This window comes from Aricia agestis, chromosome 5 (genome assembly GCF_905147365.1).
Source record: "Aricia agestis chromosome 5, ilAriAges1.1, whole genome shotgun sequence".
Taxonomy (NCBI): Eukaryota; Metazoa; Arthropoda; class Insecta; order Lepidoptera; family Lycaenidae; genus Aricia; species Aricia agestis.
The window spans coordinates 3,640,222-3,757,843 of record NC_056410.1 but is presented as its reverse complement, the minus strand read 5'-3'; the positions used below and the strand labels follow the sequence as shown (position 1 = coordinate 3,757,843).

The window sequence follows — 117,622 nt, the reverse complement described above, 5'->3', positions numbered from 1 at the left end:
TAATATAATATACTGTCGTATTAAAGGTTTATGGATAAATTCCAATGGCATGATCGTGGCATAGTATTATACCTTCATGATCGTGGCATATCACAATACACAAATGACAAAATATGTCAAACTTTTTTTTTGTTACAACAGCATATAAAAGTTCAACTTATTCAACTGAGCCATAAAGCAAAATAATATATAGAGTTCGACAAGGCTGTTTATGAAGGTGGCGAGAAAAGGAACTAACGCTTCTAGCATACAAAAACGTCATTTTTGACAGTTCTCCTTTACCAGCAGCGCACATTGACTGACATTGACACATTCAATTAAAGCCTTGTCGAATATATTAACTTTATAGCCGCAACATTTTTTAGGGTGGAAAATAACCTTACGCCAAAAGAAGAAGAAGAAGAAATAACATTTTTCAAAATTAACGATTTAAAAGTGGAAAAAAATTACGACCTTCACGACGCGACTATAATACATTATCAGCTTGCCGGTGAGCGTAAATTTCAAAATGGACGCGAGCCACATAAAGTTCCGGTGGGCCGCATACGCACAGAACACTAATACTCCTACCTACCGGAGCGCATGCGGCTCGCGGGTTGGGGATAGCTGCCTAATGGTGCATCCACACATGCCGCCGGGTTTCCCTTGTCACCGAAGCCGGCGGCATGTGTGGATACAGCATTAGCAGTGCGGTAGCCCAGTGCGGACACGTCCGATTTGCCCACCCACCCTCGAGTACAAAAAGCGCTATTCGCGGACGACACGGCCCTTTTCTTTGCTCATCGCCAAATAGCTTTCGCGTCCAAAAAACTCCAAGAAGCAGTTACCGAACTCGGTAAATGGTTCGCTAAATGGAGAATTGAACTAAACCCCGACAAAAGTCACGCTATATTATTTAACGGACTAAAACGTAAGAAAATGCAACCTATTAGTTGCACGGAAAATTAATTCCCGAAGTCACGGCTGTCAAATACTTAGGAGTAGTACTAAACAAGTCGATGTCATTCACGAACCATATATCGAATACCGTACGTAAAGCGAAATTCGTATTATACAAATTATATCCTTTACTCAACGCAAGTAGCAAAATGTCCTTAATGCCGGCTCTCGACATAGGCGAACGCGTTGGCCAACGCGTCTGCAGACGCGTTGGCCCAATGTGTAGAACGGGCGTTCGCGCGTTGGCCAACGTCTAAATACCTACGGCCAACGCGCGAACGCCCGTTCTACACATTGGGCCAACGCGTCTGCAGACGCGTTGGCCAACGCGTTCGCCTATGTCGAGAGCCGCCATAAGACATAAGCTCACCTTATACAAAACATGTATAAGAACGATACTCACTTATGCGTGCGTCTCTTTCGCACACATAAGTGACAATCAGATGAACCAATTGCAACGAGTACAAAACCGTTTTTTGCGCATGGCAACAGGTGCCCCCCGTTACATGCGAAACATCGACTTGCATAGAGACTGCCAGCTTATCACTATCAAAGCCTATATCAAAGAACTCTCAGAGAGATTCTTTGAGAAAGGCAAAGTACATCCCAATCCGCTCATTCGTAAGGCTGTGGACTACGAACATGACGCATCATTCCGATACCCCTTCAGACGGCCTAAGCATATCTTAGCCGACCCTGTAGACCCCATCACAGAATACGTAACGTACTGTGTACAGTTACGTAAACTCAAATCACACTCACCCGCGTGGTTAGTATTGCACCGGGGACGACGCCGGCGCCTTCCCCGAGGACTTAACACGACCCGAACGACAAACAGACAGACCGACCGAAATCCGGTGCCGAGCTCGATCCCGGGTTCGAGTTCGCATGCGGATAGCAACACACCTAAATCATGGCCGCGACCGCGACATTGTCGTAGAGAGCTCTACCAATTACTTTGACATTAGAACATACACGCGGACTCGGAAGGGGAGAGGGACGGCCCTCTTTTAAGCAATAACATTAATAACTTGAGCTCATCTACCGCGATAACTCGTACGCAGCTAGTTTGTGCTACCGCGCGCGAGCAGCCTCACTCGTCTGAGAGTGAGTAAGGGGTCGGACCCCTTAAGAGCAGGGGGGACCCGTGTCCCCACGTCAGATAAAAATAGCTTATTTTCGTAGCTCTCCCCAATATTGCCCGTCTAAAATGTCACACGTGTGACTTTAGGGGAGGGGGCCAGGCCTCCCTCATTGTTTATTTCCAAACCAACTAGCAACAGACTAGTTATAGCCACGATTAAACTACCATGGTCTTAACCAGACCAGTAGCTTAGACCCTTTCGAAAAAAAAAAAAAAAAAAAAAGGGCAGTGCGAGTTTGACTTTTCGCGGGCCAATGATAAAGTCCCTGCGGTCCGCAGGTTGAGTATAATTATTATTGTAGTGTGAACACAGCCTAAATATTTAAAATAAACTATGACGCCCGCAACTTTGTAACGCCGTAATTAGTTTATCGCGCGGGAATGATACATTTTTTCGGGATAATAACTTCGTTCAGCGGTTGAAGCGTGAAGAGGTAACCAGATATGTAATATATATATTTTAGGATTAATGAAAGAGTTAATATTTTTTTGATGTATATTAAAACTTATACACTTTCTTGTACAGGCGGTTCATAGCCCTCAGGACGTTCAGACTTGTCTCCGGCCTCACCGCGCTTGCCGCCGCCACCCTCGCCGTGCAACTCCATCAGTTTAGCAATCTCGAAACGCGGCCTCTTCAGCACCTTGACCTAAACACAATTCACAGATTACTTTCATGCGGTACAGACTTTGTTTACAAATTTCGACCTTATACAATTCTTCAGAAGTAAAATCAAAAGGGAACATGAAGTTTCATCATGTGATTGATCATTGCGAGCTAGGTGTGTCATCATTTGAAAGTATAGAATTTTTCTACATCTTAAAAGTTCAAGAAATTTTGATACAACTAATAACTACAACATACAACTAAGTTCTTAATGTGTTTTGAAAATTGATTTATTTATAAACATTATCTGCCATAGAACACCAAGATTAGATGAGCCATAGAATATAGTTGTACTGTAATTTTATTGCAATATAAAAGGGAAATTACCTTGCGGATGCAGACATCACGGAGTGGGTAGATGCTGTGGCAGACCTTCTCAATGTCCTTGGCGATGGAGTCAGGGATCAGTTTGTTCACAACCTCCCTCAGCTCTGAATTAGCTACGTCACGGGTGATAATTTCACACATCTTCTTTCTGATAGCACGGACCTGTAATAATAGTAAAATAATTTTATTTTATAAATTAGTTGCATCACTTTTATAATTACTGTTAGTGTGATGCACACCAGTAACAATAATAAATAAATAGCTTAAAAACTTGAGTTTTATGCCAGCTTCTTGAGTTTAATTATAATAATGATTCTCTATTCATCTTATTAAAAATAAGTATTGATTTTTAAAAATATAAATGTAGCAACGACATAATGGGCCTTTTACAACCATAGTAAAAAACACAAGTTTATGTGGAAGCATTGATATTTGCAGCTTGAAACGATATAAAGGTTATAGTTAGACCATTATATAGCTGGGCTGCAATATTTCAAAATATGCTCGTAATTACTATGACTAAAAAACTAATTTCTGGGCAACAAAGCTGTATAGTGAAACATCATCAACTTAAAATTTGTGACTCACTTAACCCTTCGATCGTGGAAAAACGAGACAATAGAATTTCTATTGTGTCTCGGTCACCGGTGACTGTATGGGGCTTGATGAATTAACTGGACATGATGAACTAATAGACAAGGACAGCATTAGGTTAACAGCATAATTAAGTAGCCTAAGTTATTAGTTATTGAAAGAACAACTTATATACCTGAGTGTGTTGAGCATAGCAGGTCTTGCGCTGGCTTAGTGTGTCTTTGTTGGTGAAGCCAATGCAGAACACACGGAGGAGGTAGCCGTCTGTGGTCTTTACGTCAATGTTGGCCTCCACAAGGGTTTGCCATTTCTTAACCATCCATCTGTAAAATGCCATTATATTGTTAGCACATAAAATTAAAGATATGCGGAAAACTATCATTTTATTATTTTTGGAGAAAAAATATTCTAAAGATTTTTTTTAAATTGTGTTATTTATTGTCAATTTTAGATGTAAAGAATTGTTGCAGTGACTGAAAATGCTCAAAAATTAAAAATCATTAAGAGCAACTATCAAGTGAAAGCTTATAATATTTGCAGTTTGTAACGATACAAAGGCCATTATTAAGCCTTTGAATAGCTGGACTGCATTTGTATAAATATAAAAAAAAAGACATCTAAATACAGGGGATAATTTATGTACAATTTATGCGATTCTTACTATAGAATGCAATGTATTATTTTGCAAAATCCCAAAACAGTGTAAATAATAATATAACAACAAGAAAACACTGATTTACCTGAGCTTGTCAGTGGTCAAGTCCATGCCATGGAAGTTGCAGAGAACATTGCGGCCCTGAACATCCTCAGCAATGAGACGGAATTTACGGAAAGACCTGAAATGAAAAGTTAATTAGAACCCATGTTTACTGTAGTCAATGTAATCATACAACAAAATAATATTACCACTTTGTTAATGACAAATTTAGAGGCATAGTGTAAAGCATGTTATTTAAGTGATAAGGTTAGAATCAAATCTAGTAATTTAGCAAGTTGGTTTTATAATACTTTTTGAATTGAACATACTTTCTAAAAGGATGCCTACTACAATTCCATTCAGAAACTAGTTCTGCAACAAGAACTATCCTGTAACATACAATGAAGAGCAAGTGTAGTATAAAATAATATTTACCTTTCTGCATCAGTGTCGGCTTGCAGATCAGCCAGGGACACTTCAAACACGCGTCCCTTCAGGCCCTCCGAAGCGATTTTGGTTCCCTAGAACAAACTACGACTTTTTAAACTACTTACACAAGCATAATTATTATATCTTTAATAATTTATTATTTTGTCAGCAGTAAATCAAAAGGGAACAATCTTTTTCATCAGATATGTGTCATTGCGAGCTAGGTAGATCATCATGGTAATGTTTTAGTTCATAGACAAGCATGGGATTCATATTTTGCACTGCACATGTAGTGATAACGACACGAATAACAAAATTCTCACGTGGCAAGGTACTAGCCTCCTCAACTCAAACATTGAACTACTTCCTCTAGATATATTATAGATTTTAGTAAAGTATCAATCATTATTAGAAACTAACCTGAGTACGGTTGACAAGGGTGGTGCCCACTTGCCTCTTAGTGAACATAGACGGGGCCTTAACATCGTACCAATCTTTGCGGGTGAAGGGATCAACACTGAAACAAAATGTTAGTTAAACATAACCTCCAACACACACATATTTACCTATTTCCTAGCGCATTTCTTTCTTCTGGGTATTAAATTTACAAAGTCACATAATTAATGACAAGCGTGTTGCATTAACAAATACACTGAGTAATTATAGTACACTTTATAATTAAGTTCGGTGTTCGGTGGATTGTCCTTTGACACGAGCCATGTAACTTTATCAAAAAATATTTCTGAAATCACTTGATAAGACAACTTTTCGGCAAATACAGTTTATAGATTAAAGCTCAAAGAATACACTAGAAAGCATATTTTTAACTTACATCTTCTTCTTAACACCCTTTTTGCCACCTTTGGACAGTCCCTTATTTTTACCGACCGCCATGATCAAACTCAAACTGAGAAAGAGTTGTTGTTTATGGTCTAAATTCTAATGTCTATGGACGGAGTTTGTCAGATGTCAACTGTTTTTTTTTTTATATTTTATTTTACGGGCCTGGATACTAGTCCTTTTAGCCCAATCGAAATTAAATACAAGTCACAAACTATACAGGGTTACAGGAAAAGTCGACGTAGATCCGTTAAGGGCGTGTAGTTTGCATCGTTTCTAACTGATTTGGCTATGAAACACCCCATCCTAAACCTAACCGTTTTCGAGATATGCGACTTTTATTTTTTTTTCACAAATTTGCCGAATTTTTTGATATCTGATTGTATAATATGAAAATTAGTAGTCAAAATCGCATTATTTTTTGCTTTTTACAACTAGGACAAGATGCCTTATGACTTCAATAACCAAAATTGTAAGTAAATTAACTTAACAGGTCGTACTAAGACATTGGAAGTTTAAAAAAATAATATTTATTTATTAAGTTTATTTTTCTTTTAAGGATATCCAAAAAAAATAGTATCGAAGATGTTCTGCAGATGTAATTTAAAATATCTACGTTTCATCAGCTAGCCAACAAGGTATCACAATCAAGGGTTTTGCCAAAAATCATAGAAAAAACACTTAGTTAAAAGCACCCAGGTAGCAATTCTCCATAGACTTAATATATACTTCTCGGTCCCTTGCCTATTGTCCGTTGAGTTGATTCGGGGCATGCAAGCGAGACAACTTACGATTTATGCAGGTATGAGTGAGAAAGATAATGTGCCGATGCCGAAGGAGATTGGGAATGTGAATACTACATGCCCTATTCACTATTGCTTGTGTTTGCCGTTTGGACTTTGGTTGTTAGTCTGCTTATGTGATTCGTCCATGGTAGATGCGTTATCGTTGTGCTTTCTGTTTTCTGTTCGACTTGGCTGTGTTTCCGGACTGTTTCTTCCGATTTGTGACTATATTGTGCTTGTTTACTGGACTCTGATTTTGCTTGTGATACGGAACTGTTAACGATGACGACCTACACGAACGAGGAATATGCAGATATGCTAGTTTGCTACGGATACTGCAATTGTGTGTCCGCGCAAGCTTGTAACGAGTACATGACACGCTATCCTGGCCGTCGAGTACCGGATGTGAGAGTTTTTGAAGGACTCTATCGAAGGATTCGAGAAACTGGCTCCGTATCGAGGCGCCGGACAGATTTAGGAAGGCCACGTGTTGTTGATGATGACGAAGAACAGGACAACGAAATTGTGCAAAGATTCCGATTGGATCCAACCACCTCAACAAATATTGTTACCGCTCAACTGGGAGTCTCGCAATGGAGAGTGTGGTATAACGTTCACACTGCGGGCTTATACCCATACCACTACACGCTTGTGCAGGACATTGAACAAGATGATCCCGGAAGACGAATGGGTTTCTGCCGGTTCATGTTGAATGCAAATGTAGAAGACCCGACTTTTTTTTTTAATCTTGTGTCAAAATTTGACAAAGACGGCATCACAAATTATCATAACGTCCATTATTGGGCCCCGAAAGAACAGGGAAATCCAAACAAGAAGAGGGTTAAGGGATCACAACGCCGATTCAGCTTGAACGTGTGGATGGGTATCATTTCCAATCATTTGATTGGCCCATATTTTTTCCCTGATAATTTAAATGGGGAATTTTATGAAAATTTCCTGAGAGGAGAGCTCAATGTTTTATTATATATAGATTTGCCACTCACTCTACGCCGAGACATGTGGTTCCAACATGATGGCTGCCCTGCGCATTACAGGAGAGGTGTCAGGGAATGGTTGGATATAAATTACCAGAACAAATGGATTGGGCGAGGTGGGCCTATACCCTGGCCACCGAGAAGTCCGGACCTAACCCCCATGGATTTTTATGTATGGGGGCACATGAAGAGTCTGGTGTACAGTGAGCCCAACCCGGTATCATCTGTACAAGAATTGAGAACCAGAATTATTATCGCGGCGAATCAAATAAGGGGTAAATTAACTACTGCTGTAGTGAAAAGTGGACTGAGAAAAAGACTGCGAAAATGTGTGCAAAACAGGGGTGGTCATGTTGAACATGAAATTTAAACATGTCTTAATAAGTAACAAATGTTATTGTGTATTTATTTATTGTTTTGTTTTGTTTTCTGGGGTCAAGGGGTAATTTAAACGTAATCAACTAATGTAATTTTTTACCTCCTTAGTTGCCGTTGAAGCTAAGTTGTTGCACCAATTTCAATAAAATCTTTGATTGTTATACCTTGTTGGATAGCTGATGAAACGTAGATATTTTTAAGTAGATCTGCAGAACATCTTCTATACTATTTTTTTTGGATATCCTTTAAAGAAAAATAAACTTAATAAATAAATATTATTTTTTTAAACTTTCAATATCTTAGTACGACATGTTAAGTTAATTTACTTATAATTTTGGTTATTGAAGTCATAAGGCATCTTGTCCTAGTTGTAAAAAGCAAAAATTAATGCGATTTTGACCCCTAATTTTCATATTATACAATCAGATATAAAAAAATTCGGCAAATTTGTGAAAAAAAATAAAAGTCGAATATCTCGAAAACGGTTAGGTTTAGGATGGGGTGTTTCATGGCCAAATCCATAGACTTAATGGCCAAATCAGTTAGAAACGATGCAAACTACACGCCCTTAACGGATCTACGTCGACTTTTCCTGTTACCCTGTATAGAAATTAGAATGCTAACGCAAATTATTAAAGTTTTTTCTCAATATTTAAAAAAAAAATGTAAAGCGGTCCATATAAAGTACTTTTCTGAAGTAATTCTTTCAAAGACAAGTTGTCTATGCTAAGATGGCTGTCACTGTCACTGTCATCTTTGTCCGTTATTTCACTGATTTCACTACACAACATTAGGCGTGCGATATTAAGCTTTCCACATCGAAGAACCAGATGATCAAGAGTCTCCTCTTCAACGATGTCAACTGTCAGTTGTCAATGTTGCCAGAAAAAAAAAATAGACATAAACGTTAAATTTTTTTTCGTTTCCGTTGTTAAGGTGAAGCTGCTGCTCTGCTGGCAGCTGGCTGCACTACAGAGCCTGTGCACTGCTGTTGCAGTGGAATGCCAAACCCTGAGTCCTAAAGTCCCAAGTTGGGACTTGAGGACTCAGGATTACCGATTGAGACTCCCAACTCCCGAATCTCCTCCCACCACGGCCCACCTTCTGATTTTCGATTACCGGCTGACCTACAGACCTAAACTTGGAAAGTTGGAACTGGAACTACTAAGCTCTTAGGTCTTAGGAAATGAGGCAGGCTGATTGCTGAGTGCTGCGAATTGCGATACAGTGTGTGGCTGATTTTATGCATTGATGGAGCTATTTAAGAGTAGAATAATTTTTTTATGCACCACTCAGTGAGTGGTGCATAAAGACATTATTCTGTTCTATATTATACGGTATGGTGAGTGGCACTCACCAGCTATTAGCCACCAATCACCATACCGTGTTACACTTACAAAATACAACTTACATAATATATGTATTGTCCAGGTTCCTGTGTCCAGGGACCGGAACAAATATATATAATATACTAGTAATCTGTGGACCGGAATACCGGTAAAAATATGGTAATCAATATTGAAGGTTTACCTCTATATTGACTGTCTCATGATATAGAAGTTGATTTAGAGATGATAATAAAAGCAGAGTAGACAGAATTATAGAGTATGCCGACTTAGAACTGGTGTTAATTTTTTTAAATTTGACGTATTATGACGAAAATCGTCGCTAGGGTTGTTAAATTGTCGGGCAAGGGCCCGAGCGTCACGAATTTCCCCATACAAAAGAGAAAAATATTTTTCGTCTTTCAGCGCTGCTACTTTCACAGTGAACTCTCTACAAGGAACACGTACACACCTTAAAGTATTATCACTTATTTTTGTTGCACACTGTATATTGTTACCTACGAATTTAAAACTATGACATATTCGCTGGACGTGTTCCTTTTTGGTCGTATTGTTGTTTGTGTTTTGGCACATGCGATCAAAATTGTCAGAATCCAATTTTGAAATCTTTATTTTAAATATTCAAAAATAAATTATATCAGCCAGCACGAGGCACATTCCGTTCATAATCCTAGTGAAACCTGACGAATTTGACAGATATTGAAACCTGTCCCTCTCTTTGCAGTCGAACTACTGGTAGTTATGTCTATTGTGATATTGTGATTTATTAACTAGCTGTTGCCGGCGATTTCATCCGCATTAACATAGTATAATAACAAAGATGAATAGTTTACCCCTTTTTGTGGTTCTTATACAAAGGGTAAAAAACCCTATTGCAATGACTTGTTTGTCTGTCTCCAGGATGTATCTCAAGAATTTCACTAGCTAAATAGTCGAAATTTAAAAAAAAATATATTTCTGTTGCTGCTATAACAACAAATACTAAAAACAAAATAGAGCAAATATTTATATCAATATCATACATTACATACTCATACAACAAACGCTACTTTAGCCTTTTTTGCTCGACATAAATATTGGCAACAGAGGCACTTGACAATATGACTACAAAATACTCAATTTAATTGTTCGTAATAATTTATTCGTTCCATTTGGTACTGATAAGTTCAAAATAATTAATTTGCATCCTCAATCATTCCTTATATTTTTATCCCCATGGGGGTTGAATTTATCAAAATCCTATTTAAGCCAACGTCTTCATCATAAAGGCTCAAATCTTTGATAATTTTAGTTCAATCAATCGAAAGTCTATGAAAATTTATAAAAACTTTTATCCCCTATTTCATTCCCTCAGGAGTAGAATTTATTAAAATTCTTAGTGGATGCCTACGTCATAGTCGCTTTATGCATACAAAGTCTCAGCCCGATCGGTTTAAAATTGACAAAGTTTCATGCAAAATTTCATCGCCTATTTTACCCCCTTAGGGGTGGATTTTTTTATCCTTTCTTAGGAGCTGCCTCCGTCATAGTAGCTTTATGCAAGAAAAGTCTCAAGCGGTTTAAAATTGACAAACGTGGCATACACCAAAATTTCAACCCCAATTTCTTCCCCTTGGGGGTAGAATTTCTAAAAGACGCTTAAGGCGAGGACAAACCCCATTTTGTTATTTATTGACTCCCGGTTTACTTATATGAATAATGAAAAAAATATTGAGATATAAAGCATAAAAAGGGTTTAAATCATGAATATTTTAATAAAACGAAAAATAAGTTTTTTTTTTAATACTTTTTTTTCGTTTTAAAAAGCTTAAGTATTTTTTTAATGAAAATTTTAAAAAATACTTTAGCTGTAATTAATTTATAAAGCATAAAAAGGGTTTAAATCATGAATATTTTAATAAAACGAAAAAAAAGTATTTTTTTAAAAATACTTTTTTTTTCGTTTTAAAAAGCTTAAGTATTTTTTAATGAAAATTTTAAAAAATACTTTAGCTGTAATTAATTTACAATAAATAGTTTCAAGCATAGACTTAATATATACTGTTGCGCGAGGCGCGACGTTGCCACCACAGAGGTCTGACAACGTCGCGTGTAGAGCAATGGTAACGTAAAGAAATCTATATATTAATACGTGAGCCAAAAACCTTATCCCTGTATCCCTTTTGACGAAAAATGGGGAAACGTAGGTTGAATGAAATTTTGCACAGTTATAGTTTATACGGTGAAGGAGTAAATCGAGCTAATATTATTTTGAAATTATGCTTTTATCATAGATTTTTTTAACTAATAAAACATTACACATTATACAACACACACACTAGGAAAATGACAGATTTTTGAGTGACAAGCATATAGCCGTGTTCGTTTCATTTTTTCGCAGTTTGGCAGCTGACTGTCAACTTCATAATTGAGTCTCATGTTCAATAAAATCCTAACAATTTCTGTCAGAACCATAGATAAAGTATTATAGTATAGATGTAGTCTTAGCCCGTTATCGCGTGGCCATTTTGTGCTTTTTTTCATACAAGTAGTGTGCGTTTATTTTCTTGAATATTTCTATTTGTCGATTATTTCGAAGCACATTATGATACAGGAAAGAAAGTCAATTAGTTCATGATACAGATTAATTATAGTTCAAGTGATGAGAATCCGTAAACACACGTAAAAAGCCATGCAATTTTTATAGCCAAATTATTAACTGATTTGACATTTTTAGCACTAATGCCTTATATTGCACGAATAAGGGATTAATAAACTTAAAAATTATCTTTTTAGTTTACAAAAATACCGATTGAAAAGCCCAAAAAACGTTGTTCAAAACTTACGTATTTAATGTTAAATCCACGTGTTTGAGGCATTCTTTGACCATTCTTATTGTTTATTATTTAGCGGAACCACAGAACTCAACAATGTTTAGCATTAAATGTTGTATAAAAACCTTTATTAACATTTTTATTACATGAAATATGCAGACGTCCTTTGTTATGTCCTACTAAGTAGGACATAACGGCCACCGATTTTGACTAATGTGTAGAGTTTTTGGATTCTTCTCGTGTAGCTGACACATTATAATATTATTACTCGGCTCTACATGAGATCTCACTACTTTTTGACACGGCAAACTATATTGTTATGTTCTCATCTTGGCAACATTTTTACATGAAAATGTTTTTGGTGGGATACTTTTTAACGATATCAAAAAAGTAGCGGTAATTTGTTAGTAACGATAACGGAACGAATGTAAAATTGGTAAATTTAACGTTAAATTTTTGATAACGTATTCTGTCCCTGCCTGTGTCCACCAAGTTGCTGGCAATTCCTTCGGCAATAAATAAAAGTGGATGAGGAGGAAGGTACTAAATTGACATTTCTAAATTTCAAAATTGCACGCCATAAAAAAAAAAAATCAAATTGACGTTTACTATTAATCATCTGTGGTTTACAATTTCAAGTTTGCGAACGAAATGACCTTTTTGAGTTTTTTAGTTCTAAATTAGCTTGCTACATTTAAAATTCATCTGTGTTATATATGTCGATTTGTTTGCGTAAAATTAGCTTATGTTTTCAGCGTTTATCATTAAAAGGATTCGTACTCACCAAGCCTGATTTGCATCAAAACAGGTATGATAAAATGTAGACACAATAGGAATACCCTAAATACCCTACACAAATATATACTAGTAATCTGTGCCCTACACATTACAAACATGTACATGCCCGGAGCCGGTTATAAATAAATAATTATTATTGTCGGTACTAATACGACAGTATATTATAAGTCTATGGTACTAATAATAATTGTCTTTATTAATATAATATCATTGTCTCTAGTCAACCGGCCAATCCAATTATTATTTTCAAAGGGTGGTAACTGGTAATGCACAAGTATGTTATAATTTATAATATTGCTAAATGACGCCCGCACCTCCGTTGCGCCAAAATACGTTTATCATACGAGAACCATACATTTTTCTGGGATGAAAAGTATCCTATGTCCTTTCCTATTTGTTATGGAGACTTTGAGTCCTAACAGTTCGGTCATGAAGAGCTAATAGACAGACAGACACTTTCAAATTTATATTATTAGTATGGATAAATCATATTATATATGTACAGCATATAATAATATGAGATAGGTAACTGCAGCTAATCACAAGATAATAATATTGTGTTAGTATTACTAAGAACTATAGGTGGTAAATGGTGGTAATCTTTTTTCTTTTTAGAAATTTAGCAGCTGCAGTAATGTCCAAGTCAGCTCTAGTTATTTTGGCTCAAGGAAGTGAGGAAATGGAGACAGTCATAACTGTAGACATGCTAAGAAGGGGAGGGGTGAGTGTGTTTAATTTTTGTGTAAAAAAAAAGTTGTGTGTTAAATAGGTCATTTACTAGTATGTACTTATATCCGTTGTAAAAAATATTTTTTTCTAATTGAATATTGTATATTTAAATGTTTTATCTCTTCCCAATACTAACTAAAATCACAAATTCTAGGTGACTGTTACTGTGGCGGGTTTAGATGGGAACGCACCAGTGTTATGCTCGAGACAGGTTACTCTGGTGCCTGATAAGTCGCTTACTGATGCATTAGCTGAAAAATCTCAATATGATGCGGTATGTCAATTATTTCTTTACCATGCTACCTCTATTCTCTATCATATTATTTCTCTCATTCTGTGTTATAATGAAAGCGAAGACAAAACATAAAAAAATTATAGTTAATAATCAATAATATGTTTACTACTATTGGTAAAATGACTGATGTCATAATATGCATTTAAATTAAAAACAAATACATTTGCTACCCTGAAGACATTCTATATAACTTATTTCTGTAGCTCAATAAATATTCTTTGGTCATACAATTATTATTACAAACATAATTTACAAATAGTGGCTATATTTTCCAGGTTATTTTACCTGGAGGGCTAGAAGGATCTGAGCGGTTTTGCAAATCAAGTGTAGTAGCAGCTGTTCTGAAAGACCATGAGAGTGGTGGGAAAATTGTTGCAGCTATTTGTGCAGGTTTGTTGTTTATTACTAAGTAGTATCAGTATGGTATGGTTTTTTTAATCTTTTTAATGACCTTAATTTTTTCTTACAGCCCCTACAGCTTTTGTAGCCCATGGTGTTGCCAAGGGCAAAAAAATTACTTCATATCCAACCACCAAAGACAAGATCTCTGCTGACTATCAATATGTGGAGGGTGAGAGGGTGGTTGTAGATGGCAATATTGTAACTAGCCGAGTGAGTTATTTCTATAATTAGTTTTTTAACCCCTGACCAAAAGAGGGGTATTATAAGTTTGACGTGTCTGTCTGTCTGTGGCATCATAGACATTGCATCCAAACGGGTGGACCGATTTTGATCTAGTTTTTTTTGTTTGAAAGCTGACATGATTGAGATTGTTCTTAGCTATAGTTCACCATCATCAGCCTGCTCATTGCTGAAATATCACGGTTTATCTGGTTTGTGATAGGCCGATTAGCAACTTGTAGTGGTTTGATGGGTTTTATATTTTGCATTCTAGTTCGTGACACTTATCAAATATATACAAGATGTTACTGTAAGGGCTCCATTCCACCGCGGCGCATGGAGAGGCTACGCACGTGTGTCACACGCAAAAAATACAAATGCTATCAAGCTGAAATTTTGGGAACACTTATTTTTTACCGTGATTTCTTTATTTTATTAACAAAATTTGCTAATCTTTGACCTTGTCATCATCCCTATTGTGGGATCCAACTTCACCAAATCATCTTCTACACCTTCAAAGGCCATATCCGAAAACAACTGTATATTACGATCATTTCGCTGACGATATAGTTCCCTTATCCACCAACGTCGCTTTCGTTTCTCACATTTTTTCCTTGTATTTTACATTGGTAGTTATAATATACAGATATTATAACTACCAATGCTGCAGCAACTTTACGTCTGTCACACATGGTGGTAAAAGAAATACTGAGGAAATTTCAGCTCAGGTTCGAGGCTTGCCCCTCAAAGGTATTTTCGTGAGCTCAAGTGGAGACGCATTAACTTTCCGCGTGTCGCGGCAGGCTCGGGGTGAGGCTGCTCAGCCCGAGGCTGCCTCTACCTCTAGTGGATACCCAGCTTTAGGAATTATTTAAAGTCAGTGAATATTATTTCATTACTTATTTTTGGCGGGGATTTTTTTTTTAATTTCTTCATTTAATTTTATGGTTTTTTATATTGAAAAAAGTACTGCAAATAAGTCTGCCACATACTTATTTCAAAAGATGTTACTTACCTCAACGATATCAAAATACTTAGATACGACGTATGCCGTCAAACTGTAGCAATGTTTTGCATGCAAAATGTGTATCGAGAAAATATTGTCGTCCTTTTTTGTGTTACAGTAATAGCATATATTACTTTCTCTTTCGCTCATTTTACGCTTTAATCGAATCGAGAAAATATTGTCGTCCTTTTTTGTCTTACAGTAATATCATAATACTACTTGCTCTTTCGCTCATTTTACGCTTCGCTTTGATTTTTCTCTTAAAATGGAAGACAATAATTTAAATATTAATAAAATCTTAGTAATAACGTGTGAAATATTACACCTTTGGCTTTATTTGTACTCCTCGTGTTACTGCACTGTCGGAAGGCACACGACGGCATTCTGGAGCGAAATGTAGCGAAAAATAACGCGGTAATCAATGAATTAAACACGTCCGGCTGTCACCGCGTCCTAAGGCACTCTGCTCTCAGATGAGTGAGCTCACTCATTTCGAGGGTGACACATTTTCGCGCTGACGGTTGTATGGAATGCCTTTTCTAACGTTCTAATTCTATGACTTACCTAATACTGTACACAGCAGTAACTTCATTTCATACTATGAAAAGAAATAATAATTATTGTATGACAATAAGTTAGGGGGGTATTACATTATCATTTATATTGGATCATTTCTATGATCATATAAAGGATCCAATATATATAATCATTTGATCATATCTGTATATTACATTATCATATTTCATTGATCCTATTTTACGTCATATGTGGTTTCAATAGCCAATGGAGAGCGCTCACGCTGACAGGTATTGACGTCAGGGTTACTAGATCTCGGAGAATTCGGTCTGTCAAAAGACATCGTCATTTTTAATATGGCTTGTTTTTTGTCATTTCAGCAAGATTATCCAAGTACGAGGGCTGCTATTTATGTATCCGGAATTAAAAAAAGAAACAAACATATATCATTTAATATGGTTTTATTGCTTTTCAAAATATTCGCCGCGATGATCGACACACTTTTGCATACGCTGGAACCAATTTTCATAGCACTTTTTCCATTCTGATTGAGGTATCTCCAAAACGTGCATTTTGAACGCATCAACAGCCTCTTCGCGGCTCGAAAAACGTTGACCACGTAATTTGTTCTTCGCGTATGGAAATAAAAAGAAATCGTTAGGTGCCAAATCAGGGCTGTACGGCGGATGACCAGTCAATTCGATCTTTTGACCCTCCAAAAACTGAGTTGTTTCATCTGAGGTGTGACAGCTAGCATTGTCGTGATGTAATATGATTCTGCGTTGTCGGTTGTCCTTTCTTATTTCTTCAAAGACTTCGGGTAAACAAATGGTCGTATACCATTCAGAATTAACATTAATTCCAAAAAAACAGGCGACCATTTGCTTCAAAGTACTTTTTGCACGAGTAACTTTTGTTGGTTTCGGCTCATCTTGGAACACCCACACCGTTGACTGTTGTTTAGTTTCGGGGTCATATGCATAGATCCAAGATTCATCACCTGTGTAGATATTATAAACGGCTTTTGACGTACCACGGTTGTATTTTTTTATCATTTTTTTGCACCAATCGACACGAGCCCGTTTTTATCGATTGTCAAGTTGTGCGGAATCCAACGCGAACATATTTTTTTTTACTGCCAAATGTTCGTGTAATATCTTATGTATGCTCGTCATACTTATGCCTAAGGACGCCTCTATCTCGCGATATGTAACATGACGATCACGCATTATTAGTTCCCGCACAGCATCTATATTTTGTGGGACAACAGCTGTTTTTGGGCGACCTTCTTTATTTTCATCCGTGAGCATAGACCGCCCACGATTAAACTCACTGTACCAGTGATAAACAGTGGTTTTTGATGGTGCTTCATCTCCAAAAGTTGCGGTGAGTTGAATAAAGCACTGTTGTTGATTTAGCCCACGCCGAAAATCGTAGTAAATCATTGCACGAAAATGTTCACGCGTTAAATCCATGGCAAATGAAGACACGCAATTTTCAAAATGACGCCACAATGGAAAAATAATTGACAGTCACATGAAACAAAATGTATTCTTCAACCAAAGAGTTCTATTTTCAAATGTTGTAATTACTTTTTAAATATTGTTCTTGTAAGTGGCCAGTTCCGGATACATAAATAGCAGCCCTCGTATATAATTAGATAAATAATTACATTACATTATTTGAAACATATTTACGAACAAGAAATTAAAAACTCTTTTTCATATTAAATAACTGGCAACACCTATTTCTATGACCGTATTGGATCCAATCTCTCAGCAAATGTCAGAAAATCTATGATCAAGGAAGAAATGAATCATATGTCTATATTACATTATCCAATATCATTGACTCAATGATCTCGGATCCAATATCTAATATCCCCCTTAGAAATAAGAAAAGGTTAAGACCGAAATACTGTTTTTACCTGACAGTTGTTTTTTTTTAATTTCAGGGTCCAGGTACAGCTTACTGGTTTGGACTGAAGTTGATTGAGATGTTGACTGGTAAGGATAAGGCTGATCAAGTTGAGAAGGGCATGCTCATTTCTGGTTACTAGTGTTTTATTACCTTGGGAAAAACAATGGTTGGATGTTATAAATACGAAAAAATATTTCAAACGATTTGGGCTCATAATATAAGTTTACTCACAACCAGTCTGTAGTTTGTAAAATAAAATATTGAAAAGTTTTGCTGAATAATTATTAAAAGTGAAATGTAATTTCACGATAAGCAGAAATAAAGATTTACTATTTATATTATATTTCTTTTATTATTACAACATAATTAAAGCACAAAATACAGTGTGTAAATAAATGCATGCATCAAAATATTCAACACAATAAATTATTATCTTAATTTTTATAGAAAAAAATATTATGATTCTAAAAAAGACTAAAGAGTAAAAAACTTAGAAAAACATAGGTATAGAAACTTCGAGCTGGTTTAGAGTGGCCCAAAGGCTATTGGTAGGTAAGGCTTATGTTAAAAGTATTGCTACTATAAATGTATTTGCTACTAGCTGTTGCCCGCGAATTCGTCCGCGTTAGCATAGTAGATCACATCCCAAGTATTATTTATTGTACAAAAATATTCAATGTACAGAATTGACTTTCCTACGATTTTATTATATTATATAGATATTCCGCGCGGCTTTGCTTGCGTTATTTAGGGATTTCACGCAACCGTAAATTTTTCCGCAAAAAATAGCCTTTGTCCCTTCACGTGGTCTATTCTTCATGTTTGTCAAATAACATAAAAATTGCTCCAGTAGTTCTTAAGATAATAAGCAATTTCAAATAATTTCCCTCTGTTTTTTCCACATTTTCCCCTATTTCTTTGCTCTTATTAGTCTGAGCGTGATAAAATATAGCCTATAGCCTTCCTCGATAAATATGCTATCTAACACTGAAATAATTTTTCAAATCGGACCAGTAGTTCCTAAGATTAGCGCGTTCAAACAAACAAACAAACAAACTCTGCAGAATTATAATATTAGTATAAATATAGTGTATAATATTTTGAGATCCAGAATTCTAAACTTTTATTAATACAGTCTACACCTACTTGAGTACAATATTTCGTGTATTTCCAGTACCGTACCAGTACTTAATTATTTTTATTTTCTGTGTTTTTATTGAAACTTAGAACATTTAATAGTAGATGAGTACTTAGTCATAAATATCTCTGCCTCAAAGGTAGGCACTAGGCGGTGATAATATCATTCATAGCAATAAGTTTTTTAATATCTGCGTGTACTCCTTTAAGTTTAAGGCTCCGTTCCACCGCGGCGCACGCTGTGCACGGCCACGCGTGGACGTGCACGGATTTATTTCGCCTATGTACACGCTTCCGTGTATATCGTGCATACAGGTCAGTTAACAAGAGCTGGCACGATCAACACAATTAAACATTGCGCTTGTGTAGTGTCTGTGAATAAGCGCGTGGCGTGACGTCGTACTGCATACGCATCATAAAAAGTCTGCCCGTCTCTCTCGCGCGCGGTCTATCTTATGAGCGTGAAGGGGACAGTTATTATTTATCTTATGCTACTGTTTATAAATAAGGCGTGATGTTACAAGTCGGTAACGTATGATCGGCGCACGGCCAGGGTTCGGAACCGTACGATAATTATCGTACACATACGATAATTTTTATCATGATGCAAACATATTATATTTTAAACATACTGTATAGTGAAATCGCGTAAGTGTGAGCGCTGTGAACGTGCCAGCTTTAGTTAACTGATCTATAGCATGCGTAGCGTGGCCAGCGTTGAGCTACGTGTGCACCATATTTGAGCAAGCTACGTGAGTCAATTCGTGCGTAGCGTGTCCGTGGGTTGCAGTGGACACTGTAACATATATTTTCTTACAAAGCGAAGCTTGACGCACGTGCGTAGCCTCTCCGTGAGCCGCGGTGGAATGGAGCCCTTATACAATAAGTAATAACGCACGCTGAACACTTACATAAAATGCCGTACACATAATACAAATACTTAATGGGCCTACAATATTTTAAATTTAATACTATAATATTATAGTCTGTAAGTATACACAATACTTGTGAAAATACTGAGATCTTACAGTATTATGAATAATGCATATTTACCCTATGAGATTCCTACCAGAGTATACTCATAAAAAATTATAAATATCTTCATCCCCTATGAACTTGTCATACTGTATACTACCAATACTTTATATTACCAATTATCTAGAAAATCGTATCCAGTCTTTGGCAAGGTTGATTCAGTCAATGTCTCAGTAGATTGGAAATCAGTTCCTGATGATGCTTGGCTTGATGAAAGGAGTCCTCTGTTCTCTTCGGAAAGGTCTGAAATGAAATAAAACTAATAAGTAATAATTTTTATAATAGGAATAATAATTTATAAAAGCATATTTTAGGCATTGCATGCAAACTTGAGACGCAAGAAGTTTGCACACAACATGTAGAAGCAAAGTCTAGTAGTAGTAGTACTATTATGATAGATATACTTTTATATCTAGCTCTTGCATGCATCTGAAGAGATAGGTCCAATCATGTGCATTGTGCACCATACAATTTTTATACACTTTTAAATTTTAAAGTGTATAGACTAGGCATAATAACTGTTTAAGCATGTTAATCTAAGTGCACACAACACAATATGTTAATAGGATGTGCGATTGCGTTATATTTGTTATTCCAATTACGCGCCATCCGATCGTTATTACATTGTTTCCTGTATTTGTAATACAATGTATTATGTATGACATCATGTGAATACTAATTTTTATAATTTCTAGTCAATGCTAGTTGTTAACATAATAATTGTGTAGGAAAAAGCAATTGGCATGAATGAACATTTAAATAAAGATTTTATTCTTTATTTAAATATTCATTCATGCCAATTATTAATAATTATTAATCTTAATATTTAAATGTATGGCTTACTTATTTCAATTATTTTTTTATTATAAAAATGACAAAATAATTGAGTAATTATTAATTTGCCATTAGCTTTAAAAAACCAAAAAAACATAAGTAGATCAATAATAAATTAAATGTAATGTGAACTTTAAGACTAAGGTGTATTATAATAAATTTAACTTTTACCATTACTCGACTTCACAATACTACTTCTGTAACTCTTTTCAAATTTACTGTCACTTGGTGGGCTCTTGAAATTAGTTTTAAAGAAATTTTCGGAAGACGCCACAATCTGTCCCTGTGGTAAGGTGGGCACCAGACACTCCTTTTCTTCATCCTTCTTTTGAAAGTTTCCAATGAATTTGCTCAGAAAACTGGTTGGAGATGTTACTTCTCTGTCATGAGATTCTTTACTCGTTGGTTTTAGGACATCATGAGATTTCAATGCATTTTTTAGTTCATTTACAACTTTGGAATGAGATAATGCGAGCTCAGTCATGATAGGAGGTGGGGAAGTACATTTGGTCTCTTTTGGTGCCCTATGCTCACTGAGGACACATAAATTTAGTTGACTTTTGGTTTGATACAAGAATGGTGCTGAGTATTCATCTCTATATGAAATATTTTCATCTTGGATCAATCTTATTCCGTGTTCTCTGCCAAAAAATGACATCAAATCATCCTTACGAACGGGAGGATCATTTAAATCAAAGTCCAAAGAATCCAAGAGAGCATACTTCAGTACTATATCTGGTTTAATTATTGACTCATCAATAATTTCAGCCTAAAACAATTTAGCAATAAGTGATTACTTAAATTACTAAAATGGTAAGTAACATGTTAAAATCAAAGAGAAAAGAAAGGCAAAAGAAAAAGATAACAAATATGAATCATAATAAGTACCATATAAGTACATACTATTACGGTAAGTCAAAACGCCTTCGTACCAAAATAGACATAACGACCAGTAGTTTGACTGCAAAGAGACGGACAGGTTTCAATATCTGTCAAATTCGTCGGGTTTCACTAGGATTATGAACGGAATGTGCCTCGCGCTGGCTGATATAATTTATTTTTAAATATTTAAAATAAAGATTTCAAAATTAGATTCTGTCAATTTTAATCGCATGTGCCAAAACATAAACAACAATACGACCAAAGAGGAACACGTCCAGCTAATATGTCATCGTTTTAAATTCGTAGGTGACAAGTTAACAACCCTAGCGACGATTTTCGTCATAATACGTCAAATTTAAAAATTTCAACTAAGTCGGCATACTCTATCATTCTGTCTACTCTGTTCGTACTATGATTCATTATGAACCAAAGTTCCATTACAGCTTATGCCAATGAAGAGGATAAAGGTACCTAAATGTTTACAAGACGATACATACCCTTTCTTTTTCTGTTAGTGTATCCCAAATATTTTCGTAAGAGGTCTTAGCATCAGTTATATCTTCATGAATTTTTGCGGCGATAGGGTTTAACGTACGAAAATACTCCTCAGCGGCGGCGCTCAACGCCATATCGAGCAACCTTTTTTCTGCTCGTGGAACTACTACTCGGTAAAATTACAATATCAATATTAAACAACAAATAACGACTACTGGACACTTAAAATACCATTATTTGCCATTCTCTGTATTTACATTTACATATTGCTTTGGTAAATACAGAATGCTGAGATTTTGGAGTTTCGATCAATTTATCAACTTGTGTTTTCAACTACATACAGTTTGATTGGCAGCTCGACCAAAGCAATTAGATGTCACGGTAGCTAATACAATTTCTTTAGATCACAGCGTTTGTAACTGCCCAGTGTTCAGGAACACGCCTGTACTAAAGAAACTGTCAACCGGCCATTGACATTCCTGACGTTTGATACAGTGTTGCCAGATGGTCTCGGCGCCGTACCCCTGAATTAATTTGATTTCCCCCTAGAAATCCCCTAGATTACTTTTTCTTTTAATATTCAATAAAAATATATTACTAAACTTTATTACAGCTCGACAAGGCTTTATATGAACGTGGCGAGAACAGGAACTAACGCTTCTATCATACAAAAACGTCATTTTTGACAGTTCTACTTTACCAGCAGCGCCCATTGACATAATTGACATATTCATTTAAAGCCCTATCGAACTGTATTCATCTTTTCAATATCTCGAATCTCGATCTCGATTAGTTGTTGTGGTGCTCAAGTAATTTAAAGATGGTTAAAAAGTATTAGGAACGTGATATTTGGCAAAAAAAACTGTATTTGATGTGTATTTTGAATTTCCCCTAAAAAATCCCCTAAATATTTTTTCTCTCTATTTTGCCCCTAACTTGGTCGAAAACCCCCTAAATCTAGGGGGGAATCCCCTGATCTGGCAACACTGGTTTGATAGACAGTTGAGCAATAAAAAGCCGTATACACACGATCGGTTCCAAGTTCCAACCACCAACAGACGTCACCTTGGTAGGGTTGGAACAAAAATCAACCGTGTATAGTCGGTCAAGAAAGTGAAGAAATTAAAAACTGTCAACATCGTAGTTTCATCCCTTTTTTCTGATTGATTTGAAAGGGATGACACTACGATGTTGCCACTTTTTAATTTCTTCACTTTCTGAACAAGAGGTCGGACTTAGAAGAAAAAAAATTAACATTTATTATTTTTTTAAATTGAAACTAAAGTTAAAATTTTTAAGTGCAAAACCTTCCACTCTAAACATGCCAAAAATTAAAAAAAAAAGAAATGAGCTCAAATAAATGTTTTATTTCAATAAAAATGATTGTACATAGCTAAATAAACACAAAACAATAAAACAGATTTAATCCACAAGGTTTAGGCAACAAATCCGTCCGCTGCTTACGCTCCGATTCCGATCCAGTGGACGCGCATCTTTATACATACACACATAAGTATTATTACTTTGTTTTGTTACATCCTGTACATACGACAGCTGAAATATATCGCGTGGGCTCAGGCCAGCTGTATACCACCTCACTTGATCAGAGGATTTTCCCTTAGTGGCCGCACCTCTCATAATCCCATACCTTCCTTCTCCTCCTTAAATCTTCTTAACAACCATTGCCTGCAGACTAAAATGTTGCAAACTAGTACAGGGACCTAAAAATCTGAAATTAATGAAAAGTTTTTCAATTACTACATTTCCATACATAAATTATTATAGTTCATAACCTTAACGTGCAATTAATTACTACAACAAATCAATAGACACATTTCAACATTTTCGAAATTAACTGCATACATACTGATACATTATAATATTTTCCATGAAATAATAATCTATCTTTTTCATATTATTATAGTTTATGTTGTAAATTATTATACAAATATGCAAATAATCACTATGACATACTTTGTATTAGAACACAGTATGACATAGTTATGTTTTGCTTCAATTTATCAATTTACGGTTATATTTACATTTTACAATGGCTTACCTTTTGTTTTTCAATAATTAATCCACTAATTTACAATTTTTGAAAGAGTTGCTACAAAATAATTTTCACTAACTGAAAATCGAACTTAGAGTTTTAAACTTCTTCTTCGTCTTTTTTATCAACCAATCACAGTCGATCTTGCTTAAAAATTGCACAGATTATCCAACTTAATTTAGTTGCTACGTTTAAATTTGGAACCCAATTTTTTTTTGTTCGAAAGTTAACCCACCTGCATAGCTAGCACAAGCACGTAGACAAACGAAAGAAACTAAATTTTGACAGTTTTACCGGAAAAACATTGGAGTAAAAGTTTCTTTCGTATCTCGATATCTTTCGCTTTTGAAAATCTATATGTCAAGCATGACGATCCGCTTTTGACATTTAGTTTCTTGATTCTGTTTTTATTTTTATTATGGCACTTGGCTATAAAACCATGGCCAGTGTCGAATAAATGGCGGCAAATTCAAAAAATCGATGTATAGCAACCCTGTCTATAGCCGGAATTATAGTTTTGATCTACAAACTACGAATAATAAAGTTCCTTAGTTTTAATTATTCGTATTTTGGTAGATCAAAACTATAATTCCGGCTATAGACAAGGTTGCTACACGTCGATTTTTTGAACTGGCCATGGTTTTATAGCCGAGGTGCCATAATTAAAAAAAAAGAACCAAGAAACTAAATGTCAAAAAATTAATAATTGCCGTTGCTTTGGTTGCTATGGAAAGAGTTTCTTGTCTTTGTCCACTGAAACTGAAGTCGATGGGTGGGGCCATGCTCGGGAATAAGATATGTAGACATGGGAAAGAAACTGCCATTACTTTCTTCCGAAGAATCGACTGGGAAACCCCGTGCTAGCTACGCTGCAGATGAAACGGTGTCTAAAAGAAAGAAAAACGTAGAGCCACTTAATCATTTCAAAAATACTGACTCTGATGATTTTCTCAATTATTTTAGAATGGATGATAATTCTTGCAACGAAATATTAGAAATGGTGCGACCCTTAATTACACAGGTAGAAACCTATATTATATCTTTATATATATATATATAGGTTTCTACCATGTTTCTACCATGGTTTCTACTTTCTTCCATCTCTCTCTCTCTAGCATAAACTTATAATATACTGTCGTATAGACCACCTGACAACCCGAAAATGCGTGACCATTTTTGATCTATCAATGTGTGCGTGTGCTAGTGATGTATATTTTACTATCGATAGTATAGTATTTTGCTATCGATAGTTTAGTCCGTTCGAGTTATTTTACCTGAGTTTCTATAAGAAATAAATAATATGCAACTTTGACAGATTTTGTATTTCAAATTAGGTATCATAAATTTTAATTGGCAAAAAAGGTGACGATTGAAAAGTAGATACACATTTTCGTTTGGAATGATTTTTCAATCGTCATTCGTCGGATATGTTATGACTTATGACATGAGGTTCTTATAGGGGTTAATAATATACACATAACACATTATAAAGTTACTTATTTATTACTCAGGTAAAATCTATCTGGTTAATCAGCCCTTACATTGCTGCATTGAAAGTAAACGTTGAAAGTAAACAACACACATAGTATATTATATTTTATTCTTAAATTAAATACATATTATCATTAAATATCATAATACTTTTGGGAGTGCCTCCGCTGCCGGCGCCGGCCCCAAAAATATCAGTAATGGGAACTACGGTAAGTATACTGCCGGCAGCCGAGACATAAAACAACGACTGCTGGCGCTGGCACTCAAAATGGGAGCCTGTGATAATGCGTAAAGCGCTAGGTTCCAGTGCCGATACACAAATTTGAAAAATAAATTTTAATTATAATCTCAATTTATATATTCGACTTGTAAAGGTGAAGGTTTGGTACCTATTTGTTCGGCTGTGGATATTTTATACATGTTAGAGAGTTTCAGCGTTGTTTAAAGAAGCAAAGATATTGTCTTTAAATGCTACTATGCAGATCACATAATATATCAGCATCTTCATCATCACCACCATTAACCCATCCAAGATTCAAGCCCCATACGAGCACCGGTGATCGCGACATTAATAGAATAAAATAGCATTTCCGAGAATCCCCGATCGAAGGATTAAAATAATTATGCATCCTTACAATTATTATGACCTTATTATTTGTACTTTTCATAGTCATTTAGCTCAAGTCTGATGTTTTTGATCATTATTCTGTTTGACAAGCGATGTTTGCCGAATAGGCGCCGGGAGCCTATTCGGCAAACATCGCGTGACTTCGGCAAACTTCGGAGTTCGGAAAACGGCGCCGGCAGCCATTTTGGCAACCGGCGCCGGCAGCGGAGGCACTCCCTAATACTTTTTATTACAATCATTTTTAACCGACTTTAAGGAGGAGGTTAGACGTTCGGCTGTGGATATAATATTTTTTATTTATGTTCAACGATTACTCCGCCGTTTGTGAACCGATTTGAAGGTAAAGACAATAGTAATATTATACTTAAATGAACTAAAAAGTATTAAATAATCCTTATTCTGTATTTAGTATTTCTGTTCTCAATCTTCATAATTTTGAAGTCGGTACCAGTCCTATTAAGTATAATATAAGTTGCACTTATACCTATTCTGTCAGAGAATTACTGTCTATTATATTATTGAAAGCTGCATTCAATGAGTATTAGATTCAAGTGACTGATCTGTGAAACCTTGATTTTATACTAGGTATGTCAAAAGATAATTATTACTTAAAAATAATCGTTAAAATAAGATAATATGTCCTTTTTAAGGTGATAAATATAAAGGTAAATGATTTTTATTTTAGTTTTATGTTATTGTAAAATATCGATAAGCATATCGATAAATTTGATTCAAGCATTAGCAATAAACACATCGTAGCAATTAGGACATGAAGATTAATTACGGGTGAAATGTATATTTTTCAGGATTATTCCTATGATTTACACTGCAATCACTCACAGCACAAGTTATTATTGTTATATATAATAGTATTTGTTGAAAATAACATACGATTTAAATAACAAATTGCAAATACCGAAAGGGCATAAAAACGATTGACGACTTTTGACGACCTGTTAAATAAAAGTTGTTACAATTTTCATTAGACTGCTTCTCTCTTTTCATCTTGTTATAATTCCATAAAGGATTTTCTTCTCTCTCGCACTCTTTGTTGGTCTATGCATTATAAGTTTATGCTCTCTAGCATAGATAGAGGAGTGTACTGACCATTGAGGTACTATAATACTTTATCTATGGTACTGACATTATCATCACTCATCAGTGTAAAAAAATATATATATTTGTCCCTGTCCCGACCGGGACGAATTAACAAAAAAAAAATATATATTTGTCAAAACTGTAATTTTTATTACTTTTGTATAATTCTACAAGATTTAATTTGGAAATTAAAAAGTGTTTTTATGTAATTTAAACTCAAGCATGTTACAAAATAATGGGCCTTTTGGCCCTAATGAAGTGTCAGTAAATCCTCAAGCAAATATGACCATTATGAGTGGACAGAATATGAGTGTTGAAAACAATTTAAATAATCTAAGCAAAATCTCTCAACCATTGCCTCATCCGACGAATGCATTTCACCTACCAGACTATGTCAATTACGGACTAAACATGAACTCAACCATAAGTCCATTTCATAATTTTAACCAGGTCAGCTATCAACAGAATTTGATGTCGCAAAATGCCTTACAGGATTCTTGGCAGCAGAACCCCTTGCCAATGACCCTTAACACTCAAAATGATATTTCTGCTCATGGGTACTATGATAAAAAATTACAATCTCAAAGTGATGTATCTAATAGTTACAGCAGAAACATGCTAAACATCCCTCAAGTTTATTCAAAACAATACAAACACTTCGGAATGGAGAGTTACCAACATTACAACCACGCAATAAATGGTTTTAATCAATATTTTGATCACAATTTGGATTTAAGACTGAAGCAACAAAAACAGCCTCAAACTAGACAGTATTCTGATGTTCAACTTGAAGTTCAAAAGCTTCAAAAACCAGCAGAAAGCTTACAACAAATCGATTTGCGTACCAATGTGCAAAAAAACTGTGAAAAGTTGTCTAAAACACATGAATCAAGGAACTTTGATACAACACAGCCCTTTAATCATGGTAACTTGGATCTTAATTGTAAGCAGTACACCAACAGCATAATATCAGAAAAGTCTGATAATTTTACAGAAAATTGTCACTACAATAAAGTTTCTAATACACTTCCAGAGGAAAAAATCTCTTACACTGATCAAAATTTAGATCTATCTACAAAATATCAAAAACCTGAGCACAATTCTGTTGAAGGTGCTGAAAAACTGCCTATGGATCAAGCGAGACGTAGAAATCTTGCAAATACTGTTAAAATGATAGAAGATATTCTAAATCAAACAACTATAGCTCGGCAGAAGGAAATAGAAGTCCAACAAACTAAAGCAATTGCATGCAGTACAGATAAAGAGGAAATAACCCTCAGGAAGGATCATGATAAAATAGATGATAATTCTAGATTAAGTGATAAAAGCTATGATGATTCCAATTCCAAAATTGAACAAATATTCCGAAGTGATGATGATGTAAGTAATATTAGTACATGTGAGAGTATAGTGAGTCAAAAGAAAGATGTAGAAAATATGGAAATCCATAAAAATCAACCATTAATTGTAAAGCAAGAACTTCCAATGGAAAGTGATAGCTCTGAAGGTTCCGATGATGAGATGAAAGACAAAGATGTTGTAGTTAAAATAGAGATAGATCCCGATTTAGACATACAATACCTCTACCCATTCCTCAGAGATAGCTCTGGTGTTAAAAAAGACAGCACAGAAAATTTTAAGGTCCATGAGACAGAACAGAGTATAAACATTGCTAAGGAAGCAATAAAAAATGGTAAGCAATTCAAATAAAATTTATTAAGATCAAGTCCATTTCAAAACATGAAAGTCTAATTTTTAGGAAAGTTTGATGTTTTTACTATATCAATTTCAGGTAACTTTAGTAATCTGGAGTATTTCGAATGCCCCTATTGTAATTTATGTTTTAATCACCCAAAAAGATTTCTTGTCCATGTCAAGTGGCATTCTTTTGGATTGACGAATGAAAAGAGAGAGGAGATGCAGAAAGCCAAAGAGATGAGAAAGCAGTTGCAGAGAGAGGCGAGAGTTTTAGAAAGAATTAAAAAAGACGAAGTCACAGAGGCAGAGAGCACAGAGGGCAAGAATTATAACTGTAAAGACTGTGATAAAGTTTTTTGTAAAAAATCAAGTTTGAGAAATCACCAACAGAGGTAAATAGACTGTCACTATCTGTAGGTTTGTGACACAATTTATATAGGTCTACCAGGATCTGATGGCAAATTTTGATGGCAGATTTTCCTTGATCATTGATTATTGGATAAATTTTTACTTATATTTGCATGTTTCTCACACAATTAGATACTATAAGGCAAAAAAAAGGATAAAAATGTTTTATTCCAATTACCCCGGTATTGCTAGAGTCAATTTCTTTTCTTACTTTTTGCCATCAGATTCTGGTAGACCCATAATTCTTATACAAAACTTACAAAGCTATGTTACATAATATTTTTGTATGACCTTTATAAATCAAGTAATTTATCGGTTATATGTTCGTCTTTTTATATTTTTCAATATTAGCTGTATATCAGTAAAGGGATGTTAAGATTAATATTATAAAAATATCGTAATAGAAGATACAAATGATAGTTAACCCATCAATCCCCAATCGGCACCCGGCTGCCGCATAAAAATTGAATATCTATTGTGTCTGCGATTCTCACAATCGAGGTATAAATAACAAAACCAAGTTCCTATATTGAAAATATTTAAATTTATTTCAGGTATCATCCAAATAAGAATCGGGAGTGTAAAATTTGCGGCAAGGTGTTAGTTGGGTGGAATGCTCTGAGAGATCATCACCTCACACATGCGGGAGAGTCAGGCTACCAATGTCCAGAGTGTCCAAAAAGGTTTAAATACTCACATTCCTTGGCTAAACACCGGGACACTCATCTGGTAATTCATTTTTTATGAGGTCTAGCTTCTATTAAACTTTTTATTTACTTTACTATTATAATATAACAATTTTAATTATAGTTGTGTTTGTGGTTATGATTAAAAAATTTAATCCCTTATTTATTTCATAGGAAAAAACACATGCTTGTCCCCGATGTCCCAAGATGTTTGGCTCTGCGGCTCTTTTAAATGTACATAGTAAGACGCATGATAGAATGTTGCGGGGAGCTACATTCAGATGTACATATTGCGGCAAGGGCTTCTTTGAGTCTTATCATTTACAGGTAAGGCCAAACTCGTAATTAAACTGGTTGTAGAAAATGGATAATGTTCAGAAACTATAGATGGCAGCATATGTCTAATGTTGGTGATGATAAGAGTCACAGCTCCCTATTGTTTCCTGTTACTTTAAATAGCATTAAAATGTTATTTTATAGTTAAAAATTTATTTCAGGCCCACGAGAGGACTCACCGTAATGAGAGACCTTTTGTATGTGAAATCTGCAAAACATCATTTGGAACTAACTCCGGGCTCAAAAGACATTTAAAAGTTGTAAGTATTATTTGAAAGTAAATTGTACCGTAGATTGTGTGTGTACTTAATGTCAAATCCTTATGCAGTGCAAATAAGTTAATACTTAATTTAATATTTCAGAGTCACAGCACATCTAAGCCGTTCGAATGTACAATATGTCATCGGTCGTTTATCTCTGAGGCAATCAGGGACAGGCATGAAATGCGAAACCATGGCAACCCAGAAGACTTCAAGTTCCTCTGTAAGCAATGCCCCTGTAGGTATTTGAAGCAAAAAGACCTTAGGAAACATGTTTACAAAGTACACCCAAAAGGAAAAAGAAAGAAGAAATCTCAATCCGAGAGTGAGTAGGAATAAAAAATACAGAGTCCACAACTAGAAAATAGCGCAAATTTTTAGAAACTAAAAAAAATATTCTTGGTGATATCACTAAAATTATAGTTAGATTGATAGATATAGTAAATTTAATGGTTTAAAAAATTTTTAGAATCATATTATTGTTTGAAATTTTGAGTTATAGTATTTATTTTCTTAATTTATTAAAAGACAAGTGTTCAAAAAATAAAATAGTTATTAAAAATGTAAGTACGTTCGCCCATACACGGGACACGCCCCGTTCGCCCGCTCGCTCCTCACCTCACCAAAGAGACCTAAAGTTAAGCAACTAATGGCGCGACAACTTTGCGATCGGTTGCTTTTAGCAAAATATCTGGTAAGATCTATATTTTATCATCTATGTAATCGCCATGCGGGGCGTAGAAGCGGTTGGGTGGGGAGCCGCTCCAAGCTATCATCGGGACATCATCATAACAAATTATTATATAGTATATACCCTTATAATTTGTCGTCCGAAACTCTCGAACTGTCTCGAAGTACATGTTCTCAGTCTCGACTCTCGAAATATGTATGTATAATAATCGATTGAACTTTTTTTTTCATAATGTCATATAAACCAAACAATGTAGTTATTATGCATTAGATTCTAATAATTGTATGTAATCTCAATGATGTTAGAACTTAAATTGAGAGAATATTCTTCTCTGATTTAGTAGTAAGTTTTTTGTTTCATGTAAAAATTTGTTACTTATCTAAGATTTATTAATAAGTACCTATATTAAAGCATACCTAAATATTATTCACCGTGAATTATAGTAGTTTGTATAGTAATTGTAAATATAGCAGATTATATTGTTTATTATGGATATTTGCATACAGTATTACTATAATTTTTTATCCAATAAGACCCACTTGTGCAGATCTGGGTTAAAGCAGGGTTAAATATCATGTTGTGACGTTACTTCCTTGTTCGTATCTTATCTTATATCTTTAAACGAGCAATTCTTGTATATATATAATTGGAATCTCGGAATCGGCTCCAACGATTTTCATGAAATTTAGTTTATAGGGGGTTTCGGAGGTGATAAATCGATCTAGCTAGGAATAATTTTTGGAAAATGTCTTTTTATTCGTGTTTTATCGATAATCGATAAACTAAAAAATATGACTCTTCCTGACATGTATTGGCGAATAATAATACTATTTTGTGAGCAACTAATTGCTTTAACGACAATAACAGCTAAAGCTGTTCCAGCAGATGGCGTTGTTAAGTAACACGTAGTCAATGAGTGTTTGCTATACCGAGCAAAGCTCGGTCATCCAGGTACTTAATAAATAAAATAAACAACATAATAATATAAAATATTTAACCCGGGGATAACATTGACTCAAATCTGTGTTAGTAGGCCTAATAAAAACTACTTTTCTTTCAAGTTATAAGGAAAATTTTATTTAGTTTGTCCGCCTTCATAATTATATATTATAAGTAATACCATATCATCTAAGATCCCTTTATTATACCTTGGTTAATTAATATTATGTTATCCCTCGCTCTTAATATTTAACTAAAATGGAGTTATGATATTTAACACAGGACTAACAATAACCTAGATTGCCCCAACTAGCTTAATGCTTGTTTTTACAAAATATAGTGCCCTAACTTTAAGTGACCCCATAGGGTCCCAACATTTTAAGTTTTCTCCCACCGAAGTTCGTTGTGAGAAAGTTACTGTCTGAAGATATATTAAATATGTGATCCTAAAATACCTCAAAAGAGAAAAGGTAAGGGCGGTGGTGGTAAAAACAAGAATAATAGTTTTATCTAGCAGCTAAAGAGGTCATAAATTCCCAAAAAGGGGCACAAATTATATTTATTCAAGATTTAAATTTTGTTGATAATTTTTGTTTTTATTTTTCTTACTTTTAGCTTTCTATGTCGTTAATTTTTTTAAGCTACGGATATGTTTTAGTGTTAAAAAAATTATGTTACTTATTAGTTTTTTACTATGAATGAAGACACAAGTAGAGTAAAGTAAAGATATCTTTATCATACTAAAATATTACTAAAACATATTATTTACAATGTTTAATATTATTTATAAGTAAATGATCAGTAAATAATAAATGTAAGTACATCTTTCTCAGTATTTAGGTAAATTAATAATTATTGAATGTGGGTACTCTTCTCGTAAGGTTTTTGGTAGGGTAGGTATGTGAATTGTAAAATATTAGTCTAGTATAAAAATTACCAAAATTAATTTTATTGTTTTTGTCACAGATATTAAAGTTATTAATATTATGTAAATAAGGTTTTAATGTCTCGATTCCAAACGTCCTGCTAACCAATATTAATAGTGCCCAAGTGAGTGCGCAGTTCACCACCGTTACACGCAGTACACCGTTACTCTCGCAACTCAGTAAGACGGGTGAGCCGTGAACGATAGGAGTTGCAAGTCTTGACCTGCGCCTGCGCAAGACAGTCTTTTTAACATCCGACAAAAAAGAGGGGTGCTATAAGTTTGACGTGTCTGTCTGTTTGTCTGTGTGTGTATCTGTCCGTGGCATCGTAGCATCCAAACGGGTGGACCGATTTTGACCTAGTTTTTTTGTTTGAAAGCTGACGATGATCGTGAGTGTTCTTAGCTATAATTCATCATCATCAGCCTGCTCAGTGCTGTACAATCAGGGTTTATCTGGTTCATGAAAGGCCGTTAGCAACTTGTAGTCGTTTGACGGGTTTTATATTTCATTCTAGTTTGTGACATTTGTGAATATACAATATACGTATACACATAATAATGGAATGAAATAATATTTACTGCCTTTAAGTACAAATAAAATAATTCCTAACTTGTGTAAAGTAATATTTTAGTCCATAATTGTTGTCAAGGTGTGTATCTTGACCTGCGCCTGCGCAAGACAGACTTTTTTTACATCCGAACACGGATCATGTTTCTTGTCATTTGTCAATCAAGTGATCGAAGTCAGGGAGCTTAGTCTAGCAGCTGATTGCTTAACTATGGCTGATGTGTACGTGCAGTCGCCTTGCTCACTCCTCTCCCCAATCAAAGTGACCATTTTAGGGTTCCATACCCAAAGGTTGAAAACTATACCATGTCTGTCTGAGATACAGCTTGGAGACAGTCTGTCTCCAAGCTGTATCTCAAGAACTGCTATAGCTAGACCTCTGAAATTTTCACAAATTGTGTAAGTATTTCTGTTGCCGCTATAACTACAAACAGTTAAAAATAAAATAAAAATATTACTTTTTAAGGGAGGCTCCCATACAACAAACGTGATTTTTAGGCCTTTTTTGCTTGTAATTAAAATAACTAAATAAGTCAATAGAAATAATCAGAAAATCCTTATGAAAATAAAATTAAATATTTCAGGTGGGTTCCCTTACAAAAAATAACTTTTTTTACAACTTTCGCTCTATAACAGTACAGAACCCTTCGTGCGCGAGTCCAACGCGCACTTGGCCGATTAATTCAGAGTGATCTCAAAGTTTTGCTAGTCTTATACTTACGAGAAGAAATAATTAAATATACTTAGGACTAAAGTTATTTTTATAGTTAAATATGGCGTCCTTTAGCTTTAACTTTAACCGGAGAAATCCATGTATGAGCGGAGGTAAAGACGCCATATTTAACTTTAACCAAAGATTTGACATTTTGCACTGTAGCTAAAGTTAAAGTTAGCTGGTGCAACCCAGTCTTAGTACTTACTTATTCTAAAATAAGACACATATTTTTTCTTATAGATTCATATTTTTATTTCTTAATCTAACTTATAATTAAACAAGAAAGTTATCAAAAATAAGAAAAAAAACCACATGAAGTACTTAGATAATTAAGAACACAATATGCCACTTTCAATCAGATTAAAATAATTATTTGATTGTATTTTCAAATAAAAAAAATGTGGTTTCTGTAGACTTACACAGTATACTAAACTGTTTCAAGGTTTAATCAAAATGTGTTTTAAATCTAAATCTAATCATTAAATTGCAATGTGAATTCACACTCAAGTGATTACAGAAAAAAGTATATTGTGGTATAAAGTATACCTAATAATTACAATAATTTTATTTGCTACTGAGACTTGTTGGCTTATTTCTATTAATTTTACTGCCACATTTAGAGACAAATGTTAATTAATTAATTGTAGTTGATTGAAGATGTTGACCTAAGCCCCATATATTATTATTATAAATAATTTGATAAACTGAAGTTTAGTTATCATTAAATGTGTGAGTGCTCTTGTGCAGTTAAGTGCAGTACTTCAATATCAAATCAAATTTAGTACAAAATGTTTTGACATTGTTTGTGAAGTCAAAATAATATATTGTAATTTGTAATGTAATATTAAATCGGAATTTCAAATTCTCAATTGAATCAACATTTTATAGAATAGCTGCACTGCAACATTAGATAGAAGATAGAGAATATAATAATTAAAAATAAAATCAAAGAAAAAGAACCCTCTTCAAAGTTTGCACAACCTCAATAGAAATAAAATTACCATAATCACTAATGGGCATATTATGTAGACTTGACAATTCTATAAATGAAAAATGTGAATAGGTAAGCTGGTATAAGTTTAGATATTATCATATTACAATATGTAACATGAATTTGAAGTGTCTGCAATTATAATTGTACAGCATTTGGCTTTTTTATTAAAAAAGAAAGCATCAGCAATTTGTAACCACAATTTGGCATAAAATGCTATGGCACCAGGATCGTAAAGAGGAAAATAATTTTTAATGTAATTTTGAATTTAAATACTATACCTATTCACAATTTTAATGTAAGTCAATAAGTAATGCTTAGTCGCTCTGGCCTGCCGCTTGACGTAGAAGTATATAGATTTTTTCTTTTATCCAATCTTTGTTGTAGGGTGCATAGGTGTTAGTAGACTTTTGGTATACTAAGCAACTTAAATCTGCTAGCTGTAACAAAACATTTTTAATGAAATTGGTTATAAGATTAAAAACATGTAACCAACATGATAGTTCAGTTTAGTTTTACCACAATATAATAAGGTAGGATCTGCGCAAATTGGCAGTCTTACCGATTTAAACAGTTTCTTCCAGATAACCAACAATAATAATTAGGTGATAGCTTATTTTTAATGATAATTAGATTAGCTTTTAGCACCTATAACAGATATATCTTATTGTATGGCAACTGTGTTTGCTACAGGACGAGTTGTTTGTCAGCATTTCATTGCCGGCGTCGACACAACAGAAAATTCGGTCAAGTATTTGACTGTGAACTATGCAATGTAAAGGTATGTGACTTGTGAGTTTTCATGCTCTCCACCCATTAATAACAAAACGCATAGGTACACGATATTTGACTTTAAAGCAGGAAATAGTTGGGACATAGTTACCTGATCCACGAAGTCAAACAGTTGCGATATGTCGTATGTAATTGTGGGTGTATTTGGATTTCGTCTTTTTAAATGCTCCTCGTATATTTTGCAGACTCCTTCCATACAATCGTTGACACTTTCGTAGTCAGAATACGTTCTTGTTTCTGGTCTGGGACCGGGTTGAACCAATAAAATTGTATGAGACTGAAATAAGCATAACCTCAATTACCGCCATTTGTTACATATTCACCTGAATCTTCATTATTTAAAGATTTACAATACTTACCATCGTGATATAGTTATTTGAATAATACTAAGCCGTTTATTTTCTTATTTTAACAAAATATGATAGGTATATTTCTCCTCTGAAGTCCAAACATAAATGACATCAAAAATGCAGGCGTTCCCTTACTAGTCCCAGTACTCCCAGTATGCTAGTAGTGCGATCTGACATCTCAGTTACCAATCAAATTTTGTCAAGTCCAAACCAAGTCATACTGGCCCGCATAGTGAGAAAGGAACGCACCTCAAACAACAAACAGAAAGTAGAAAGCCCCATCCGCATGCTTGGCAAACAATGGCAAACAGCCAACAGCAAACACGGACGTGTGGATGGGTGTTTGTCGTTGTTTGCCTGTTTGTGTTTGTGTTGGGCAGTGTTCGGCATGGGTGTCGGTTTTTCTTGATAGATCAAGGATGTTTGGCAAACAGTTTGCGACGTATCCACACGTTTGAACAGCGATCAGTAATGCGTGCGAGCTTGCGGGAGGCGGACGTATTTACTTGCTACACTTTTACGTTGGCGCGCAAAGCGTAAAAATTGAGTGATTGGTTAGCACCTACGATTCTGACATTTTTGGAGGCTTATCAAAATGAACCTGTAAATTATGTCTCTGGAATGCTGCAAAGATGCCGATCACAATAATCGGCAAAAGGTTAATGACGCTATAATGAATAAAAGTGTCAAGGAATTTAAGGCCAAAAAAGAAATACTGATGGCTACGTTCCGCAGAAAATAATTGAGCCACGTCAGTCGCAGAGGGTTAATCATCCACCATCGTCTTTGCTGTCTTCTTTTTTCTTTTTTCTTTCTCTTGCTTTTATAATAAAAATATGTCAACCCGAAAGTAATAGCTGCCACAAGCTCGTCGTCCGCCATGTTTGCCGATTCGGAATGTAATAACCGTTCGCCAAGCATGTGGTTGGCTGTTTGTGTTGGGTGATTGTGGGTGCTGTTTGGGACTTTGTTTGCTGTTTGCGGTGTTTGTGGCAAACAGCCAGCGTGTGGAGGCCGCTTAAAGTTAGAAACATGGGTGATGGCGTTCTCCTTTTTTTTTTTCAAATGACCGTTTTAATAGAAAAATAAGAAGGAGTAGAAACTACAAGAAGAAAAAGAAGAAATTGTAAAAATTTAATAATTCTATTTTTCATAAAGTTTTTATAAATATAAAGTGTTCATTCATAAAGTATTCACAGTATTATTATCTGAAAATACTTTAGATTTAAGATAATGGAAGAAGATATTGGTAAAAAAATTAATAATTTCGAAAAAATACTAAAAACTTATTGTGTTTCAAAATCATTGTTGTACAGGGACAAAATAAATGAAAAAGAGTCCCAAGGTCTGAGGTCCGAAGATGTAATTAAAAATATTTCTAAGCAAATTAAAGCCTTAAATTACAGTGAAACACTTAGCAAAACCGTTAACAATAAACTAAAAACCTACAAGGAGTCTAGATTAACATCCATCAATAGTATGTTTTCCTTGGAATTGGAACCAGTAAGTACTTAATACTTTAAATATTTCTTCTCTGTCGTCTCCATTATTATAAAATTATAAAATAATATTATTATAATCTTTTTCAACAACTTAGTTGTGCCATCTACAAAACATAGAAGTTTCTTGTTGTATATGAGATTAGCTTGTTTATGTTGAATGGTGGTGACTGCTGCTCTCACAGACTATTTTTAGATTATATTTTAGATTCCGACAAGCTCATAATTTAAACTCACAATCAATAATATCATTCCATTTGTGTAGTAACTTTGTCATACATAAAAGCATTTTCAATATTTTATTTTAGCAACAAAATCATCCAGTGGCTAGTAACTTTGAAAATCAATGGGGATTTGACACACAACTTATAGTAGCAACTAAGGATGCTGAAGCCTTAAAGGAATTGCACACTGGTGTAACTCAAGAATTTGAGACTTCTTTTGATCAAAAACCTGAAATTATTTACAGTCAGGGTAAAGTAAATATTGATAATAAAAGTTGTAGTAAAAGTAAGTTAAAAATTAATATTTCATCACCACACCAAATACTTCAAGACACTGTTTTAAACAACTGCAATTTGTCGCATTTGGGGAATGAAGAGAGTAACAATGACAATGCAATTGATGATTGTAATTTGCAAGACCTTGTATTGGAATGTGATACTATTTCTTCAAGTCCAATTTTATTTTCTAAAAATGAAAAAGAATGTCACAATACTTCTATCTTATTGGAGTCTTTTGAGAAGTTTGAGGCTATTGCTGCACCCATAGTTTATGAGAACTCTGATGTAGAAGCAGTGAAAAAAATTATCAACTTAAAACTTTTACATAACAACCAAGCTCAAGTGACATCTGAAGAAATACAATATGAAGACAAACATTATGAAACTGCATCCATCCATCTTAGTCCGATTTTAAAGTTAAAAACTGACCAAGAAGTAATAATGAGCCACATAAATTGTCATTTATCAAATAAAGGTGACTTTCTTGATGAAGATATTATATTTAGCAGTGATGAAAAAACTGAAAATGATTACAATGAAGTAGAAGAATTGCCATTGACTTGCGCTTTGCAGACATCATTTTACGAGCAAGAATCTGACTTAGACAAAACTATTTATGTAGGATTCCAAACAGCAAGCAATAAATCGATACAGGTCTTAACCAACTCATTTACAAAAGCCAAGAGTATTCTGAATGATTGTTATAAAATCAGTAAACCAATTCAATCCTTAAGCTTATCAGAACTAGTTGAAGTATATGATAGCGCAACAATAGAGAAAAAAGGAGATTATAAGTCTCAAAAAACAAGTTTTGATACAGGATGTGGAACTAAAGAAAATGTTTTTAACAGTTCATTTCATAATAATGACAAAGAACATAAACCACTTAAATTTAGTAATTTTGACGATAGTGTACTTCTTAAAACAAATAAAGCAGTTATTTGTACTCAAGAACAGATTAAGATAGATGATTACATGATGCAGGAGTTTGAAGAGAACATGTGTATAAATGACAATAAACTTCATACTAATTCAGATGTATCTAAACATCCTGTAATATTTAACAGGGCTGAAGAATATATGTTAAATGACAATACTAATGCACATTCAGATTATTGCAGTATTCCAATTTCCACTTCTAATAATGAACAAAACAAAACGAGCTTAGAAGAAAAATTAATCGAGAACTCGGGCATGGACGATGGAACCATGTATCAGAATAATTACGAAAGAGATAAAATGAATAAAAATGAGAACGTAAAAAATGAACTGCTTACAGGATTCAAAACTGCTTCAAACAAATGTATAAATATTTCTAAGGCATCTTTACTAAAGTCTAAAGAAATATTAGAAGAAGTCAATATTGAAAGTAATCTTACAACCGCTAACCTTCATAGTAAAATGGTGAAAAATAAAAAATTTCAGGGATTTAGCACAGCTTCTTCAAAACCGATAAAAATTTCAGATAAAGCTTATGTAGAATCAGATAAAATATTTCAAAGTAACAAATTCCCGCTTGTTATGAATGAAAATCAGAATTACAACAATAAAGAAACTACAGAAAACACTCAAAATAACAGGCAAATATTTGAGATAGAACACAGTAAAATTGACACTCATTCTGGATTTAAAACTGCATCTAATAATTCTGTTCATGTTTCAAAAGATGCTTTATTAATAGCAAAAAAGTTTTTACAAGAATTCAATTTTGATAATTATATCGTTATTAATAACAAGAAAGAATTAGTTTCAGAAAAAGAGACTTTGAGATTAATTAAAGAAGGATCTTATACTGATTCCAATAACCCTACTAGTGTTTCAGAAGAAGATTTTGATAACACGAAAAACAATTTAGAAGAATTTCGCCTGAAAAAAAATAAAGAAAAAAATGATAAAGTTGGAAGTATAAAAGAGAAAAATGACGAAACGAAAAAATCGATACAATCTCCAAATGATTTTTCAACATTTACCGATACTAGCTGCTTAAAGAATCTTACAAATTCTAAAAGAATGTTAGTTATTGGTGTTGACCAGGATATTGAAGACAAATTACACAATATGGAATCTTTCGCTTATGCTGGATTGACTACGGCGAGTAATAAACGTCCAAAAATGACTATGGAATCATCAATGAAATCCAAAAATGCAATTGATAATATCACTTGTGAATTAACTAATTCTATAAATGCCTTTCAAGGTTTTAAGACGGCCAATAACAAACCTGTAAAAATATCAGACGAGGCACTTGAAAAGAGTAAAAAACTATTTCAAAATATAAATAATTGTGATTCTATGCTATTTCAATCTCAGAGTAAGGAAGCTAGTAATTCGAATACTTTAAAAGACTCGTTTCAAGGTTTTCAGACAGCCAGTAACAATCTTGTTAAAATATCTGACGAGGCACTTGAAAAAAGTAGAAAAATATTTCAGGATACAAATAATTGTGATTCTGTTACCTCGAAAGCTAACAATAAGCAAGCTAGTGTTTTAAATTCTTTAAAGAATATATTTCAAGGTTTTAAGACTGCCAGTAACAATCCAGTTAGAATATCAGACGAGGCTCTTGAAAAGAGTACAAAAATATTTCAGGATATAAATAATTGCGATTCTTATACACCGAAATCTATCATTAAGCAACCTAGTGTTTCGAATACTTTAAAGAATACATTTCAAGGTTTTAAGACTGCCAGTAACAATCCAGTTAGAATATCAGACGAGGCTTTTGAAAAGAGTAAAAAAATATTTCAGGATAATTGCGATTTTATAACACCAAAACATAACAGTGAGCAACATAGTGTTTCAAATACTTTAAAGAATACATTTCAAGGTTTTAAGACCGCCAGTAACAATCCAGTTAAAATATCAGACGAGGCACTTGAAAAGAGTAAAACAATATTTAAAAACATTAATAATCCTAATGATAGTGATTCTATGATATTTGAAGCTCACAGCAAGGAAGCTAGTGTTATGAATACTTTAAAAAACACGTTTCAGAGTTTTAAGACAGCCAGTAACAATCCCGTTCAAATATCAGACGAGGCACTTGAAAAATGTAAAACAATCTTTCAAGATATTATTGTTAACCGCGGTCATCATCTACTAGAAAAGAACTCAATTGAGAATGCCTCGTTTAACAAGATCGAAACTGCTAGTAATAATACTTTATCAAAAGAAGATTTAAGAAAAAGCAAAACTTTGTTTGAGGAAACAGAAAATAACTTAAAGACTAAGATAAAACAAAAACTCAAAGATACATACGCGTCCATGCATACTGAGCCCGTAAAAACAAATTATATCAATGTGCATGAATACGAAAGAAATAAAGAGGCTAGAAAATGTTTTGTTGATGGAAACAAAACAACAAAAATAAACATTACAGATTTTTGTAATTTACTTAATACTGAAGTCATAAACAATTTTAATGAAACCATGTTAACTGAAGATTTTATTAACAAAAGTCCATCAAATAAAAGATCGGGCAGTCCAATTTTATCATGCCCGAGGCCAAAAAAAATAAAAACAAAATTGGTCCATGAACCAGTATTAGAAAAAAGCTCTGAACCGATTGATAAAACAAATCGTTTTGCTTTTAATGTGAATTATAAAAAACATAAGCAATATAAATTATTAGATTTGTACGAAATGGATAAAGCTACAAATGCAATACAATCTTATAAGGAAGTAAATTATGATATTCACAATATATCTAGTTTAGAATTTGTTGGTGCTCGTAATGAGCTATCCGATTCCAAATGGACCCTGGACAATATAACCATTTTATTTTTAGAATCAGTTAACAAAACAATAATTCCTAATGGTTGGGTAAATAATCAAATAAAACTTATCACTTTGAAACTTCTTTCTTATGAAAAAAGATTTCCAAACTCTATGCAAAATGTTTGTTCTGTTAGTAATGTAATGGAACAACTAAAATACAGATACGACAGGGAACTGTACAATGTTGAGAGACCGGCGCTACGAAAAATATTAGAAAAAGATGAGGTGCCTTCTAGACGTATGGTGTTGCAGGTGTTAAGTATTTATAAAAACGGATCCAATGTTACAGAGTAAGCATTTTATATTTTAGCACATAAAAATCTAACTAGAAAATAATAGATAACACTTATGTAACACAATACACTGTTTTGCACAGCTTATGAAAGTGCTTACTGCTTATTTCAGTACGAGCAATTCAGCCGTAAATATTGAACTACTTCTGACTGATGGATGGTACTGTGTAAAGGCGACCCTAGATAAACTGCTTACGAAATTAGTTTGTGAGGGTAAAATAACAATTGGAATGAAGTTGATCACGCATGGAGCGGAACTTTTACATTGCGAACAAGGCGTTGCACCTTGGGAGGTATGAAGATTCTTACTATATTTTTGTCAAGCTTAATGGATCTATTTGTTTTAGCTTCGTGGATGTATGCACTTACTATAACTTACTGTACAATATTTTCAGTGCTTTTTGAATTTGAAATCATTCGGAATCGTTGTAGGACACATCATCAGTTCGACTAAAAATAAGCGGCAATTCTACCCGTCGGGCACACTGGGCCGCAAAGCTGGGTTTCCACGGCAACGGCGCCATCTTGTCATACCTGACAACTGTCAAGCCGGAGGGCGGCAAAATCTCGCAACTGAGGGTAATCGCCACCAGAGTGTATCCTATGTTGTACGTGGAAAAATTCGACGATGGTAGTACAGGTGATCCTAAAAAAATATGGCCTGTACAAATTATATTCATACCAATATGTTTTACTTACGTGAATATTCTATGTATTTCAGTGACAAGATCAGAGCGCTTAGAAAACTTACATCAAATGAAGTACGAAATGGAGAGAGAAACAATGTTGGAAAAAATTTACGAAGAAGTTGAAAAGGAATTTTGTATGCAGGTAGTTTCATTTTTTAAATTATCTTCCCTTTGATTTCATGTTTTTTTTTTTTTTTTTTTTTTATGAAATAAGGGGGCAAACGAGCAAACGGGTCACCTGGTGGAAAGCAACTTCCGTCGCCCATGGACACTCGCAGCATCAGAAGAGCTGCAGGTGCGTTGCCGGCCTTTTAAGAGGGAATAAAATAGGGGAGGGTAGGGATGGGAAGGGAAGCGAATAGGGGAGGGTAGGGAAGGGAATAGGGTAGGGGATTGGGCCTCCGGTAAACTCACTCACTCGGCGAAACACAGCGCAAGCGCTGTTTCACGCCGGTTTTCTGTGAGAACGTGGTATTTCTCCGGTCGAGCCGGCCCATTCGTGCCGAAGCATGGCTCTCCCACGTATGCATGTAAGTAAACATTAATAATATTTGTTAATAAATTTAGGCCTCCCAATGCGATAGTGTGGATGATGACGGAAAAAGTCTGGAGAGTGGGTCACAAATATATCAGCTGTTAAAAAAGAGCAGGGATCCGGCGGAGTTCAGGGTGAGAATTTTTCCTTTTGTTAGCCTAGGACCATAAGCGTTGGTGAAAACATTTTTGTCTTCGTAATACATTCGCTAAGAAACTGCTTCGTTCGTTGCGTCCTTGCAGGGCTCGGAACCTGGTTAATTTTCGCGATCCTGATCATTAGAAACGCCATACATTTCCAAAAGAGCGTTTTAATTTCGATTCCGCTCTGAACGGACCGAAATTATTTCTGGTTTTGTTCTAAGAGCAAAATGAAATTGCTCACTGCTCAAAATACCGGTTAGAACCGTTCGCGGTTATGTTCGCCCCACTCACACACACCACGACCATCACCCTTTGTCCACACATAAACAAGTTATGGCCTTTTGGCTATTAGATGGTGCACTAGAAAGGGATAGAAGATAATATCACTGCACTAGTTACTTTCCGCGAGAAATTAACGAGGCTAATTTCAGAAGCAATACCGCTAGCATATCTCTATTTCGCTCCGAACGAACACTTATCCAAAAACCAGGTTAAGGAGCGTTTTAACCTGGTTAAAAAAACACCGGTTCCGAGCCCTGCCTTTAAGTTAAGGAGCAGTCAGTAGTTGAGAACGTTTATAATATTATTTTTTACTTTACTATATGTCGTTTAGACACTGTGTAGAGTGATCTTCATGTCGTTTGCGTTGTCATGTTACGTAAAATATCTATCTATGAAAGGTCTTTAAAGTATAATATTTATTATTGCAGGCTGGTCTCACATATTCACAATCTAAAATATTGCAAGATTACATCGATAAGCGCCGCGAGGTTTCCCTCCAAGATCTCCAGTCTAAAGTTCAAAGTCTTTTGAAGAAACGTGGCCTCAATGTTACAAGAAACGTAGTAGCCATGCTGAAGATAAGAGTTGCCGATGTTTATAAGCAGAACGTCACGAAAGGTACTAATTGAATTTTTGTTGTGTCCAATGGAATATAGTCCCAAACAAGGTATTAAATTCAATAAGTTATATTATCATTGAATCATGTCATAGCTCTGTGAAAAAGTTTCAATATGTGTCCTAATGTTTTCTTCTCGTTTGTGTTAAATTACAATGCAAACTTAAAATTAATAGCCTTTTGTAATGGTTGCTACATTATGGGCTCGAAGGACCAACTTAGATCATCGTATTCCACCTACGAAACTAAGGAAGAGTAACTGTGTCAAAAATTTGTTCCGATTCTATCTGAGCTGTAGTGTTTCGCTACTTCGTAGCTATTGCCATATTATTTTAGTGTGCGAAAAGAACCATGAGAACCAAATTCAAAACGATTGAAGTATGGGAGTTACGTTTCTTTAGTTTTTATTTCTAAGTAAATGAATTTTTTATTTTTTTTTATGAAATAAGGGGGCAAACGAGCAAACGGGTCACCTGATGGAAAGCAACTTCCGTCGCCCATGGACACTCGCAGCATCAGAAGAGCTGCATGTGCGTTGCCGGCCTTTTAAGAGGGAATAGGGTAATAGGGGAGGGTAGGGAAGGGAAGGGAATAGGGGAGGGTAGGAAAGGGAATAGGGTAGGGGATTGGGCCTCCGGTAAACTCACTCACTCGGCGAAACACAGCGCAAGCGCTGTTTCATGCCGGTTTTCTGTGAGAACGTGGTATTTATCCGGTCGAGCCGGCCCATTCGTGCCGAAGCATGGCTCTCCCACGTTTTGATATATATATTTTAATAATAAATATTTTGCTATAATTTTAGGTGTGATAACTGTTTGGCGTCCTCACGAGTCGCTGTTACATCTATTGCGAGAAGGCACCTGGCTGGATATACATAACGTCGTCCCCACGGCCGTAAGGTGAAGATGATTTTGTATTACCAGATTCGATTGCTGTTAGGATTCGACGTTTTGGAATAGAGAGGATGGCGTTACCGACTAATAGCAGCGCTGTCGAAAATGCGCTTGACACGTGAGAAACCAATAAAGTCATTGTTGCTTAACGCAAAAGTTAATAAGCTTAAAAGGTCGAATTCGTAGCGGTAACAGCAGCATTTGAATCTATTGATAAATATATGTTTTTAACAATAAATAATAAGGCTTTTTTGGTTTTAGATATTCGGAAATACAAATATCAGCAGGAAAGCAATCTATGTTTCGAAAAACTTCAAAGGTTGACGATAAAATGTTAAACATAGCCAAGACGTTTGAGAGAAAGTGCTACCTAATACAGGAGCTGACTCAGAACCCTTACTTGACAACGGACTATAACGAAATCGATACGGTCGGCTTTGTGTTCGATGTAGAACCCTCAGTCGAGGAGTTCGACTGCAAGAAAGAATTATTTCAAAACGTATTTCTAGCTGATGCAAACCAGAAAATCATTTGCATAAATTTTTGGGGTGGCTTAAAAAAGTTTGGATTCGATAGTATTTTGGAGACGGGACAGGTCGTCGCTTGCATCAATTTACAAAAAAGATCTGGCAACACCAGAAAGAACATTCCTCAGTATCGAGCCACTGAGTTCACGTATTTCACGAAAACACCAAAAATAGACGTATGCAGGAAAGCGTGCGAAGATTTATCGAAGCAATTTTTGTCTTTAGATCGCAGGAAATTCGTCCAGGACTGTATAATTTTGAGAAACAACCTCGTCAATATTAAGTATGGCAACATCGAAAATATATCGCCGTATCGTTTCAATAACTCCGACTATAATCAGTCTAAGAATAAAATATTCATAAACGGGGACCCGAACTTGAATCTCAACGGACTGGACTTCAACTCGACGTTTCAACAGTCTGATGCGACGTTGTCACCGAAAGCGTTACTTAGGAAAAAGGAAGTAAACGAACGAATCGCAAAGTTACGAAAGTACGGTGAACCACCACCTTCGGGTCCAATTCACATTGTCAATAAAACCAGGGACGCTATGAAGCCTTATAGGAGTCCGTTAATTTCGAAAGCTGAAAGTAGTAATCCAGCAAAGAGTGATCATCAGGTCGCCGTCAGACCTCAAACTGTCTCTACTTCAGCTGTTGATGATTATGGAGATGAAAATACTAGCGATAACAGATGCACCAGTCCAGTTTTGCCATTTAAAAGAAGGACTGTAAATCCCGTTAGATTAAACTTCTCCAAGCAAAAGAATGCGTCAAAAGACGATCCATTCGGAGAAGATTTCGAAACTAGTCCACCCTTAAGTTTAGACTAGATTTGAAATGTAATACTTCTTAGTCATATCCTCATGGCTGATGGGATAGGGCTCTCCACATGTCTCTGTTTTTGGCCTTGGTTTTTATAAAACTTGATTACATTTGCGGTATTGCTACTCAACTAAACTAACGAATGTAAGAAATATAAATTGAACATAAAGGATATATTTTTAAGTGGAACTATTATAGTCTATCAAAAAAGCGAAGAAATTAAAAAGTGGCAACATCGTAGTATCATCCCTTTCAAATCAATCTAAGAAACAAGGGATGACACTATGATGTTGCCACTTTTTTGATTTCTTCACTTTTTTGACAGACTAATGACATAACAAGTTTGTATGGAATATAAAACATATTCCATACAAACTTGTTGGTATACTTGAGAATGAGGCATTTTCATTTATATTTTTTAATATTATTTTTAACAATCTAAACTAGATGGCGTAAGGATAGACACTTCTAGATTTTCTTACTATGTTTTTTTGCTTCGTCCCTCTAGTTTAAATTTCACAAAGAGCATACTCCTAAGCGTTCATTGGCCTAAGCGATTAGGCCAGTATACTGGTAACAGTTTAGGAACAAGCTAACATAATATTATAATACTTGTCAAACCGAAAACTGACAACTGAAAGAGTTTTGGCGGGTATGTCACTTTCAAACTTCTTCTACTTTTTATTGTTGGTGTGGTTTTTATTATTTTTCCCCAAATTGTGTTATTTGGGTTTTTGATGTTCATTATTGGTAAAATATGAGCCATTAAATATCCGTTATCTTGCACAAGTGCAGGTAAGATGTTGTCAAAACCAAAATGTATAATTGACTGTGACATTTGGTGTGAATATCGGTAAATAGGAGAGTTTTAGCTAAAACATCGTTATAATAACTTTATTATCCTATTCATTGGAATATTATTGCGTCTTTTTCAAATTGAAATGTATCAAGTTTTACATTCTTTTGCCCAGTTTTGTAGCAATTATTGATGGTATTGCCTGGTATTACCGCTAGTTGTCTATCCATACACCATCTAGTTACTAAAATGGAAACTGTTTGACAATCAAATTAAAAAAATAGGAAAATGCCTCATTATACGTCAAAATGTTAGAGCTACGGCGAATAAAATAGCGCCCTCATTTTTTGTCAACTCTTCGTGGTCAAGCTGTGCATTTGTATATAATTTGTGCCATAAATATTGTATAAACACTTTGTAATATAAAATAATAAAATACGGACTTGTCACTTGTGAATGTTAGATGAAGTACATATATGTCGCAGGCGGATTGTATAATACGCCGTTTTACATTACGGCTAGCTGTTTTAAAAAACAGAGCCGTTTTGTAATGCGGCGGTTTAACGATAAGCCAGATTGTCATTACGTTACGTTCTTCAACAAGGCGGCCCACGTTTAGCCGCATCGTACCATTCGCACTAAAATAATTTTGTATGTTCAACGATTACTCCGCCGTTTTGAACCGATTTTCAAAATAATGAAGGTTATATACAGAAATAGTTGAGGTTTAGGCAAATTCTGAATAAAGCACTACTAAAGCCTTTTTTTTAATATCGTTTTTTTTATAGCGCGTTATATCCCGGTCACCTTGCCGACCTTCTTTATGAATTTCCAGTTAATTCATAAAGAAATTCTGTCACATTCATAACATCATATTTTTTACATTAATAATATTGTGTAGGGCTACGCCGAACATATTCACAGACACTTTAGTAGTTTTGATGTGCGTTATAACCTCTAGAACTCGGCCCATTGTTCATAATATAGTTTCTACTTTCTTTACATTGAGAACAATAGAAATTATTATTTATTTTGCACCTGTTTTCCCTTATTTAATTCACTCAAAACTTCGCAATTTAGCAACACACTTTCGGCATTCAAGTTGAATAATTCAACGAGTTGTTATGTCACAGGTAGCGCCACGAGTGTTAAGAATCTGAACTAACAACGGTCAAAGAGGCGACAAATCTTTCGCTTTATTACATTATGGCTAGCCGTTTTGATTAACGTATGGCGTCGAATACATTCCGGCTGTTTTTGATTCAGCCGCATTAAATCCAGCTAATCGTTAAACCGCCGCATTACAAAACGGCCCTGTTTTTCATAACAGGTAGGCGTAATGTAAAACGGCGGATTGTACAATCCGCCTGCGACACATACAGATACGTACGTTTCGTTAAGAATTCTTTGGCCTGGTTTTGACTATGTTAGGGCCATCGTAGAGCTAGTTATGATTTTAGCCACGTACACATTTTTAGGGTATTGTATAGTGTGGGCAAAGCTACCTTAGACATTCTATGTCAATGTTACGTCGTTAGCATTAATATAAAAATATTTTAGTACTTTAGCCGCCCTACTCACATTTAATTTAATGAAGAGTTTGACAGTAGGTATGGGCTTATGTCAAGATTTTGAATTAATTTAATGTTCCACTCTGAGTGCGGCAGTTCGTTTTTCGGAAGGAATATAGGTTGAATCATCAGTGTATTGTATAGGCAGTGCACACAACATTTAAAATTCTACCGATAATGATAGCTACCAAACGCGTCACCGTCTGTTCTCGATCTACCAAGCGATTTCCGTGCTCACTCCGCCAATCCCCATACAATGTTGTCGGGTGATCTTGAAGTTGTGCGCGACTTATACCGCTTATACGTACGTGAGTGGTACGTGATAACTCTATAATGTAGATAACTTGATAAAAAATGTAAATAATAGGTGTAACGTAGGTGTAACAGCATACTTAATTCCGCCTATCGATGTCAATACAATGTGAATAAAAATATTATTAAGTATAGTATTATAACCTGTGATGAACTCATATAATAATTTGCGTCGCTAAAATTGCTAGATCTGTGCAAAAACTAGATAATGTGCTGGTTCCGTATGCCGATTTCTCATCTTTTTTAAATTGCAAAGTTAACGATTAATTTTATGAAATTAATACACACGTGAAAAATGTTCAAAAGTTCAGAAAAATAAAATATATGTACGATATAGTAAATTATATCTATTAAAATATATTTTAAATACTTACCAGTAATATATTTTCAAAATATTGTTTGATTCCAAAGCCCTACCATATTTCGATATAACTCGGGCATTGACGGCTCAATAGAATTTTGACACCCCGGTATTCGAGAGGTTAAAACACTTTAATAGCCCATTTAGATTCGCGTACGAGTCGCGAGGCGAGGGACGAGGCGAGGTGCGAGTGTGAACAGACGCTCGTGGCTCGCCTCGTCCCTCGTCTCGTCCCTCGCGGATCGCGTCCGGAGCGGTTTTTGGGGCACGGGGCAGTCAAAGGACCTCGCGTCGCACGCGAGTGGGTGTTTACATTCGCCCTCCCGCTACATTCTGCTTCTACATCGTGCCGCGCAGGTTGTTTTTAGTTTTAAATACGCAAAAACAAAAATGCATCGTATTATAATAATAATAATATCTATGGACGCATCACACCACGTCAGCCTGGCCCCGTGATAAGTACCTGAAGGACTTGTGTTACGGGTACCAGACAACGGAAATATATTTAATACTTCTGTACCATACATATATTTAAGATTTTTATTATATGATACACATATTTAATACACGACCATGACCCAGGAACTTTGAAAACTTTTTGTTCAGTCGGCGGGATTCAAACCCGCCACCCCCGGCTTGAGCTACCGACAGCCAGTGGGTGCACTGAGCCACAGAGGTCGTCAAATAATGGATTGGTCGCAAGTCGAAACATTTAATTTCATAGAACTATTTCAAAAAGAACGATTTGGGCCCCTTAACATAAATGCCATAAGAACAGCCAAAAAGTTAGCTTCCTTTTATTTAAATTAGTGACGGAGCACTGTATAAGCCTAGTACGCACAAACTTATTGCTGCTAAAACTTCGACGTCCTTCATTGTTGCTAGCTCGAAGACGACTGAACTCGGCACGCGAGTGTAAACAGGCAACTTATTAACCATCGATCAACACGAGCCTCGCACGAGGGACGAGGCGAGCCACGAGGCAAGGGACGAAGCGCGAGTGTAAAGGCCGTATAAAAACACGAAAACAATTCGAACATTATGCCATAGAGAATAAAAAATTTGATTAAAATAAATACATGGTTACCAATGGTTACGTCAAATTTAGTTCTCGGTCCTAATAATGGGGGCGCTGATTCCGCTTCAAATGGCACAAAAAAAAAAGTGGGTATCATAGATCCAGCGTACTTGTATAATGGAGTGATCTCCATTATACATTGGGTCCATAAAATAATAAGTTTCAAACTTTCAACAGCTCTAAGTTCCTTGATAACCAACTTGGTATGAAAAAAAACATGATTAAAAAAGAAGTGTCAAATGTCACATTGTCAAAATTTGACATTTGGCGCCCGGTGTTTTTTATTTTATGTTTCAAGGTGACCTTCGCATGTTTCCGTATCTATTTGACGTTTGATCTGCGTACGAATTTTATTTTTATTTGAATTTCCTACCCGCGTACACATGAGATATTCGAAAATATAGTTGTAATAATTTTTCTACAAACACTTGCATGTAGTGCCACGTGTGCTGTGTGCTTATTATTTAGTTTAACCCTACCAAACCTGTTTCTCCTCGAGTTTTCTATAAGTATAATATTTATCGGTAAGTAGAATTTTATTACTTTACGGTTGCAACGCGATGTTATCGCGTATCGGCATCGACGACAACGATAGCAATGTGTCGAGCCAAAAATAGTTTTACTACGTTACATTTCCCGTGTAAACATTGAGCGATGTGCTGAACGTAACACGTTGAAAGTTCCCACCCGAGTAACAAAACTTTTTATCTATTTCCAAACCACTTTAAACTTTTGTTGAATGTCCCAATATCTTTGAAGGTTACATCTCATAAATACTGTAATACATAGATAAACAATTTCTAAATTAACTGCTTATTGAAAACATTATACCACATGTTGTTATACCAATATGACCAAATAAAAGTTGTATGGAGAGACTTGTTACGCTGCTGGGGCGCTTGCCCATACAAAAGTGAAAAAAAAAATTTGGAGTAGAGAGTTAACTGTGAAAGTAGCAGTTACCTAGATGTGTCAAGGTTTCTTCCACAAACCATTGCAACATCTAGCCCGTGGGTGCATAGGGTGTAGATGTATAGGGTTTTTGTAAAGTCATTGCTAACTACTTCTATACGCTATCCAGCGCTGTTGATCTTACCTCAACAACTTTACAATTATTGGATACTGTGTGATACACACTTTAAAGAAATTTAACAGTGAGAAAATTTGCAAAGAACCAATTTATAAACTGATGATGAATGGTGATTATAATTATTATTTTGAAATCGTAGACCAAAGTTGTAGAGTTGAACTATTATGACGTTCACAACGCGCGATAATATGATATTAATATAACAATACCTATAGGTTAGTAGTCACTACGCTACAATTATGTAATTTTAAGATAACAATGTATTAACGAAAGAAAACAATCCTAGATTAATAATAATATGAATGTACCAATGAAGAAATTAATTGGTATGTTATGGACGACGAATAAGGGTGCCTTCACATTAAGTGCGGCAGCAGCGCGACTCCTATACTAATAATAATCGGCCAAGTGCGAGTCAGACTCGAGCACAAACGGTTCCGTACCGTTATAGAACGAAAATAAGGAAAAAATGTTGTTTTTTGTATGGGACCCCCCTAAATTATTCATTTTATTTTAATTTTGTTCTTTAATATTAAATAACACATAAAATAGAGGATTTTGTGAAAATTTCAAGTGTCTATATGTTGCCATTATGGATTACGAGTCAAAAAGACCAAAAAAATGATGTTTGTTGTATGGGAGCCCCCTTAAATATTAACTTTATTTTGTTTTTAGTATTTGTTGTTGTTATGGCGGCACCAGAAATACATAATCTGTGAAAATTTCAGAAGTCTAGCTATAGCGGTTCTTGAGTTACAGCCTGGAGACATACATATAATAATAAATAAAATATCTTTTTATTCGAAATGGGTATCATGATACACTTTTTGAAAGTCGAACGAAGAAACTACGTTGCCTACCACCGGTTCGGGTACTACCCCGCAGAGAAGAACCCGCGTAAGAAACTCGCACGGGGCCATCTTTTACTAAAAAAATGGAAAATTACAAAGTTATGGCTTACAGCTATGTAGCAAAAATAAAAGAAAAGTAACCTGCATGGAGCCACCCTATTCCCAAGATGTGCTGTCCTCGAAGTCATTGACTTTATAATACGCTTTAGCACACAAACGCTCTTTAACTGCTTTTTTAAATTTGTCTAAAGGTAGATTTTGAACATTTTCTGGGATTTTATTGTATAGGCGTATACATTGGCCTTTAAAGGATTTGCTTACTTTGGCTAGTCTGAACATTGGTATTGCTAACTTATTCTTATTTCTAGTATTTACATTATGATAATCACTTTTCTTTTTGAAAATATTTATGTTCTTTCTAACATATAAGAGATTTTCCAAAATGTATTGAGATGCGACGGTCAGAATTCTTATTTCTTAAAATTTTTCTCTTAGAGATTCAAAAGACGACATCTTATAAATAGAACGAATAGCTCGCTTCTGAAGCACAAATATTGTATTAATGTCCACCGCGTTTCCCCACAAGAGGATGCCGTAAGACATTATGCTATGAAAGTAACTAAAGTAAACTAATCGTGCGGTCTCTATATCAGTGATTTCACGAATTGTTTTAAGAGCATATGCTGCAGAACTAAGCTTATCTGCCAGTTTTGCAATATGTGGACCCCATTGTAACTTACAATCCAGCGTTATGCCTAGGAATATGGTGGTGTCATGAGTACATTGGTTTGTACATGCCTAACATTTGGCAAGATAAATTTTAAACATTTTGTTTTATTTGAGTTCAAAAGTAAATTATTAGCATTAAACCAATGTACTATTTTTGAGAGAGCACTATTTACCTCGTCATAATTAAATTGTCGCCTCATCACATTAAAAATTTGTGAAGTGTCATCAGCAAAAAGTACTATCTCATGCTTATCTTTAACTAGATAAGGTAAATGAGAAAAAGAAAAGGGCCTAAAATGGACCCTTGTGGCACACCTAGTTTTATTTTGGTTCCATTAGACCTTATGGAGTTAACTTCCACCCTCTGCGTTCTATTTGTAAGGTAAGATTAAAAAAGTTTAAGTGCCGTGCCCCTTATACCATAATAGTGTAGTTTTATCATACTCCACACAGTCAAATGCTTTAGAGAGATCGCAGAAAATACCAAGTGCATCCTGTGTATATATATATATATATATATATATATATATATATATATATATATATATATATATATATATATATATATATATATATATATATATATATATCTCGGAATCGGCTCCAACGATTTTCATTAAATTTAGTATATAGGGGGTTTCGGTGGCGATAAATCGATCTAGCTAGGAATCATTTTTAGAAAATGTATTTTTATTCGTGTTTTATCGATAATCGATAAACTGAAAAATACTGCTTTTCCTGACATCTATTGGCGAATAATAATACTATTTTGTAAGCAACTAATTGCTTTAATGACACAACAACAGCTAAAGCTATTCCAGCAGGTGGCGTTGTTAAGTAACACGAAGTCAATGAGTGTTTGCTATACCGAGCAAAGCTCGGTCATCCAGGTACTTTGAGTTAAAGTGAGCAAGTAATTGATTTAAAATTATTTTTTCAAAGATTTTACTTAAAGTCGGCAATATGGATATTGGTCTATAGTTGGCTGGGTCTGATTTCTTCCCAGCTTTAAATAGAGGCATCACCTTGCTGTGCTTCATTAAGTCTGGGAACACACCATTTTTAATACAATTATTAAAAACTAAGGCTAGGTAAGGGGCAATGATGTCAATTACTGATTTTATAATTTTTGTGGACATACCCCAGAGATCAGTGGTACTTTTAATATTACTTGATTTGAAAGTCTTGATAATATCTCTGGAGTCAATATCTTTAAAAATAAAATTGACATCACATCCTTGACAGACGGACAGACATCGAAGTCTCAGTAATAGGGTCCCGTTTTTACCCTTTGGGTACGGAACGCTAAAAAGAGTCTTCGGCTGTCGCGCTGCCCTTTATAGTATAGAATAGTAGTACTCAATCTTTTTCTATACGGGCCAAAAACACGTTTTGGTCTTGGTTTCGCGTGCGACGGGCCACAACCAATATTTTGTAGAGTAAAAAAAAGCTTTGGAATTTTTTTACGACTTTCACGATGACTTTGTACCATTTTGTCGGTGGGCGTGAAATTCAAAATAGTACTAAAGTACTATTTTAAAACCTCACGCGGGCCACTGATAAGTGATAAAGTCCCGGCGCAGTACGCAGTTTGAGTATAGCTGGTATAGAAATTTGCATTGCTGCCGCACTATTGGCGACCTAATGTGGAGGCACCTAAGGCCAGTTAGTAAATTACTTACAATGCAAAGAAAGAAAGTGTATAGCTATAACCCATTTTTATACACGAACATTAGAAATTAACTGCCATGATGGCGTATGCTCCACTTACGCTCGAAGGACCATTTCTCTTTCTTACTGTAAATGCAAGCTCTTAGTTACACGCCGTGCATTTAATTACATCAAATACAAAATTATGCTTCCGGATTTTAGTATTTAAATTTACGTTTATGGACATAACTCTGACATTTCAACGGTGAAAGCACAAGTTTAACTTTAACACACGCAAGACACGGAAACCTTATTGGCTACGAATTGTAGCAAAACTTTGTAAAAATAATTATTTAAACTATTGTTCCTTACACCAGTAATAGTGGCGTTTTACCTACCAATAAAACGCATATTAATTTACTTACCTTATTCGAAGCTTATTTAATTGAGATAGGCACTACGTTTCCCGCCATTATATCCATACTGTTGTCTTCCGGTTACTCCCACTTTCGTCCCACCATGGTGAAGAGGTAGGGAGAGTTTATAAAAGCGAGCTAACTCGTCTGCCAGTTTATTGCGTCTATACTCACCAGGCAGAATTTAAACTATAAGCTTCGAATAAGGTAAGTAAATTAATATGCGTTTTATTGGTAGGTAAAACGCCACTATTAATTCCCTGTACCGTTATTCGAAGCTTATTTAATTGAGAATTGTTTGTTATCGCCTGGTGGGAACGAAAGTTTACGGAATGTAAATTAGACGCCAATGTGAAAAATATAATATAAATCAAATAGTTTATTTTTAACAACCAGTAGTACCAACTACTATGGGATCGCCAATTTCCCCTAATATAAATAATTTATATTGGAAAATTGTCCACCCAATTTTTCAATGCAACTGCTGATCAAATACTTCCCTGCGTAGCAGTTATACCCACATCTTTGAAAAGGGATTCGATCCATCCTGAAATAATGGTCCTTGAGGCAGGTTTAATCCGACCTCTGCAAATAATAATAAATTATGTAAAATGTAATGTAATTGTATTCCGCCTAGAATCGAGTACCTCAATAGTTCTTTATTAGGTCAAGATTGCCTGTAATCAGAAAAGTCAGTTTTTGAACCAAAAGATGGGCAAAAAATATTATTTCATTTGTATTTTGTATACAATGGCCATTATCAATCTTTAGCAGGGTTAAACATAAATTATTGTTCTACCAGAACATAAGAGCAGTAAAACGGCTATATGACTTTTTACTTGAAAAGGGTTGTCATGTTCTAAAGCGTAATTGCTTAGATATGATGCCAAACTATCTATATTCCATATTGGTGGTTTTAAGCTTGTAGGTTTTTGTAAAGCTATGGATTTTAACATTTACTCAACTATAATATAAGAACTAATTTCTCCAGCCGAATTCAAGTTACAAAGAGTTGAAACAACCGACTTAGGTCTGATAAAAACCTGGCTACACCTTCACCCCGTGGATTACATGAATCGACTTGATTTTGGTTTGACCAGTGTAGCCATCGTTTCCAAGCAACATAAGCTTTTTTGTGTAGAATTACGAGATGAGTGCCATGACATACATAGAAGATCTACTTACGGTTTGCTCCAGGTTCTTAAGCGCTGACTCCACCTCCATATTTCGGATTTCTGAACTACCAGTGTCATCTTGTGGACCTCGGGTGATGGCAGACCCGTCGACGCGTCGATGAGGAACTTGTTCAGGCGTGGAATTGTGTATGGGGCGACAGTCGCTCGGGCTTTCAGATCTGATCGCCAGTAGACTTTGCTCCAGCGGGGGACTACCAGCAAATATATTCCCTGTGCGTGATCGAGATGATTCAAAACTTTGGGTATTAGACATTGTGGCGGAAATATCCAAGCTAACTGGAAAATCCACTGCAGTAAAAAGGAGTCTAGAAAGAGCGCCCCAGGGTTGATTAAATCAAGAGAAATGTTGTTCGTTACCACATGCACCCGACTGAAAGCAAAGAAGTCGATCACTGGAATGCCCTATCTGCTGAAAATTTTATTTGTCCATTCGGACGTCAAATGCCACTCTGGTTTCCGACAAAGCTTTGACAAATTGTCGGCGTGGCTGTTGTAAATCCCTGGAATGTGAAAAACTGAGGTGTATTTGATATCGTTCTTAGATCCTAAGTTTTTGAGATTTGGTGCCACCTTCGTGACGAAGGTATGCGATTACGGTTTTATTGTCGCTTTGTACTAAAACTGTATTATTAGTCATTATTTTATGATGACTTTGAAAAACTTTTGACATAGCTAATATTTCTTTCTGATTACAATGGAGCATGATTTTGTCTTGCGACAAAAAACAGGCTTAAATTATTAAGACGAGCGCCCCATGCGATGTCAGAAGCATCAGTTTCAGCTGTAAGATAATGCAATGGTGAAGACATATGAATAGCCGAAGGCTTACGACAATTCTCGAGCCACCAATCCAAAATGTTCCTGGCGTCTGCCGGAATCGTACGTCATCTGGTGCCCGATTTTAACATTCTGTTGAGCAGCATCAAAAGCGCGCGGAAATTGAGCTGACCTGTGGGTACAGTAAAACTAACAAAGTTTTATAGACCAACTAAGCTCTGTATCTCTTTAAGGGATAGGTACACGTTGCTTTTTATGAATTTCACAAATTTTTGGTTTTTAGAATTTGTAATTTCTCTATAGGAACTCGCTTTATATTAGTAGTAGGATTCCACTCGACTCCTAAATAAACTATTGACTTAAATGGAACAAGGATCGCTTTTTCTTTGTTGATAATCCATCCTAAAAATTCTAAGGTTTATACGGCAACATGAACATATTATGTCTCCTTAACTCATTTGACCTTGACTGACATAATATTACTATATTAAAGCACAAATCAATAGGCGTGATAGTTTTTCCGTAAAGTGTACCACAAAATGTTGTGGGATATTCTAGGGCTCGCTTTGCTCGGCCTGATAAATTATGATACGAATACCTTTTGCGAAGAACTTGAGCCACCCAGTTGGTTATTGTCGCGAAAGCAAGAGCAGTACTCAGTCAATAGTAGACACGTCATTTCCCAAAGTTGCTTTTGATATATCAAGTGTTAGAATCTACGAGACTCGAACGTGAAAGCATACCTGCGTCAGATCCACTTTGTAGAGCCAGTCTCCCGGCTGAAGAAAATCTGGAACCCAAAACATGTTCAGAAGTTTGAACTTCGTTGTTTTGATGTAGTAATTCAGAGCCCTTAGTTGAAGACAGGCTGTGCAGTACCGTCCGTTTTGCGTACTAAAAACGTTGACGAAGGTAAGCTTGGAGATGGATTGCATAGCTCCAAGATGCTTTCGCTTATTTTATGGATAGTGGCAGTCATGTCGCGAGAACGAGGAATAATTTGTACTGTTCTTTTTTTGCATCCCCACATAAATAAGGGGGCGAAATTTCTTGCGAAATGGTATACGATACCTGGAAATTATTTTCAGTATTGTTTCTGGTGCTCCCAACTGCCTCCATTAATCCACATATTGAGCGAGACGACCGGCCTGATATTTCGTGTCAAAAACGACGTCGCCTGTTTAAAGTGGTTACGTGATATGCCACGTCCACGAAATGACCCACGATTACTCGGTAGGACTGAGTGAGAGCAGTGGTGACTGCTAGCTTGCGTTGGCAGATCGTTTGAGTAACAACCACAACAACCCTGTAAGGGTTTTTTATGAGATGCGTGCTCCTGAAAGGAGACGCTGGGCTTTTTACCCTCTGCCTGCAAGGTGACCGCACGCGATTTCCTCAGAAGCCAAAACACTTCCGACTACCAGCTTGCCTTACCACGCTTCGTCTACTATAGACGTATTAATCGTCGGATCGCGAACTTGTTTTGTTATAATCTCACGTCGGTGACGACATATAATATGCAACGTATCTGAGAAGATTCTCTGATATTCACCTACAGAAAAAAGTTCAGCGGAGCTAAAATGGTCGCAATTCCTCTAAAATCAATTCAGAAACTGAATCGTCAAAACAGTCAAACTGACGAATGTCAAATTAGTACAAATTACCTACTAGCCATGAATTGCAAGCAGACTGCAGAGTGACCATTTTGTGATTAATAAATAAACAAATAAAATGAATCATATTATGATTCATAATATGATTCTCCAAAACGACCATTTTAGCCCCGCTGATAATTTTTATTGCGTGTAATCCGGATTCTCCTCCTTAAACCATTTTGTGACGTCAGTGAGTGGTTTTTGTAATCGTGTTGTTTTATGGCGCACATAGTAAGCGCTCCAAAAGCCTTACATGGCCGGAGGATTGGAGATTTAGAATTACTTCATTAGTCTCCAAGCTCGTGAATCTTGGAGATGATAGATAAGTGCCACTGCATACCTTATATCACTCTAAGAGGCGTCGTCTAGATGTTGGAGATTACATAAAAGCTTTAATGATTTTCTGAGGATTTAGGAACCGATGGTTCCTTATTTAAATACTGAGTATTATTCTGATGCGGCTGCAACTATAATGTCAGTAATTTCTTTGTACATCTGTTAGTATTTACGGTCTGAGTGGCACGTGCGTTTGCCCCCTCCTTTTTTTACTACGGTGCTTAGCGGAGTCTGAAGAGCTAGTGGATGAGCTGTCACTATCGGAGCTAGAAATTAGAAAGTACGTCGCGGTGCAGATGGATCTGCAACTGGTATCAACCATTTTCACATATTTTACTAGCATTTCCATTCGTCTTAAAAATAAAATGCTGAAAAGCTAGTCATTAAATTAATAATTTCATTATGTTAAACTAAAATTGTTTATAAACTTGTAAGTGATAAATAAAATTTGTAAATGATAATTTTTATCTGAACGGAAAATCCGTTAAAGAAAAATAAGATGCAAAATATTTTATACTTTTTTCATCGATAGTAATAATTAATTAAAATATAATTAAAAACAGTTGTCATTATATTAACAAAATAAATTATTAAATTAGTAGATACTTTATCATATTTTTTATTTCTTGTATTAAAATATATTTAATTTAATTAATATTAAAAGAATATAACATACCTGTAGATATTTATTTATTATTATTCCTTGAAATAAATTCAATTATACCTGTGTAATTCCTTGAAATAAATTGCACTTATACCTGTGTAATTCCTTGAAATAAATTGCACTTATACCTGTGTAATTCCTTGAAATAAATTGCACTTATACATGTTTAATTCCTTGAAATAAATTGCACTTATACCTGTGTTCAAAAACACTACCGTATCGGGCGGGAAACAAGACGCCAATGAACTGGCAGACGAGTTAGCTCGCTTTTATAAACTCTCCCTACCTCTTCACCATGGTGGGACGAAAGTGGGAGTAACCGGAAGACAACAGTATGGATATAATGGCGGGAAACGTAGTGCCTATCTCAATTAAATAAGCTTCGAATAACGGTACAGGGAATTAATGTCTGATTTCCGACTTCCGAGGTATAGAGGTTTTTCCGTATATTTCTAGGGTTTGTCGCCGACGTGATTATCCCATGAAAAGATAAAACCTCAGAAACTCGGCATAAGCCCGTTATAAAACAGCCCGCTATCAATTTCTACTTATAAATGAACCGCGGGCCACTAGCGGCGATAATGATTAATGATGTCGATAAGAATATCGGTTATGCAAGGCTGGCGTATTACTCGCCACGTGCATTGTCAAGTTCGGCCGACGACTTCGGCGTGGGTGACTCACGCGCCCATGATGGATCGTGTATGATCCAGATATATACATTTTATACAAAGTAACAAAACATGTAGATGGGTACGTGCATATTACGACCTATCGCGCACTTTGTTATAAAATATGACGTACCTATTATATGGATACGCCTCCCGACTCGCTGCGCTTCGCGCTTATTTGTTTCACCGAAACTTTGCAAGTAGTTTCGGTTTGCTTTTCAATGTACACTGTATTTTTTTTTAATTCGATTTAGGCGTCAAATCACTCAATAGTCAATGCACATGTAATTTTTTGTGAGAATCTGTATTCAACACTAGATGACGTCGATTTGCTTATGGCGCGCTTATCTTAAAATTTTCCGCAACAAAAAACCCTCATAAAGTATCCCAATCCCAAATTTCATCTCAATCGGTTCATCCGTTAAAGCGTGAAGAGGAAACCGATAGACACGCATTTAATAATATTAGTACCTATAGACTATTGTTTTCTCTTGCCAGGTAACAAGCGAGAATGTCTCGAGATCGCAGCTCTCGGCGGTTCTACCGGGCGGAGTCGACCCACGACCTGCTCTCCTACATGGACAAGGGCCAGACCGCGCTGGAAGAGAACCGGTGGACCTTCGAGACCGCCTGGGAGGTCGCCAACAAAGGTGAGGACTTTAATGTCTATTACATAGGAGTCACTCATATACAATAAACTCCGTAAAAATAAAAATTAAAAATATAAATTTATAGGGTTACTATAATAATATTGTAACCCTATAAATTTTGCATGCCTATAGTTATTAGGTAGAAAGACTGGAATCCTGTATAATTATTGTAACATCTTTTGTAACGGTACTTTCTGCAAATAAATGATTCTGATTCTGATTCTGATTCCGACACCGGTGACGGTGGCCGGTTTCATTGAAACCAGGCCAGTTACGCAGGAGTAATTTTATAGTGCCCAAGTGCGTGTGCAGTACGTACAAGAGCACTCTCTATTCCTTTACTCTATAACCCAGTAGGACGGAAGACCGACACGGCTGGCGAGAGATCAGGCGCAGGACCGCCTTTTTACATGCCCATCCGACGCATGGATCGCCTTACTTGTCAGACAATCAGGTGATCAGCCTGCATCGTCCAAACCAAACTTGGATATAACATGTTTCCAACGCGGGAATCGAACCCACGACCTCCGAGTCAAGAGCTACGCTCTAAACCACTGAAGTCAGTCATATAGAAACTCCGAGGAAATCCTCTCTCTCTTTACTTTTGATTCTGGTGCCAATCAAGTATTGCAAAATCTTAACCACCTGAATATACAACCTGTCTACCCTTGTCATAGTGGATTCTTTCCCATTTTCTCTAAAATTAACTGATATCTTTAGTTTATTTACTCATAGCACCTTAATTATTCCGACGCTTTTAAGTTAAAATACTTATTCTTTTGTTAAAATACTTATACTTATTCTTTTGACGACCTCTGTGGCTCAGTTGGTGGGCTGTTGGTAGCTCAAGCCGGGGGTCGCGGGTTCGAATCCCGCCGACGGAACAAAAAGTTTTCCAAGTTCCTGGGTCATGGATGTGTATTAAATATGTGTATTGTATGATAAAAATCTTAAATATATGTATAGTATAAAAGTATTAAATATATTATTTCCGTTGTCTGGTACCCGTAACACAAGTCCTTCAGGTACTTACCACGGGGCCAGACTGACGTGGTGTAGAGCGTCCATAGATATATTAAATGTCCATAGATATATATTTTGTAACTTTTAAAATTGTTTCGCAGTGGGTGGTATCTACACAGTCATCAGATCGAAGGCGTACGTGACTACGGAGGAAATTGGCGACAACTACTGTTTATTGGGTGGGTATTTTTCATACTCTAATGATTAACAAAGTTGGCCTTCTGCCTTGTGCAAAAAGGTCGAAGCTTTTTATAACGGGCTTTGGCCCACCACACATTCCCACCACTGTATCTCCTGTGTCGCCAGGATCGACAGCGGCATCCAACCACGAAAACCCTTTGATATGATCTCAGGGAGCCCGAGGGACATGCTAAAGCTGTCTTGGGACCCGCAACGAAATTAATCAGAAGAAAATAGGAGGAGTAGGAAGAATTCCAGATTCCCTCCCCAATATAAAGCGGGAGACAGCACAAAGTTGCAGTGACCGAAAGTCAAAGAACTGAAGGGGAGAAGCACCACGGGAATTTAACGTTAATAATAATAGTGACTACTATGCTACAGCTAAATTAATTTATTGTGTTAGACTGTTGCCAATAGTAATTGTGACAAAAACGCTTGAAGGCACGGAAGTTCCTAGCGCTGTCCACGAGATCACCGTAGTATGCGACACCAGATGTGCAGAGTAGGTTGTTTAGCATTGTAGTTCTTTCGTCCTGCCAGAGACTGCACTCCCAGAGAACATGATGAGCTGTTTGTTCAAACATGTTGCCTTCGGTCGAGCACTCGCACATGGGTGATGCTACCAGATTAAATCCGTAGAGTTTGGCCTTAAAATTTCCATGACCGGTCAGGAATTGAGAAACGCAGTGATCAATATCCATCCAATGTTTGGATAGTCGTTCACGAATATTAGGGAAAAAATTATAAAGATGTCGCCCTTTGGTGGAACAGTCCCAACGCGTCTGCCATTCGGAGATTAGGCTTTGCAAAGAGTTTTCTAAAGGTTCAAACAATCTTGCTATTTTATTTTTATCGCGAGCGCTTAAAAAGAACGGGTTGTCAATGTTTTTGTTATGATAGTACATTGTCGCACGACGCTGAATCTCAAGGTCAACGGGTAAAACTCCGGCTAACACGGGCAAGGCTTCGGTGCTTGTGGTTCTGTAAGCTTTGCACAAGAATATAAGAGCAAGACGTTGGCTTTGTAGCAACTTGCGACGAGCCGCGCCGATAGTTGCTCTGTCGGCCCACACGGGGGCCCCGTAGCAAATGCTACCAAGGTAAGTAGCAGTGAAAATTAATTTTAGGGTTTTGAATGAAAGGCCCCATGTCGAAGTAGATATTTTGGTAAAGGAGTAAAAGTTGCGTTTCGCTTTCTCACCGGTTTGAATTATATGTTCTAAAAATGTAAATTTATTTTCTAAGTAAAAACCAAGATAACAGAGCGACTGTTTGCGTTTAACGTTAATATTGTCAAGTTTAATGCTAGGGGAAGATATAAGGGAACCTTTTAAAAGAATTTGGTAAGTTTTTTGCGCGGCGAATTTCAGACGATTACGCTTACCCCAGTCAGATATTAAATTAAGACTACTGTTGGCTTTAGACTCAATTTCGGAACGCGAGTTTGCTTGAACGATAAGAAACCCGTCATCGGCGTAACCAACTAGTATACAAAGCGGTGGAAGTGGAAGACTTAACAAATCGTCGAATCCGATGTTCCATAATTTAGGCGAAATTACCGATCCTTGAGGGCAGCCGCACGTTAAATCTTTGACATGTGTACAATGTCCTAGACGAAGCTTAGTTTGACCGTTAGAAAAGTAAGAATGTATTATAGAATAAATATTGCAGTAACACCCTCGATTTTTTAGTTTTAATAGCACCATCGGCCACCAGGCATGGTCGAAGGCCCCGGAAATATCTAATGAAATAGCGACCACGTATATTAACTATTTTTCTTACTTCTAACGCCGCGTCCACAGTCGATTTCCCGGCGGTGAAACCGAACTGGTGGCTATGGAATTTAGGGCCACCGGGTAGCAGGCGAGGTACGATGAGACGTTCTAGTAATTTACCTAAGCAAGGCAGTAACGTTATCGGACGGTAAGATTTTGGGTCGTCAGGAGGTTTGTTTCCCGCTTTAGGTATTAATTTTATGCAACCGGAACGCCAAATTTTTGGAAATATACCTTCTGCGATACATCTGTTGTAAACATATAGAATCGATGAATTGGCCGCTAAACACGCTTGCTTTATCATAATATTCGATATTTTATCCTCGCCCGCAGATTTTTTTATAGGCAAAAGGTTTACTATTTTAATAAACTCCTCCGGGGTTGGTACATCTGAGACCGGTGTATGAATGGGGTCTAACATTCTACTCCTAATGTCGCGATGGTGTTCATCATCCAAGGAGGGCTCGTCGTCTGGAATGAGAACGTTTAGATATGCCTTCGCCGTTTCCTCTAAACTACAAGTGTAAGAGTTGTTAATTTTAATATTTGAGAAAAAGTTTGGCTCATTACTACTACTGGGTCGAAAGGTCGAAGCTGTCAAATTTGTTGACACCCCATTGCATACGTTTTTTTTTTCGTTGGGGGAATGCATTTTCGCATCCCCGGGGCCTGGGTAGGACCACCGAGGTATGTGGGACTCCCCGGGGCGGACGTAATATCCGCACCCGGGACTACCCACTAAAACTCCAACCCCAATGCATACCTGCCTGGTGACCAAAGGGTGCCAATATGTCAAATAAAATTGTAAAAAATAAAGCTGGAAACAAGTTATCGGACGTTTTCATAAGTCGCGGCCACGGTCGCGGCTGATGGATGCGGCTTGTTTCTATCTGATTAATACAAATACATTAAGCCTTAAGGGGCTGTTTCACCACTTCCTGATAAGTGCCGGATCCACAATTTAACTTGACAGATAAAGTATGGAGAATCTGTCAGATAAGTTGTGGATAGCATATCCGGCACCTTATCAGGAAGTTGTGAAATAGGCCCTAAACTGTGCACATTGTCTGACATAAGTCGCGGACGCGACCTTGAGCGTTCGGACGTCCGAACAGAATCTGGTTGGCTGGATGTTTTTGCCTGGATAACCATGCACATTGTTAAACCGCACCCCTCAGCTGCAACTTATGCGTCCGATAATTTGTTTCTAGCTTATAGAAGTAAATTGTAACTGATTGATAACACAATTGCTCATTGGCAGGGCCATACAAGGAACAATGCGCGCGGCAGGAGGTGGAGGAGGCGGACTTCCCGCCCAACTCGCCGCTCACCGCCGCCGTCAACGCCATGAGGAGTCAGGGCTATAAGGTTTGGTCTTGTAAACCTCAACAAGCGTACGGTTTTGGTCTTTATTTTGAAATGTTTGAACTTTTTAAAACAATTCCAAATGTTGATGTGCCATAGATATTGTAACATTTTTTTTTTAATTGTGTGGTAAAACTATGGAGTGTAGATGGAGGAGAACTATCTCTGTATGTTAAAAGTGTCCGCTGAAATGCGTTAAAGTAGGGTGGCGCTACAGTAGCAACAGGGTAAATTTTAAATCATTTAGCAGCTTTTATTTCAGCTATATTAGGTTATATATGAATATAAGTACTTCAATTTATATTTTGTCAGCTATTTTAGGTTATATTTTTATATTTTGTCACCAACGGCTACATTCATTCCATACCCTTTGCTGCAGCTAGCGCCACTCTTGGAGGATTTTTCAACTGTTATTTACTGCGTACAGCTGGACACTTTCTCAAATATCCCCCATATAAGATAGTTCTCCTCCATCTACCCTCCATAGTTAAAACTGAAAACCACGCCTAACAGCTGGCTAAAATTAATACCAAAGATATAGTAAAAGTCACTTGTTTTTAAAGTCATTTCGTCAGTAATTTTAAATTTTAATACTTTTATGGACAGCCGAAATTTTCATGTATTATTTGTAATACTTATTATTCATTCACCTCGTCACTCCAGGTGCACACGGGCACGTGGCTGGTGGACGGCAACCCGCAGGTGGTGCTGTTCGACATCGGCAGCGCGGCGTGGCAGATGGACGCCTACAAGCAGGAGCTGTGGGACACCAGCGCCATCGGCATCCCGCACCTCGACGTCGAGGCCAACGACGCCGTCATACTCGGCTTCATGGTCGCGCTCTTCATCACCGAGGTATGCGTGTGCTGCAAGGATCTTTTTGGCTAAAATATACTTGTAGCGCTGCGCTTTGGGCTGTCGTCTAAAACGCAACGGTACAGGATGTGATGTGAGGTGATGAAACTTACTGTTACGTTATATTTAAACGCTGAGATCTCGAGCACGACTGGTTTATTGACAGCAAATCACAAATAGGGATGGCGACAAGGCCAATTAACTGATTTTTTAAATAAAATAAAGACATAACGATAAAAAATAAGTTAGTACTCCCAAAATTGCAGCTTCATAACTTTGTACTTCAAAGTTGGGTAGTCGAGTTGAGTTTTATATATCGATTTTTGATAAAATTTCTCAATTTTTGTATACCATTCGATAAGTTATGCAATTTATAACACTTTTTGAAGCCACTTTCATAAATGCAGTATTTAACATAGCTATCGAACAAAATCTTCCCGCGATGCGTACAAACTAGCCAGGCGTTACGTCATAGTTAGCTGACATTTTGTATGGAGCGTTTTGGGAAGGTCTATTTTATGTAAGTTTTGAATTGTGATATCTTGTAGAGTTTTTAAGCTATCGGAGTCATTTTTTCACGATGTTTCTACGTTTGAATGGTCCTTTAATTACCAACAAGAAAAGAAAATATTCGTCATGCCTATTACACATAATTCTTATCTATAGCACAGAATATATATTAGTAATACCAACAGAAGTCTCACTTGCGAAACCCGTTTAAAGAAATAACGACTCATGTTACGATACTATTAAGTTCAAATTCCGACCGCGCAGTGCTAGGTGCCTACAATTATATTTACCTACATGTCCGCTCTCTGTCTATCGCATAACTCGTACCTTTTCTGACGAAATCAAGGTTTTCGCCTTTTAGAAAACAAAATATTATTTTTTAATTACTATTGGTATGAATAGCAAACCTATATAATATAAAATTTGAGTAACCAACCTATATTTTATAGTAGTTTTATATATCCTCTCCGGCGTCGCGTGTCACCCGTGCCCGCAGCGGGTGGGAGATTTTTTTTTCTTTCCTCATTTAAAAAGTAAAGCTTGTCCACAAGTGTTAGGTGTTCGGTACACTGCCAAAGACATCGATGAATTAGTCTATGCCTGTTTCATACTGTATCTATGCAAAGTGAATTTATTAAAAAATATTATAATCTGAGCCATTTTTATTCCGGCACTTGCAGTTGTTGTATAGTTATTGTGAGTGTAAATTATTCGGGAAAAAGATAATAACGTAAGTAAATCATATATTTAACTAAATAATCAGTAAGTTTTTTGCGCATGTATTAAGTTTTTTCCATTAATCTTTTTCAAATACAAGTACTCGAAAAATCGAAAAGCACCAAGATTCCCTTTATTCATTTAGTATTAGTAAAATTACAGTTACGTCATCATATAGGAAATTTATTCTAGATTGTAAACATATATAATATATACAGGTTTTAGTAACAATTTATTATTATAATCTTGAGAAACCCAAGCGCGGACGAACCGCGCGAACACCTTCAGCGAAGTTCCCAGATGCGGCGACACCGAACGGCGTTTGAAATTTTGACAGTCCGACGCCTGGGAGGATATTCGATTATAGTGCAGGAAACTTTTACAATTTAAACATAGTAACTTGTGTTTATTTCTGTGTAGTTTGTGCGTTTCTTTGTATGAAATTGGTTTATTTGCTATGTTTGTATAGTTTTTATCTACTTTTTGTATTTAAATACCTTATTCAAATACATATTTCATTGGCCTTTCTTAATGGGGATTGTCCATTTTTTTTTTAATTTTGCTAATTACAAAAATCATTTCGAGGAATAAGGTCAGTGATCGTTTTTCTGTATATAAACGAAAAAAATACCCATTAGTTACTTATATTTTTGAACAAATACGTTTAACCTTTGTTTGACCTTCAATGGCGTTAAATTAGCAATAAATTTGTCCAACATTACGTTTCGAACTTTTGGTAAGCTTCTCGTATCAGCTTTCACATAATGAGAATTTGCATTTGACGAACCAGTCATTATAAATAAGATTGAAAGGAAATTTAAAACATATGCAGAGGTCAATCGGCGGCCGATGATGACGTCAGAGCGAAACTTTAAAAATTTATTGAGAAAAAACTAGCCAATGTATTTCAAAATTATTTAATTTATATTCTTAAAATACCCTATTTTAACGAAAAAAAAATAAAAAAAGTACATGTGATTTTTTTTGGACAATGCCCAATTTTTATAAGATTTATAACGATTTTGTCACAGCGGTTAAATCAGTATCATGAATAAAATTCCTCTATGATCGCGACGAAAAATCTTGCGCGTGCGTCACCGCTCGTTTGTGAGTCCCTACTGATTGGTCACCCGCGGGTGGTACTTACAGTTCAATACCTATTCTCGCGAGTGGGACAGGCCTGTCTATAGGCCTTTACGGTCGCTCGCAGATAAAATGATTATTCAACTTTAATTCATCAAGCCCCATACCGTCACCGTTGACCGAGACACAATAGAAATTCTATTGTGTCTCGTTTTTCCACGATCGACGGGATCGAAATTTTGAGTATATAGTAATTATTAAATGTATCTGTGTCCGTCAAAGTCTATTTTAACTTAAAATCTTGTATAGTAATATGCAGTTCTATTGCAGTTCAGAAAAGCCGCGGAGGGCTACAGCGATACGCCGCCGCGCGTCGTCGCCCACTTCCACGAGTGGCAGGCCGGCATCGGACTTATCATTTTGAGGTAAATAACATAAATTTCCTACTCTGTATGATAATTTATGAGCATTGATTCAACAATGAAATTCCCAATACACTAAAATGAAACAAATCACACAAAAATACAACACACAAACCAATGAAATAAGGAAACAACCTGAAAAATGGTTTTTGGCGTGCGGTAACTTTTAAAACGTAAGTCGCCGCTGTGTAAAATGTCACTTTGAAAACAACTTGCATACAAAGTTGGGAAATGTCATACGAGACACCAGACGTTCCTCGTCTCGTTCTCCTACTCCTCCCACCTTCCTCCTACTCCTCCTACCTTTCTTCTGATTCCCTGAGATCATATCAAAGGGTTTTCGTGGTTGGCTACCACTGTTGATCCTGGCGACACAGGAGTTGCAGTGGTGGGAATGTGTGGTGGGCCTTTTGTACGTTTTAAAAATAAAACGAGACGTTCCTACGGCAATAAGCATTCAAGTATTACACTTAATAAAGACTTAAGTCCTCCGTCTTTTTTATAGACAGGGTTGCGTTATACACAGGGTGAAATCCTGTAACAAAACAATACAAAATTAGTGCGTAATTAAGGTTGTCGACATCGTAGGGTGCGTCACGTGGACGTGGCGACGGTGTTCACGACGCACGCGACGCTGCTGGGCCGCTACCTGTGCGCCGGCAACACTGACTTCTACAACAACCTCGATAAGGTATACAAATTGTAACCCTTTTCATCTTTCCCTCATAAACATCTTTAACTGTCTTTATTATTTGGAGGAATAAAATATTATTCATTTTAAACTGCGGCTCCGCCGAGTTATTACATTATCCCACAAAAATTGTGTACCTAATTATCATACAACTATAATTTTGGGACAAAAAATGGCCTGTATGTAAATACAGAGCTACTACTCGACTTTACTAACTTTTTTCTTGCGTAAATAAGTTACAAGTACAATTATATTACGGGAACTATATTTTCTATCACCAAAATTTATATTTGTCATCAAGTTGTATCACCTAATAAATAGATCTATCGCCACGAAATATTTTCGTTCTCAGATAAACAAAAATTGTTCCCAGGTATGAATTATCAAATTAATGTTAATATATGTGTAAAATAACAGATCGATAACCAATAAAATTATATTGCATTACATAAATATAAACTTCGTTCTTATAATAACAGTTTTGTTACTTAAATAATAGCTCTATGCTCAGAATGGTAGATCTGTCACCAAATAAATCGATTAGCGATCCCTGACTGCGACTCCTTTTTATTTGATATTTTGTCACCAATACAGTAGTAACATTTTATTTCGTTCAGATATTAAATTAATAGTATTCGTTACCAATTTAATACATCAATTTATAATTTTAATGAAAAAATGATCAAAGGGGCGGAGACAAATTGGCGCGCTTTAAAAATTTACCAATCCGGCCTCAACGATGGGTAGTAGGTAACTAGGTTCGATTTTTTTTATTATTTTAACTTTAATTGTTTTATCTACTATTCTGCTAGCCATAAGCCAGCTATTTTAAACCAGCGCTGATTGTTCAGTGGTAATTATTTTAAACAATAAATATTGATTATTTTGACTTTAATTGTTTTATTTACTACTCTGCTAAAAATTTTATTTAAATATAATTTATACTACCAGTGGAAATTTAGAACCTTGGGAGTATAGTTAAGTAGCAGAATCTTTTGGTTGAAACGATGATGACAACCCTAATTTTTTATTTGAACTTAATGCAATTTTCTAGTAACATAATATGATTTATTGGTGATCTCTTTAAATTGGTTTGCTTAAATACTTATTAGGACACACCTATTATAATACATACAAAAACATTTATTTGGTACTAGACCTTATATCTCAGGATTTTAGGTGATTTATTGTGGAACTGATTTTGCATTGTTTGGTGACTACATTTTGGTGACAGATCTACTATTTTGAGGACAAACCCTATTATTTAAGAAACACAAAACTAATTAAATTGGTGATAGCTTAAATGATACCCTTATATTACTGCGACGACGGTATGATTAAAGTAGATGGATGGATTGTAGAAAAAAATACTTTAGTTGTTAGACTTTGGGTAACGCATGGGCTACTTATTCTGAGCAACACTGTTCGTTTCTCGGTCAGAGCCGCGAGTAAGCCGGTCTCTAGACGAGCAATTTTATTGCGCAATATCACGTATGATATTATTGACCGCCTAGGGTTGGTATTGAACATCGCGCGCCTTTAATTGTCAAATAAACTGTTCAATAAAATTGAAGCGTGATATTGCACAATACAATTGAACGTCTAGTGGCCGGCTAAGAGTCACATATAAATATTCATCTCTTTCCAGTTCGCAGTGGACGATGAGGCGGGAAAGAGACAGATATACCACCGGTACTGCATGGAGCGGGCGGCGGCGCACATGGCGCACGTGTTCACAACGGTGTCGGACATCACGGGCTACGAGGCCGAGCACCTGCTGAAGCGGAAGCCGGACTTTATCACGCCCAACGGCCTCAACGTCAAGAAGTTCTCCGCGCTCCACGAGTTCCAGAACCTCCATGCGCTGGCCAAGAATAAAATCAACGAGTTCTCCAGGGGACACTTTTACGGGTACGTATGAAGATGTTGCTGTTCGATACGATAGAAGATCCTTATCAGTTGATTCGTGCCTGTAAACACATATTTCAAGTATGTTTGTAGTTGTTGCGGTCACAATTTTTTTTATATTTCGTGAATTCGTAAAGCAGAGTTTTGGAATTGGTCTAAACTCTAAAATAAACATTGTCGATATTTATACCTATCATCTATTTTCTCTTCATCTATGTCAGTGTAAGAAGATATACCTACACTATAATATGACTATACCAACGATGTCAATACTTACAAGGTTATAATTCTATGCACTATACAGCATACTGACTTCAATTCTGTTGAGTGACAGTTATGAGCTAGCTACATCTTAATTTTTGGTGCCTCATGATACACATATTTAATACACGTCGGCGGGATTCGAACCCGCGACCCCCGGGTTGAGCTATCAACAGCCACAGAGGTCTTCAAAAGAATATTATGATAGTATGAAAATATTTAGAAGTATTGTTTCTCTTTAGCCATTTCAACTTCGACCTGGACAAGACGCTGTACTTCTTCATCGCGGGCCGCTACGAGTTCGGCAACAAGGGCGCGGACATCTTCATCGAGGCGCTGGCCAGACTCAATCACTACTTGAAAGTGAGTGTCAATAGTAGCTTACTAAGCTTATACACTATACAGTGATTACTATATTAGGTTCGTTTATATTAAAAAAAAAACTTCTCACATTACTAGCGAGTAACGACACGCCAGCTTCTCACGTAATCAATTTTATACCATACCGCTAAATTATCAGTTCTCAATTACAATATTGAAAATACTTATAAACTTTATAAACTGTACTTACAACACAGAACTTACAAAATCCCTTTTGTAGTTTTCAAGTTCAAAGCATACGGAGACAGACAGGAGAAAGCGAATTTGTCTACTGCATAGTGAGGACAGGGGCGTAGCGACGTAGCGAGACGGACCTTTTTTCATATATCTACCTTTTTACATTCATGAATATTAAAGCTTAGACCAAACCTTAAAAGGCTTAGGTCAAGTTGTCAAATGTGTGTTTGTGACTTGACGCTCCGCTTTGCAGACGCCTGTTCGCGTAGGTTTGGTCTAAGCTTTATGAATGGAAAACGCGGCCCGGACCGGTGTCATAACCCGGACCCGTTTATAATATACACGTACTTCAAATCCACTTTCTCACAGGCGGCGGGCTCCGACATGACGGTGGTGGCGTTCCTGATCTTCCCGGCGAAGACGAACAACTTCAACGTGGAGAGTCTGCGCGGCCACGCCGTCACCAAGGCGCTGAGAGACACCATCAACGACATACAGGCGCAGATCGGACAGCGCATGTACGACGTGTGCCTCAGGTGGGACTTGACCAATTATTATAGAGTCAACATAATGTCATTATAGGGTCAAGTTATATGTGACGCATACAAGACCAAGAGACGTAGCTCGACGACGCTGCTACTGTACTGTTATCACTTAGTTTTGTTACACCCTGTATTAGGCACAGATGTAAAGAAGACAACAGGGAAAAACATAAGCTACTTTTGCACGGTACCTTCAACATTCCTTATTTAAGCCGTGCGGAGCCTTGCAAACGTCTAATGTGCACATTGGTGGTAGGCACTATCAATATTTATTCATTTATTCATTGTACAGAGGCCACCTGCCGGAGCCACATGAGCTGATGCACAAGGACGACACGGTGCGGCTCAAGCGCTGCATGTACGCGCTACAGCGCGACGGCCTGCCGCCGGTCACCACGCACAACGTGGTCAGTATCACAGTACAGGGGCGTGGCCGAGTGGAGCCCAGGGGGCGTGGCTAGGGGTCACCGTGTGTCTAGGTAGGGATGGCGAACCAATGGCACGCATACGCATAGGATCACAAAAAAAGTTTTGAATGGCACGATTAACTGAAGTTTCTTTTTCAGAAAAAAAGGCACATTACTACGAAAATGTTCGCCGTCCCTGGTCTAGAAAGAGTTAAATGGGCGTGGCTTAGAGGTAGCCCAGAGGGCGTCGCCAAGTCGGAATATATTGAAATATAAATACTGTTTTATTTTTAGGAACTTAGAATGACCAATGTGTCGCATGAATTAATGTTGTCATTATAATAATAAACATTTATTCAACACATACACATTACTTAGGGCCTGTTTCACCACTTCCTGATAAGTGCCGGATAGGCTATTCACCACTTAACTTGACAGATCAAGGATGGAGAATCTGTCAAAAAAGTTGTGGATACAGGCTATCCATTATGTATAAAATATGTATAAAATATGGTAAAAATTTCGTTATAATAGGCGATTTTAACTTGCTTTCGTGTAATATAAATGTAAGTAACTACTATGAATACTTTATGGCCTTTGGTGAATTCATTCAATATAACGCGGTGCCGAACTGCAACGATCGTCAACTGGACCTGGTACTGAGCGCGTTCGACGGCGTCTCCGTGAGCGCGGCGGACGAGGGGCTGGAGCCCGTGGACGCGTATCACCCGCCGCTCGCAGTGCGCCTCGAGCTAGGCGGCCACGCGCCGCCCCCCGAGCCTGCACCCCCGCCGCCATCACTCTCTCAGATAGCAGCGGAAAGTAAGCGTTGGAACTTTAACAAAGCAGACTTTTTTCGATTATATAATTTACTAAATGAAATAGACTGGTCCGAAATGTACAATTTAAGCGATCCTAATGTTGCGTTAAATCTTTTCTATGACAAAATTTATGAAGTTTTTGACGTGTGTGTTCCACAGAAAAAATGCTATTTAGATTCTAGAAAGTATCCCCCTTGGTACACTGCTGATATTATCAAAGATGTTAAACAGAAGTACGAATTACACAAAAAATACAAATCGAGTAAATCGCCTGCAGACTACTCGGCTTTCTCTCAGTGTAGGGCGAGAGTAAAAATCGAGACGGCTCGAGCTCATGATCGGTATTGCGAAAGGATACAAAGCCATCTGGCGGCGGACCCGCGGGCCTTTTGGAGTTACGTGAAATCCAGGAAAAGCAATTCGAGAACAAATAAGTTAGTAAGAAATGGTCGGCAATTGACCGAGCTCGAAGCCGCGAATGAGTTCGCTCGATATTTTTACTCTGTATACAATCCGGAGCCGCCGGAGCTGAGCGTGGGGGCGGCGAGCGCAGCGGCGTCGTCGGCGCCGGGCGCGCACGTGCAAATCACGCGGCTAAGCCCTGGCGACGTACGCCGCGCGCTCGACCGCCTGCCGCCCAAGCGGTCGGCGGGTCCAGATGGTATACCAGCATATATTTTCAAGGACTGCAGTAGAGTATTAGTTGAGCCTTTGACACACTTGTTTAATACGTGTATAGAAACCGCGCAGTTTCCCGAGCGCTGGAAGCTATCGCGTGTTGTGCCGGTACCGAAAGGCCGGGGTGGCCCGGAACCCAGCGATTATAGGCCAGTGGCGATCCTCTGTACTCCAGCTAAGGTTTTTGAGTCGGCCATTCATCGTGACCTGTATACTCAGGTTTGTAGCCAGTTGAATGACGCTCAGCATGGTTTTCGTCCTGCGCGAGGAACGACAGGAAACTTACTGGACTTAATGACGCATCTAGTACCTGCTGTAGACGCTGGTGAACAGGTAGATGTGGCATACTTTGATTTTAGAAAGGCATTCGACACAGTCGACAATGACATTCTCTTGTCAAAATTGGCTGAAGCAGGTTGTGCCCCGCATACCCTGGCTTTCTTTGCTAACTATCTGCGGGATAGATGCCAGTATGTGGATTGTGGCGGATGCTTTTCTGAATCGTATTTCACGAGATCTGGAGTGAGTCAGGGCAGCAATTTAGGTCCTCTTCTGTTCATTTTGACTTTGAATGACCTACCTGAAGTTGTAAAAAAAACGATAGCCTTACTGTTTGCTGATGACCTTAAAATCATAATGAAAATAATAGAGGACGCTGATCACATAAAATTGCAGCAGGATATTGACAGGATTGTGAAGTGGTCCATAGACAATAAGCTGTACTTCAACACGACTAAGTGCTGCGTATTGTCGTTCAGCCGCGCTCGCTCACCTCGTCAGCATCAATACTGCATAGAGGGAACACCACTAAAACGTGTCACTGAAATTAAAGATTTAGGAGTCAGCTTCACATCCGATCTAAACTTTAAAAAACATGTAGTTGAAGTATGTAAAAAGGCTTACCGCAATTTAGGGTTTCTGCTACGGCAAGCGCATCACTTCTCTAACATCGCAGCTTTGAAAGCCCTCTATGAGGCTCTAGTGAAAAGCCACTTAGAAGGCAATGCCGTCATTTGGTCCCCGTACGAAGACAAGTACATTAAAATGCTAGACCGTATCCAGAACAAATTTGTGCGTTTCATATACCTCAAGAGGTACGGGGTTTACCCAGGTTACCCTTTACTGTATCCAACGCTATTTGTTCTGGGTATGGTCGGATATTACAAATTAGAAGCTAGGAGGGAAGTAGCTTTAGCTACTTATGTAGTTAAAGTTTTGCGCGGTGAAACGCACAATCCAGCTGTGCTGCAAGCAGCCAGACTGAGTGTGCCGGACGGGTACGCGGAGCGGCGGCGCCGACCGCCGCTACTGGAGGTGTCGCGCGCGCGCACCAACCTGCTGCGGATGGCCCCGCTCACGCGGGCGCTGCGGACGCTGAACACGGTCGCAAACACGGTCGATTTGTTTACGTGCTCATTGAATGAGTTCACCAAAGTCACATATTGTGTAGCAAGTAAGCTAGAATATAATTTTATGTAAGTAATAGTAACGCTCTATTGTATTAGGTTTTAACCTGTAATGATAGTTGTGATTTGTAATAAATAAATAAATAAATAAATAAATAAAAATTATATAATAATGGATAGCTAATATCCATTCGGTACTTTATCAGGAAGTGGTGAAACAGGCCCTTAATATTATTGTTTAATTTAAAACAACTTTCTATGTCAGGCGGACGATTGGAATGACCCGGTGCTGAACTCGATTCGCCGTTGTCAGCTCTTCAACACCGTCCACGACAAAGTTAAGGTAAGGCAAGATTAGTCTATGATATGATATCATTAGAATCTAGATCATCTTAAGAATCCAGGATAGGCAGACCGTACGTTACTGTTGTTTCTCTTACCTAAAATAAGTTTATAATATTAAACACCCACCGCTATCATTTCTTTTACTTAATGAAATATTTTAAGTAAGAAAGAAGGCGTTCAACAGCAATACCGCCTACTTGTGAAAACCCGACCTAAATATATTTGAGTAAAGAAACTGAAGAAAGAAATGAGTTAAGGCGGGGATCAATCTCAATCAAAAACGATAACCTTGCACACAACCAAAGACCAAGCGTATACGCATCGCAATAAGATTCATTTTAGCTTAGCATAAAATTGTAACAACAAGGGCGGATCTTCTCCATTTTTCATGTTTTTTTTAAATATCTTTGGAAATAAATATTAAGAAACAAAATTGTCCGGTTAAAGAAATTTTAATATACATTTACTAACAATTTATTCAAATAAAATGTATAATTATCCTAGTTAATACTTATATTTCGATGAAATAGAGTTTTTTCGGAGGTGAGTTTGTAAATTAATTACAGCCAAACTATTACGTTTTATTAAAATGTTTATGGTTTAAGGTATTTTGAATATTGTGCTTTATATCTCATATTTTTTAACACTTCGTTATTATATAGGAACTAGGTAAACCGGGAGTCACGGAATAACAAATTGGGGTTTATCCTCGCCTTAACGCGTCGCAAGTGCCATTATACTTAGCGATGCGCTATGTCAAATCCCATATATTTTTGACATCTTAGGGCTGTTCCACACGAACCACAACAACACCACGACCAAACCCGACCGACACGACCGTATACTTTGTATTGAAAACGAATAGGACTATTCACACGTACCACATTTTGCAGTCGTTGTCGACCACATGTGTAATAGCGACCACATCGCAACCACAACGTTGCGTCGATGCAACGACAGTGCGCGCATACCGCCCGCGCTCTTCCCCCCCTCCGTGTCATTGACTTTTATAAGTAACCACAACGCTACTACAAAAAGCTGCAGCGACACCATTCACACGTAACCGCTGCTTGACGGCATTTTGTCGTTGCGACGTCGTGTGATTGTGGTACGTGTTGGTTGGGTTACGTACGTAAGGGTATGTTCTGTGCAGGTGATCTTCCACCCGGAGTTCCTGACATCCACGAACCCGCTGTTCGGTCTGGACTACGAGGAGTTCGTGCGCGGCTGCCACCTGGGCGTGTTCCCCAGCTACTACGAGCCGTGGGGCTACACCCCCGCCGAGTGCACCGTCATGGGCATACCCAGCATCACTACTAATCTTTCCGGTACGTACTCGTACGAGGAGAAAATGGTTTGTTTTTTAAATTTAACCCATCAATCAAAATTTAAATCATCAACCGAGTGGCAGCCGGCTGCCGCTTAACAATTGAAAATCTATTGTGTCTGCGATACCCACGATGGAGGTATTAACAAATTATTGCATTGTCATTGGCTCTTGATACGTATGCAAAGTTTCGAATTAATTATACTACTGGAGATAAGTAAAAATAGTGCTCAAAGATTCCGTCACATAACATTATTAACGTTAACATTTTTTAAGACGCTTTTATTATCTTGGGCTGTATGTATGTAACGGAATCTTTGAGCACGATTTGCACCTACCTCCAGCAGTCTAATTGATTACAAACTTTGCATACATATTGCCAATAACAATGCAATAACTTATTAATTTCTTTAAAAATAATAAAAAAAATGTGTTTTTTAACTACATATTATTATTTATTATTATCAGTATATTATTATGTTATTTTCCCGCAGGTTTCGGGTGCTTCATGCAGGAGCACGTGGCGGACCCGATGTCGTACGGCATATACGTGGTGGACCGCCGGCACATCTCGGTGGAGGGCAGCGTGCAGCAGCTGGCCAAGTACATGTACGAGTTCACCAAGCTCACGCGCCGACAGCGCATCATACAGCGGAACCGCACAGAGCGACTGTCCGATCTGCTGGACTGGAGGAACTTGGGCATTGTGAGTCGCTCTTAATCCCTGTTTTTCAATTAGCGCCGTAAAGCACACTATGTGGCAAAATGCTCAACGTTTAGTGTTTTAATAACATTAGCACCTAGCACTCCAAAACAAACTTATTCACGTTCCAATTTTAAAGCATTAACACATTTCGAGATCGTGCGCCATGAGGCGCATAAGAGCTATAACTCACCGGGACGCCACCGTGACGTAGCCAGCGACGTTACCATGGCAACGTCCAAGTAACGTTTGGCGTCTCTACGTCGCCGCAAAGCGCTGTTTTTCTTAGTTAAGTTTAAAAACACCACTTTGCGGCGACCTAGAGGTGACATGGTAACGTCACTGGCTACGTCGCGATGGCGTTTAGGTGAGTTATAGATCTTATGCTCTGCAATTGGAAAGTAGGAAATATCTATTTGTAATGTTCCAAAATCCCACAAGCGTGGAATACTTGGCTAATACTTTATATTATTATTTACCTACCAGTAGGTAATAGGAATTATTTAAAGACTGATTTACCGTGACCGTTTATTGTAGGTGAGTTACAATTTTGCGAGCTTAAAGCGAAGTGTGTTCGTAATTACAAAAAGATGACTATTTATATAAAGTTGATGTTTAGTCATTCCCGTACAAATTGGGAATGGTGCCGCGGCCTAGAATCCTAGATGATAAGACCTAGATGATGCAACCATGAGTGACAAATAATAATTTGTTAACTATTTTATTAATGTTAATATTAATAATGATAATATATACAGTAAAACCGCCATGTGTCTCCCGCAGTACTACCGCCAGGCGCGTGCCCAGGCGCTGAAGCAGGTGTACCCAGACTACGTGGACCAGCAGGACGTGGAGCTCGGCAAGCGGTTCAACTACCCCCGACCCATCTCCGAGCCGCCCAGCCCCACGCACTCACGTCAGTACACAGTATCCATACTAATATTATTAATGCGAAAGTATCTCTGTCTGTCTGTTCCGCTTTCACACTACGAATAAAAAAACTAAGAAAGAGTAACAATGTCAAAAAATTTGTCCACGAGTCTACAAAATGTGACCCGAATACATGCATACTTTATGCATGTATTCGGTACACAATTTTGTGTAAATATAGAAGTGACAATTATTAATGTCGACGGCTTTATTTCGTAAATTTAAGGGCCGCGCCACACCGGAATGGCAGCGGCGCGGGGAGCACTTTCAGTGTCATATAATTTGAAACTTTATCTTCATTATTGTAATACATAGTATCGCTTGAGAAATCATAGCCGCCGGCGGCCACAGGCGGCCGCTAGACTTTTTGTTCAGTAAGCCCAACGCGCTTGTCATTCGGACATTAGGTAACGTACGGAATCATCTAAGGGTTCAAACAATCTTGCAATTTTTGGCTTATCGCGATCGTTTAAAAAGTCCGGGCTAGTAATGTTTTTATTGTGATAGTACATAGTCGCACGACGCTGTATTTCAAGGTCTACGGGTAAAACTCCGGCTAGTACGGATAAAGCTTCGGTACTTGTGGTTCTGTAAGCTTTACACAGGCACATAAGAGCAAGACGTTGCCTTTACAATAATTTGCGACAAACCATGATTCATGATATAAAAATTAAAAATACATACCAAGAACCTGTAGCATGAACTCTAAACAAATATTTACTTAATTGTACCAATGACCAACAAACCCCAATAAACTATTTTATAAATGCGTTCAAAATATCGGTTGACGCCTGGACGTCGAATTTGCTGGTTTATTTAACTAAATACAACAAGATATTGTATATTCTATAGTCTGTCAAAAATGAAGAAATTAAAAAGTGGCAACTTCGTAGTGTCATCATAAGGATGTCATGATAAGGATGTCATGATAAGGATCAAATCAATTTAAGATAAAAAAGGACTCTTAAAGGACTTATCAAATCAATTTAAGACACTAGTATGTTGCCACTTTTTAATTTCTTCACTTTTTTGACAGACTATAATGTATTCTTTTGAATATTTTTTACTAAGGGCCTGTTTCACCACTTACTAATAAGTGCCGAATAGGCTATCCACCACTTAATTTGACGGATGAAGTATGGAGAATCTGTCAATTAAGTTGTGGATAGCCTATCCGGCACATTATCAAGAAGTGGTGAAACAGGTCCTGAGGGTCACCGCAGATATATACAATTTCAAGTTGGCCGACTATCGTACAACTAAATTGCGTAGTTTCACAATTTAATTGGACAACTTTTTAATTGTAGGTAATTGGAAAGGAATCGCGGTTCTTATACGATCTGTGTCCAATTATTTAGTTGTACAATTTAGTTGGAAAAATGTGCAAGCTTTCATAAGTCGCTATAGTTATATATATGGTATATGGTATAATATGCGATTTAGTTGGCCAACTTGACTTTGTAAGTCTGCGGTCGCTCTAAAAGTTATTTTGTAATGTAGGAGTGACGACCCCGGCGGCCTCGGTGCACGGCTCCGACGACGAGGACGAAGTCGACGAAGAGAAGGAGCTGGCCGAGCTCAAAATCTCCGATAAGTAGAGTATTTGCCGAAATACAAGAAAGAAAGTAGTACTGTTAGTGAGGTGAGCGGACTATCCCAGTTAGAGCCTGTGCAAACGGTGTGTTGCGTCAGCGTTGCGTCAACGCAGCGCTGCCGTAGCATTGTTTTACATCCAAATAACTAAGGTGTTCACACAACGCGTGTCATCATGTCTAAAGTTGAGTTCTAATTATGGTTTTCATCGAATAAAATATAACTAATAGAACAGCAATATTAACTGTAAGAGTTCGAAAATTATGAAAGACTCATCACTGATGAGCCCGAGCTAAACTGTACCGCATAAATGTATTAGCGGCGCAAACGGTTTCGACCAATCAGAGCGTAGTACGTTTACTACTGTTTTCGCGAATTTCGTCTCACAAAATACAGAACATTTCTGCTCTATTGGGTTAACTTCGATGTTTACTAAATTATTAACATATGGTATGAACAGTTTAACCACTGTCACAATGTTCAAATGAGTACCATTTTAACATTGTGACAGTGGTTAAACTGTTCATACCATATAATAATTTAGTAAACATCGAAGTTAACCCAATAGAGCAGAAATGTTCTGTATTTTGTGTTGTAGTGTATGTTATTACAAAATTAATTATGAAGTCATCTATATATGCATACAGTATGAGAAGGAAACAAGTTTTTAGCGATGAAATAAGTAGCAACTCTATTTGCTTGTACTGTACTCACAACGGTGGCTCGATAACTCAATGCCTCCAAAAAATTACAATGGCAAACGCAATATTAAATTTTATATTTTTATTATACAAATCAAATATTTTTATATTTCAGAAATTATTTTTGTATGTTTATCGTATAATCAGAGTATTTTCTAAGTCCAAATCAACTTCCTATACCCCTATACCCTATACCTGTAGCAGTTATAGCTAGATTCCCAGTTTGAATTTATAATGCCCACAACTAATTAACTACCTCTTACTAGATGTAAAATATACCTATTTTGGATCTACCAAAAGTAACTAAACTTTTAATTTTCTATAGAATACAGGGAAAACTTATATTCTAAAAATCACTATTCTGCCAATTAATCTTTATCTATTTTGTCAAAGGTAGATTTAAAATACGGTACTTGCCATATTTTTGTAGTTGAAAATTTCGAATTTATAATTATGTATATACGCACATGTAAAATCACAATAATCTTATTGTTTCCTAGTCCAAATGTCTTCCTATTGCTATTTTTAACCAGTTTGTAAGTCGTAGAGAGTGTATTTGAGATTTTATAAACCGAATTTTGTTTTATTATCATCATTATATGAACATACTTTCAATATTATGTACTCGCGCTTGTTAGATATCGTGCATGAATATTTTTTATATTTGGATGTATAATTTTGTGTGGAGGTGTTTTGAATAATTTAATTGTTGACATTATTTTATATTCTGTATTATCAGCACGCCTAGCATTGCTAACATTGGAAAGATTACAATCTATATATTATACTAGCTAAAAGCCGAGCCTTGTGAGGGCTGACCGACTGACTGACTGATTATAACACATCTACATATAAATATAAATTACTATTTTATAGCACAAATCAATAGGCGTGATAGTTTTTCCGTAAAGTGTACCACAGCATGTTCAGGTTGTGGCATATACTAGTCTAAGGGAGTCAGTTTGTTCCTGTACCTGGCATTCTATTGTTTCTAAGCTTGATGTGCAAAGTCGTTTTTACTGTGAGGTTATTTGCAATTGAGACGTTTCATAACTTGAAATGAATATAATAAGTATAATATTAACTATGTTAAAATTATATGCAAGTAAAACTGCGTCACTATATGCGCTCGGCAATCATTGTTTCTACCTCTAACCAATACTTTGTTACAGGTAAAAACAATTTAAAAAAAAACAAAATCGGCCATTGCCAATCCGTTACTACACAGTATATAACTACAGTATAGAATTACACTGCCAATCTAAAAATTGTACTACAGTCTACATGTATAAGAAATATTTAATATTGTAAATAATTACATAAAATATACTACTATATAATATTATGTTATTTTTACAAGGAAATAGTTATAGTCAGTGCTCATATAGGAAAATATAATTATGTTGGCTTTCGGTGCACAAATAATTGAATTTATCATTTGTGCACTGACTGCGACATACTAATTTGAATAGTTAAGATCAGTATGCTCTATAGTCTATACTCTATAGTCTATGGTATTAGGTTTTATACTATACACAATATAATATTATACTCATTATTTCTACGACAATATATTTTATTTGGATACAATGAAAAGTGCTTATTTTATAATACAATTAATAATATATTTTAAATAAATTTTATAAAAATACGTGTTGAATTTTATATAATGGGTTTTTGTGAATTGGGTTTTGTATCGTGCCATAAAATGTTATTTAGTTTTAGAGTCTAAAACTTAGACAATAAATGTGTTCAATCATAATTATGTTCTGTTGTTTCTATTACCTGAGTAGCTATTACCTAAGCTACGGATCAATTCAGACCACAACGCGACGAGGCGAAGCGAGGCGAGGCGCGGCGAGGCATACATTTAAATGGATTTGACAGATTTCAATTGCGTGAGGCGACATGCCAATCTGTCAATTCAGTACAAATTTAGGGTCAATTCAGACCGCAACGCGACGCGTAGATGCATTTCTAAATTTGTATGGATTTGACAGATTTCAATTGCGTCAGACGTCTCGCGAATCTGTCAAATCCATACTAATTTAGAAATGCATCTACGCGTCGCGTTTCGATCTGAATCAACCCTTAGAAATGCATCTACTTATTCTACACGTCGCTTTGCGGTCTGAATCAACCCTAAGGCTGGTTTTATCGTTAAGCGTTTCGGCAGCGCCGTTGGAGCGCCGCGCGTTCGAAGATGTATCGGGGTAGTAGTAGCGTTGGCCGGTATAAATAGCCAGTATTCAAGATGCATCTCGGTCTCAAGACACGGTTCGGGCTCTGTGATTGGTTGGCTGTCAACATTTGGACCAATCATAGAGCCGAACCGCGTCTTGAGACCGAGATGCATCTTGAGTACCGACTTTAAGGCCGGTATAAATAATACCGGCCTTAAAGTCGCGCTTGAGCAGCGTCGTTCGTCCATACGTTTGTTACAGCTTCGATCGCGCGCGCTCCAACGGCGCTGCGAAACGCTTAACGATAAAACCAGCCCTATTCTCACCTAACAGTTAACTTATTTCTACTACAATTTGCTAAATATTTATTATTCTGTCTATTGTATACGAAACTGACTGTATGCGAAACATGTACAAACACCTATAAATTGACCTAACGCATGTATTTTCATACGTGCTGTCAGCACCTACAAATACATTTAATATTTGGTTGGGGAAAAAGTTTATTCGAATTTTGTATAAAAATTCTAAGGGTTTTTTAAAACATTTGATCAAAGTATGTAGGTGACCGCTTTCTCTCAACTTTGGGCTTTAGGCGCTGTGCGGACGACGGGGCGGGGCGGGCCGGTCAACTTTGCTGCGCACGCCCGTCGATGTCTGCGGCTGCGCGCGCCGCGTACACAAAGCTCACGCCGCGCCGTCTGCGTTACTGGATGTAAACTGTAGGCCTACTACGAAATTGTTTTGGGACTCAAACAATCGGACGTGAATGCCGCGTCCCGCTCTAACAACGTCATTTCACTGTCTCAAAACGGTTTCGTGGTACGGCACCTGGTTTGTGTTAACCACGGCGGGCAGCCGCGGACATGCGCCGCCAGTGCCCATGCGGTGCAGTCTTTTTGCCCACCGTGTGCGTTGGTAATACATATAGGATTCCCTTTGTGCTATCGTTCGCGGCGAAACTGACCGGCCCGCCCCGCCCCTTCGTCTGTAAAGCGCCTTAATCTCATCAGTTGTTCGCAGTACAGTTCAGAATTGATGGTCATGCCTGGAGGTAACAGCGCCATAATTTCCAATTACATATTATTATAACTTCCTATCCCACCATACACACCATATCCACACAGGCCACATCATTACCTTGTTGCGAGTTAACACACGTCATTAAATAACTTTAAAAACAGCTTGACATAATATTTTAGTTTATTTTATTATTTTCATCTACAGTCTACAGATAGTACCTATTTGGTAATATTTTAAAATATTATTTTTGACTTTCACTAGCAGATTCTTTCGTTGCATTGACAGCTACGATGGATTTAGCCAGCTTGCCGATTAAGAATTTCTCGGCTTTGGGATCCGTGAAGTAGATGTTGGCGACGTAGTCGTTGTAGACGGTGCTGTTAGTGTTGTGCTGTGACGTCACGAGCCCAGCACCGCCACCTTGTCCGGAGCTGATGCCGTCTTCAGAGATGTCCCTGCTTCCCTCCTCCTCGTTGATGAGGTAGTCGATTTTGTCGAAGTACTCCTTTATTTGTTTGGTTACGGCGTCTTCCACTTCGACTTTTATGTGCTGAAAAAGAGACAGCGATTAGTGACAACTGACAAGTGGAGGACAAATCTCTATACAGGGTGTGACAAAACCATGTGATAACACTTTCGGGTGTCTAAACAAACTAGGCCGAAAATACGCGGCCGAAGTTAGGCATGATTACGTCAGCAATAAGGATCGTTAAATCGGAAATGATCTTGGAATACTCGTATTTCTTTTAAACCTATCCAACGACATCCCACGCGGTGGGGTGGACGCGAAAAAAAAATTCATCCCCGGTTGATGTGTAGGATGGATAGGGTAGTGAATTATCACTTTGTTTTGTTACTAACAAGTTCAGAGACAGTATATTTAAGATATGACAGAGTAGCAAACGATTTTTTTCTTGTAGAAATAAAAAGATAGTCCTGAAGAAGTAAAACCAACAAATGATAAAGATTCATCTTACCTCATCCAGCAGTTCCGTGTAGGCCTCTATCCAACTGGTCAGCCAGTCCCAGAACTCATCCTAAAATATGACGAACTATTATATAAAATAAAGTAAGTCCAGTCTGCCTAGCATACGCCAATGAGATATCTCACTCTCGAGATAATTAAAAACTACTCGTCTGATAATGTCAAAATCTCGACATTATCTCGACAAAACTCTATAAAAATATGTTATTTCGGTGATCTACGCGAGAAAAAAATGTTTGTCATGCTAGGGTCAATAAAGATGAAGAGACAAACCATCAAACATCGAGAAAACATGTAGAGTGAGATATCTCGTTGGCGTATGCTAGGCAGGCTGAACGCAGAACTTAGTGTCTACTCTAATCACATCAGCAACGGAAATGCCGATGTTCGACAACGCTTAATATTAGCAAGTTCAGTTGAAAGACTTACATTTTCTAGAAGTTCACTGATTATTTGCAGGTAAAAGCTCCCCTCGCTTTCTCCAGGTTCAGCAGGGTCAGCCTGTTCCTCCGCTACGCTTCGTTCCGTTTTGAAATCTGGCTGAAAACGGCAAAATATAATACTATCCATAGGCCAAAACTTTTGCCGATCGATATTAAAGTTTTATGCGGCTAAACGCTAATCCCGTTAGGTACGTACTACAATAAAATACTCAAAAAATTAATGCAATACACGATCTCTAGTCTTTGTCTATCCAGTGCTTTTTCAATGTAACAGATTGTTTAAATATTATTAGTAAGGGGCAACAACTTACTTCTACAGTTCTGGAGGAGCGAGAACTTCCAACTTCAAATGTTTTTCTCGCGTCGTTCAACATCTGAAATAAACGTTGAGTTTGATATTTGCCAACAAGGTGAAATAGATTCACCTTGTTGGCAAATATATTGACAAACTCAAATTAAATATATTGATATAAATATATTGACAAACTAATTACATTTCGCAGCAGTTCGACTTCCAAAAAAAAAAAACAAAATTTCTTAAAATATTTTATTAATTAAATCTTACAATTACAAAAAAAGATTTTGTCAATATATTATCAAAAATACAAACTCATTTGGAAAACATTGCAGGCTGGCACTTTACTAGCTGTCCGGGCAAACGTTGTTTTGCCATATAAAGTATTTCTCCCATATTATTTTATTGAAGTGACTAAATAAGTATGGCACCATGGCAACGTCCATCGCTAGCCCGTCGCACATTATTAACAATGGTCGCCGCGCGCCGTCCGTCAGTCTCGAGTTGTTATAATGTAGGTACTATTATTTATTCAACAAATGCACTTATCAATATAAAAAGAAGCCAGTAGCCGATTCTCAGACCTACTTAATATGCATATAAAATTTGGTAAAAATCAGTAAAGCCGTTTCGGAGGAGTACGGTGACTAACATTGTGACACGAGAATTTTATATATAAGACTAGCTGTCCCGGTGAACTTCGTGTCACTTTAAAACCTTCCCTGGACTTCTACAAATATTTTAAGACTAAAATCAGCCCAATCCGTTCAGCCGTTTTCGAGTTTCAGCGCGACTAACACATTTGGAAATCCATTTTTATATATAAGATAAGAAGATATAATAACTAGATAACGCCCGTTGCGCCAACATTAGTTTATCGTGCGTGAACTGTACATTTTACCAGGATAAATCCTATTCTCAGAACTTACTATCTCCGTACCAAATTTCTGCAAAATCGGTGAAGAGGTTACAGACATATCTACAGACAGACACACTTTTCTATTTATAATATTATATTAGCATGGATGGATTATAATTGTACAAATGTCATAGCAAAATAGCTGTAAAATATTTTAACATGATTTAAACATACATTCCAAACAAACCCCTGTTGTCCACTGAGGCTCATGCCGTACGTACGCGGGAACTCAGCACCCCTCTGCCCATAGTCGGTTATATTCTTCAAGTCCGAGTACACCTTCTTGAGGACGCCCAGAACCTTGTTGTTAATGTTTTTTTCATAAGTAACGTTGGGAGTTGAAGATACATCCTGAAAACGTTTTTTTAAATGTAGCTTAGTTTGTGTATCGAATCAACAAAATAAGTTTACATGTTTACCCGTCTTACAAAAGTAGAGCCTTGATGTTACATAGACTAATGACTTATGTTTTCATGATTTATTTAAGTTAAGTATTTAAACTGCCTACCCTTTTTTGTACTTGAGGCAATCTTAATCCAAATGACTGCAGACTGCACAGCACAAAAATGAAGTTGATCTGAAAGATTAAATAGATTACGAAAGTACTATCGGAAGAAGAAAAAGTCGCCTTATTAAAACAATGTAAGTTTATCCTTGAGTAAAATACCTCCAACCTCTTACTTACGAGAAGTAAGTATAGCAATTGGTAAGCGCGTCAATATGTAGAGTTAGAGTGAAGCTCTATCTAGTAGTGATCGTTTTCTACATACAAAATATCTGAGTACCAAAAGAGTACCTAAAGCAAAACTTACCTTCCAAATCATGCTGGTACCTGGCAACACTTACTATAAAATAGTTTTTCTCGGCTGTTGGACTATATATAACAATTTCATCTCTGCTAATTACTGTTTAATTGAGTCTCAAATATACGTTATCTTACATACCGTTAGCTGATACGAGCTCCCTGACGTGTCCATTCATTATATTTGCTAAAATGCAACCCAAGTATCTATTAGGATTTAAAAGTTTGCTAAACGTTAGATTAAGTATTATTTATAATTATATTAATATTTGTTTAGCGGACTGCTTGCAATGCAAATGAAGTAATAAAGTAAAGAAGAAGTAAATTTTCATCTTAGAAGATTTGAGGAGTGAAAATGTCATATGTTTATTTTGTACGGTCATAAAAATGTTTACTTGGTTATGTTATACTCTTAAGGCGGGGATTAATCTCAATCCAAAACGATAACCTTGCACACAACCAAAGACCAGGCGTATACGCATCGCAATAAGATTCATTTTAGCTTAGCATAAAACTGTAGGTTCTCGGGCGGATCTTCTCTATTTTTCATGTTCTTTTAAAATATCTTTGGAAATAAACATTAAGAAACAAAATTGTTCGGTTAAGGGCATTTTAATATAGATTTACTAACAATTTATTCAAATAAAATGTATAATTATCCTAGTTAATACTTATATTTCGATGAAATAGATTTTTATCGGAGGTGAGTTTGTAAATTAATTACAGCCAAAGTATTACGTTTTATTAAAATGTTTATGGTTTAAGGCAACGACGTCAATACATATAACAAGGTTATAATTCTATGGTTTAAGGTATTTTCAATATTGTGCTTTATATCTCATATTTTTTAACACTTCGTTATTATATTGGAACTAGGTAAACCGGGAGTCACGGAATAACAAATTGGGGTTTATCCTCGCCTTAAGTCTTGAATAATGAAATCGTACTTATACAGAACCATCTTTAATAATTTAAAATATTTACAAGTTTCACAAATACAATATACAACTATATAATAGTGTCATGGTACACTTTAATAACATCGTCCAACTCGTTATATCGTGATTTTTGTACCGATGAGCTGTGCAAGTGTTGATCATAGTAGCCATCGCCTGCGCCGACTATATTATTAGATAACAAAGATAAACTATTGCTGAAATATAGTTCAGAATTAATATGATCGATTTCTGCATTATCAGCTATTGGTTTTTGAAATCTTCTTCCTAATGAATTTTGAAAATCTTTGATGTATTTATTATTTCGTTCAGCTGTTTTCACATGTTTGAATTTGGGTTTTTTATATCGAATATCTATTTTTCCAAGGTCAGCATTATCAGCTTGACGAAAATTCTTCGAATCGAATATAATATTTTTAGTAACAACTATTGGATCTTGCTCTCGAATCTTGAAATGAGGCTCATTTTCTATTTGATTACTTATTACTTCAGTATCGGAGCGCAGTGCTTGTCGTATTTTATCTATCAAGTGACTAATAAACTGTTTTCTTCCAGCGTCTGTGGTTTTACTATCGAAATGTGTTTTTATTTCTATATCAATATGTCGATTTCCCTCTACGGTTGCGTTAGCATTGTTATTAATTGTCTTTGTAGTTGTACCCTCACCGTAATTCACTTGCCTCTTAGACCTAAGCTTGACCAATGCCTTCCAAGTTGTGGTGTTTTCACCGAGCTGCTCATTTGTTTTTAAATTAAGTTGGAGCAAATCTACCGCATTTTCTGAGTTGCTTTTCTCATTGTTCCTAATGTTTTTATTCTTGTATATCAATTTAAAGCTACCTTCAGAGGGATCAATAGAAGATCTTTTGGATCTATAGATAATACTTCTGTCACGAGAGTTCTTATGGCACAGATTATATTTAGCTTCATTATCAACTCTTCCGACACCTTCTTGCTTGTTCAGAGCTGAAATCATTACGTTCTCAAAAACTTAAAGAAAATGTGACTCTTAGTAACAACTAGTAGAATTACTTACTTTTAAACATGAGGAAACTATCAATATCTACAAATTCGTTAGTCAAAATGAGAGCAAATATAAAGGCGACTGTTATCAGGCACACGCAGATCACTCTGAAGAAGATTACGTCGGAGCCCCATCGCAACATTTAGCTTAATTTTTTCTGATAGACTTGATGAACATAAAACCACACTAATTCTTTTATTCCATTAGTATTTTTTATCTTTATTGTATAGTTTGTCTTACAAAAATATCAATTTCAAAAAAAATCTTACACTCAATTCACACTCAAACCATCGAGTTTCATATCATGAAAATCTACCGAAGAAAAGCATTGTTTGAAAATTATGATTGTGTACTAATACATGGTTCAAACATAACATGTTTGTACGATAACTCACCAAACACTTTTTGAAGTTAGCATTTATTTTCCACACTTATCGGCTTTTGTATACGAATGACCTAAACCATGAAACGAGACACATAATATACAATTATTATAGATCAAAATTTGGTTTCAATTTTGCGACTCATCTAATGGTTGGAGCATGGAATTAGAAGAGGGCTTGTAGGTTAGTGTGTGGCTGAAAGTACTTCTATTGTATTTGGTGATCCATTTCACTATGAATCAACTTACGCCGATCCATAGTACGTTACATGTGTGGGCGCACAATAGTACTGTGGTAATTGACCTACTGATATTTTGTATATGTACCAGGTCACACCTGCATATTGTAGTATAATTAGAACTTTAATCAGTTAATTGTATGTAGGAATAGGCAGACATTGTGAGGGATGAACAGTTCAGTCAATGCTTCGTACAGAATGGCTACATTTAGTACCTGTCAACATATTAAGTTTTAAGAAAATAATTTCTAAAATATACTCGGTTTTCATTATTTTCTGATCTGCTTGAAGTATAGCAAAATCATATCAAGCATACTGAATATTTATGTGATAATGTGTAGGTTAGCCTGATAATTATATTTTTTCAACTTACAGTCATGAGTGCCCAAATTATTATACTCAGTGTGAGTGATTTTAGTTGTTACCGTCCTTTGAAAAAACCTAAGTTTGCTCAGAATACATATCTAAGCATTGGACTGAGGAATACTAGAAGGAGGAAAACAAGTTATTTTAATTGCATTTTTTAATTCTAAAGGCGTAACCTTAATATGAACCAATTGATTTAGATCCTCCAGGACAATTCCCAGTTTGTTCACCGCAGGCGACTTGAAAATTTTAATGAAAGCTGTGTTGTTGAATTTGGTTGGTGTTGTTGGTTACGATATGGGGCAAGATTTATAGCTCAAAGGGGAATGGTCGACTACATTTAGTTGAAGGAACCATGCGTCCGACTTCAGACTAATACCTGCGTGTTTTGCAAACTCCTCTCCATCACCAGGTGGCTGAATATTAGCCAGACGGCACCTGCATAATTATGCAGGACTCTACTCCTTACCATAACGCAAAAAAAATATTCACTTTTTTAAAGATAACAATGTCACCTATTAAACACAAAAATGTACTTTTTTCATGTGAGTATAATAATTTGGCCACCGACAGTACCTAGTACCTTCCTACAAATTCTTTGGATGATGCAGTTGGGTTTAACTAACTCGATGAGATATACTCGTAATACAGGACATGGAATAGCATTATCATGATAAAATGTTCAGTTCTCTCGCTATACACGAATTTCAGCTCCATCGAAGTTCCAAGAAACTTCTGGCATAATCAAACATCGATCAATGTTAACAAGATACCTGGAAGTCGATCTTTATCGGTGTTACCGTTTCGATCAATTATGTGAGACGATACTGCAGCAAATTTTGTTGTTCCCGGGGGTCAGTGTGGCGGGTAACGGGCGGGGCGGTGCTGATGGATGGGCGCGGGACACAATGCAGCCCACCGCCGTATGCTAATGCCCGTGACTCACATCTAGCTGGTGAGATGTAACTGTACTGCGATTCAATCTCTGACACGATGACGTGCAGGGGTACGCAACCATTGCCCTGCCAATAAATCACATGATTATGATAATCCTATGATAATGTTAATATACCTAATATTAATCCTATCATATCAAAGGGTTTTCGTGGTTGGTTCGCACTGCTTATCCTGGCGACATCGGAGTTGCAGTGGTGAAAATGTGATGTTGGATTGAAATTTGAATTACGTTAAAAAGTTATCAAAACATTAACTCTACCACAACATATTATTATGTTTCTACGAGTATGTGTATATTCGTAGAACGAAAGAGAATTCATATTAAAATTTTACTCTTTCAATTTAATGTCATGAATCTGTCAACGCATTTTCCAACTTACACAAAATATCACATAAACTCCCCTAACCAGTCAAAACGCCTATCTTTAAATCTTCTACCTCTGCAATAATTTAACAAATATCGATACAATTATATTATACTCGAATCAATCGTACTGAAAAAATAGTGTCAGAATTATTCAGTCGACGTTGAAAGTTGTGAGACTGTGCAAATTAAAAGATAAAGTTACAAAGATATATATATAAAATAAATAATAATAAAATATTCATTCATAAGTGCTCAAAAGGTTACGGAACTCTGTACTCCAGTGACATTTCCTGTTGATGTAAGTCGAAGAAACACTTTCGTCCAGTCATAACGACGCCCAAAGACATGGAGTTCACGACTAACCTGATTGTTGCTGATTTATCATAAAGCTACGGACTTAATAAAATATCATGTGTCTATATCATGTATCTATCTATACATCTATACATATTGTGTGTCTGTTTGTAATATTGAAAGAACCGTTTTTTACTCGATGCATATTAATGTATATAGGGTACATACACCAAAACAACATTTTTTTAAATTTTTGTCTGTATGTCTGTCTGTCTGTCTGTCTGTCTGTCTGTCTGTTTGTTCCGGCTAATCTCTGAAATGGCTGGAGCGATTTTGACGGGACTTTTTTTGACACATAGCTGATGTAATAAGGCATAACTTAGGCTACTTTTTAACCGACTTCCGAAAAGGAGGAGGATATATTTCGTTAGTAGACCAATTTCCAAAATTCTTTTGTTGTTGTATGAGATGTAGTTACAAATTTCGGGTAACATGATCACAAAATTGGTGATCTGATGATGCAATCCATGGGAAATCGACAGGACTCCTTAAAATTTATATGGAAACATATAGTGATTTTACGTTTTTCTGAAGGATTTTAAGCTTAAACTACCAAACAATAAGAATTTGCGCTGAAGTACCAGTTCGGAACCAGTGTGTAATTCAGCGCAAATTCTTATTGTTTGGTAGTTTAAGCTTAAAATCCTTCAGAAAAACGTAAAATCACTATATGTTTCCATATAAATTTTAAGGAGTCCTGTCGATTTCCCATGGATTGCATCATCAGATCACCACTTTTGTGATCATGTTACCCGAAATTTCAATCATCATCAACATCTCATACAACAACAAAAGAATTTTGGAAATTGGTCTACAAACGACGGAGTTGTCCGCGAACCAATATAAAAAAAGTGAAATATATCCTCCTCCTTTTCGGAAGTCGGTTAAAAAGTAGCCTAAGTTATGCCTTACTACATCAGCTATGCGTCAAAAAAAGTCCCGTCAAAATCGCTCCAGCCATTTCAGAGATTAGCCGGAACAAACAGACAGACAGACAGACAGACATCGAGTAAAAAACGGTTCTTTCAATATTACAAACAGACACTCCAATTTTATGTATATGTATAGATTATTAAAGTACACATATAATTAAGGATTCTGTGAAAATTTCGACTGCCTGCCTGTTGTCATTATTGATATCGAGCAAAAAAGGCCAAAAAAAATTATGTTTGTTGTACTATGAGAGCCTCTCTTAATTTTGTTACGCCAAACCAGTTTGAGCCTGTACCTCGGGTTCTCTGAGATCATATCAAAGGGTTTTCGTGGTTGGATACCGCTGTCGATCCTGGTGACACAGGAGATACAGTGGTGGGAATGTGTGGTGGCCGGTGGGTCAACGCCCATAAAGAAATTACATTGTGTACCCACAATGTAATTCTTTATTTAGTAAGTAAACAACTTCAAGCGTTATTTTGTTCTGGTTTCATTGTAGGTTATGAATCTGAGAATAAGAGGCAGGTTAAAGAGAGATTGATGCCTACATTAAATCACGTCTTCTGAAGTCTATCCTCTATCTCCGTCACATGTTCCTTTCCCTTGTCCTGTGGCCCCCTACCCTGTCCACGCCAAGCGGTCTTCGAAGAAAGGATTTTTTAAAACGATAAGTATTTGAGGTTCAAGTTTCCTGGGTCTTTGATGTAAATTAAAAATTTCGTATGTAATATATAGATCCAAATAAAATTGTCGTATGTATGGGTGTTCAATTTTCTAAATCTCGATTTTAATAACATACATTCACGCGGACGAAGTTGCGGGCAACAGCTAGTATCTTATATAAAAATTATTAATTGTCACGTTGTTTTTTCGCGATGGACTCCTAAATTACTGAACCGATTTAAATTTGATTTGTACACTGTGTGCAATTTGATTCAGCGTGAAAGATAGGATAGCTTTCATATCAATTTATAGTCACAATATTTTATTAATGTTTTAAATAAATCAGGAGGCAAGTGATACGAAGTTCACCGGGTCATCTAGTACTAAAATAAATAAGAACAAGAATATTTTTATTTTGTCACCACACAACACATGTAAATCAAACAAAAATACAGTTGAAGTGCTTATTTCTACAATACCTACAATACATACATTGTGTGATGTCACTCAATGTATGTATTGTAGGTATTGTAGGCACAATTGGCCCAGGCTCAGCTATACGCAGCAAGCTAGCTCGCTGCAATGGTATTCTGCCAAATAACTATATTTAACACTTACATTATAAAAGAAATAACTTGTAACTCTGTATTAATAGCGCTTTCATACTTTAACTATGACGGTTCCTACACCTAGTAAGTACCTACATAGAGTGGTGCAGATTTAAATTTTCTTTCTTTTCTGTTTACTTTTTACGAACAACAGTGACTGTCTATTTACGACAACAGAATCATTTAGTGCCGAAACGTTTGCCTGCGAATTATTGCGATGTGAATAAAAAAATAATTACCATACGCTTTTTCTTTCCATAATTCCTGTTGATCCCGTGATTCCCAAGAGGTTATACGTGGGAGAGCCATGCTTCGGCACGAATGGGCCGGCTCGACCGGAGAAATACCACGTTCTCACAGAAAACCGGCGTGAAACAGCGCTTGCGCTGTGTTTCGCCGAGTGACTGAGTTTACCGGAGGCCCAATCCCCTACCTTATTCCCTTTCCTATCCTCCCCTATTCCCTTCCCTTCCCATCCCTACCCTCTCCTATTACCCTATTCCCTCTAAAAGGCCGGCAACGCACCTGCAGCTCTTCTGATGCTGCGAGTGTCCATGGGCGACGGAAGTTGCTTTCCATCAGGTGACCCGTTTGCTCGTTTGCCCCCTTATTTCATAAAAAAAAAAGGTGCAAGTGCACCACCTGGCACCCCCCTGCCGGCTCCCATGCCTACATATCTAAAAAACTGGTTATATATAATATGTTACTTAGAATTGAATTTAGATGGATAGTGTGAGCAAACTTGTGAATATTTTTGGCAACTTTTGTGAACTAAGTTTACAAATTTTACGTTTTTATAGAACACACATTTGAGGTTTCATAGCTTCCTTAAAAACGTAGTGCGCAGTCAATACAAATGTAGGTTAACGTAAATGATTGAAAACCTTGGTGTTATCAAACAAATCCATCTGATGCAATACTATGCGGTATTATGAGCTGCACTTGGGTATAGTCTGCAAAAAAATATGAAACATTCATTGTTTTTTCTAATAGGCAACGATAACATTTTTGTCTTTGTTATTATACAACAGAGTTAGGTACAAGTTATAACCTCCTATTTTATATAATATAACCTTCCTAGACATTTATTGTAATATTTGCATGATATCACAGCTGGGAGTTTTAATTGCATTGACTTTCTTCCAGGGAAAACTAAATCTACTTTTGTATATCGTCTTAATCGAGTAATAAGAATGCAACTTATAGGCAGCAGAGATGACCCCCCTCTTGACACTCTAGGCCGAAGAGAGAACAGGGGAAAGGAAAAATACTGTAATTTTTCAAAGGCGGAGAAATTATAATTCATGTTATTTTTTCCTGTTCTGGAAAATATAAGTATTTTTCCTTGGTGTCTGTACACCGTCGTCGGCCCCATGCATTGTCCTTTGCATATATAGTGTAGTAATAGGTCAAAGTTATAGATAACATGTAAATGATGGTATGTGGGGCGACTGTTAAGGCGGCGCCAACCGGTGCGAACCGGTTTTACTGCGCAGTATTTACATAGCGATGAAGGCTGGGATTCGGAGGTTTTCAGCGCCAACCGTAAACTTTATATGCATTTTATGATAGTTTCCACGGTTTTGGTGGAAGCTTATGGTGCAAACAGTCAAAATAACACATGTTATTAATATCAATTAATAAATTGAAAGAAAAGATTATCCAAGGTTCCAGGGAGTCGGTGGTGCAGGCTGCAAGCGTCTAGGCTGCCTTGTGGCCTATGTCATAAAGTAGATAAAAATAATTAAGAAAAATATTTTAGGCAGAAAAGTATATTTTCATCCTCGAAACGTATATTTTGGGTTTATGGACTTATTTAATGCTACTAGAGATCGCCCAATGGTCGAAATTCGACCTTACCCGCAACGACATTAGGACTACTACCTAGATTTTTTCAATTCTTGTCTCTGGGACTCAGCTGATCTCAGACTGGCCGTTTAAGCATTGTCTAATAGTATCTAAAATCAAATAAAATAAAACAATAATCCATTTTTAATTTGTCAACTTGTTGTCGACAGACTTCAAGTTTCAACCATAAATAAAAGAGTATAATTCGTATGTATAGGCTTGTCACTCAAAAATCTGTCATTTTTCCTAGTAGTAGTGTCGTAGTGTGAGAACGTTTTATTTGTTAAAAATATATATGATAAAAGCATAATTTCAAAATAATATTAGCTCGATGCACTCCTTCACCATATAAACTATAACTGTGCGAAATTTCATGCACCTACGTTTCCCTATTTTTCGTAAAAAGGGTTACAAAGTTTTTCTCTCATGTATTAATATATAGATGTGTATTTCTGTTACTTCTGGTCTTGTATACCTAATATAGGTACTCATTTTCAGAATAATTTTGTTAGAAATATAGTAATAAAGTACGAAATCAATTTTCAGGAAGTAAAATCTGAACCTTGTGAGTTGTGACTTGTGAAACAGCGATCCCTATACAAAAGATATAAACGGGAGTAAAGCTCGCCGTTATTTGTCATTGTTTCGATTTTATTTTTGTGACGTTTTTAACATTTGATATAGTGTAGATAACTATAGTGTCATAAAGGTAAATATGATGCGCTTAATTCAACGCATACTGAGCCTTAAATAATCCTTTGGCTCAAGTATAATATGTCGCATCAAAACTATGACAAAGTGTAAACTGCATCATATAATTACTTTACCCTTAATCACAGATAGTGGTTGACATTGACGGCGTATGTAGCACACATTTATTATTTTGAAAATATAAATCTGAAGATTTACATATTTGTACCTACATTACAATTTCGTGGCCTATAATAACCTGATAAACTATTGCCTTCAGAACTTTGCTTTAGCTCGCAAAAACTGTTTACTCGTGCCCATAACTTTATTTTATTTGTTATTTGAATACAAAAAATGAAGTGGCAAATTAATTTTTGAAATTACCTATTAAACACTTTTGGTGCGATTATATAGCAGAGAAATTAACGCGCAAAAAAATTCGCTTTGGCATTGTGCTGAAGTAAATTATTATTGGATTACTTATCGCGACACAGATGAACATATTTATGAATATGTGGGCGTCCATCATCATCACTGTCGCATTCGAAACGTCTCCATCAATAGGACATCACATCTGCTCAAATGCGACACCCATCGGCAAGATCTTCCGCTTCTGTGGTTTCAATCTTCTTTTAGTAGATATGTATAATATGATTCTGTAGGTATGTGTTTTAGTATGACTTTGTTGTTTATAATAAATTTAATCAATTCTTGTAATTTGCAAAATTCTAAGTAGGTAAGTAGGTGAATATATATATTAAGTTTGACTGGCCAGTTATTTGGTTATAATAACCTATATCATGTAAAGAATGAAAGAAAGAAAGAATCTTACTTTTACTTTTACACGAAATCCTTGCAAAGCATTACTATTTGGCACACAATTCTGCGAATAATTACGCATACTCAATAAGCTTACGTACAGATCTTCTTCGAAAGCTCAAGAGTCACGACGACCCGAATTTGCGTACAATCGAAGTGCAGACAAAGGATGCATCTCGAGATCTGTCGCGTGACCCACATTCGCGTGTGTCGCGCACATGGCATTGTCAATGAATTAGAAAAATGAACCGAAGCCATCACCGACACCTCATTTCGTTTTCGGTTGTTAAAAAGCGTGCACGCAACCCGTAGCTACTGCGTGCGCGTGCGCCGGGCGATGGAACGCCATGTCAGTTCGCCGCATCCGATTCATAAGTTTTATTAATTAAAACCAAACATAATACAAATACCTAAATCGGAGAGGACACCGTCATCGATATAAGTGTAATTAATATCAAAAGTGTTATTTAAATCGTAACAAATTAATGATTTAACTGGGACAAACGAAATCAAAACAATGTTTTGTTTATTACTGTTAATTATCACAAACATCTGTGGGGCGAGCGTGTTCCAGAACCGCGTAGATCACGGCGAGTTCTACAGGAATAGATCGTCGTCGAAGGCGCTGAGCTTCTCGACGAGCTACTTAAATCAGAACTTCGTGTCGAGGGGGAGTGAGAAGGAGAGTGTGCAGTGCGGGACGCGGACGGTGGACTTCACGCTGCGGCGCGGGAAAATCGTGGGCGGCTCCGAGGCGCCCTACGGGGCTTTCCCCTGGCAGGTGAGATCGCATTAAGGCTTTTCTGAAGAAGATATAATGTTGCAGTAGAATTGTACCTAGAGGGACAAAATAAATACAAGGTGTGACAAAACTAAGTGGTAACTTTAGGGTGTGCATGAGTCCCGTGTATAGAGAGTTCACTGTGAAAGTAGCAGCGCTGAATGAGCAAATTTTTTTTTTCACTTATGTATGGGGAAACTCATGACACTGGGGCGCTAGCCCACAAAAATCACAAAAAAATGGTCTTTCAGCGCTGATTCCTTAAATGAAAGGGTAGTTAGATAGTCTACCATAAAAAACACAAAGAAGGGTATTTTTTTTTCAAAAAGTTTAAAAAAGTCATAAAGTTTCTAAAGATAGGTATAGAGAAAACGCGTGCAAATTTTACAACTATGGTTTTTTACAGAAACAGCCCCCATAACCCTCACAACCCAAAATGGTTATGGGGCTGTTTTTGTAAAAAATGGAATAGTTGTAAAATTTGCACGTGTTTAATTTATTTTTTTAGAAGCTTTATGACTTATTTAAACTTCTTGCATAGAAAACTCCTTTTTGTGGTTTTTTGTGTTATTTAATTAACTTTCATTTAAAGCTATTTTTATGACAATAGGACGAAACCTCACAAGTCACAGAGAAAGAATGTTTTTTGCTAGCCGGGTAGAGTCAATAATAAAGTGCCTACCACATAGAGGCGAAGGGGGCCAGACCTAGTAGTTAGTGGTTTTTTGCATAACAAGTACATATGGATGCTTAAAATATCGCTAGTTCCTGACTTCCTGACCAAACACACTGTATACCTACGCATAATGAGGGCTTTTCTAGACCACAATTTAAAAAAAAGTTTCAACCTCTGGCTCTCTGGATGGCACTAGTAAAAAGTGAGCTGTCAAAATTTGTAAGAGAGATTTGTAAGAGATAAGAGGATTCAGAAAAATAAACAAAGTTTTTATTACAAAATGACACAAATTTAAGTTGTGATAACTACTGGCAATATTAGAAAACATTATTTTTTTATAACTTACTAGATGTCCCGCGCGGCTTCGCCCGCGTAAATTAGGAATTTTACGGAAACCGTACATTTTCCCATAAAAAATAAGTCTTATTTACTCTATATCTGTGCCAAATATTGCCATAAAAATTGCTCCAGTAGTTCGTAATTTCTAATATTTCCCCCGTTTTTCCCACATTTTCCTGAGTTTCTTCGGTCGTATTAGTCTTAGCGTGATAATATATATTAGCTATCTAACACTGAAATAAGTTTTTAAATCAGACCAGTAGTTCCTGAGATTAGCGCGTTCAAGCAAACATACTCTTCAGGTTTATAATTATCGCTTTCAATTATCGCTTGACAAACTCGAGTCTCGATCTAAAAGACAATGAAAAGTACCAATAACAGGGTCATTATAGGCTCATAAGTCATAACCATGAGACGATGCATGGTATAATAATATGGTAGTGATGCTGATGATAAATGTAATTTGTATAGTAGCATATGCTTTCCGTTCTTAAAACAACGCCGAAACTCCCAAACTTGTATCTATAAAGGATCAGGAGTTCTCTCAGCACCTTCCGAACCACGGTATACCAGGTGTACCTCGGTGCAAAATCTTACTTGTTGGTAGCATATGCTTAGAATACTTCTCACGGAACCGAAGTCACCACATGTTTCCATATAAATTTTGAGGATTTCCCTCGATTACTTATGCATCCTTCATCAGATCAGCATTTTTGTGAATATAATATCAAACTGGGATGATACCCTATATACCAAAAAAAAAATTTTGAAAATCGGTTAACAAACGGCGGAGTAATCGTTGAACATAAGAAAACGAACATAACACCTCCCCCATTTTGAAAGACGGTTAAAATTATAGCCTCTATGTTATTCTGATGTATAAGCTATATTATTGTAAAGTTTCATTAAAATCCGTTCAATAGTTTTTGCGTGAAAGAGTAACAAACATCCATACATCCACACATCCACACATCCATACATCCATACATCCAAACAAACTTTCGCCTTTATAATATTAGTAGGATTCACAAAACAATCACGGGCTGCAGGTTGCCGACCGCTTTTTTTTTTTTTTTAAAGAAGGCAGGTCACTGTAGCCCTGACGTCACTGCGACCCATGAGGTCGACCGCTACCCTAAAGTATTATCATTTTGTTTTTTACACCCTGTTTATAGTTAAATTAGTGACACGTGTGATACGGTTAAGAATTTTTGTCTGTGACGCCCTGAACATTTTAAGGCCGGTTTGAGAATTGTGTTTCCGCTAGTTTGAGTTATTGCTAATCATTTAGCAATCTTTATTTTTATTTTGAAGTTTTATAGTCAAAATTGTAGGTCCCATCGAGGAAATTGATTCCTAAATCCTAGGCAGTTGACGGACCTACGTCATTTGGTTGGCTTATGTCAATTCGATGTTAACTGTGATCGGTCGGATGGGTTTGACTTCACGTGACCAAATTACTTCCGCCATCTGCCTAGGAATGAACTTCTCTGATAGTACATTCATTTACCTTCATTCATTCACCGATTATACCATATAATCGGATTTAGTTATTACTGAACAAGAGAAGATATTTCTTCTTCCATCAAGTTATCCTAAAATCCTAACTCTTAAATAACTGGTGAAATTGGGCCTAAGTCTCTCTAAGTAAGCTACGTATTATAACTTGGTGTCGAATACTGTCCGCAGGTGGACATCCAGATGTTGGACGTGGACAAGCTGAACTTCGAACACCACTGCGGCGGCGCCGTGCTGGCCGAGCGCCTCGTGCTCTCCGCCGCCCACTGCTTCGACCGGGTAACACTTTATCCCACCCATCAGTAGAATAGTAGATTTCCACATCGGTGGCTGTTTCATTTATTAATTTATTTAATTCAAACATCACTAGTTGATAACCCCAACACCGGAGCATCCTCAGGATGTGGACTCTACGAACATATTGACGGACGTTGTTCCTGAGGCTGCTCCGGTGTTGGGACAAAATACGCGTCGAGGTTTTCAACTTACATGGTGGTGAGAGGCACTACAAGAATTTGCTAACATTATTACTTATATGGTGATGGTGTTTGCATGTTACGCATAGGCAGTGTGGAAAAGGAGGTAGGTCAACGATATCAAAATACTTAGATACGACGTATGCCGTCAAAACTGTAGCAATGTTTTTGCATGCAAAATGTGTATCAAGAAATTATTGTCGTCCTTTTTTGTCTTACAGTAATAGCTTATACTACTTTCTCTTTCACTCATTTTACGCTTTAATCGAATCGAGAAAATATTGCCGTCCTTTTTTGTCTTACAGTAATATCATATACTACTTTTTTTTTTTTTTTTTTTTTATTATTATTATTATTATTATTATATACTACTTTCTCTTTCGCTCATTTTACGCGTCGCTTTGATTTTTCTCTTAAGAAGACAATAATTTATAATAAGCTTAAAGCAAAAGGTGTAAAATTACGTGTGAAATATTACACCTTTGGCTTTATTTGTATTCCTCGTTTTGTTACTGCACTGTCGGAACGCACATGACGGCATTCTGGAGCGAAATGTAGCGAAAAACAACGCGGTAATCAATGAATTAAACACGTCCGGCTGTTACCGCGTCCTAAGGCACACTGCTCTCAGATGAGTGAGCTCACTCATTTCGAGGGTGACACATTTTAGCGCTGACGATTGTATGGAATGCCTTTTCTAACGTTCTAATTCTATGAGGTAGGTGCTGTAATGCATGCCTCTGCGTTCACTCACTTTTACACAATTATACTAAATTTCAAACATCACTTACAGCTAAATAGGTCTTCCCACAAAATAATATTCGCACTCAATTTTTCTTTACTTGCATAATCTTGCCGGATGCCCGATACGACTGCCGATAGATCAAAGCTATATTAAAAAAACCCTTGACCACGGCGATAGTTATAATATTAGCATTAGTGACGTCAATAATAATTAAAGTTTACTTCTCTTTGTATAGACAGAAAATCATGGCAGTAAAGTTTTGTACCCAATTTACACTATCTAACTCTATATACTGTATCATAACCCACAACCTAACGCACATTTCAGCAACCCCTAGAGCTGGAGCATATCCGCCTGCTGGTGGGTCAGCACCGCCTCAACCTGCAGGACAAGCACGAGCACCGCTTCCTCGTCGACAAGGTCGTGCCGCACCCTGACTTCAGGAAAGGTTTGCGAAAACTTTGCTATTACCAGTGGCGGCCTTACCCATTGCGAGGCTCCGGGCGGAAGGTCTTTGCGAGGCCCTGCCAAAAAAAAATACCTTGCGAGGCTTTTGCAAGAGCGAGGACCTGGGCGATCATTGCCCTGTTCGCCGCCCCCTAGGGCCGCCACTGACTTTATTGCACCTCGTGGACTTGTAACTTTGTTTGGATTATTATATAGAGTGTTAACTCTATATATAATAATTCAAACAAAGTTTGGTAGTATAATAATTCAAAGAAATTTGGTATGGTAGTAGTTATACTACCATACCAAATTTCTAAAAAATCCTTTTCCAAGGAAAATAAATATACTGTATACAACATATTTTTCTAAATTTTCACTCTACACCTTGGGCCGACTATTGACAGTTACAGTCAGATTATATGCACGGGATTGTTTGTGGAGTATTAATATATGACCGGTGCGGCATTGTAAATTCACCGTGGCTATTCACCGTGATTCATGGCCTTCCGCCACCCCTATGTACGAACTCTGCCGCCATCCCTCGACGCTGCTGCCCATAGGCCATGGCCTATACTGCCTATACGTGAATCCAGAGCTGCGTAGACTGTTGTAACAGCTGCCCAACTCCATTCCAGAAGGCCCGCACAGCCACGACATCGCGCTGGTGCTGGTGGCGCGGTCCGGCGGCGGCGTGCGCTTCGACAGCCACGTGCGGCCCATCTGCTTGCCAGCGGAAGACGCGCCCATAGCGCCCGGCGCCTGGTGCGCCGTCAGCGGCTGGGGATACCAGTCAGGTAATTTACGTAAGGCTCAATGCTTTACTCTTAAGCTTATTATACAGGGTACAAAACAAAGTAACAGCGCTGTAAGAGTTTTTTTTTTTACTTTTTTATTTTTTATGGGCAATGTTATAGCACTGGGGTGCTTGCCCATACAAAAGTGAATAAAATTTTTACTCCTTCAGCGCTGCTTAGTGAGTGCTACTTTCATAGCGAACTTTACCTCTATACAGTGTGTAACAAAAATAAGTGATAATACTTTAGGGTGTGTACGTGTTCCTTGTAGAGACTTCACTGTTAAAGTAGCAGCTCTGAAAGACGAAATTTTTTTTCCACTTTTGTATGGGCAATGGCCAGAGCGTCACGAGTTTCCCCATACAAAAGTGAAAAAATTTTTTGGTCTTTCAGCGCTGCTACTTTCACAGTGAACTCTCTACAAGGAACACGTACACACCCTAAAGTATTATCACTTATTTTTGTTACACACTGTATACAGGGTGCAATTAAACCTTCCGTCCAATTTTTTTATGGTTTAAGTATTATGACTAGTAGGTAGTAGGATGACTATCCTAATGATACTTAAGCCATAATTTTAATAAAAAAAAATGGGGTGCAATTTTTTTTACAATAACATATTATTTTATGATTTATCCCAATTAAAATCGTTGCAGGATGGTTACTAAAGCGGGGTCTGTAGAGCGGGGGCCCGGGCGGGGTATTGCGCCCTGTATAAGGGACATAAACACACCCTCAACTTTTATCGGTTTATTTTGTTATAGCCTGTAGGAACCAAACACTTTGGTAGTTTTTTATGAAGAGCCCTTATTCTGTCCCACTACTGGGCAATGGCTTTCCTTAAGGTCTCCTATTCCTCTCCTTCAAGCTATACCATAAGCCTACGCCCTACGGTAATTAGGTAGTGAGTTTTATGAAACTAAGGCCGGTATAAATAGTCAGTACTCGAGATCTCGGTCTCAAGACATGGTTCAGGCTCTGTGATTGGTTGGCTGTCAAAATTTGGACCAATCATAGAGCCGAATCGCGTTTTGAGAACGAGATGCATCTTGAGTACTGACTATTTATACCGGCCTAAGAGTGTTCAAAAGAATTGTTTAGAAAATTCTTAGAAATGGAAATTAATTGAAAGCGAAATATGTTCCAGAGGGTACAGAAAGCTTCGCGCCGGTATTGCGCGCGGCCGCGGTGCCGATCCTTGAACTGAGCACGTGCCGCAAGAGCCAGGTGCTTGGTGGCCGCCAACAGCCTATACTAGACTCCATGCTTTGTGCCGGTGAGTGACATATACAGGGTGTAACAAAACTAACTGATAATATTATTTCATTATATTATTAATATTTTAGGGTGAGCTTGTGTCCCTTATATAGAGTTCTCTGCAGCACTGAAAGAGAATTTTTTTTCTTGTGATTTGTATGGGCCAGCGCCCGCGTCATAAATTGTTCCATACAAAAGTAAAAATCAAGTTACTCTTTCAGCGCTGCACTATTTTTACAGCGAACTCTATGTAGGGGCACAGAATATATATTAGTAGTACCAACAGAAGTCTCACTTGCGAAACCCGTTTAAAGCAATAACGACTCATGTTACGATACTATTAAGTTCAAATTTCGACCACACAGTGCTAGGTGCCTACAATTATATTCACCTACATGTCCGCTCTCGGTCTATCATAACTCGTACCTTTTCTGACGAAGTCAAGGTTTTCGCCTTTTAGAAAACAAAATATTCTTTTTTAATTACTATTGGTATGAATAGCAAACCTTTTTATAGTAATATAAAATTTTAGTAACCCAAACTATATTTTATAGTAGTTTTATACAGTGTGTAACAAAAATAAGTGATAATACTTTAGGGTGTGTACGTGTTCCTCGTAGAAAGTTCACTGTGAAAGTAGCAGCGCTGAAAGACGAATTTTTTTTTCTCTTTTGTATGGGGAAACTCGTGACGGTCGGCCCCTTGCCCATACAAAAGTGAAAAAAAAAATTCGTCTTTCAGCGCTGCTACTTTCACAGTGAACTCTCTACAAGGAACACGTACACGCCCTAAAGTATTATCACTTATTTTTGTTACACACTGTATATTCGATTATAGTGCAGGAAACTTTTACAATTTAAACATAGTAACTTGTATTTATTTCTGTGTAGTTTGTGCGTTTCTTTGTATGAAATTGGTTTATTTGCTACGTTTGTATAGTTTTTATCTACTTTTTGTATTTAAATACCTTATTCAAATACATATTTCATTAGCCTTTCTTAATTGTTCATTTTTATAAGATTTATAACGATTTTGTCACAGCGGTTAAATCAGTATCATGAATAAAATTCCTCTATAATCAGTAAACAGTAGATACGCGACAAAAATGCGTGCGTCACCGCTCGCTTGTGAGTCCCTACTGATTGGCCACCCGCGGGTGGTACTTACAGTTCGATACCTATTCTCGCGAGTGGGACAGGCCTGGTAGGGGACGCATACACACCCTTAAGTATTATCACTTAGTTATGTCACATCCTGTAAACGCTTCCTGCATTGATGATAAATTGATACTCGTAATGAAAGAGCTTCAACTACAAAAACGTTGTGTAGTTTATCGTCGTCGGTGGCTTTATAGTGTGGCGTTGCATTTACATAGGGCTGGTATAATATTTTTTTATTTATTTATTTATTAATACAACAAGATGAAAAAAAAATTGAATGCCTGCTTCATATTTTACTTGTATGCGCGTTAAATGTATTGCTATTTCGATTTCACAGGAGAACAATTATGAGGACAATAATAATAAAATCATTATCAAGTAATTAATTATTATCTTTATTATGAGCTATTAAGCTATAGAAATATTTTAAACGATGACTCTATAATGAAGTTTTTGCTTGTTTGTATAAAATGTAGCATTTAAATATTATTATTACATAACGACAAGGATCTTAGCGGTTTGTCGCCCACGTGTGTTCTTCGAGCAGTTGAGTTAAAGAATTTGTTTTTGCAACATCTGATACGTAAAATTGAGTATTGCGTACCAAAGTTCGAAGATCGATCACCTTATTTGCATTTGCGAGTATAACATCAAGTCTGCTGTCTGTTTATTTGGCGTGGAATCTAGAATGTCAAGGATACCGTTATCTATAAAAGTACCTAAAGTAGATAGTGTCTTTTTTTAATGGACCAAAGCGTGCAGATGAATCGCCTCATGGTAAACGATTGCCGCCCATTAATGAACTTCCACGACACCGACACCTACAAGTACACTTGTAAATACTCTGATGTTGCGTGTAAGTACGCAACATCAGAGGACGGACATCATCTGGTTATTATTTTTTTACGACACTTTTATGTGATATCGTGGTATTGGCACTATTGGGGTGTGGCTCTAATGCCAATGATATCTAGAAGAAAAGTGTGTATACTTAAAGGAGGTTGAACGTCACGTCTCTCTGCAGGTGTTCTGTCAGGCGGCGTGGACGCATGTCGGGGCGACAGCGGGGGTCCGCTGGCGTGTGCGACGGGGGGCGGGGGCTGGCAGCTGCGGGGGGTGGTGTCGTGGGGGGCGGGGTGCGCGAGGCCCGGCCGCCCCGGCGTCTACACGCGCGTTGCCGCCTACCTACCCTGGCTGAAACGCGCAGCGCAGGCGCTTGGACAGAAGCTGTAGACCTGGCATGTGCTACTGGCCTGGTGCCTCGGCAGAACCTCTGGATCAATTTAGCTTGTCTTATCTCTAGCTTGATATTTGGACTAAGCGCTAGTTCTACTTTGCCTGAGTTTTAAAGTAGCCAGGCGCCCGGGCAGAAGCCTTACCTCTTGGCTTGCGTGCGTTGCAGCTCTCTGTCCAGCCAGGATAGTGTCAACGCACGCGGGGCTTGCACAGAAGCTATAGCAGCCATGTCAGTGTTTTTTAGCTCATTTACTGTATTGTGTGTAATTCAAATCTCAGATATTTTAACTAATTATATTTCAGGTACCTAGAGAACTTTTTGTTGAGTCGATATTGTAAAAGTGAGCACACTTACTATTAGTTTTGTGATTATCATTTTGATTAGTTCCAAGTTCCAACTATCCGGTTCAGAATTCTAAATGTAAAATCAGTCGTTAACATTCCCCATAACGACCACAATAAGACGTATTAGTTACAATGTGAATCTACCTTGAACCGGCTTATAAACAATTCAAGTCAAGTGTCAACAATGTTTTCGCCGCCTCATGTATCATCGGAAATATAATACACACAAATTGAAGTCTAATGAAACAATTATTATTAGTATATTATATTTATAATTAAATATAAAAATGAAAATTATTCAGTGCGGAACAATCGCTATTATTTGCATTTTCTAGTTTTAATTTTTGCCTCGTAACTGGGTATCGTGTATTTATGTGTACCACCTAGTGTTACCGTACGCTTTGTTCCTATGAATGTGTAAAAGTAAGACATTTTGTCATTGTCATTATAAAAGTATTTCTTATAATTACATTTTATGAAATACTAGACGATGCCCGCAACTCCGTTGCGCCAAAATTCGTTTATCACGCGGGAACCGTACATTTTTCCGGGATAAAAAGTATCCTATGTCCTTTCCCGGGACTCAAAGTATCCCGAAACGACAGACAGACAGACACACTTTCGCATTTATAATATTAGTATGGATTTTTATATCCATTAATTCCAGTCTGTCGACAAAAGTTTTTACATATTATGTAAATTACAGGTAGACATTTTTATTGACAATATTTAAGCCTAATAGTTGTAAGTTATTTAGTTTTAATAGACTTTGAGTTAATTTATTATTTAAATGATAGTTTGTGGCTCCGCACGCCATGACGAAGCGCGGTTTTTGTCGCTCGCTATTCGAGTAAAAAAAACAATAATTTTAACGCCAAAGATTAATTACTGATACTTAAATTGAAAATGTAAATTAGTTTTAAGTGGTGTAAAATGAATAAAATAATAATTTATTGACCATCATGGTTTTAATATCCTGCAGAGTTCTTTTCTTGTCAGAATTTATTTACAAGGAACGTTAAAATTTATACGAGTATACGTAAGAGAATTTAATTAGGTATAATAATTGTTCTATGTTTTTAGATAGGTACCTACTAATTTTCTTAAGTAGTTCACCTACTAACAAATTAATGTTGTTTTGAAAAAAAAAAAAACAGAAATATTAACAGATAATTGTTAACAGAAATCCTATCTTCGAGGACGCCAGCAGAGTGTAAGATTAAATGATTCCTCTTCTAGTTGGGTGGATCTCGAAGTTGGTGTACCTCAAGGCGGTATTCTCTCTCCTCTTTTGTTTTTACTATTTATTAATCTTATATCCTTGGTTATACTTCATTGTGCGTATCACCTTTATGCCGATGATTTGCAGGTTTACATTCAAGAGAAGGTTGGAGAGTTACCTTTCGGCTGCCGCATTAGGAACATGAACCAGGACTTAGAGGCTATAAACGTGTGGTCTGCAAATTTCGGTCTGCATCTAAACTCCAGTAAATGTCAAGCCATCGTGATTGGCAGTCCGCGCTTGATGAGTCGAGTCGACATTGGAGCCCTTCCACCCGTCGTCTTTGGTAATAGTGTCATCCCTTTTAGCTCTAATGTCAAAGATCTCAGGCTACATATAGACAGCAGTCTCGATTGGCGTACTCACATTGACATTACTAACGTCTGTCGTAATGTGACAGGCTCTTTATCGACTAAAAAACTTTTTACCTTTTATTATTTTCTATGTACAGTCTATCCTCCTTTGGAACGCCCTCCCCCAAGAAATCAGGATGTCCCCTAACAAAATTTTTTGAAACTCAGAGTTCGTTACTTATATTTAAATCAGTTGAACAATAATTAGTAATTAGATTAAGATTCCACTGGAATTCATGTTTGACAAGTATATTATTATATTACATATTTTCATTTAGTATTTCAATTACTTATTCTATGTAGGTATATTTTAATTATACAGAGTGTAACAAAAATAAGTGATAATACTTTAGGATGTGTACGTGTTCCTTGTAGAGAGTTCACTGTGAAAGAAGCAGCGCTGAAAGACCAAAAATTTTTTTCACTTTTGTATGGGGAAACTCGTGACGCTCGGGCGCTTGCCCATACAAAAGTGAAAAAAAAATTCGTCTTTCAGAGCTGCTACTTTCACAGTGAACTCTCTACAAGGAACACGTACACACCCTAAAGTATTATCACTTGTTTTTGTTACACACTGTATAGTTTAATTATGTATAACTTATGTTTGGTATTATAGTGTGTATTAGTATGTATAATAGGTAATTACGGTTTATGTAGCTGTATTATGTTAAAAATATGTATAAAAATAATTATGTAACTATTTATTTAATATCCTAACCAATTTTGTCTTAGAATGCGCCTATTCTACACTTTCATCATCACCCTAAGGTTGGCTGGAAGAGAATGCCACACGGCATTAAGTCCGCCTATGTAAATATTTGCATAGTGTTTTAAATAAATAAAAATAAATAATTAAAACGTTTGGTTCTAATGTAAAAAAACAGAAATGAAACAATAGACGAAACAAATATAATTCTCGGAGCTTCTAAAGGGTAAATAAATACCACACTGGATTTTCTGAATGAAGTAAAAGCAAAAGATAAAAAATAATAAGGAGCCCAGTGACCTCCGGAGGCCGAACTCAAAACAGGCTGTGCGAACACGTGAATATGTGATCCGCACGTGCGCCGCCGCCGCCGCGTACAGGACAGGATCTACAGATTGGAAGATAACCACTAATTAGACATACCAAAACACATCATTGTTATTTACGTCGTAAAACTGGACAGAGCGCTGTTAAGCTACAAACAGACGATCGAACTTGGTTCGGGCCGACCACAGCCGTAATGTGCTCTCTACACAACAGACGACCGCACCGGACTCTGAACGTCAAGCGCAATGTCATTATTATTGTTACGTGCTAGGGTTCGAAGGATTTGGAGAGAAAGACCTGCTTACTCTCTTGAAGACTTTATTCACAAACACTAGGTCACATAATGCACAATGTCCAAACACTAAGCACTATCACTGTCCTAGGTCGTAGCAGAGTCGTAGGTTTCACTGGTTCACTCACTATTGATCACTTGTTTTCACTCTGCAGTCGCCTTGAAGGTTGCTCAGACTAAACTAAATTACCGGCCCGTCTGCCTGCGACTATTAATATGGGCCGAGGCGAATCTCAGAATGATCTGGAACATTCCTTTCTAGAATAAACCCGATTCGCGTAAAAAAGTATGGTATATTTCTAGAAGCCTAACGCCATCTTTAAATAGCAGATTTACGCTGTCTGTGTTTCTTCGATAAGTTGCGATTGTTTGATGCTAGATGGCTCTGTGTGTCCGTTTCCGTAATATTATTATATATAGCGACCCGCCCCGGCTTCGCACGGGCATAAAATAAATTATGGCCTAAGTCACTGAAAATATGATTAAAATCGATTCAGTAGTTTGATTTCAAATAATTTATATTCATTACTACACGTGGCCCGCATTGGTCGGTACTGCCGCAAAAGCTATTTACGTCCCGCAATTTTAAATCTGTAATGTCTTCTAAAATATTCATTTAAAATTAAAATCGTAATAATTATGCTGTAAAGGGCCAAAATCTATAATGTATTTGAAGTACATATTTTATAATTGAATAAGGATTATTGCCGTATTGGTTAAAATCGCTTCGAAAATTAGCCATTATTTGAAGTTAAAAGTAAATGACAAAAAAATATGTTATTGTGGGATATATCCATAAGAGATATACTTATACGTGGGAGAGCCATGCTTCGGCACGAATGGGCCGGCTCGACCGGAGAAATACCACGTTCTCACAGAAAACCGGCGTGAAATAGCGCTTACGCTGTGTTTCGCCGAGTGAGTGAGTTTACCGGAGGCCCAATCCCCTACCCTATTCCCTTCCCTACCCTCCCCTACCCTCCCCTATTCCCTTCCCTTCCCTTCCCATCTCTACCCTCCCCTATTACCCTATTCCCTCTTAAAAGGCCGGCAACGTACCTGCAGCTCTTCTGATGCTGCGAGTGTCCATGTGCGACAGAAGTTGCTTTCCATCAGGTGACTCGTTTGCTCGCTTGCCCCCTTATTTCATAAAAAAAAAATATATACCATCGCGGAGTTTTCTGTAGACCTTTTCAATGTGTACAATGCGCACCCCTGCATTGGTACTTGTACTATTATCTATTCTGTGGCATTAGTAGCGCGTAGCGCCCACTTCGAAACGGGCGTAAATCGCAATATTTTAATTTCGCCATAACTTCTAAACCAAATGTCCAATTTTAATTATTCAAAGAGCAAATATAATCTACATAAACTGTACTTAGTGATGAAAATATTTATTTTGAAAAGGATTATTAGCATAAGTACAATAAATGCGTTTAAATGTAGTCCAAAAAAAAAATCTACATTTTTAAATAAAAAAATGATTGTTGTGCCTCACTTGACATAGATAGGTGTAGTGTGTCCCGGACATTTTTGTAGATATTTATAAGATCTACATTTACTTAAAACATTATATAGTTCTATCTTTTATAGTTTAGGCAGCGTACGCAAAATAAGTAAATTTTCTGGTTGTTTCCGAAAAACTGAAATATCTTACGGAACCCTATATTCTCCAAAAAAAAAAAATGTTACTCGTAAATAATGTAGCTTTCGAATGGTGAAATAATTTTTAAAATCGGTCCAGTAGTTTTTGAGCCTATTCATTACAATTAAACAAACAAACAAACAAAGTTTACCTCTTTATAATATTAGTATAGATAATGAATTATGACTGTAACAAAATATATTTCATGCATATTTCATGCATTTTGAACCGACTTCAAAAAGGGATATTATCATTCAGAGGATATCAATTCGCGTGTCATTCCAAGTCCGATTTAAGTAATTATTTTTTGATGCACTTTTCCTCAAAATCTGTTTAGAAGTTTTTTAAATAAGGAACTTTTTTTTAAATTTTATTCTTGTTCGTCTAGCATAAAATAAGATCGGTCTAACCACGTGTAGATGGAGCGTAAAAATTGTATTGCCGAAAATAGAATCATGAGTTTCCGGGTTTTCATAACCTGTTTGCATAGGATGGTCCGATCATCATAGAGTTTAGAAAATTTCCTAAGTGGGTGACATTAAACATTACATAATTTACAGTTGTACTAATAAGGAAAACGAATTATTATAAATTATTATCTCATAAGAGGATACACAAATCTATTGCTATCGATAGATCAACCTAGGAACCATCTGATAAGGCGCTGGACCTACCTAAAGTAGGTATCAACATGGGAGGTCTTCCTTACAAATAGTTTTTTGAATAATTTAAAGTATATTTACGAGTCAACCTAAATCGGTGCACGTAAACATTTAAAGCGCTGTATTTTTCTCCTATGCTGTAGCCTTAAAGCTTCTTAAAGAGCATGGAAAAACAGAATTATTGTAATATGAATTATGACAGTCTCAGATCGAAAAGGTGGAAAAAGTTACAACTTTGCAATATTATCGAGCTGATTAAATGGCCCTTAACAATGTGAATGTTATGCGCCCGTAAAATTTATGGAGCTTATGTTAAAATATATTTTTAACATAAGCTCCATAAATTTCCTATCAAACTCCTTATAAAATTAAAGTTCTCATTAAATGTGTCTGTGTGCAGCCGCTAGAGAATATTTGCTTCACAGACAGAAGCGTAATAGTCTATTCGGGGACCATAAGGTAAGGAGGCGTTCAGACGTACGCGTGTTCTGCGCATGTTCTGCTGTAGCGTTTGGGATTCAGCCGTGCGTGTGTTTTCCCAAACGCTACAGCAGAATACGCGAACGTCTGAACATGCCCAAGTTTGGCTTTTTTACTTTTAAGAAATGGGAAGTTTTTTTTTCTTAAGCACGTTGTCGGCCCTGTAGGCCTCGTATAAATATATATAATAATAATGCGGCATATACAGAGATTTCTACGCCCCGCTCAGACTTCACAAGAATCTTTCTAAAAAGAAATCGGTTTTATACCTCTCAAGGTGTTGATTATAGTACTGACTGGATATTATCAAGTCACGTGGTGTTCCACTTGCCCTCTGACTCTGATATCATAGCACTTACCTAAACGAGGGGAAAACAGAACGCAGTATCGCGATGTAATTTACTGCAAACGTATATCATAATATTATTGTTTTGTTATCAGTCGCCGCCCTAGTGCTTGAATGGCCAATCGACCAATTTTACCAAATATACTTTTTATTTAAAACTAATAGTAACCCTGATTACGCACTTTACGATATAAATAATATTTATTTTGCTTGCATGTAACTTGCTTTTTAGCAAAAATAAAATATCCTATCTCCCATATAAAAACTGTTTTAAGTGCTTGAGTAGTCTAACTCCATATTTTGCTCAAATGAACTCATCCAAATATCCATCTCCGTTCTTGTTTGCCCAATATCCATCGACCGACCAATCACGGTCAAGCATTTCGAAGGTCACGCGCACGTCACGCGACGCCATTTTGTTTGCTTATTACTTATTATTTGCTTACCACGACAAATTTTAAAAAATTAATACTTTATATGCTTCAAAATGTCTGTAACAACGAAAAAAAAATATATTTTAAATTTAACGAAGTTGATTTGGATAGGTACGTTGCCATTTTCTTGATATATTCTTTTGTTTCAATTTTGTTTTAGTATTCGAAGTACTTGAGGGTAAATACAGGGTGATTATTAGTAAGTACTTAATAAATAAATTATTACCTTGTGACATCAGCTAAATCATGATGCGTTCCTACTATTTTAAACCAACAAAAAAAAAAGGAAGTTCTCAGGTCGACCTCTATGTATGTGTGTATGTATGTATGTATGATGTATGTTATATGATGATGTATGATGTATGTCCGCAATTATCGCTCGTTTGGCTGAACCAGCTCTGATGCGGTTTTTAGAACAATATTTGTCATATTTAGGGCCAATTTAAACTAGCCCTGAATCGAAGCGAATTACCAAAATTGAACATAGCAAATTCAATCGTAACTCAAAGGCGTTAACGCACACATCACTTCTGAGAATTAAAAAAAGGCGAGCGCATTTGCGCGAATTTGTGCGCGCATTCGCTCAAATTCACGCGAATGCGCCCAACCAACGCTGATTTGCCTCGCAGAAGTAATGTGTGCATTATGCTCTGGCGTTAAGGTTGAAAATGCTATGTTCAATTTTGGTAATTCGCTTCGATTCTGCGTTAATATAAGTTGACCCTAAATGTGAAACCTGAAAACCACATCAGAATCGGTTCAGCCAAACGGGAGATAATTGCGGACAAACAAACAACATAATATACATACACACATAATATACATACACGGCCATATACATTTTTTAATAATTTTATAAAAAAATAAACATACTGTATAGCGAACATAGTGGTATTTTGGACAAACAAGCACTAAACTGGCACGTTATTTTAGGGAATTAACTCCATGTCGTTGTGCTCAATCTCCATATACATAATTATGTCGGAAGAACTTTGGTCAATCTCCAATATTTAAATGAAATATAATGAGTGCTATAGTTATTATTTTCAATTACTATTTCTATACATATAAAGAAATACTACATTTTTCTAACTCAGCAAAAGTTTGATAAACTTCTAATAATATCCATAAGTAATTTAAAAAAAACGTCTCCTGTAAAATTTGCTCACTGGTCGATTGGCCATTCAAGCACTAGGGCGGCGATTTATGCTCCGAATTTGTCATTTGTGCTTGTTATGGCACCGCTCTTTTCGCTATCAACATGATCGTAACCGAAACTAACCCCTGATTTTTTTTGAAAGTACAAACCGTAAAAGACGGCTGTACAAGAAACACTTTTCTTATTCATTATAATTAATATTACTTAGGAAACTATTTTACATCAATTTTCGTCATCAATTGGTACTCGACTGGTGGCGACTTTTT

The 117,622-nt window shown here is 36.7% G+C and overlaps 11 protein-coding genes across 15 annotated transcripts; 6 read left to right on the top strand and 5 right to left on the bottom strand.

The window, feature by feature from the left end:
- Positions 1–2,554: 2,554 nt before the first annotated feature.
- On the bottom strand, positions 2,555–5,751 carry LOC121727071 (40S ribosomal protein S3a). The gene is made up of 7 exons (XM_042114747.1): positions 5,630–5,751; positions 5,218–5,314; positions 4,804–4,889; positions 4,412–4,507; positions 3,847–3,994; positions 3,078–3,239; positions 2,555–2,733 (listed from the first exon to the last, which is right to left on the bottom strand). Exons 1-7 carry the CDS (start codon positions 5,689–5,691, stop codon positions 2,590–2,592), a joined length of 795 nt encoding a protein of 264 aa, XP_041970681.1. The 5' UTR covers positions 5,692–5,751; the 3' UTR covers positions 2,555–2,589.
- Positions 5,752–12,583: 6,832 nt separating this feature from the next.
- On the top strand, positions 12,584–18,180 carry LOC121726856 (protein dj-1beta-like). Its single transcript, XM_042114460.1, has 6 exons — positions 12,584–12,762; positions 13,368–13,473; positions 13,636–13,755; positions 14,052–14,166; positions 14,246–14,388; positions 17,874–18,180. The coding sequence occupies exons 1-6, from the start codon at positions 12,671–12,673 to the stop codon at positions 17,976–17,978; spliced, it is 681 nt and encodes a 226-aa protein (XP_041970394.1). The 5' UTR covers positions 12,584–12,670; the 3' UTR covers positions 17,979–18,180.
- Positions 18,181–19,725: 1,545 nt separating this feature from the next.
- LOC121727249 (uncharacterized protein C1orf198 homolog) lies at positions 19,726–22,511 on the bottom strand. Its single transcript, XM_042114965.1, has 3 exons — positions 22,225–22,511; positions 21,017–21,614; positions 19,726–20,254 (listed from the first exon to the last, which is right to left on the bottom strand). Exons 1-3 carry the CDS (start codon positions 22,354–22,356, stop codon positions 20,124–20,126), a joined length of 861 nt encoding a protein of 286 aa, XP_041970899.1. The 5' UTR covers positions 22,357–22,511; the 3' UTR covers positions 19,726–20,123.
- Positions 22,512–27,643: 5,132 nt separating this feature from the next.
- LOC121727228 (zinc finger protein 37-like) lies at positions 27,644–31,415 on the top strand. The gene is made up of 6 exons (XM_042114937.1): positions 27,644–29,185; positions 29,285–29,582; positions 30,153–30,327; positions 30,459–30,611; positions 30,782–30,880; positions 30,983–31,415. The coding sequence occupies exons 1-6, from the start codon at positions 27,715–27,717 to the stop codon at positions 31,211–31,213; spliced, it is 2,427 nt and encodes an 808-aa protein (XP_041970871.1). The 5' UTR covers positions 27,644–27,714; the 3' UTR covers positions 31,214–31,415.
- Positions 31,416–35,529: 4,114 nt separating this feature from the next.
- On the bottom strand, positions 35,530–36,988 carry LOC121727415 (enhancer of rudimentary homolog). Its single transcript, XM_042115258.1, has 3 exons — positions 36,864–36,988; positions 36,596–36,781; positions 35,530–36,152 (listed from the first exon to the last, which is right to left on the bottom strand). The coding sequence occupies exons 1-3, from the start codon at positions 36,864–36,866 to the stop codon at positions 36,030–36,032; spliced, it is 312 nt and encodes a 103-aa protein (XP_041971192.1). The 5' UTR covers positions 36,867–36,988; the 3' UTR covers positions 35,530–36,029.
- Positions 36,989–38,073: 1,085 nt separating this feature from the next.
- On the top strand, positions 38,074–40,843 carry LOC121727051 (protein PFC0760c-like). The gene is made up of 3 exons (XM_042114728.1): positions 38,074–38,357; positions 38,662–40,759; positions 40,836–40,843. Exons 1-3 carry the CDS (start codon positions 38,088–38,090, stop codon positions 40,841–40,843), a joined length of 2,376 nt encoding a protein of 791 aa, XP_041970662.1. The 5' UTR covers positions 38,074–38,087.
- On the top strand, positions 40,617–56,485 carry LOC121727410 (breast cancer type 2 susceptibility protein-like). 4 transcript variants are annotated; one of them, XM_042115250.1, is made up of 9 exons: positions 40,617–42,923; positions 43,039–43,219; positions 43,359–43,566; positions 43,648–43,757; positions 44,183–44,284; positions 45,004–45,193; positions 45,994–46,090; positions 46,346–47,466; positions 56,472–56,485. In XM_042115250.1, the coding sequence occupies exons 1-8, from the start codon at positions 40,867–40,869 to the stop codon at positions 47,442–47,444; spliced, it is 4,044 nt and encodes a 1,347-aa protein (XP_041971184.1). In that variant the 5' UTR covers positions 40,617–40,866; the 3' UTR covers positions 47,445–47,466; positions 56,472–56,485. The 4 variants fall into 4 exon arrangements, with proteins under 4 accessions (XP_041971184.1, XP_041971186.1, XP_041971185.1 ...); XM_042115252.1 differs by lacking the exon at positions 56,472–56,485 and having other exon boundaries at positions 40,617–41,212; positions 41,372–42,923; positions 46,346–47,685; XM_042115251.1 differs by lacking the exon at positions 56,472–56,485 and having other exon boundaries at positions 40,617–41,465; positions 41,619–42,923; positions 46,346–47,685.
- LOC121727412 (glycogen [starch] synthase) lies at positions 51,898–82,832 on the top strand. 2 transcript variants are annotated; one of them, XM_042115254.1, is made up of 17 exons: positions 51,898–52,082; positions 59,121–59,126; positions 62,101–62,239; positions 63,364–63,441; positions 66,479–66,585; positions 67,246–67,437; positions 70,078–70,172; positions 70,758–70,860; positions 72,509–72,771; positions 73,272–73,392; positions 73,957–74,123; positions 74,422–74,536; positions 77,707–77,784; positions 78,940–79,114; positions 79,608–79,819; positions 80,600–80,732; positions 82,247–82,832. In XM_042115254.1, the coding sequence occupies exons 3-17, from the start codon at positions 62,101–62,103 to the stop codon at positions 82,342–82,344; spliced, it is 2,076 nt and encodes a 691-aa protein (XP_041971188.1). In that variant the 5' UTR covers positions 51,898–52,082; positions 59,121–59,126; the 3' UTR covers positions 82,345–82,832. The 2 variants fall into 2 exon arrangements, with proteins under 2 accessions (XP_041971188.1, XP_041971187.1); XM_042115253.1 differs by lacking the exon at positions 59,121–59,126 and having other exon boundaries at positions 51,898–52,078; positions 62,088–62,239.
- A 3,629-nt stretch (positions 82,833–86,461) lies between these two features.
- LOC121727414 lies at positions 86,462–89,924 on the bottom strand. Its single transcript, XM_042115257.1, has 7 exons — positions 89,833–89,924; positions 89,397–89,465; positions 89,063–89,239; positions 87,986–88,048; positions 87,661–87,771; positions 87,224–87,283; positions 86,462–86,796 (listed from the first exon to the last, which is right to left on the bottom strand). The coding sequence occupies exons 1-7, from the start codon at positions 89,863–89,865 to the stop codon at positions 86,488–86,490; spliced, it is 822 nt and encodes a 273-aa protein (XP_041971191.1). The 5' UTR covers positions 89,866–89,924; the 3' UTR covers positions 86,462–86,487.
- A 690-nt stretch (positions 89,925–90,614) lies between these two features.
- Positions 90,615–91,933, bottom strand: LOC121727413. Its single transcript, XM_042115255.1, has 2 exons — positions 91,683–91,933; positions 90,615–91,612 (listed from the first exon to the last, which is right to left on the bottom strand). The coding sequence occupies exons 1-2, from the start codon at positions 91,810–91,812 to the stop codon at positions 90,699–90,701; spliced, it is 1,044 nt and encodes a 347-aa protein (XP_041971189.1). The 5' UTR covers positions 91,813–91,933; the 3' UTR covers positions 90,615–90,698.
- Positions 91,934–100,363: 8,430 nt separating this feature from the next.
- LOC121727014 (tryptase-like) lies at positions 100,364–109,887 on the top strand. The gene is made up of 6 exons (XM_042114685.1): positions 100,364–100,677; positions 103,382–103,489; positions 104,759–104,879; positions 105,514–105,672; positions 106,820–106,948; positions 109,114–109,887. Exons 1-6 carry the CDS (start codon positions 100,414–100,416, stop codon positions 109,320–109,322), a joined length of 990 nt encoding a protein of 329 aa, XP_041970619.1. The 5' UTR covers positions 100,364–100,413; the 3' UTR covers positions 109,323–109,887.
- The last annotated feature ends 7,735 nt before the right edge of the window (positions 109,888–117,622 follow it).

Bases quoted from the DNA above. Each gene is read 5' to 3' on its own strand.
- LOC121727071 (XM_042114747.1), bottom strand. From the start codon at position 5,691: ATGGCGGTCGGTAAAAATAAGGGACTGTCCAAAGGTGGCAAAAAGGGT. The intron at 5,315-5,629 runs GTAAGTTAAAAA...ATTTTGTTTCAG, and splicing joins AAGGGTGTTAAGAAGAAGAT to TGTTGATCCCTTCACCCGCA. The intron at 4,890-5,217 runs GTTAGTTTCTAA...AGTTTGTTCTAG, and splicing joins CCCTTGTCAACCGTACTCAG to GGAACCAAAATCGCTTCGGA.
- LOC121726856 (XM_042114460.1), top strand. From the start codon at position 12,671: ATGTCGATTTGTTTGCGTAAAATTAGCTTATGTTTTCAGCGTTTATCA. The intron at 12,763-13,367 runs GTATGATAAAAT...TTTTCTTTTTAG, and splicing joins CCTGATTTGCATCAAAACAG to AAATTTAGCAGCTGCAGTAA. The intron at 14,167-14,245 runs GTTTGTTGTTTA...TTTTTCTTACAG, and splicing joins TGTTGCAGCTATTTGTGCAG to CCCCTACAGCTTTTGTAGCC.
- LOC121727249 (XM_042114965.1), bottom strand. From the start codon at position 22,356: ATGGCGTTGAGCGCCGCCGCTGAGGAGTATTTTCGTACGTTAAACCCT. The intron at 21,615-22,224 runs GTATGTATCGTC...AAATTGTTTTAG, and splicing joins CACTAACAGAAAAAGAAAGG to GCTGAAATTATTGATGAGTC. The intron at 20,255-21,016 runs GTAAAAGTTAAA...ATTTCATTTCAG, and splicing joins TATTGTGAAGTCGAGTAATG to ACCTTTCCGAAGAGAACAGA.
- LOC121727228 (XM_042114937.1), top strand. From the start codon at position 27,715: ATGTTACAAAATAATGGGCCTTTTGGCCCTAATGAAGTGTCAGTAAAT. The intron at 30,328-30,458 runs GTAATTCATTTT...TTTATTTCATAG, and splicing joins AACACCGGGACACTCATCTG to GAAAAAACACATGCTTGTCC. The intron at 30,881-30,982 runs GTAAGTATTATT...TTAATATTTCAG, and splicing joins TCAAAAGACATTTAAAAGTT to AGTCACAGCACATCTAAGCC.
- LOC121727415 (XM_042115258.1), bottom strand. The intron at 36,153-36,595 runs GTAACTATGTCC...GTTTTGTTACAG, and splicing joins TGTTTGACTTCGTGGATCAG to CTAGCAGATTTAAGTTGCTT.
- LOC121727051 (XM_042114728.1), top strand. From the start codon at position 38,088: ATGGAAGAAGATATTGGTAAAAAAATTAATAATTTCGAAAAAATACTA. The intron at 38,358-38,661 runs GTAAGTACTTAA...ATTTTATTTTAG, and splicing joins TTTCCTTGGAATTGGAACCA to CAACAAAATCATCCAGTGGC.
- LOC121727410 (XM_042115250.1), top strand. From the start codon at position 40,867: ATGTTAGTTATTGGTGTTGACCAGGATATTGAAGACAAATTACACAAT. The intron at 44,285-45,003 runs GTGAGAATTTTT...TTATTATTGCAG, and splicing joins GGGATCCGGCGGAGTTCAGG to GCTGGTCTCACATATTCACA. The intron at 45,194-45,993 runs GTACTAATTGAA...CTATAATTTTAG, and splicing joins TAAGCAGAACGTCACGAAAG to GTGTGATAACTGTTTGGCGT.
- LOC121727412 (XM_042115253.1), top strand. From the start codon at position 62,101: ATGTCTCGAGATCGCAGCTCTCGGCGGTTCTACCGGGCGGAGTCGACC. The intron at 66,586-67,245 runs GTTTGGTCTTGT...TCGTCACTCCAG, and splicing joins TGAGGAGTCAGGGCTATAAG to GTGCACACGGGCACGTGGCT. The intron at 74,537-77,706 runs GTCAGTATCACA...TTTCTATGTCAG, and splicing joins CGGTCACCACGCACAACGTG to GCGGACGATTGGAATGACCC.
- LOC121727414 (XM_042115257.1), bottom strand. From the start codon at position 89,865: ATGGACACGTCAGGGAGCTCGTATCAGCTAACG. The intron at 89,240-89,396 runs GTAGGCAGTTTA...AAACGTTTTCAG, and splicing joins TGCCTCAAGTACAAAAAAGG to GATGTATCTTCAACTCCCAA. The intron at 86,797-87,223 runs GTAAGATGAATC...TCTCTTTTTCAG, and splicing joins ACACGGAACTGCTGGATGAG to CACATAAAAGTCGAAGTGGA.
- LOC121727413 (XM_042115255.1), bottom strand. From the start codon at position 91,812: ATGTTGCGATGGGGCTCCGACGTAATCTTCTTCAGAGTGATCTGCGTG. The intron at 91,613-91,682 runs GTAAGTAATTCT...TAATGATTTCAG, and splicing joins TAGTTTCCTCATGTTTAAAA to CTCTGAACAAGCAAGAAGGT.
- LOC121727014 (XM_042114685.1), top strand. From the start codon at position 100,414: ATGTTTTGTTTATTACTGTTAATTATCACAAACATCTGTGGGGCGAGC. The intron at 103,490-104,758 runs GTAACACTTTAT...CGCACATTTCAG, and splicing joins CCGCCCACTGCTTCGACCGG to CAACCCCTAGAGCTGGAGCA. The intron at 104,880-105,513 runs GTTTGCGAAAAC...ACTCCATTCCAG, and splicing joins GCACCCTGACTTCAGGAAAG to AAGGCCCGCACAGCCACGAC.